At 38.9% G+C, this 144,179-nt stretch overlaps 1 protein-coding gene across 3 annotated transcripts; it reads left to right on the forward strand.

Moving 5' to 3' along the window:
* Positions 1-27,707: 27,707 nt before the first annotated feature.
* LOC105465600 (transmembrane protein 200A) lies at positions 27,708-108,646 on the forward strand. 3 transcript variants are annotated; one of them, XM_011714111.3, is made up of 2 exons: positions 27,708-27,790; positions 102,661-108,646. In XM_011714111.3, the coding sequence occupies exon 2, from the start codon at positions 102,677-102,679 to the stop codon at positions 104,150-104,152; it is 1,476 nt and encodes a 491-aa protein (XP_011712413.1). In that variant the 5' UTR covers positions 27,708-27,790; positions 102,661-102,676; the 3' UTR covers positions 104,153-108,646. The 3 variants fall into 3 exon arrangements, with proteins under 3 accessions (XP_011712413.1, XP_011712410.1, XP_011712411.1); XM_011714108.3 differs by lacking the exon at positions 27,708-27,790 and adding an exon at positions 27,807-28,596; XM_011714109.2 differs by lacking the exon at positions 27,708-27,790 and adding an exon at positions 83,319-83,602.
* Positions 108,647-144,179: the final 35,533 nt, after the last annotated feature.

Below are 144,179 nucleotides of genomic sequence, written 5' to 3' on the forward strand. Positions count from 1 at the left end.
TGTGGCTAAATGCCTGACAGAATGCTGGTTGGTGATTCTTTTGGTCCCTATGCTAGGAGGGAAAGGTAATTGCTTTCCTTTGAGGGTTAGGGTAGCACTTCTTTGTACTTATGTCAAAATATGAAGGTGTAATTCACTCTTTTTCAGCCCTTCCATTTGAGGTGTGGAATTTGCACCTTGCTAGACAATCTTGTGGTGGTCTTTGTAGAAGATCAGTTTCTACACATGAATCAATGTTTATACTCATGCAAATGTATGCCTCAGCTATAAAGCCCTCAATATAAGATATAATCAAGCCTTAACTAGATCATCAGATGCTTAACGCCACCAGCTAAGATTGTAAGACCAGCCTGACACAAATGCAAATTGGGCAACCTTGATTTCCACCACCACCAGCAGTACCATTTGCACTGAGTACAACTGGGCGCCTTGATATGGTCTGGCTCTGTGTCCCCACCCAAATCTCATCTCAAATTATAATCCCTGTAATCCCCATGTGTTGAGGGAGGGATCTGGTGGGAGGTGACTGGATCATGGGGGTGGTTTCCCCATGCTGTTCTTGTGATAGTGAGTGAGTTCTCATGAGATCTGATGATTTTATAAGTGTTTGACAGTCCCTCCTGCACACACTCTTCTCTCTTCTGCCACCACTTAAGACGTGCCTGCTTCCCCTTCCACCATGATTATAAGTTTCCTGAGGCCTCCTCAGTCATGCAGAACCGTGAGTCAACAAGACGTGCCATAAAATGAGTTAATAAACCTCTTTTCTTTATAAATTAGCTAGTCTCAGGCAGTTCTTTATAGCAGTGTGAGAATGGACTACTACAGTAAATTGATACTGGGAGTGGTATCCCCTGCCTTTGGATATAAAGATACCCAAAACTGTGGAAGCAACTTTGTAACTGGGTAATAGGTAGAAGTAGGAACAGTTTGGAGGGCCCAGAAGAAGACAGGAATATGTGGGAAAGTTTGGAAATTTTTAGAGACTTGTTAAATGGTTTTGACCAAAATGCTGATAGCAATGTGGACAATGAAGTCCAGGCTGAGCTGGTCTCAGGTAGAGATGAGGAACTTACTGGGAACTGGAGCAAAGGTTACTCTTGTTGTGATTTAGCAAGAGACTGATGGCATTTTGCCCCTGCCCTAGAGATCTGTGGAACTTTGAACTTGAAAGGGATGATATGAAATTGGAACTTATGTTTAAGAGGGAAGTAGAGCATGAAAGTTTGGAAAATTTACAGCTTGACCATGTGGTAAAAAAGAAAACCTCATTTTCTGGGAAGAAATTCAAGTCCACTGCAGAAATTTGCATAAGTAACAAGATATCAAATGTTAATCACCAGAGTATGTCAGAGACCTTCACAGCAGTCCCTCCCATCGCAGATCTGGATGTCTAGGAGTGAAAAATGGTTTCATGGGCTGGGCCCAGGGCCCCCGCTGCTTTTTGTAGCCTGGGGACTTGGTGCCCTGTGTTCCAGCTGCTCCAGCTCCAGCTGGGGCTAAAACGGGCCAAGATACAGCTTGGGCCATTGCTTCAGAGGGTGCAAGCCCCAAGACTGGGCAGCTTCCAAGTGGTGTTTGGCCTTTGGATGCACATAAGTCAAGAAATGACATTTGGGAACCTCTGCCTAAATTTCAGAAGATTTATGGAAATGTCTGGATGTACAGGCAGAAGTCTGCTGCAAGGGACAGAGCCCTCATGGGGAAACTCTGCTAGGGCAGTGTGAAAGGGAAATGTGGGGTTGTAGCCCCCACACAGAGTCCCCACTAGGGCACTGCCTAGTGGAGCTGTGAGAAGAGAGCCACCATCATCCAGACCCCAGAGAGGAAGATCCACCAACAGCTTGCATCATGTGCCTGGACAAGCCACAGACACTCAATGCCAGCCCATGACAGCAGCCTCAGGGGCTGAATCCTATAAAGCCACAGAGGCACAGCTGCCCAAAGCTGTGGGAGCTCACCTTTTGCATCAGTGTGCCTTGGATGTAAGACACGGAGTCAAGGAATATTATTTTAGAGCTTTAAGATTTAATGACTGGCTGGATTTCATACTTGCATGGGGCCTCCAGCCCCTTTATTTTGGCCAATTTCTCCCATTTGGAATGGGAGCATTTATCCAATGCCTGTACCCATATTATATGTTGGAAGTAACTAATTTGCTTTTGATTTTATAGGCTCCTAGGTGGAAGGGACTTACCTTGTCTCAGATGAGACTTTGGATTTGGACTTTTGGGTTAATGGTAGAATGAGTTAAGACTTTGAAGGGACTGTTGGGAAGGCATGATTGGTTTTGAAATGTAAAAAGGATGTGAGATTTGGGAGGGGCCAGGGGCAGAATGATATGATCTGGCTCTGTGTCCCCACCTGAATCTCATCTTAAATTGTAATTCCCATAAATCCTACATGTCAAGGGAGGGACCTGGAAGGAGGTGATTGGATCATGGGGGTGGTTTCCCCCATGCTGTTCTTGTGATAGTGAGTGAGTTCTCATGAGACCTGATGGTTTTATAAGTGACAGTTCTTCCTTCACATACTCTTCTCTCTTCTGCCACCATATAAGATGTGCCTGCTTCCCGTTCTGCCATGATTGTAAGTTTCCTGAGACCTCCCCAGCCATGCAGAACTGTGAGTCAATTAAGCCTCTTTTCTTTATAAGTTACCCAGTCTAGGGCAGTTTTTTACAGCAGTGTGAGAATGGACTAAATCCACATTTATGCTTTTTTCCTCTTTATTCCATGCTCTTTCTCCTTTCTAAACTCCTCTTTCAGAAAATAGGACTCTCAAGAATTAATTCACACTCTTACCTTCTACAGCCGGTGGTTGGATGTAGAAAAAATAACATTAGTAGTAGTGTGGATATCAGGATACAAGTCCTGATTCAATGAAAGATGATAGCCTTTCCAATTTGAATATTCTCCATTCATTTCCAAGTCTATTTCTCTCCATTTATGTAATCATCTATATCCTTCTAATGTAATCCCTCAAAGTTATGGGACTCTTGATATTGCGATAGGTTCCCTTAGAGGGCTCACTCAATCATATGCAGAGGATATAATCTCCACTAATCTTACTGAGGTTAGGGACCATGACTTACATTTGATCTATAATGCACAGATGGTTATACAATATGTGTTCAATAATATTGTATTAGCTTTCTATTGCTGCTTTAACAAATTACCAGTTAATCAGTGGTTTAAGCAATGCAAATTTGTTTCATAATTCTGTAACCAAAAGTCCACAATGAGTCTTACTGGGCTAAAATCAAGGTATCCACAGGGCTAGTTCCTTCTTGAGGCTCTAGGGGAGAATCTGTTTCCTTGCCTTTTTCTGAATTCTTTGGCCTGTGGCCTCCTCAGTCTTCAAAGCCACTAGTATAGCATCTTCGAATTTCTCTCTGATTTTGACTCTCTTGCCTCCCTGCCTATTTTGCTTATAAGGATCCTGAGGATTCCATTGGGAACACTTGGATAATCTAGGATAATCTCCCCTTCTTAATGTCAGCTGATTAGCAAACCTAATTCTATCTATAATTGTAATTCCCCATTGCTATACAACATAACATATTCACAGTTTCTGGGGGATTAGGGTATGGACATCTTTGAGGAGCCATTATTCTTATTAGCACAAATACTAATCAATTAAGTAAAAATTAGAAGGGTTAAAGTAAAATGAAAATAGATTCTCACAATTTCATCTTTTAATTCTAGAAAAATTCCTTGGAAACTCTAAAAAAAGAAAATACTAGGTCTGATCCAATTGGATATTCTGATCATATTTATGTTTATATCATTTTGAGACTTTCTTCACAAACACCTTATTGTGAGATTTCCTGCTATTGTAACCAGTCATCTTGTATCCTTTATGATGAATATGAAGGTTTTTGTGCTTCAGTCTTTTCCTAAACTTTTTTGTTTATTTGTTTGAAGATGTTTGATTTCTGTGATGCAGTCAGGCCTCAGTTAGGGTGTGTCATCCTTGAGTGAAATTTGTCTGGATGCAAAAAATGATGCCAGAAATATTAAAAGGTTTTCAGTACATTTAGAACACATAAAGTTTTAGGTACCTTTAATAATTAAGCCTTATTGGGGGGCGGAGCAAGATGGCTGAATAGGAACGGCTCCAGTCTCCAACTCCCAGCGCGAGTGACACAGAAGACAGGTGATTTCTGCATTTTCAACTGAGGTACTGGGTTCATCTCACTAGGGAGTGTGGGACAATCGGTGCTGGTCAGCTGCTGCAGCCCGACCAGCCAGAGCTGAAGCAGGACGAGGCATCGCCTCACCTGGGAAGTGCAAGGGGGAAGGGAATCCCTTTTCCTAGCCAGGGGAACTGAGACACACAACACCTGGAAAATCGGGTAACTCCCACCCCAATACTGCACTCTACCAAGGATCTTAGCAAACGGGTACACCAGGAGATTATATCCCACACCTGGCCGGGAGGGTCCCACGCCCACGGAGCCTCCCTCATTGCTAGCACAGCAGTCTACCATCTGGCAGCAAGGCAGCAGCGAGGCTGGGGGAGGGGTGCCCGCCATTGCTGAGGCTTAAGTAGATAAAGCAGCTGGGAAGCTCGAACTGGGTGGAGCTCACAGCAGCTCAAGGAGTCCTGCCTGTCTCTGTAGACTCCACCTCTGGGGACAGGGCACAGCTAAACAACAACAACAACAACAACAACAAAGCAGCTGAAACCTCTGCAGATGCAAACGACTCTGACAGCTTTGAAGAGAGCAGTGGATCTACCAACGCAGAGGTTGAGATCTGAGAATGGACAGACTGCCTGCTCACGTGGGTCCCTGACCCCTGAGTAGCCTTACTGGGAGACATCCCCCACTAGGGGCAGACCGACACCCCACACCTCACACGGTGGAGTACACGCCTGAGAGGAAGCTTCCAAAGCAAGAATCAGACAGGTATACTTGCTGTTCAGCAATATTCTATCTTCTGCAGCCTCTGCCGCTGATACCCAGGCAAACAGGGTCTGGAGTGGACTTCAAGCAATCTCCAACAGACCTACAGCTGAGGGTCCTGTTAGAAGGAAAACTAACAAACAGGAAGGACACCCACACCAAAACCCCATCAGTATGTCACCATCATCAAAGATCAGAGGCAGATAAAACCACAAAGATGGGGAAAAAGCAGGGCAGAAAAGCTGGAAATTCAAAAAATAAGAGTGCATCGCTGCAAAGGAACGCAGCTCATCGCCAGCAACAGATCAAAGCTGGACGGAGAATGACTTTGACGAGATGAGAGAAGAAGGCTCTAGTCCATCAAACTTCTCAGAGCTAAAGGAGGAATTACGTACCCAGCGCAAAGAAAATAAAAACCTTGAAAAAAGAGTGGAAGAATTGATAACTAGAATAATTAATGCAGAGAAGGCCATAAACGAATTGACAGAGATGAAAACCATGACACGAGAAATACGTGACAAATGCACAAGCTTCAGTGACCGACTCGATCAACTGGAAGAAAAAGTATCAGCGATTGAGGATCAAATGAATGAAATGAAGTGGGAAGAGAAAACTAAAGAAAAAAGAGGAAAAAGAAATGAACAAAGCCTGCAAGAAGTATGGGATTATGTAAAAAGACCAAATCTACGTCTGATTGGGGTGCCTGAAAGTGAGGGGGAAAATGGAACCAAGTTGGAAAACACTCTTCAGGATATCATCCAGGAGAACTTCCCCAACCTAGTAGGGCAGGCCAACATTCAAATTCAGGAAATACAGAGAATGCCACAAAGATACTCCTCGAGAAGAGCAACTCCAAGACACATAATTGCCAGATTCACCAAAGTTGAAATGAAGGAAAAAATCTTAAGGGCAGCCAGAAAGAAAGGTCGGGTTACCCACAAAGGGAAGCCCATCAGACTAACAGCAGATCTCTCGGCAGAAACTCTACAAGCCAGAAGAGTGGGGGCCAATATTCAACATTCTTAAAGAAAAGAATTTTCAACCCAGAATTTTTTCATATCCAGCCAAACTAAGTTTCATAAGTGAAGGAAAAATAAAATCCTTTACAGATAAGCAAATGCTTAGAGATTTTGTCACCACCAGGCCTGCCTTACAAGAGACCCTGAAGGAAGCACTAAACATGGAAAGGAACAACCGGTACCAGCTATTGCAAAAACATGCCAAAATGTAAAGACCATCGAGGCTAGGAAGAAACTGCATCAACTAACGAGCAAAATAACCAGTTAATATCATAATGGCAGGATCAAGTTCACACATAACAATATTAACCTTGAATGTAAATGGACTAAATGCTCCAATTAAAAGACACAGACTGGCAAACTGGATAAAGATTCAAGACCCATCAGTCTGCTGTATTCAGGAGACCCATCTCACATGCAGAGACATACATAGACTCAAAATAAAGGGATGGAGGAAGATATACCAAGCAAATGGAGAACAAAAAAAAGCAGGGGTTTCAATACTAGTCTCTGATAAAACAGACTTTAAACCATCAAAGATCGAAAGAGACAAAGAAGGCCATTACATAATGGTAAAGGGATCAATTCAACAGGAAGAGCTAACTATCCTAAATATATATGCACCCAATACAGGAGCACCCAGATTCATAAAGCAAGTCCTTAGAGACTTACAAAGAGACTTAGACTCCCATACAATAATAATGGGAGACTTCAACACCCCACTGTCAACATTAGACAGATCAATGAGACAGAAAGTTAACAAGGATATCCAGGAAATTGAACTCATCTCTGCAGCAAGCAGACCTAATAGACATCTACAGAACTCTCCACCCCAAATCAACAGAATATACATTCTTCTCAGCACCAAATCACACTTATTCCAAACTTGACCACATAATTGGAAGTAAAGCACTCCTCAGCAAATGTACAAGAACAGAAATCATAACAAACTGTCTCTCAGACCACAGTGCAATCAAACTAACTCAGGACTAAGAAACTCAATCAAAACCACTCAACTACATGGAAACTGAATAACCTGCTCCTGAATGACTACTGGGTACATAACGAAATGAAGGCAGAAATAAAGATGTTCTTTGAAACCAATGAGAACAAAGATATAACATACCAGAATCTCTGGGACACATTTAAAGCAGTGTGTAGAGGGAAATTTATAGCACTAAATGCCCACAAGAGAAAGCTGGAGAGATCTAAAATTGACACTCTAACATCACAATTAAAAGAACTAGAGAAGCAAGAGCAAACACATTCAAAAGCTAGCAGAAGGCAAGAAATAACTAAGATCAGAGCAGAACTGAAGGAGATAGAGACACAAAAAACCCTCCAAAAAATCAATGAATCCAGGAGTTGGTTTTTTGAAAAGATCAACAAAATTGATAGACTGCTAGCAAGACTAATAAAAAAGAAAAGAGAGAAGAATCAAATAGACACAATAAAAAATGATAAAGGGGATATCACAACCGACCCCACAGAAATACAAACTACCATCAGAGAATACTATAAACACCTCTGTGCAAATAAGCTAGAAAATCTAGAAGAAATGGATAATTTCCTGGACACTTACACTCTCCCAAGACTAAACCAGGAAGAAGCTGAATTCCTGAATAGACCAATAGCAGGCTCTGAAATTGAGGCAATAATTCATAGCCTACCAACCAAAAAAAGGCCAGGACCAGATGGATTCACAGCTGAATTCTACCAGAGGTACAAGGAGGAGCTGGTACCATTCCTTCTGAAACTATTCCAATCAATAGAAACAGAGGGAATCCTCCCTAACTCATTTTATGAGGCCAACATTATCCTGATACCAAAGCCTGGCAGAGACACAACAAAAAAAGAGAATTTTAGACCAATATCCCTGATGAACATCGATGCAAAAATCCTCAATAAAATACTGGCAAACTGGATCCAGCAGCACATCAAAAAGCTTATCCACCATGATCAAATGGGCTTCATCCCTGGGATGCAAGGCTGGTTCAACATTCGCAAATCAATAAAAGTAATCCAGCATATAAACAGAACCAAAGACAAAAACCACATGATTACCTCAATAGATGCAGAAAAGGCCTTTGACAAAATTCAACAGTCCTTCATGCTAAAAACGCTCAATAAATTTGGTATTGATGGAACGTATCTCAAAATAATAAGAGCTATTAATGACAAACTCACAGCCAATATCATACTGAATGGGCAAAAACTGGAAAAATTCCCTTTGAAAACTGGCACAAGACAGGGATGCCCTCTCTCACCACTCCTATTCAACATAGTGTTGGAAATTCTGGCTAGGGCAATCAGGCAAGAGAAAGAAATCAAGGGTATTCAGTTAGGAAAAGAAGAAGTCAAATTGTCCCTGTTTGCAGATGACATGATTGTATATTTAGAAAACCCCATTGTCTCAGCCCAAAATCTCCTTAAGCTGATAAGCAACTTCAGCAAAGTCTCAGGATACAAAATTAATGTGCAAAAATCACAAGCATTCTTATACACAACTAACAGACAAACAGAGAGCCAAATCATGAATGAACTTCCATTCACAATTGCTTCAAAGAGAATGAAATACCTAGGAATCCAACTTACAAGGGATGTAAAGGACCTCTTCAAGGAGAACTACAAACCACTGCTCAGTGAAATAAAAGAGGACACAAACAAATGGAAGAACATACCATGCTCATGGATAGGAAGAATCAATATCGTGAAAATGGCCATACTGCCCAAGGTAATTTATAGATTCAATGCCATCCCCATCAAGCTACCAATGAGTTTCTTCACAGAATTGGAAAAAACTGCTTTAAAGTTCATATGGAACCAAAAAAGAGCCACATCACCAAGACAATCCTAAGCCAAAAAGAACAAAGCTGGAGGCATCATGCTACCTGACTTCAAACTATACTACAAGTCTACAGTAACCAAAACAGCATGGTATTGGTACCAAAACAGAGATATAGACCAATGGAACAGAACAGAGTCCTCAGAAATAATACCACACATCTAGAGCCATCTGATCTCTGACAAACCTGAGAAAAACAAGAAATGGGGAAAGGATTCCCTATTTAATAAATGGTGCTGGGAAAATGGTCTAGCCATAAGTAGAAAGCTGAAACTGGATCCTTTCCTTACTCCTTATACGAATATTAATTCAAGATGGATTAGAGACTTAAATGTTAGACCTAATACCATAAAAACCCTAGAAGAACACCTAGGTAATACCATTCAGGACATAGGCATGGGCAAGGACTTCATGTCTAAAACACCAAAAGCAACGGCAACGAAAGCCAAAATTGACAAATGGGATCTAATTAAACTAAAGAGCTTCTGCACAGCAAAAGAAACTACCATCAGAGTGAACAGGCAACCTACAGAATGGGAGAAAATGTTTGCAATCTACTCATCTGACAAAGGGCTAATATCCAGAACCTACAAAGAACTCAAACAAATTTACAAGAAAAAAACAAACAACCCCATCAAAAAGTGGGCGAAGGATACGAACAGACAGTTCTCAAAAGAAGACATTCATACAGCCAACAGACACATGAAAAAATGCTCATCATCACTGGCCATCAGAGAAATGCAAATCAAAACCACAATGAAATACCATCTCACACCAGTTAGAATGGCAATCATTAAAAAGTCAGGAAACAACAGGTGCTGGAGAGGATGTGGAGAAATAGGAACACTTTTACACTGTTGGTGGGAGTGTAAACTAGTTCAACCATTATGGAAAACAGTATGGCGATTCCTCAAGGATCTAGAACTAGAAGTACCATATGACCCAGCCATCCCATTACTGGGTATATACCCAAAGGATTATAAATCATGCTGCTATAAAGACACATACACATGTATGTTTGTTGTGGCACTATTCACAATAGCAAAGACTTGGAATCAACCCAAATGTCCATCAGTAACAGACTGGATTAAGAAAATGTGGCACATATACACCATGGAATACTATGCAGCCATAAAAAGGGATGAGTTTGTGTCCTTTGTAGGGACATGGATACAGCTGGAAACCATCAATCTCAGCAAACTATTGCAAGAACAGAAAACCATACACCGCATGTTCTCACTCATAGGTGGGAACTGAACAATGAAATCACTTGGACTCGGGAAGGGGAACATCACACACCAGGGCCTATCATGGGGGAGGAGGGAGGGATTGCACTGGGAGTTATACCTGATGTAAATGATGAGTTGGGTGCTGACGAGTTGATGGGTGCAGCACACCAACATGGCACAAGTATACATATGTAACAAACCTGCACGTTGTGCACATGTACCCTAGAACTAAAAGTATAATAATAATAAAAAATAATAATAATTAAGCCTTATTGATGTGGGATCCACAAACTCTCAGTGCTATTGTTTGTGTATTGTTTGAGTTTGCTGTGAAAGAAAGACAGAAGGAGGGAGAGAGGGAGGGAGGGAGGGAGGAAGGAAGGAGGGAGGGACGGGAAAAGGAAGGAAGGAAGGAAGGAAGGAAGGAAGGAAGGAAGGAAGGAAGGAAGGAAGGAAGGAAGGAAGGAAATAAATTAGTGATAATAACCAATGTGGTCTATTACTCTTTTGCTTTAACACATGACATCGCATCAGAATCTTTCACCTGACTGGTGACTACCCCACGTACAATGCAAAATGGTTAAACTTTAATGAATTTTAGAATAAAGATGCATAGGAATGCCTAGTTCTTAAGAAACTGCTGAGCTGATTTGTTGAGAAAGAAGTAGGATAGAATCATATTTAACTTGCCTCAAAATTAAATGAAGCTTACTCTACTTAGTTGAAGCCCACTCCAGCTTAAATCCTCAATAATATTTAAATTATATAAAGGTGATAGAAAATATTCTGAGTCAGTAAAGTTCACGGCACATGGAGGGGTGTGTTTGCAGTGAGAACTTTGACGACGAGGAGTGGCTTTCATCTGTCAGTATGTAAGGACGTGGATGACTTCCTGGAATTGGTATAATAAGAGCAGGGCTGGTGGCAGCACTTGTGAGTGGGAGGTTTGTTGTTATTGTAGCAGATTGTTAAACACATGGAAACATGATCTTTTGAGGCCTTTTATGAAATAAATGGCTAAAGGAGGACATTTCACTATGTCTTCTCCATTTCCGTGATCCTGCTAACTACCAAAAATATTAAAATGTATCATCATGTGTTTTCCACATCTAAACACCTTTGTAAATTTAGCTCCATAAATTTAAAACATCCATAAAATATTCTTTTTATGCCACCAATGGATTTCACTTGATAAGAAAATAAAGAGTTCCTGCAAAGCAAAAACATTGACATGTCTCCTGACCTTACCGTAATTATTTGCCTTGTTTTGGGACAGTAGTTCTTAACTTTGGGTTTATGGTTAGTTGGATGGTCCACGGAATGATATCAGGTTGTCAGGAAACCCTCTATGAGCATAGGACAAAATTGTGAGTATGATTGCATCTGCGTTTTTCTGGAATAAGGGGCCATAGCTTTTACCAGAGTCTTAAAAGACCCTCTGTCTAATGAATATGTATCAAATAAAATAGAATGGTGAAGAACTAGAGATTTAAAGCCTTGTTTTTGTTTTAACAAGATGTTGCTTACAAACCCCAGAAAAAATTGTTTTGGAATCATAATGAGCTGTTTTTGGCTATCATGCATAAACTGAGCAGGAGCTTTTTGGAAAATTAATGTGAAAACATAAAAATGTAATTGCTAAGCAACCTGTGCATTAAGCATCATTTTCAATTAATTTTAGCTAAGAATTGGGTTATTAATTTTAATATCTTGCAATCACATTTATAATTAATTAAAGTTAATCTCTTTAAAACTCACTTTAGAGACTCTGTAAACCACAGTGTATTCTTATTTTTAAAGGAATTTCTCTTCTTTAAAAAACATAAAATACCTTATCAGCTAGACAGGCTTTCATAATACCAGCAATAAACACCTCTTTTTCTTTAATTATAACTAAAACAGTGAGACTCTATTATTAAAATAAAAAATTAAAAAGAAAATTGTTTAACCCAACACTTCATTGTGTGGTAAATTTTATATGTAACTCAGTATTTAATTGATTTTAACTGTTCTTGACCTAAGTAGCTTTCCTGAAAGGTGGCAATAAGAAATATTATTCAAATCTGATAAAATTCTCAAAGGCTTTATCTACAGAGTGTACAAGGAAAGGAAGTGCTGCTGATCACGACTTAGTAAGCAAAGTAGATGGTAAACCTAGAACATTTTGACCATCCTGGGGCCTTGATTCAACTATACAAGGAACAAAACTTGACTTTTCTAAAATGAGTTAAGTAAGTTATTTTAGGAAATTTCTGAAAGTAGACAATTTCTTGGAAGTTTAAAGTGAAATTTAATCACTTCTAGAATTATCGATTTCTGTGTACTTTTAGTTTTTTGTCTAATTTTATATTAAATCTAGTATGAAGGGCAATTTCAGGTCTGCATTATCAATAAACACAGAATCTTTTTCAAATAATCTTTTTAACTTACTATAGAAAAGATTTCATTTCACTGAAAGCTCAGACATTCTCCTTGACGTCTCCTGAGTCAACTCCAGGTCTTCACAAATCAGGATCATAAGTGAGCTACCTATATCAAAAGTCATGATCAAGACAATGAAAAGGATGCTTTCTAGTCACATAGGACTTTGTCACACACTTCATGGCCAGTACAAAGATAACATACTGATGCATGGGTGAAGAAATATTTAAATAATAAAAGGCATATCTCTGCAGTATTATAAGAAAGTTATATGTGTCCTATACGCTCAATTTTCTGTTATTTTCCTGATTCAAAGATTGTGCACATATTCCTCTTGTGGAAGTCAGACTATGAGAGCTGATTTGCTGTGAGGACAGCTCAGTTCTAGGGCAAAGGGTATGCATGGGCTGGGTGAGTTAGGGGCTGGGCATACTAAGAGGTAGCCTAGAAGTGGATGAAAATGGCAGGAGAGAAGGTATCAGTGCTAGAAGAAATTATTGACAGTGAGTCATGGGCTGGGAGCTGTGGCTCAGGCCTGTAATCCCAGTACTTCGAGAGGCTGAGTTGAGTGGATCACTTGAGGTCAGGAGTTTGAGACCAGCCTGGACAACATGGTGAAACCCTGTCTGTATGAAAAATACAAAAATTAGCCAGGCGTGGTGGTGGGTGCTTGTAATCCCAGCTACTCGGGAGGCTGAGGCATGAGAATTGCTTGAACCCGGGAGGTGGAGGTTACAGTGAGCCGAGGTTACATCATTGTACTCCAGCCTGGGTGACAGAGTGAGACTCTGTCTCGAAAAAAAAAAAAAAAAAAAAAAAAAAAAAGAAGAGTCATGGACACCTCTTTTACCTCAATAACCCCCAAAAGAGAGTGGCCCACTGGGCACGCAAGGCAGCAAGTAACCTTCAGGGACAAAAGCTTTTCTGGCTTTTGTTTTCCTTGTCTTATTACCAATTTATTTATTTTATTATAGGGTAACAAATGTTAACTGCAGAAAATTTGGTAATACATAAAAAAGAAAATTCTCCTCTAACCCCAACTAGTAAGAACAGTGGCTAACATTTTGTTATTTGTCTTCCCAGTGTTTTTCCTACGTGTATATCTCTAGCTATCTGTATGTTTGCCCAGGGGCAAAATCCTGGAATCTGTTTTTTAATCTGCAACCTCTGCCTCCCAGGTTAAATTCATTCTCCTGCCTCAGCCTCCCGAGCAGCTGGGATTACAGGCACGCACCACCGGGCCCGGCTAATTTTTGTGTTTTTAAGAAAGATGGGGATTTGCCATGTTGGCCAGGCTGGTCTTGAACTCCTGGCCTCAAGTGACCCACCCATCTCGGCCTCTCAAAGTGCTGAGTGCTGGGATTACTAGCATGAGCCATGGAACCCCACTGTTACCTGGCTTCTAACAGGCAATCCTTTGCTGCAGATGCCACTCACCCCAATATATGCATATTTTCTAGAAAGAAAGAAAGAAGGAGGAAAGGGGGTAGAAGTGAAAGGAAAGGAAGCAGAAAGAACAACAACAAAAAGAGACTGCATTCATTTTACTTTGGCCTAAAATTTTTTCCTTTTACTGCTTCAGGACACCTGCCCCCCTATGCCCAACCCATCCCCTCCATCTCCTCTACCAAAATGTCTGCACAACTTGTTTCTATCATACTACACAAATGGAGGAAAAAGGGATGCTTTATGGACCTAAAACTAGGCTGTGATGAAATTTCCATCAAATTCATCCATTGATTCTAAACCTCTTAAGGTGGGGCAATGAGTAAGTGGCTCAATACTTAATATGTCTTTAATGAATGAGTGTGGAGTTGAGTTGAATTTTCTGTTGTGGGGATCAGAGCATGAGGGTGGAGGTGGCCAAAGCCTGCATAAACAGGAAAGTACTAGATACCTGTGTGGAGGTGGAGGTAGAGAACAAGTGGTTCCCCTGAAGGGGAAGGATATTAGAAAAAGAAGCCTAGGAATGAAAAAGACAAGCCTCAGAAACTCACAACTTCTTTTCTGCACAAACAAGCAGCCGGCATCCACTGAGGTGTTTCCTGCCAGGCAGCTGTGTAGACAACTCAGCTCCTCCTGCCTGTCAGGGTGTTCATCATCCAGGAGTGTTTTGGATAAAACAAGAGAAGCTGTGTTAATCTAGATGAAATTGTATTTGTTTTGGGAAATATGAATCCTCCAGGCTATGACAAGGCTTAGGTAAAATTATGGACGAGATTGGCTTGGGGGATGTGGGGAGAGGGAGTGTGTCCACGTCTCCTGAAACACCCCCAAGAGGCAGCAGGGTTTGGAATGCCTTTGAATCCTCAGTACCTGGCACATGGCAGGCCCTTGGCACCTGTTTATTGAATGAGTAAATACAGACACTGAGCTTCTAAGCCCCATCACACAGCAGGAAGGAGAGAATTTGTCAGCTGTCCTCAAGTGGTACAAAAGAAGACTGCCTGACTTCACATATGAATGTAGGGAGCTCAAGAAGCGAAAGACAGAGAGCAGATTCTCATAATTGGAACCAGAAAAGTCTCAGTATCTGTCATGGGTCATGTGTCATTGTGCCTGTTTCCAAATTAACTGTCAGGACATCCAGGGAAGGCAGTTCTGTTAGTTCCATGAGAGGGGTTTTAGATAAGGCTAGAAGGGTAAAAAGCACCCTAGGTTGTTATGACAAGCTGAATATTTTGCATTTTATCTTGTTGCAATATGCAGCCATGGAAGTTTTCAGGAAAAAAAAACTTGATTAAAAATTAATATGGTAGTTTTACATAAGAAAGGGGGATCAACTCGAGTCAAGGAGCTATATTAATGAATCAAGATATTAAGGCTTTATGAGTAGAAGCCCATTAAAATTATTTCAGCAGTTTTTCTCACCATATTTTAAAACTCAAGCATGACTTGCAACTTAAGGAGTTTTGAATTGGAACCTCTTCACCTTACAACTTTTCTTACTATAAATAAAACATCACCTCTGCCATTAGTAACCACCAATTCTCCTATTTATGATTGCAAATTACCTCCAATCAAAGGGACCCCAGATACTCACCTGATCCACACATCTGAGTGCTAATGCAAAGTCAAGGATAGGACCACTCAAGCTCCTTGTGTAGCTGCACTTAGAGTGAAGATCATTGAAGAATATGAAAATTTCTCTTTCCTAGAACTTGCCCTTCCAGTGTGTCTGAGGTCTTCATGCTCACTGAGTTAGAAATTAAACATTTTGAAGAGTAGACCTTAATTGTGAATAGAACTCACAGTTTCTATGAACAGCAAAGAAACATATACTGCTCTGGGGAGCTTTACTTATAACAGATGTGTCTACATCTACATTCTGAGATTCTCAGAGCTCTTATATTAATGAGCCTTAGCTAAAATGATCATTTATGATATACTGTAGAAATTTTTGGTTTCATCTAATTAATAATTGTTTAAAACCAAAATATTGGAAGGAGTTGACACATTTATTTTCCATTTCTTCACGTTTCTATTGGCAAAAAGCAAAATACTTCTTATTCCTTTCTTGACTTATTTTGGGGTCTTGTGTGAAAGGTTCCTCTTGTTCACATCTATTTCCTTTTGAAATGCTATACTCACTACCAGTTAGAAATTTCCTTTTGAAATGCTATACTCACTACCAGTTAGAAAGGCCAGTACTCTGTTCTGCATCTAGTCTTTCTTTCTGTTCCAGCTTAAGTGTTTCAGACAGAAGATCCAGTGATGGAAAGAGAGGGAGTAGAATGATTTGGTCCATAATAGTATCTCGAATCCAGGTTTTATTTGATAGATCTGCATTTTTGAGCTATTTAATATGTTTGCATTACCATAAATAAAGCTGATACTTTGGCCTCTACTTGGCCATCAGTTCTTTTGTGTACAAGCAGTTGGTCAAACCTAGAGGGGAGAAGAAGAGCCTTCCAGGACAAAAGCACCCTAACACATGTGTTTTTGTTTTATTTATTTCGGTTATTAGTTTTTGTATTGTATATTTTGAAATGGGTTTCCAAATAAAATTCTAATTTCTATCACTGCACTTAATATAGGAAATAAAGGTACAACCTCAAGTAACATGATTTGCAATACCTTCTGGCAACAAATTAGGATGTCAGCTGGGATTTCCGGCCCTCTTTTTAATCCAGATTTTGTAACCCTCAAATTTACTACAAAAATAAAATTGGTTATCCAATAAATTTTGACTTGTACATCAGCCATCTCAAATACATTATTTTAGGGAGCAAAGGGACAAAGGGAAGAGTAGAAGACAAATGAGACCAGAAGGAAAGATGAAACTAACTCTCCCAAAAATCCGAGACTCACAGAGGGATACAAAATCAAGGAACACAACTGTGTCTGCAGGCTGTAAGCCATCTCTCAGACATCAGTTCTCCTTAAAAGTATGGTATTCCACAGCAAAATAAACTATCGACACAGTAAACAGACAATCTACAGAAGAGTAGAAAATATTTGCAAACTATGCCTCTGAAAAAACATCTAATATCCAGCATCTATAAGGAACGTAAACAACTGCAAGAAAAAAAACCAAACAACCCCATTAAAAAGTGGGCAAAGGACATGAACGGAAACTTTTCAAAGGAAGACGTACATGCAGCCAACAAGCATATGAAAATAAGCTCTGGCCGGGCGCAGTGGCTCACGTCTGTAATCCCAGTACTTTGGGAGGTTGAGGTGAGCAGATCATGAGGTCAGGAGATTGAGACCATCCTGGTTAACACGGTGAAAACCCGTCTCTACTAAAAATACAAAAAATTAGCCGGGTGTGGTGGCGGGCGCCTATACTCCCAGCTACTCAGGAGGCTGAGGCAGGAGAATGGCGTGAACCCGGGAGGCGGAGGTTGCAGTGATCCCAGGTCGCGCCACTGCATTCCAGCCTGGGGGACAAAGCGAGACTCAGTGATCCCAGGTCGCGCCACTGCATTCCAGCCTGGGGGACAAAGCGAGACTCCGTCTCAAAAAAAAAAAAAAAAAAAAAAAAAAAAAAAAAAAAAAAAAGAAAAGAAAAAAGAAACAAACAAACAAAAAAACCCCAAAACAAACAAACAAAAACAAGCTCAACATCACTGATCATTAGAGAAATGCAGATCAAAACTACAATGAGATACCATCTCACACCAGTCAGAATGGCAATTATTAAGAAGTCAAAAAAATAACAGATGCTGGTGAGGTTGTAGAGAAAAAGGAATGCTTATACACTGTTGGTGGGAGTATAAGTTAGTTCAACCATTGTTGAAAGAAGTGTGGTGATTCCTCAAAGACCTAAAAACAGACCTGCCATTTGACCCAGCAATCCCATTACTGGGTATATACCCAAAGTAATATAAATTGTTCTATCATAAAGACACATGTATGCATATGTTCATTGCAGTTCTATTCACAATAGCAAAGACATGGAATCAACTTAAATGCTCACCACTGGTAGACTGGATAAAGAAAATGTGGTACATATACACCATGGAATACTATGCAGCCATAAAAAAGAATACAATCACATCCTTTGCAGGAACATGGATGGGGCAGGAGGCCATCATCCTTAGCAAACTAATGTAGAAACAGAAAACCAAATATCACATGTTCTGACTTATAAGTGGGAGCTAAATGATGAGAACACATGGACACAAAGAGGGAAACAACAGACAGTGGAGCTTATGTGAGGTTGAAGGGTGGGAGAAGGGAGAGGATTAAAAAAAACTATTGGGCACCGGGTTTAGTACATGGGTGACAAAATAATCTGTACAACAAACCTCTGTGACACGAATTTACCTATATAACAAACTTGCACATGTACCTGTAAACCTAAAATAAAAGTTAACAAAAATAAATTAAAGTAGATGTTCCTTGGCACAACTGACAGTGCTAATTCAAATTTGAAGAGATAGCAGAGCCTCCTTTTGATTATGGGGTCAAGACGATGTTTCTCTGTTTGAGACCTGCTAACCTTTTAAACCAGTGCTAAATTTTAAAAAACGATATGGCATTCCAGAGCCACACTTCCCTTGGGAAATCAACTGATTAAAAACACAGAAAAAGTCTATATTTAAAGACTCTGACCTCTTCAGCAATTAGTGATGTGTAGGTTTCCCAGATAAAGTGAACTTCAGAACTTTGCATCCTACGTGCCATCTGTAGCAGCACCTGTAGGGTACATTTGTTTACAATAAGGATGCAACTGGCTGGGCACGGTGGCTCATGCCTGTAATCCCAGCACTTTGGGAGGCCAAGGTGGGTGGATCACCTGAGGTTGGGAGTTCGACACCAGCCTAGCCAACATGGTGAAACCCCGTATCTACTAAAAATACAAAAATTAGCCGGGCGTGGTAGCATACACCTGTAATATCAGCTACTCAGGAGGCTGAGGCAGGAGAATCATCTGAACCTCTGAGGCGGAGGTTACAGTGAGCCGATATTGTGCCACTGCACTCCAGCCTAGGTGACAGAGTGAGACTCTGTCTCAAAAATAATAAAATAAAATAAGATAAGGACGCAACTTACATTGGTGTCACCTCCGTTTTTAAACTTGAATGACATGTACAACTCTCCCTAAATCCAGTTCTTTTTGTTTATCCACATGGTTTCAAAGACTGAAAAGACATAACATCTTCTCTAATGGAGGAAGGTTGTGGTCACATGATGCTGTTACTATCAAGAAATTCCATTTTCAAAAAGAAAATGCTAAACCCACCAGGCAATAAAAGGAAATTGTGCTTCAGTGGGATAGTGCCCAGGGATCTATCATTAGTGAGGCAAGATGACGTGACAGATACAGGAAAAACGGAGAAGCACCAGTAAGAGGGGTCAGAGACAAGAGGGGCAGCCCCAGAAACACCACAAGTAGAAGCAGAGGTACTTCAGCCCAGCGGCTATTAGAGAAACATCTCACACAAGGTGTAGAGCAGCATGATTTAGTGAATATTTGGAGAAACCACAAAAGATTTACATCAATTAAAATCCGCACTGTCTTTTCCATTCTGAGACACTTTCCCATCAGTACCATTTTTCCTTGCTACAGCCTTTTAGAGGTGCAGCCTACTTTGCCCGTTCTTTTTTTTTCAATTGTCATCATTGTTTGAAAATCTTGCTGAATTCTCAGGATTGTGAAGATGCGAATCAGATTGTACAACATATAAATAAGATCATGTCACTCACTGTTTTAAAGTCTTCTTTGGTTTCCCATCAAACCTATAATCAAAACCTGGGTCCAACGAAGCCCTGGATGACCAGGTCTCTGACTCCTTATCTTCTCTCATCAATCAGTATTCATGCTTTTCCTCATCTTCTCAGCTGGAAGGGCCGTCTGGCTGATCCCTACACATACCCAGAACACTCTAGCTCAGAGTTTCCGCATTTGCCTTTTCCTCAGTCTGGTCTGCCCCTGCTGCAGATACCTGCAAAGCTCCTGCCTTATTTTATGCAGATATCTGCTCAAATATTACATCCTAAAGAGAACTTCTCTGATATTCTACATAAAACCACATTATCATCCCAGGATCACTGTCTAGCCTCTTACCCTACCTTATTTCTCTGCATAGCATGTATCACTTCCAAACATTATATTACATATGTAATTATTATCTGCCCCTCCAGCATCTAAGTCATTAAGGGTGAAGACTATGGTCTGGAACATAGTAGTAGGAACTCATGAAAAGTGTGTTGAATAAAGGAACAAATAGTTGTTATCACAAGTTGATGGTTTCTGACATTCCTGTAGATGGTACCAGAGTGCCCAACAGCTTTGTTACTTTTCCTTTTTTTCTCTGAGGGTGGAGTTCATTGAGTTGAGCTCAATCCTCAATCTTTTTCTCTTTTCTGGACCTAGTAAGTTTCCCTTTCTATGAAGAAGTCACTTACCTGTTGGAACTACAGGGAAGAAATTAAGAGGACAACCAGAAAGCCACAATTAATTCATATTTCATATGCTTTCAAATCTGAGTGACTCAATGTTGCTTAGCTTACCATTTTGCAAGTGATTCACAAACACTTCCATCAAAATATCCCTTTTGCTGAGGAAAGTGGACTTTTACCTTTGTATCTACTGTACTATGAAGTGGGCACATAGGTCAAATCATTAGATGGGAATGCAGAATTTGTTGATATTTTGTATTTTATCTTTAAAAATCTATGATATTAAAAAAATTATCTGCTACGGCATCTTTTAATTTCAGTTAAAAAATCTTCCTTCAATCATCCAGGAAAATTGCTGATCCAGGAGGCTGTACCACATTAACTCCTGACTTGCAGTAGCCCCTGGCAAACCACCTGTACTCCTGTTATAACCATTTCCCATAAGAGAGTATTTTTGCATAGGGAATAATGAGTATGAAGACAGGAGACCTGTGTTCTTGTGTTAGCCTTAACATTTGTTTGCTGCTAGATCCTTGGCAAGTTAAACTCTTGGAGCTCCAACATTCTAATGTGTATCTTCCCTCTCAATGTTAAAAAAAAATTCAAATCTCTAGTAGGTAATTGATCAACTTGTGAAGGAAAAATCTGCTGGTACCGGACACACTTTATTAAACACTGTAAAAGAGCATTGCTCATGAGTATGTTTGGGTAAACTTTGTGAAAGCACAGTTGTCAAGTTTTTTGTAGGCGCATGACAAAATTTTGTTTAAGTTAGTAATGAGGACATTAACAGGAAGACAAAAGAGCTGATTTGGCAAGCACTTGAGAAATGAAGATTTACCTTGTCAGTAGGAAAAGAAATACTAAATTAGGTATAAGACTAGTGAGTAGAGTTAATTTCTCTCATAGCAAAAATTTATTATTTTCTATCTGTTCTTTTTATCAACTGTGGGTTGCTAATCAAATATCCTTTGGCAAAAAGCTGCATTTTCTTTGCCATAGAGGCAGAAGAATCTAAGTAGATAACATTTTCCCTAGCAGGATATTTAAAAATCAAGGAACCATTACCTTGCCTTTTTCTGTGTTTTGAAGTAAATTATTCTTTCACATATCTAAAAGAAGCAAATAGACAGAAGCTGCACATTGATCACACTTGCCAGAAGATTCCTTAAAACTTGCTTTCAGAAACACTGGGAGTTCAGGAAGCTTGCAATTCTGATTACAGATCTCAGTAAGGATTCCAAAAATCTTGCATCTTAGCTGATAAATTCTAAGGTGAAATCCAGCTTTTAAATTTATTGTTGTGTGTACATGTCAGGAAAGTTCTGAAAATGTGTAGATGAACTTCCAAAATCTGTCATTTATCAGTAAGCTCCATCTGACTGCTGTGTCCACAGTTGATAGAAGAGGAAAAGGGCTTGATGGTTGTTGTTGTTATTTTTTAAAACTGTTCATTATCAAAACAATACAATTTCACTAAGAAAACTTTGAAAGAACAAAATTGTCTAAAATGAAAATTAGAGTAATACCCTTACTCTTCAATTTCATTCCCCATTGGTAGCCTCTTTTAAAATTTTTGTGTGTATCCCGCCATGTCTTACACACACACACACACACACACACACATATTTTAATAAAGATGAGATCATACTATACAAGATTCTACAAGTTATTTTCTCACTAACAGTGTCTCCTTGACACCTACCCATATCCCTAGATATAGATCTTTTCTGTCTAATGCTGCATGGTATTCCATTGTATAAACATGTTATAATTTAAGTAGTCTCCCCTTGATGGGCACAGAGGTGATTTCCAGTTTCACCAAGAGGTAGCTATCACAGTTGTTGAGAGCACAGCCCTTAGCATCAGACTGCATGGGCTCATGAACCCAGTTCCTTCACTTACTTACTTGGCTAAACTACTTAATCTCCCTTACTCCAGTTATTTCAGCTGTAAAATGGAGAAAAAACTAGTGCTTACTCTAGAAGATTATTATGAAGAGTTAATAGTTATAAAATGCTTAGAATAGTGCTTATTTCATAGTAAGTACTGAATAATAATTTTATATGATATTTTAATCACTATATGCAATACTACAATCCACTGATTTTATATGTATCTAAATTTCAACTTTTGAGTAGGTCTGATTTGTTTGAGAACACAGAACAAAACCTTAATCTGGAATGCAAAGCCCTCTGTAAGCTGGCCTCTGCCTATTTCTCCTATGTCTTCCCACACTCCAGCCATAGTGATTCTGCCTACACTTCTTTGAGTGTACAATACTGTGTTCTTTTCTGGAAATTGCACATACATTTCCCTCTCTTTGAATTCTGTTACATCCTTGTCCACCTTTTGAAGTCTCTGCATCTTTCAGAGCCAAGATCTTGGATACCTATGTCTTTGAAATCTCCTTTGAACAAAGGATTTCTTATGATCCTTACTTTATATCACCATTTTGTACCTGTTAGGGCACTTTTCATACTGCAGCTATTTGCTTACAAAAGTGCCAAACACGACATACCACAATAAATATGCAGAAAAGGGCTCTCATTTGCTCATTTCTGTACAGCCCTAACTAAATACAATGCCCAATACATTATGCGAATGCTTTCTGAATTAATAAAAGAACAATCTAAAACTGAAGCTCTATTCATATTTTATCACAAGGCTGTTTCCTTAGGTGTGAAGGTGTGGTAAGGCTGGAAAATGCATAGCTTCCAGGGATATGCTAAGTCCTTCAATCACTTGGGACCCATAAAGCACTTTAACATGAGTCATGTTTTATGAGTGTTAAATAAGCACTGAACTAGGAATAGGAAGATCCAGGTTCCAGTCACGGCCCTATCATTCTGTGGTTATGTGATCTTGAGCTGGCCACTTGTGTTCATAAACTAAAAATTGAAGGAGTGGCAAAGAATGGTATCTAATGACAAAGAATAAATGTAATGTCTAGGAGAAGATCTAACATGTTCAAGTTCGTTACAGCTTATTTCCTTATATAAACAGGTGTTTCTAGATCAGCATTGACACAATGAGCAATAATCCCTAGTGTCAAAACTCATTAAATGACTATTGTAATAGAACAGATTATCAGGTTTGAAGTTTCTTTTGAAAAATGAATGTGCCAACATTTTCTCATGTTCCAAAAGAAATGTGTGAAAGGGTATTCCCCGAGCCCCTAAATAGCATGATTTAAACTGCATTCTATTTTACTAACATTGTGGCTTAATTCAGGTCTAAATGATCACTGTTTACAAACTCAGCTGTATATGTGTACAGATTTCTGTTGGTTGTAGGATTAAGAAATGTAGATATTTATAAACATTTTAGAATTCAAGATGCCAAGTAGTTTTGTTCTAATTTAATAAAAGCAGATCTAATGTAATTGTCAAGAAAAACTTTATTTTTCTTTACTCTAGATCATGGTTATGGATGGAGAAATCCCAAACAGAAAGATGATTTAGTGAATTTTAAATTTTTATTTTGTCAACTAATTTAATGCGATTGTACTGTTTTGATTGAGCAGAAATTGGAGAATTACATTATTTTACAATAAATTTTCACCATGCCTGAGAATATTATGCTGAGAGGCACCCTTTCTTGGGCTGAATCACTCACACGGTGCCTGAGAGATTTGTTGAACATCTGCTACATGCCGAGCTAAATGTTTTACAATTATAATTTTATAATCAGTGAACACTTAAATCAGTGTTATATGGACATATTAAAATTATTGGCACTTTATGGATGAGGGCAATGAAACCCAGAATAATCAGTAAAAGTTAATATTTTAACCCAGCCATTCGAGTCAAAGGCTATGCTCTCTGTGTAACACCATACCGCCATCACCAAATGAAATACAGCTAAAAAGGCAGCATTTGGGCTACACTTCTGGAAGGCAGTGAAGTGAAGGCTGATATAAGCAGAGCACCAGGGAAGTCAGAGGACATGTGAACCGTGCCCTTGTGCAGTGCTTTTCAAATATTAACATGCAGACGGATCACTTGAGTATGTTGTTGAGTTGCAGAGTATGATTTAATAGGTTTGGGCAAGCGCCTGAGATCTTGCTATTCTAACAGTTTCCCCGTGATGCAAATATTGCTGAGTCTCGGACTATGCTTTTGAGTAGTCAAGCACCAATGAAAGAATGACTGGTTCAGTACCATGGACAGTGGAACAGGTGGGCCACCACTACCATCTTCTCTCATTTCAGTCAAATCTCTATTATCTTCTGTGGGTAGACTCTTGCAACAAGCACAGTCAAAATCTTTAAAAAGTGATTTTTGAATTTCTGTAAGCTACTTGGAGATTATTCCCTTCAATAGGCACAAATCTGTTCAGAGGAAAGAACTGGGCTTTGGAAGGGAGAGAGTGTGGCTCATCTCACATTTCTAAATGGTACGCTGCCAGTGCCCCTCAGGCAAAAAGAATCTAATCAGGTTTATTATCTAACAAGGAGGTATCTAATTATCTAATATAGATGATTCTGTATCTAATACAGAATTTATAAATATTTAAGTAGTCGTACCAGCCTCAACATTATAAAACATCAATTTGAGAGGGGTTAGCACTGTTACTTGCACATTTAATGAACAGAACAGAAATTAACAACATCTTTCTGCTGTGAAATACACTGAACTATTTGTCAATTGTACATAACGAGAAAGCAGAAATAAAAGTATGACAAAGTGCTATTCAAAATCACAGTGAAATAAAAATGACCTTAAAATTTTATTGTTAAATATATTTCCTCTATCTTTTTCTTTATCCTATATTCCTCCCCCTATTTCCTTATTTCAAGAATAAAGTCAGAAAGTTCATTTTCTTTATTGACTTTACCCTCTACTTTGAAAAAGCGACTATCACTGCCAGCATAAATACTACAGGGGTTTTAAGACTATCAATCTATTTCACATCAAGAACAAAGCCATTCAGATAGAAATCTAGCAAGCAATTCTATTTTTTCCCATTGAAGACATTTTTATTTTCTGTTTAAGGACCCCTTCTCAGGTCTAAAAATGCTATAGGCTACATTTACGGCAAGAGAAAATGAGTATAATCCCACGCAAATTTTCTAATAGCCCTTCCCTTAGCCTTGTTACGTGACCTCTTAAGAATACTCATTCTTTTTCATTTCAATGTATGTTTCCAAAATTAATTCATTATATATTAATTGCCATCCATTAGACTTTCATAATAGTATACCAAGAGTGAAAATGTTGATCTTCATATTTTGACATTTTTTTCAAGTTAATTCTTGATTCCAGAGGAAGAGTCTTTTTTTATGATGTTAATTGCATTAAAACAAGTTTGATGTGAGTGTATATATGTTCAATTACATATGTACTGAGGATCTATGTGATGTGTAAGAAGAATATTATACACATCATTTCATTCAATTTTCACAACACTTTGAAACAGATACTTTGTTCCTACTAAAGGGATGGGAGAAATGAGGTACAAATCCCTCTGTTAGTAGGTGGTTGAGCTTGGATTACAGGACAGTTGGATTACTCTCTTTCTACTATGCACTCTTATAAGGTTGGCTTGTTCTAGTGGAAATTTACACATCTCATATAGACACAGCAAAAAATATTATGTGTGAAGTGCAGTGCTACTTGATGGCGAGAAGTAGAAAATAGTTGACTTCTATCCATTATTTCCAAAGCAGATGTGCAGCTAAATAAAAAATCCATTACCGGCATTGTATATTCACTTTCACATGGAAAGATATTGACCATTATTAAAGATAAATAATTTACCTGAGATTCCCTTGAGCACTCAATGTCAGGGAAAATTTATAACTAATATGTTGAGAGTTGCTCGGAGTACTGAATTGCAAATAATCCTCTATTTACAGGCCATTTTACCTGTCTTTTGTGAGACTAACAGTAATTATTTTAAAAACAAATCTAAATAATTCCCTTTTGGTGATCTCACTTAGTCCATCTTTCTTCTTTTTTGGTAAATCACTAAAATCTGAGTTCATAGTTCATAAATGAGGAGGCATCAATATCTGTGGTCCTAAGAATGTGCTTATTCCTTTTTTCATGGTTCTCATCAGTCTCTTTTTGAGGACGGCTCAGTCACTCAATGCTTAAAATGGCTAGGTGACCATTTTAAACGTTTCACCATGGGTCTTAGAGAGGATGTCATCTCAAATGATCTATGGGCTATGAGCCTATTCCTATTACTCACTCCTTAGCTAGTGAGGGGAACCAGGAGGGTGTTCCCTCTCAGGAGCTTTATAGACAATGTAGCTTCAGTGTATTTCTTTATAAAATGTAGAGGCAACTAGGAGGAAGGCCCAATGGAAGCACACTCCTTTGATATGGTGCTTGACAAACGCATTTAAGAAAACCTAAGCGAATTGAGCAAGTGGCTGTGGGCTAGAATACAAGATGCAGGTGGGGTAAAAATAAAACTACAGATGGTTTATAAAGGTGACTCATCCTTCCCCCACCCCAACTCCTTTAGTTTTCTTTTCTTTCTTTTTATAAAACATTTTGATTGTGACATTTCCACTAAAAGAGCCCTATCTCTAAATTCTTCTAGTCAAGGCAAGAAGCTAATACCACGGGAAATCCATTTCTACAGTCTCTTCTCATTGCCATATGTGATTTTAAAGATATTTTTCTAACCTGGAAATATTTGCATGGATCTCCCCCACCCCCCAAACATACATTTTATACCCCCCAGAAGCAAACTTTTCCTGAAAATGAGATAAACAGATCCCACGCTGAAATAAACAAATACACTGCACCAGAATATCATACTTGCCTTCTGTCACTTAAAACACATCCAGGGGACACAAGCAAAGCACATCCCCTGCGCATGCGGCTGGCCTTCTCTACACAGGCCTGGTGGGTGGTTGGAATATCCGGTAATTAGTTTTACATGAAACTTTACTTACGGAAGTGGCCTGCATATATACAGTCAACACTGTCTCTGCCGAATTAGAGACGACACATTTCACTCTATGAACAGGACACAGTCTCCACTCACTGGATGTTTGGGGTCAGGGAGGAGTAACCTGAACCTCCTCTGGCTTTGATGTTTGGAGATGAACATCTGCACTGCTCATCGAAGCCCTCCGTGCTTCAGTTCCCCCTGTGTTCCATTCCCCCCGCCCATGGTTCTCGCCCCCCAAGCCGTTCTCCGGAGTCCTTTTCTGGGCCGGCGGGACACGTGGACGGAGCGGGCCTCGGCCGCGTCTGTTCCGGCCAGGTTTGACTTTGCTCTCGCAGCGCCCGCGCAGTCCGCCAGGGGGACCCGGGCCCGCCGGGCTGCATCTGAGCAGAAAGCGTTCGAGGGGCGTGGAGCCAGGGTCCTGCGGCGCCTGCTTCGGGAACACCCCGAGTCGGCTGGAGCTCCCCAGCCGCTCCGGAGAACTGGGGGAGCCGGGTCCCCGGCTCTGGAACCCGTGGTCCCGCGGTAGCGAGAGGCGGGCCCCGCGGGTGGGTGTGTCTGTTTCCGCACGCCAGCCTTACAGCCCGGGAAGAGCGCCTGGAAGCGGGTACTTTGTTCCCAAAGATGGGTTTTGTCTGCGGGTGATTCGGGCTCTCGAAGTGCAACTTTGTGGCCGGGGCGCGGATCGGCCGGCCTGGGCTCCTGCAGAGGGAGGAGCGGATCCTGTCTGCGTCCTCCAGGAGGGGGTGGCAGGACTGGGGTTTCCCACAGGTTTTGGGGCGGCGGCAAGATTGGCACCGTACGGGGTCGCAGGCGCACAGCGACGCCCCTGGAAGCCCACCCCGGCCCCCGCCCCCAACCCGCCTCTTCGGGGCTTTGTGGTGTGAGGTTTGGGGCTGGGATCCATCTGGAGCCCAGCAGAAAACTTTTCCCTTCCCATCCCCTGTCCCTTTTGTCTTTCTTGGACACGGTGGCGGCGCCGCCTGAGCGGCGACTCCCTCTCCCCTGCCCAGCTCGCTGTGCCTGGTGCCCTCCGAGGGCAGGCGCGCCTGCACTCTGCGCCCGGATGGCGGAGGCCCTCTGTGAGCACCGGCAGCAGCGCGTCCCGTGCCCGGAGGCCGCCGGTGCCCCCCCAGCGCGGGCATAGGGGCGCCCCCACCCTCCGCCCGCTTGCACCCCTTGCCGCCCGCCCCCTCGCCTGACTCATCCGTCCGCGGTGGCCGCCCGAGCCCTGGGATGGGGAGGGAGACCGCGGCTGCCCACGGCGGCCGAGATTCCCGCTGACGCCCCCGACCCCGCCGCCTTCTTCGTCCGCCTCCAGAGGCGCCCGACGTCCCGACAGCTCCTGGAGTGAGACCAGGACTGCGAACCCGGAGAGGCGACCCGACCCCCAGGGCCCGGTGCTCAGGACAGGTGAGGGGAAGGAAAGGGTGCTGCCGCAAGTGGGGAGGTGGGTGGGCGGCCACCGCAGCTGAAACCGGGCACTTCTTCAGCCCCCTGCCCTCCTCTCCGCTGCAGCCTCCAGAGTTAGGTAAACGCTGTCTCTCCTAAAGTTTGGGAAACAAACCAAGTCCGCCACCGGGTCCGGACTCCCCAGTGCCCGGAGCGCGAGAGAAGCTGTGCGGGGCAGCCTCTAAGAACCCGGAGTACTGGAGGGCCTGGCTGGGTTTCTCCAAGCAACACCCTCCTTTGTCTCGGTTCCTGAGAGTCAGCATTCTCTGTAATGTCCACAGCGTTAATTTGTGATTGAGCAAAGTATGGTCAGGGTTTCCTAAAGCAGTATTTGGATGGGGCAGAACCTACACAGGCAAAATGGAGAGGCAAAGCAATTATTTGCAAAATTCAGCACTACTCTTCTCCCTGTAGTCTTGTCTGTAAGAGAAAGGACTGAAGGCTTCTAAGATTTGCTTCATTAACCATTCTTTTGCTATAAATTGTTCAAGCCAACACTTCATGTTGTGTAGGCGCAAGCTCTCTGTATTTACTGCTGTTTGATTTAGAGAAATGTGTGTGTGTGTTTGTGTGTGTGTGTGTGTGTTTTTTTTTATGTAACAATTCATTGTTCAGTATCAGGCATTGGTAATGTCAGAGAGAAAGGCAGCATATACATGTAATTGACTAATTGTAATCAGCCCCCATCCACCTTACTCTGGTGTATTTAAAAACTAAATATGTTGGACTAAAGTGTCTCTTGCCTTGTCTCTTCTGAATACCTTCAGAAGTAGTTATGGACAACTGCATAGAAAACATTTCAAGAATCGATAATTATTCTTGTTTGTGAGAAAGAATATTGAATTCTTGGTTTTGCAATCAAACCAAGTTCAGAGGCACACTTTCTATAGGGCTGTATGCATAAATATTACCAGAGGTTGTGAAAGCTATTTACTTTGTCATTTCTTGAATCATGGAAACACTTACAAAAAGACCTTCAGTTTGTTATTTGGCTACTGATACTAGAAAACATTATCATTTTGTGAAAAGTAGACTTAATTTTGAAACTTTTAAAACCTTACTTTATTTTCCCACTGTTTACCTACACAGAAGCATGTGGTTGTAGTTTCATTCTTTTTAAACACCTCAAGTGAAGAATAGAAGTCCTTCTAAACAGAAAATAATGCTTCCATTAACTGGAAACTGTAGTTAAATGCTTTGACAATTTAACATTATGATTTTTTAACTGTAAAACATACACACTGAGAATGATTTTTAATCAAGTCCTACTAGATAGCTCATAATTATGAGATAATTTAGCTATAATTTGTAACCCTGGTTATAATTAGCTTTGTCTCTAGGCTGGGAAAGCCTTCAGTAGAGTTGTGTGGGAAGTCCCTGTATGTAATTTCCAGCCAGTTAGCATAGAAAGGATTCACCTGTTGCCTTTGAGGCAGGTCTAGGTCAATGTGTATAGTGTCTAAAGACACGCATAATCAGAAGGGATTCTTCAGGAAAGATTATTGTAAAGAGGGATGGCTGTACTTGTTATTTTAACTTAGTGGAATTTTTTTGTGAAGCTTTTGAATACTCCAAGAGTTAGATTGCTATATTTGGACTTGTGTAGCTTCAGAATTTTGACAATAGCTCATTGGACAGAAAAGGATAACTACTGACATATAGAGGGAGCAGATCTGAACTGATTGATTAAATACTCTACTTCTCATGATGACTCTTAGCATAAAGGAAAGAAATTCATATTTAGCTTAGAAAGATAGATAAGAACAAAGATAAAAGCAAATGTCACCTTTTACATTTCTTAAGCAAAATTAGTAGAGGATAAAAAATAAGCCCTTGTAGTCATACACATTACTTATCAAATAGAGGGTAGAATTTAAAAGAGGAAAAATAACTTGTGTAGCGACAGAAAACTAAACCTGCAATGAGATGGACCTCATTTTCTTAAGGAATGTATATCTGATTTACCGTTTTATCAAGCAGATCCACTTGTTCCTGGACTTACACTATGTTTTGTCTGCTGAGATCTGATATGTGCTCAAAACCTCAGAAAACATCAGTGAGTGCTTGTTGTGGTGTCATCCTAGCTACCCCTCCAGGCCTTTTCTATGGGCTTGTAGGCTGATGGAGAGGGGACTGATAAATATACCACAGATCACTTGGCAGCTGAGGTGGTCTGAGAGCAGCAGGGGACCAGTGCAGACTGGGAAGCAGTATAGTGTGTTGCAAAGGGACCTGGATGGGGAGTTGTCATCTTGACTGAATCACTGATTAGGTGGCTGTGGGTACGTGGGTAAGTTCCTCTGCCTTTTTGCTTCTTGGTGCCCTTATCTGCAGAATGAGGGCTTTGGACTGGCGATCTTTATGTTCTCTTTTAAAAATGCCGCAAGGCAAATTCTGGCAGAATTAAAGAGACACAGAAATCAGTGTGTGTGTGTGTAGGAGGGTGGTTTGTAGGGTTTTGGTCAAAGGAAGCCAGGCCGGAGGGTCTTGCTAGTTGTACTGAATGGGAAATGGCAAAGAGAAGTAAAAGATGTCTGGTCTGGGACATCTGGCCTAACATTGATTATGTGAATTGAAAATACATAATAAAATAATAAAAATACCAACTTTCAGTTAGTACTGGGTGGTTTTCCATGAATTTTCACAAATGATGGCGATTGATTTTCATGACAACCCTCAGAAGTAATTAGAGCAGAAAGGTGATGAAGCCGGGACTACTACTGCAAAGCACATCTGCACCAGGATGCGCCACTGCCTTTCTGCAGGATTTGTAGAGATAGGAGAAGCTAAAGCTCACTTTGGAAACCCTGAGTACACAGGGGAGAGACATAAGGTTAGGGTCAGATTTTAAGTGAAGTTGAATTGCTGAGTAAGAATTTAGGTTACATTCTGGAACACAGAAGTCTCCAGTTATGAGCTCAAGACTTCCTGAAATGCCTTGAATTCTGATTATTGATGTTTAATCTGACTGCTCTTGTTCTGTGCCCGCTCCTCCCCTAAGGTCCCCTCTTCCCCAGCAGGAATTCTGGGGGTTTGACTACCACAGAGTAATTGATAGGACTCTTCCAAGAGCTTTTAGTGATGCTGGAGAAAGGAAATCTATGTATTTCATATAAAGGCGAGGATTCTGGGGCCACTGTATCACTAACTGATCGGGTGCATTCTGCAAGTTGTGCTTTGGAAACTTTGTCACCAGAGGTGAAATTACACAGAAGGCATAGAAATCTAGCAAGCTATAAGATGAGCGTCTGTACATTCCTTCCTATAGAGCCCTAATCACTCTGCCCTGAGCATGAAGTACACCAAGGGGGGACAAGTCCCCGCTTACCACCCCACTCTGTTCACTACCCCACTCTGTGTTCATGTAGAAGGGAGTTACTCAGGATTCATTTGCTTGCATGTGTGAATATTTAACTAGGTAAAGCAAGAAAGGACTTATTGGCTCATGTGACCAGAAAGTCCTTGCTTCAGTCATGGCTGGAACTCAGAGACTTACACAACTTTATTGGGGTTATTTCTCTCTCTCCCCGTTTCTCGGCCCCATTTCTCTCTGGGTCAGCTGTATTCTGAGGCACTCTTTTTCTGAGTATGGAGAAAGATGACTGTGGGTAGTTCTAAACCCACATTCCTGGGCTTTTCATCTATGAGAAAAAGAGGTCCTTTCTCTTCCAGGTCCCATTTTTATAAATCTCCTTGAAGGTCTCTGATTGGCCCTGATCAGTGGTAATTGAATTGGTCTCTGCATCTAGCAGAGAGTGCTACTCTGATTGCATTGGACTAAATCGTGTGCCCAACCCTGTGTATATGTGGTTCTGGTGCTGGAATGAGGAGGAGAAGGCTGGTTGGGCACTATGATAGGCAGTTCTGTCAAGATTGCATAGAGGTGTGGTTCTCCCCAAAAAATAATGCTGCCAATCAAAAACAATGTGTCTATTATTGGGAATAATTCCTTCATTTTTTGGGACAGCCCTCTGCACAATGATCTGGAGTTTGCACATGGAAGCATCTCAGATGCCAAGACTATGCATATCCCAAAAGTGAGACCTTTCTCCCAAGCAAGGTATAGCCCAGTTATGAAATAATGCCCTCATATTTAAACTTTATTAAAAGGAGGATTGCTTCCAGAATACTATTGCATGGGAAGCCACCATTTATTCATATCTATGTACTTCTAGCAAATATCCCTGTGTCTTATTTCCAGCCCAGAGATTTTGTTTCCAAAAGCCCTGCCCATCTAGTGATGATGAGATTGGAGACCCCCTACTTTGGCCATTGTAGAGCCAGTGAAAATTTGAACAGGGAGCTGAAGTGATTAACACAGGACTATTGTTTATGCAAATTCATTGGGTTGTTGGAAATGGGCAGAGGGGAGTGGCAGGCACAGATTAGGATTATCATTTAGGAGGCATAAGATGATAGGTTTCCAATTAGAGTATTGTCAGCAAGAATTTGTGAGCAATATTATGAAGTTCTTGTGAGGTTATATCGCAGGGTGAAGGAGAATCTGTGTTGACAGAAGCATTTGTGCAATGAAATAGACCAGGAGGATGTAGACTAGGAAGTCAGCCTGGGCCAGTAGGTGAAATGGCTGTGCATGGTAGATAGGTTAATAGCAAATGGATTGTGTAGACAGGAGGCCTATAGTCACCATGAGTGCTAGGGGCATGCATAGAACTGACATTTACCGAGGATCTACTTAGTATGGTAGGTTCACGTTACATACTTTAAAGTTATTATATTAATGTTATAGAAATCTCACAATAGCCCTCCAATGAGAGAAAACTCAAAGTCAGGGAGGTAAATAACTTACTGAAGGTTATGAGGCCATTGGACAGTACAGCTGGAAATCAAATCCTGGCAGTCGGACATCAAAGACTTGCTTTAACCACTATGCAAAACTACCTCTCAGCCTCAAGGTCAAATTCACTGTATCAGACCACACTGAAGGACCAGCTAAAGGCTGGCCCTTCTGATAGGAAATGAGAGTACCAGAATTCCAGGTCAAATAGAAGGCACAGAACAGAAGTTATTAGGGTGAAAGCACATGGCATTCATGTTCAGAGCCTACCTGGACAAGAATGTCAAGGTAAGAAATTCTTGGAAAGGAAAGAATATCACATGCATCGATTCTGGGTTTAGGGTTTGGGGTATAGCAAGGAAAGGGAATGGGAGAATTATCAGGAAGTTGAACAGATGGGCAGATCAATAGAACAACTGGGGTTTGATTGTTGACCTGAGAACAGGAACTCTACCATCTGCCATGGCTTTAAATATCCTTCCTGGTGTAAGTCGATAAGAATATGGAATGGGCAGCTCCTCAGAGGGAGACAGGATTTTATTAGTTGTCAGGCACTGTCAGGGAAAGGAGCTAACATTTGTAAGGCCATGTGCCTTAGATACGTAATCTCACTAAATCTTCATTATAAGTTCCAGAAGGGTAAATATTATGCCTCCCCTCCACCACCACTTTTCTTGAGCCGGGAAATGGAGACTCAGAAGGTTAAGTGACTGGCCTAGGCTCCTGGAGCCAGACTGGAAAGTGAAAGAGCTGGCATGGAACCCAGATCTGTTGGAATCCAGACCTCTTCCTGGATCTTCAGGGAGTCATCCTGGTGCTAGCAGGACAAGGTCAATATCAAGTCTGAGAGATGGAAATAGGGAAATCAGCAGGGGCATATAGTTGTGAAGGAAGACAGTAAGCTAACTTTTAGACATCTGTGAGATAAGAGCAGACTGTCTGAAGAGAATTGTCCAGCAGGATTATATCCAGCTTTGGCAGAAAACTTAATAATCTAGTAGGTTTTTTTCCCCTCAGTACAGGATCTCTATCATTATGCAGGGTAGATACGTCAGCGAGTCAGATGTTTGGAAGGCTTAATTTAAGTCACTGATTTCAGTTCAAGAGAAGGGACCTCTGCCAGCTGCCATGGCCTGAATTTACCTTTATACATACAGATACTCTGCCCTGAAATATGAAAAATTAAGAAGTAGATACATATAGAGAGGGAGAGAGGACACTCGCTAGCACATGCTGAATGTAGTAGGTTCATGAAACACACTCTAGTTATAAAGCTGTGTACTCGAGGATGCTCTAAATAAAATGAGTTACTAGTAGAATGTGAGTGACATCATATCGTTCCCCAACAAATACAAAGTCAAATTTGTATCTGCTTAGGTGTGTGACTGATGTGTGTGCAATCAACTGTGTATATATGTACGACAAGAGGAAGGGGAATGAGAAAGTGTATAAAAATAGAAGTATTTATGAGAACCTTGTAGCCTATTCGGAGAGGTAAAACAACTATGTATATAACTTTTAGAACAACTCAATAGAATAATATGTAAACAAATGATTACGATGCTTTGAAATAAAGCTGGTAGAGATATGGAAAGAATATTAGAGGCTCATGACACGAAAGCAATGCTGAATAAGGGTAGGCTCTTTCTTGTAAATAGTGAGCTAATCACAGAGGTGCTGATAGATTAGCAACTGCTGGGGAGAAAAAAAAATATTTTCCTTTTGAGAGTCAACATCTTTGGGCTTAAATACAGGATGAATCCAAAGAATCTCAGTACTGTCTCTAAGCTGAGGTTGGCATAGGAGAGACACAAATTTTGTTTCCCTTGGCAAAGTCAGTCAGATCGACTTTGTGAACATACATGTGCAAGTATTTGTCATAAAATGGAGTTAGCATTTCTGAAGAGATGTTATATTTTCTAATCATGAAGGCGATACACACTCCCAATAAAAACCTTGGGAAATACATTAAGTGTAAAAAGTCAGGGAGAAAATTTGCCTGTAATCCTGTGACCCAAAGGCACTCGTAACATTCTGGCATTTTCTTTCTCCTTATTTTTAATGATTTTTTCCATATTGCTTAATAGCGTATTACAACCTACTCTGTTTGCTTAATCTTATGTCTTAAATATTTTCCAACTTCTAGGCAAGCTTTATTAATGTCAGTATAATATTGGATTATGTGGACATATCATAATTTATTAACTAGTCCCTTAAAATTGGACTTTTAGGCCATTTCCAAATATTTGGTATTATAAATGGCACTTTGATGACTCTTTCTTCAAATTTCAGATTCTCTTTTTAGTGCATAAGGGTTATAAATGCATTTATATTCCATTTTATATACGTTTATCAGATTACTTCTTTAAAAAAGATTCATGGAACGATAATTCCTGGGTCAAAGGGTATGAAAATTTCAGGCTCTTGATACTTAATGCCAAACTGATTTGCAAATAACTGAAGTTATGACTGACAGTGCATGGAACTACCCTCCACATGCTCTCACTAGGTGGTTGTTTTTATTTTTAAATTTTAAAAAGATACCATTTTGAAAAAAGGAATAGTTTATGCTAACTGCTGATTTTGTTCCTTTGTTACCCAAATCTCCCTTTTAGAATGTAGACTGTGTGAGATATTGTGATTCATTTCACTGTTTAAAATTTACTTATAAGTGTTTCTGAACATGCAGATAGGGGCCCATGACAGAAAAAAGTAGCTTGTGAATGATTTTTTGAAAGCCAGTGTTATACACATCCTGTTTGGGGACTCTTCAGACTCTACTGTGGGGCAGCCCATGAGAGAAGTTGATTGATGTAGGTTGAGAGCCCCTTTTTGCAGAGCTAAACCCCTGACAGCCCCACCTCTGTAGCCTTGGATATTAGGTCCTAGTAGTCATGGAGTGTTCTAACTGCGCTTTTCACTGGGGCTGTAACCCAAGTGAAAGAAGGCCTGTATCTGTTTTGTCCATGGCTATATCCTCAGCAGGTGACCTTAGACCAAGTTTTGCTGGGAGGTGGAATCTGAAATGCCTGAGTTTGTTTATTTTATTTATTTATTTATTTATTTATTTATTTATTTATTATTTATTTTCAGACCGAGTGTCGCTCTGTCACCAGTCAGGCTGGAGTGCAGTGGCATGATCTCAGCATACTGCAATCTCCACCTCCCAGGTTCAAGCGATTTTCCTCCCTCAGCCTCCCGAGTAGCTGGGATTACAGGGGTACATCACCATGCCAGGCTAATTTTTTTGTTGTTGTTGTTATTTTTAGTAGAGATGGAGTTTCACCATGTTGGCCAGGCTCGTCTCGAACTCCTGACCTCAGGTAATCCACCTGCCTCAACCTCCCAAAGTGCTGGGATTATAGGCATGAGCCACCTCACCCAGCCATGAAAATGCTTGAGATTTTTCCCCTAGAAAACTTCCGTAATGTTAGTCACTGATTGCCCAGAAACAAAGTTCCTGAATTTTGAAACTTCTGGTTTTACTCTCCTTTCCAAACAAAATTCAACCACATCACAGTACCTAGTTTTATGGCAATGAACTTTGACTTATTCCAGAAGAGGAATTTGGATCTTACACATACCTCTGCGGGGTATTTTATTGTCTAAAAACACTTATTGAGAGTAAAGAGAACTATTAAACTTACTGTAGCAGTCGATTTGAGGTGGTTTTTGAGTGCCAGTTTCAATTTTTCCACAACTACTATATTCCTACAAAAATAATTTACAACTAAAATAAAAAAAGTTTTGGTTTTCTTCTAAAATTTGAAGGATATTATTATATTGTAATAACTCTATTCTCCTTTACGGATCTCAGTCAATAATTTTGAACAAAACTATTTTTGTTCATTTGTTCAACAAATGATAATTTAGGGAGATTCATTCAGTAGGTGCTGTTAAATTATATTTGTGACTCATTTTGTCAAATATGAGATAGAGCTTCTTACACAACAATAACACAGAACACTGTGTAGGAATTCATGCCTTATACATTTGTTTACTTATAAGACACATAAAAGCTCTTATGACATGCATTAAAAAGTAAACTTGGCTCAGGAGAAAGTTTATTAATTAATAAAGGATTCATTAAATATTTGTGCTGCCAGCTGGGGATCCAGTAATGACCAAAACAAAAAGTTATGGAGGAGCTTACATTGTAAATGGAGGAGACAAACAGGAAACATATAAATGAGCAAGGCAACTTCTGGCAGTCAAAAGTGCTGTAAGGAAAGTAAAGAATCTGATGTCATAGAGAGTGCATGGGCTCATTTAGATCAGCTGGTCAAGGAAGACCTCCCTCATTTGAGGCATTTGAACTAGAACCTGTGAGAGAATAAGGAGCCAGCCTCACATATTTGGGGAGGGGGCATTGGAGTAGGTTTTGTACTCAGTGCACTGGAAAGCCATGAGAAGGTTGCTCTTTTGGAGCATGATGTTTGAGGTCATTTATTAAAAATGAGTGTTGAGATGAAGAAAGTGAAGTGTTACTTCACTGTAATGATGATATTAGTATTGGGAGCAAAAACAACGCTCACATTAGAGACTATATGTAGTTATGGTCAAGATATATCATGTATCACTATATGGTTAAAGACATTTCATATACAGTATGTCTACCTACAAAGGGGTTTTAATATAAATATAACATGTAAATAGATTTAATAAATATATAAATGTAACTAAATATAAATAGCAATTTCAAAAGAATATATAGAGCTTAGTAAGTCCACCATAGAGTTTTTGTTATTTGAAACTTGTGTTCTTTAACTGAGCCTAGCATATTGACTTGCACATTATATGCATTTGACAAATGTTACTGAATTAACCATATGGAATATTTTACTTGTAAGAAAAAAATTAACCTAGGATATAAAAATCACGTTAATTAATTAATTAATTTTCACATTTAATTATTATCACATTAAATAATTATCACATTCAATTAATTAATTAATGATTTTTTGAGACAGGGTCTCACTCTGTCGCCCAGGCTGGAGTGCAGTGATGTGATTTTGACTCACTGCAACCTCTACCTCCTGGGTTCAAGAGATTCTTGTGCTGGGACTCCACAAGTAGCCTCCCAAGTAGCTGGAACTACAGGCACACATCACCATGCCTGGCTAATTTTTGTATTTTTAGTAAAGATGAGGTTTCACCATGTTGGCCAGGCTCGTCTTGACCTCCTGACCTCAAGCAATCCACCTGTCCTTGGCCTCACACAGTGCTGGGATTACAGGTGTGAGCCACTGCACTCAGGAAAATCACACAAAACAGTGTTTTTATGAAAATACTAAGCCTTTTCTTTGAAAAAAAAAAGGATAATATGTTCTCTGTACTCTAAATATTAACAGTAATTTTAAATTGTATTCAAAATGCTAAAATTGAAATATTGAAAAATAAAAAATACACAAGTATAATCATCTTCCTCACATACTTTTTTTTTCTCCCTGGTTAAGTAGAAATCTCTGGAAAGTCCACATTTTATATAAAGATTTTATTAATATCACTTGGTCTTATCACACTTTACTTGACTTGTGGAAATTCCTTATTTATTTTGTGAGTCTCCCAATTCTCAAACTAACCTCCATTCAGAACTTTTCATGCATAATGAATATAAGACAATAATAACATATAACTAATGATGCTTGTTAATGAATATTTAGCTCAGTGTCTTCTGGGAAATCTATCCAAATATACTTATTAAGTCATCTGACATTTATTGTGTGCATAGTAAGTGCTGGCCATTGTGTTCTATGCTAAGAGCATAACAAGCTTTTCTCAAGAAACTCACAGGCTAGAGAGCCATTGCGTAATACTCTAAGTACTTAGCACAAGGGAAAGAGTTTTGCAGTAAGATGCTATGTGGTACTCTCTGAGTCTACATTGGGGTGGCAGTAATGAGGAGTGAGATTGTGAATTAATTCAGGAATTCCTTTAGTCTGGTATTTGGTTAAGTGATTTGAAAAGACAGATTACAAAAAAGAAGTCACAGATAAAAAGGCAGTACATGCCATCCATCTCCAACTAACAAGGCCACCTGCACCGCAATTCTCGTTTCTAGAGATATCACCCTAGGGATTCCCTGTTCTCCTGCCCCAACTGCCACAATCTCATCTGTTTATTTGGCAGGAGACCTATCTGGCTGCAGGCCTCTGGGACTTATTCCTACCTAGAGCCCCATCAACCCAGCCCTCCCTTCTTTATCCTCCTGCATGTGGGGCTACACATTGACCCTTTGGCTTCAGAGTACAGTGACCTAAGCTATTCCTCCAAGTCCTCCTGCAGTTTTGGATTGGAAGAGGCCTCAATCCTGCTGCTTTCATTTCCAGTAGAGCCTCACTCATTTATTCTTTTATTCATTCAATAAATATTTTCTGAGTACTTATGATGTACTATTTTAGGCACTGGAAATGTAATCGGAAACAAAACAGAGTTCCTGTCTTTATGAGCCTTATATTCCAGCTGGGGAAGACAGACAGTACATGTATAATTTGTTGTGACAAATAGTAAGAAGAAAAATAAAGCAGAGCCCAGGGACTAAAAACCATTAGGATGGGGTTAGAGTAGCATGGCCAAGGAAGGCGTCTCTGATAAGGTCTGACATTTGAGCAGAGACCTGAATGATGTGAGGGAAGAGATCATTAGAATATCTGGTGAAGGAGTGCGCTGCGGGAGGAATAGAAAGTGCAAAGGCCATGAGGAGTCAGTGTGGAGGGTGGGAGTTGGCTTGGACTGTGTGAGTAGCATTAGTATAGATTAGAACAAAGCAGGGGCTCACAGAGGCTGTTGGGGTCACAAGGAAACTTTGGACTTTACTCTGAGTTGTATGGGAAGTATCTGCTAGGAAGCTAACCTTTATCAATATAACTTTCATGTGACCACATGATTTCTAAGAATATTTAATTAGAGTTCAGGCCCATCAGTGGGGGTTTTGTTGGACCTAACCCTCACTTTGATTACTAGTCTCAGAAGAAATATTCAGTGAATAAAATCCCAGGTGTCTGTGTCAGTTATAGGCCTGCCTGATGGGGCCTGAACTCAAATTCAATGTTCTTAGAAATCATGTGGTCATGTGAAAGTGATATTAATAAAGATCTTGGTCAGGCACGGTGACTCACGCCTGTAATCCCAGCACTTCGGGAGGCCGAGGCGGGCAGATCACGAGGTCAGGAGATCGAAACCATCCTGGCTAACATGGTGAAACCCCATCTCTGCTAAAAATACAAGAAATTAGCCAGGCATGGTGGATTATGCCTGTAATCCCAGCTACTCAGGAGGCTGAGGCAGAGAATCACTTGAACCTGGGAGGCGGATGTTGCAGTGAGCCAAGATCGCGCCACTGCACTCCAGCCTGGATGACAGAGTGAGGCTCTGTCTCAAAAGAAAATAAAAAATAAAAAATAAAAAAAAGATCTTGAGTAAGAATAGCCCAGAGAATTCCCAAGCCTAGGGAGAGATATTTTACTTTGGATGGCATCTTAGTTTATTTCATGCTTCTGTAACATGAATATCACAGACAGGGTAATTCAAAAAGAAAAGAAAAGAAATGTATTTATCAAGTTCTGAAGGCTGGGTTAGTAGAGTGCTGGCAATATCAGTGTGCTGGCAACTGGTGAAGGCCTTCTTGCTGCGTTATCTCATGGCAGAAGGACGAGAGCATATGGGGGTTCAACTCATTCTTTTAATGAAGAAACCATTCCTATAATAACTAACCCACTCCTTCCATAATGGCATCAATCCATCTATGAGGGCAGAGGACTCGTGGCCTAATCACTTCTCAGAGGTTCCACCTCCAACACTTTTGAATTGGAGATTAAGTTTTTAACACATGAAGTTTGGGGGACACATTCAAACCATTCAAACCACAGGAGGTGTGAACAAAATTTTGTTGTTGATTGAGAATTCTGTGTGGAGAATTTTTCAGACAACACTGTGTTAAATTGGAAAAAATTACAATTTAGAAAAGGGGGAGACTTTCTTTCTCATAAAGGGTTACAGCCTGTGGGGTGGCCATTCTGACAGGCTGGGAAGCATAGCTTCTAGCCAGAAGCCAGAAACAGATACTTAGAGGGAGGAACAAAAGGAACAGGAATTTATGCTGAATGTGGTGGCCAAATGAGCATATTCAATAAGCCATAGGAGAGTCATAAATATTAACGAAGGGAGAAATGTGCGCATGCGCAATTGAGCTTCATGCCTCTCCATGGGTCCCACCTACAAATAATGGTGGGGTTAACACGATCTGTGGATGGATGGACTTTTCCACCCTCCAATGTCAAACAGTGAAGCAGAGGATACAAAAACCCTTACTACGCATTCTGCGTAGACTGGCAAGAACCAGTCGGTGTGACTAGTTAGGGCATGAGTTCAGTATGGGGCACACTAAATTTGAGATGCCTGTGAGACATCTTAGGGGAAAGAGCACAGATGGGACAGATGGGGCAGGAGCTCAGACAGACAGATGGGGCTGGTGCTCAGATGAGAAATATGGAATGGAGACTTAAATTTAAGGATCGTTAGTATGTAGTTGATAAATAAAGCTATGGAAAGAATAGAGATTGAGAAAAGAAGGAGGCTTAGGAACAAGCTTTGGGAATTTCTACATTTCAGGATGTATAGAGAGCATGCCGAAAAGTAGCAGCCTTAGTAGTAGGAGAAAAGCTGGGGTGTGCTACTGCTGATGAAAGCTACATGATATTCGCAATAAAGCTTTGTTCGCACATGGTCCTTTCTGAAGCCCTTTTTGAATATTTGGGTTCAGTTTCTTCAGTTTAATCTACAAGTGCAACTCCGATGTAGTATAACCTTCAAATTTTTGAGTGAAATGGGATTACAAGTTACTGAAAAGCTTTTTTTTTTTTTTTTTGAATTTCATGTCGTAGTTGTTGGTACTGTTAGAACAGGATAGACATAGTCACACCTTCACAATAAAATGATAGAATAGTGCATCTGAAGGTCAATTTCATGATCATGCTGATGACTAATATATTCTTACTGTCAACTCCATTGCTGCCTTCCAGTTTAGTAGGCCGTTATACTTTTTTTAAGCATCTGCAGGCTTACTACTAGGTGATATATTATTTTTGTTATAGATGTTTTTAAAGCCACAAATAGAAGTTTAAGCTATTTGCCAGGACACTATAAGGAAAGCATAAAATTTAGAAAAGAAGTGATTGAATAGCTATCAGAAGACTCTGAGGGCTACCCTGGCTTTTATCATGAATACATTTTAGCTCGTTAAAATTGACGAGAAAAGACAACTTTTATTGGAGGTTTCATTTAGCCTTCCCATTTGGGAGCTTATCTTGGCCCATTCTGTATGTGATGGTGGACCCTAAGGGAACATCACATCCTTGTTCTTATTTCCCTACAGTGAAATACGTAGTAGAGAGTCACTGGTAGTACATGAAATGAATATGAAAAAATTCAAAATCAGCCTTGTGTGAGCGTTGTCCTAAGGTGATTAACTACATTTATTTTATGTTTCTCTAATCTACCAACATAGTCTTTTCATTTTTTACAATTCTTACACTATTCAAAAATTAAGGCTGGGTATGATGGCTCATGCCTGTAATCCCAGCACTTTGGGAGGCCGGGGCAGGAGGAATGTTTGAGCCCAGGAATTCGAGGCTGCGGAAAGCTGTGGTCATGCCACTATACTCCAGCCAGGGAAACAGAGGGAGACCGTGTCTCTAAAATAATAAAAATTAAGTTTCAGAAGTAATTTTTAAAATGAAGTTATCAAAGCATCTAACAATGCTTAATACACCCATAGTACTCTCTTAAGTTATGACTTAGAAGTATAAAGTGAAAACTCTCCTAGACTTTGAGTCATCTGGGAGTTAGTGCAGTGCCATTCAGGGTCTCCTGTTTAATAAGAAGCCTCCAATCAATCCTTTGGCACCTTTTATTCTTCTTTGAATGCTTAGAAGGGGAACTTGTCAGTGGTCCTATCTGTCCTGGCATAAGTGTCTGTCAGTTATGGATGACCTTCATCAGCAATGTGTCATAAGAAGCAGTGCTAGATATTGCTGGCTGTATGTGATAATCCATCCTCTTGCCTGCCCCTAAGCAAAAAAATATTGTTTTGTTTTTTTTCCAAATCTGTGCCTTTTGGTGAACCATCTCTAAAGATGGCCCGTGAGGGAAGTGGCGCTGTTTTCCTGATGAGAGAGGATGTTTATATTTGTGGAAGTTGACTTCCCCTTGGACACATACATCAGTTGAGAAGTTGTAGAAGAACAAGTATCAGGCTTGGATTACAGTGCCGGAGACTCTTAATAATTTTCCTCCCAGTTCAGCGATCAGAGAACGTCCACCATGTTTCTGTGACAACTGCAGAACATTGAGGGCGGTCTCAAAGCTGCCTTGTGCTATGCTGTACAGACAGGATGATATTCTACCTGGACAATGGGAGGTTACCTTTTAGTTGTTGTTGAGATGTGCAAATTAAAAGTTTATGGAAAGACAGCGTCATTTTAAAATTCAAGTCTAGGAACCAGAAAGGTTTATTTGGTTTTTATCCTTTAGGTCCATAGTTTATCTAGTAGAATTTGAGAAATTGCTGACTGAAGGTTAACATTTGAAAGTCTGGTTAGCCGACATGTCTGCAGCTTCTCTGATCTGTGGCTTCCTCTTCCGTTCACTCCAGAACACACCGCCATCTGGCTGCCTTCCTGAAGTGGCTCTCCTTCAAAGATAGTTTTAAAGACATATATAGTGAACCTTTTATGATCTGGGCTACTTATGATTCACTTGAGACTTTGTTTGGAAGAAAGAATCCCATTGCCAAGGATAATTTGACAATCACAGGAGGATTAGAGCATTACTACCTAAGAGCTATGAAACCTTGGGCAAATTACTCCACCTTGCAGAGCCCCAGTTTAGTGTAGGGCAGCATGACCATCTTAGGAGGTTGGTGGGGGGGCAGTATGAAAGGTCATGTAAGTGAAGATCTGGCACAGTATCTGGCACAAAGTGGACACTGCCCAGTGTTGTTCCCTTCCCTTTTGGCTCGCACTCGCCTCTCTCCATTCCCTCTCACCTGGATGCACTTGCCTTGCATGCATGCATGCTCTCCATGAAACAGCTGTTAGCTCTGCCTGGATGGGAAGTCCTTGCTGGGGAGGCATTTTTCATTCTTCTAGACCCACCTTGAATTAGTGCATCTCTTTCATGGAGTCTTCTCCGGCCTGTCTCAGGAGAGTTGGTTGCACCTTCCACCACTTTCAGGGTGCTTTGCTCATGCCATCAGATGAGCTTGTATGAAGTGATAGTGACTGGTCTATCTTCTGTCTCTATCCTAAACCCAGGGCCGTAAGTAGTAGAAGTGGACCTAATGTCTTCAGGACAACAAAAAGAGTTGAGTGGAGCGTGGAACATGAATGATTTTTTTTTTTCCATGATTTTACCACTGGCATTGTTACCAAAAATTAGAGCCCATTTCAGCTCTGTTGATGGAGAATCGAGTGCTTGATTTTTGGGAACTAGTGTATGGATTCAGGGTAATGACTGCAGCCCCACTAAAAGTATCCTCCTTCCTCTGGCCTTCAAGAACTTATCCTTCCATCTTCTTGGGGAAGGGGCAAGGTAGTGGCACGAAGCAGGAACATTTGTGTTACGTGTGAAGTCATTTGTCTGTGACCAGGTTCCTCGAGGCACCTGCTTGGGCTTTCCTAGTGACTCTAGATCAGGAAGCAAACCATCTCACCCAAGGAACTGTGTGAGTTCCTTGAGGCCAGGCATGATGTTACACTGTGTTTGTGACTCCTCCTTATGGCCCGTATCTATTTGCTCAGACATTATTAAATTTGTCACATTCTATTGAATTAAGACGGCAGCTGCATGGGATTCATTAGTTGTCTGTGGCATCGGGCAAGACAGTGACACTCAACTGAGGAACACGTCATATCAAACTAAGGGCAATAACTAGCTCAGAAAAAGAGCCACCCTAGGCTTGGAATTTTTCTCTTCCTGATTGCTGGGAAGTCAGCAATGCCATCCTGAAGAGAATGAGACACTGTGAGGTGAGCAGCAAGTTCCAGCATGCCGGCATTCCACAGCAGCCACATGGGGAGTATTCATGACAGGGGATAGTCTGTTCCCATTCTTGGCCTTATTCACTTTGATGTTTTGAAACATTCATGATGCCGTCTTAATAAAATTGAAGTTTGGACACTTGAATGCCTGGAGATGGCAAATAATCTGGTTACCATAGCCATCTTCACTCAGCTGTGTATCCAGATATAGCTTTCTGGGTCTCTGAAAATACTGATCAATAAATTATGAGCTGTTATGATTTAAAAAGCTAGTAAGTATTTTTAGTTTCCTTTAAATTTTTAGTGTTTTAACAAATCACAGGTGGTTGGCATCGAGGTAAAAATGAATATCAAGACATGGTGAATACTGTCTTCATTATGAGTACAAAAGATTATTTTTTCCCTTTTAAAATTTTTTGAATAATTCTGACAAGTATTAAAACTTTGGAGGCCATGGGACCCAAAGAACTTTGTGGGAATAATTTATTCAAATTATATGAGAAAAGAAGAGGCTGAGAGTGGTGGCTCACACCTGTAATCCCAGCACTTTGGGAGGCTGAGATGGGGGGATCCCTTGAGGTCAGAAGTTTGAGACCAGCCTGGCCAACATGGTGAAACCCCATCTTTACTAAAAATACAAAAAAATTAGCCAGGTGTGGTGGCGCACACCTGTGGTCCCAGCTACTTGGGTGGCTAAGGCATGAGAATTCGCCTGAACCCAGGAAATGGAGGTTGTAGTAAGCTGAGATGCCACCATTGCACTCCAGCCTGGGTGACAAAGTGAGATTCTGTCTCAAAGGAAAAAAAAAAAAGAAAAGAAAAAGAGAAAAGAAGAAATCACTTGTTAAGTACTTTCTCAACATTGTAAGTTGTTTTAGTCTTTTATAAGAAATAAGCTTGCCGTTTGTGAATGCTTTTTGGTAGTTTATTATAAGCATTTATCATGTAACTGAAATTTTTGTAAACATGCCTTTCTAAAGGCTGTATAATGTTCTGTTACCTGTATTTTTATTTTTGTTTTATTTATTTATTTAAAGGTTTTTACTCTGTCACCCAGGCCAGAAAGTAGTGGCATGATCATAGCTCACTGTACCCTCAAACACCTGTGCTCAAGTAATCCTCCTGTCTCAGCCTCCCGAGTAACTGAGACTACAGGTGTATGCCATCACACCCGGTGAATTTTTAATGTTTTGTAGAGATGAGGTCTTGCTGTGTTGCCAAGGCTGGTCCTGAACTCCTGACCGCAAGTGATCCTCCTACCTTGGCCTCCCAAAGTTGTGGAATTATAGGCATGATCCATCTTGCCTGGCCAGAAAATTATTGTTTTTAATTAATAAAAAAAGAAATGTTAATTCTTGTGACACTTCAAACTTTCCTTTGAAGTTTCCTTGATTCAGAAAGGCATAGCATGTTTCCAATATGTGTCATTAGATATTTTGTATATTCTATCAAGCTTAACCTTTGAAGTGATGGTCAAATCACATTACAGTGAACTGGTCAATGGGTAGATAACGCTCCTATAAAATTTCCTGAAAGAATTTTTTTTTTTCATTTTCTTTAGAAGTTTGAGGATGTTAGACAGTTTGGGATTGTTTTTGCTTTTCTTCTAATATACAAAAATTTACATTTGGAGTACATTTATTTATTATCTTTTTGCAAATGGATTTATCTCTATCATAGCATCTCATCTGGTGGCAGAAAGAAACACATGACCATGCAGTCATTTCTAATATATTTTTTTGGATATAAATGTGGAAGAAAGTAGTCAGACAGAAAAAAGTAGAAAGAGGATTTGGCTTGTTGACATTATGCTTCATGCATTTAAATTTGCGACATTGTCAGTTATGGAGCTCACACAATAAAAATTCTTAATTTCTTAGCACACAGAGCCACTGAAAAGGACTGAAGAGAGCCAGGGTTTCCTGGGACACCTGGCTCTGGAGGTGAGCGACAGCAGGGAATGACGTCAGGGAGCTGGGAGACTGATAACCTGGATGGTGACTTTTTATGATGATTTTTGTAATGGGTTTATTCTTCCAGTGAGCTAACAAAGTTTATTGGTGGGACTTTGTCAGGCAATTCTTTCTTTAGCTTGGTTAAATAAACCAGATGTCTTATTTGGACATTTCAAAGTTCCTTGCAATAAGCACTTTTAAATTGAGATAGAGATAGGTCTCTGCTCTGGTGAAACACTCACTGTAAAAATAATTGTATAGGTCATTTTATAGAGTAGGCTGTTTTAGCAAGACTGCTCCTCATTCCTCTCATTCCTTTCTCTCCACACAAATCCCCAAGAGAAAAGGCCCTTAATTAGAAGCTCATTGTCTACAGAAAAAAATAATTTTCTTTGCTCTTCTGTAATTTCAAAATTATATTTGTTCTGCTTGGAATAAAAGGAGGTTTATAACCTTGTAACCTGTAATCTTTCATGCTGTTTTTCTTTTTGAAAACCTTCTCTAAGAGTCTGAGATTAACCATTTCATGATGCTATGTAATCTCACATTATTTTACATAAACTACAGAAATAATTTGCAGATGAATTTTTAGGGATCACCTTTTGCCCTTTGGCAAAAGGTGCCTTGAAATGCAAAATGAACAGTTGAGAAAATTATCCTTCAGTTGTAGAAGAAAATCCCATGTTTCTGAAATAATGTTGATATCCTGAAGAAAATTGTTTTGTATGTTTGTAAGGGGACTCTTAAACTTGAATTATCTAGGATTTTTCTCTATTCTTTATTTTACTGTGTGTATGTGTCTAGGTGTGTAACTTGGTTTATAAAACAACTAACATTCAGTTTTGGGAGAAAATAATCTATTGTATTGAGAGAGGTTTTTGGTTTTCATTCCCTAAGTAATCCCAGCCCCATACCTCTAAGATAAATGATCTCCAATACAGTAAATCCAGTAGCTTGAACAGGGACCAATCTCATTCACCGATGCTCAGAGGAAGGGTCGGGATACATAGAAGTATTTTCTGTGTGCAGCACTTGAGTGTTTCAAAGTCTTCTTTGCTAAAAGGGGTAGCCACTGACCTTGCTTAGAACAGAGCTGAAAACTGCTGTGGACCAAAATTCTGCTTGTCAGAGCAAACTGTGATTGCTCTAAAGATGCACCTTTTATAAGCTACTCTTAGAGTCACTAAAACAAACTATGTTATTGTCAGCCAAAGACTGGCACGTGGGAATTGAAATTGATTATCTTTTTAGACCACTAGAGAGAATCTAGGGAAGAGATTAGGAAAGCTTTACCCTCTTCATCTTAGATGTCTGGTTTTTCCTTCCACATGGATGCAAAATTGTTCCAATCCTTACCCCTTTCAAACATCAACTTCTAGTGCAGAAAGGAAGCCATGGATGTTTAAAAGATACTCTGGGTGATTAGCATTGAGATTCTGTTTTCACCAAAAAATTCCAGCAAACAAACCAAAAAACCCCCAAGAAATAGTAAGAATGTCTTCTCAACAGATAGGAACTTGGGGCATTTTCAAATAAAACAAATTTGCCTTGCATTAACATACTGTTACTTTAAAACTGTGCTCAAAGGTGTATTCCTTTTTCTTCGCCAGCATCATTTAGAAGCCAGATCTTTTTATAAGGCACTCCTGCAGTACTCCCAGGCACTCTTTCATGGAGAACCTATTTCTAAACCTGAAGCCTTCCAGTTGTGGTGGAGGCGGTCACACAGTTCATTCATCAATAATCCTTTAATGCTATTGAAGTGAGTGGGCAGAAGAGGGCCTTTAATTATCAATGCTAAGAGGACTTGACCTTTAAGATTCTTTCTAATTCTATCATTTGGTGGCAATATGTGTTTCTTATATGAAGGTGGTAGTGCAAGACACTGAGTTGCCTAAATGGAAAGAATGTTTTTTACCTATGTTTATAGTAAAAATAATATAACAGCATTAAAGGCTACTGCAAAATCTCCCATAATTCCTTTGTAGCAGAATGGATATTTTTATTTGGATAGAGTTGCTTTTGGTTTTTTGTTGTTGTTGTTTTGTTTGTTTGTTTTCATTTTTTTAGACAGACTTTCGCTCTGTCATCCAGGCTGGAGTGCAATGGCACGATCTCGGCTCACCGCAACCTCTGCCTCTTAGGTTCAAATGATTCTCCCACCTCAGCCTCCCGAGTAGCTGGGATTACAGGCACCCTCCATCATGCCTGGCTAATTTTTGTATTTTTAGTTGAGATGGAGTTTCACCATGTTGGCCAGGTTGGTCTCGAACTCCTGACCTCAGGTGATCCACCTGCCTCGGCCCCCTAAAGTACTGGGATTACAGGCATGAGTCACCACGCCCAGCCTGGATAGAGTTCTTAAAAGGGTAAACAACCCTTTTCTTTTCTGTTTGAATGCCATCATGTGGACTTGGCCACACGGCTTCTTAAGTCTTGTTTGCATTTGCTTAAGCCAACAGAACTCAAATATGTTAAGGGAATTCTAGATTGAAATTGTGACTTAGTTTCCATACTCTTAATTATGTTTCCCCAAAACAGTTATGCATGAGGCTCTTTGGCGAGTAGACTTGAGAATATTTAGGTTTAAAATTTCTTACTAGAGTGGTTTAGAGCCCTATCCAATTTCTGGTGTCTTTTCTCTTAAAAAGCTTTTAAAATCCTGTTTGCCTTTTTGAAGGTAGGAAAGAATATAGAAGTGTAAGGGTAGGTATTCCTAAGTCTTAGAGAATTGATTTATGGTTAGTCTCTGATTTTCAAAATAATTTTCCTTTCCCAGGTTGAAGTTTTCATGATGAGTTGTATGGGAGTCAAAGGTAGCATGGCAAATGCCGCTTAGGAAAGGGGAGAATAACAGTTTAAAGCTTAGTAAGTTTATTATACACTGCACTAGTGGAGATCCCTTGGAGATTCCTGTGTCGGTTTTAGTAGTTAACCAAAAAGAAGGAAGTGAAGGAGTTGAAGTTCTAGGCAAGCAATAAGGTTTGTTTAAGAAGTTGGAAAATGTGAAAGGAACTAGGATTATTCTGGAGAAGAGAAGGCTTATAACAGTGGCTTTCAGATGCTGTAGGACTCAGATATCTACCAGTGAATAACCAGTTAAAAAGGAAATAAACTACAACATTAGGATATTAGCTATGTGGATGTTTCCCAAATTGATAACCTCCTGGAATGAATTATCAAGAGAGGTGTTATATCTGTCCTCAATAAGGAACATGAGGTGTAAACTCAGGGTGTGACAATTCATTGCTTAGATGAGTTCTGTTTGTGTGGATGTTAAATGTGGATTCTTGCTTGTACATGTTTTCATTCATGCACACTGCTTCATAATCTAAATTTGTATATCCTTATTTTTTTCTATTTCTAATAAGATGATTGGTTCTTTTGCTGAGTGGCATAAGTAGATAATCATATTTCTCAATCTTGTTATCAGAAATGATGGCTATTCATTTTTATATTTGTAAATATATAGATTATTTTTACAGCAAGTCTAGTGCATTACTCAAATGGAAATACTAAACTTGACAAGAATGAAAAAATAAAACATTAGAATATCCTTATAGAAAGTATCATTCCCCCAGTTTGTGGGAATTGTATCAACCACTGCAGATAAGTGTGTTTATAAAATCACCTAACTCATGACATTTGGCACATAAGCAAGTGGCAGTAATTTTAACACCAATTAGTACATTTAAGAGAAATTATTTACAAAACCTAAATCATGTTTTGAACAATGGTTTCTTGACTAAGCATAAGATAAAATGAATTTTATAGGAAATGTAAAATAAATATAATATGAAAGTAGCACTACAGTCTAGCTCCATTATCTTTAGATAAGTCAAAGACATTGTCTTTGACTCTCAACAAAGTAGAACTGTAAAATACAGTTTTAGATTCAAACTATAGATTGTTAGATTTGAATAGACTAGAAGATCTTATAATATAGTCCCCTGATTTTACAGATGAGCAAATGAAGATTTAGTATTGATAAAAATACTAAATGTTTTTGGTGAAATGACACGGCTTTTACCCAGTCACACAACAAGATATGAGTGGAAGCAGAAGCAGTTATGGGCTCTCTCGATTTCCAGCCCTGGGCACTCTCTCCTATAGTGCACTGACCAGAAGGTCCAGTACAGATTTTCAAATGGGCAGTCTGTTTTGACACTGTGTCGCTTCTTCCCTCAACTCACAACTCTATATCCTATGTAAGGAACAATTTGAGAGAAAAAAGAGGTTATGAGCTTGAAAGTGATAAAGTTAATATGTATCCTAGGACCCTCTACCAAAATATTTTGAATAGAAGGAAGCAATAATATAGTTTGTTAGAATTTTGAGAAATCATTAATTTTATATACATAATATCACAGGCCAGATTTTAACAGCATCTGTGGGTTCAGAGAGATCCACAGAACTTCAGATTTTCTCAGAAATTTCAAAAGTATTCAGTAAAACTTCCAGGCCAGTCGTGCTAATTCAGGGACTCAGTTCGAGATTCCCTGGGTTCATTTGATTACATGGGCTTCCATTGTTAAAGTTCTAGGATCCCCATCCAGTTCTTTGTTAATATGTTTTACTTTATGAGAGTAATTAGCCATGTAAAAATTGCTCACATTGATACCTAAGACTTACTAATAAAAGTTATTTTGCTTACAAGTTCTTGTCAAGAATGGCCAGAAATGTGTTTTGGTTTCTGAGATGTTCTGTTTAACCATGAATTTCTGTAAATGCTTATCAATTTTCAAAAAAAAGGTATAAAAAATGAAATGCGCAACAACCCCCAAATTATTTTTGAATATAATTTAACTGTTTTTTCATTTACTGAATCTCAGGATCTGATAAATATGATTATAAGTCATACAGTTTTGTTTAATTAATCTCAGTGGTTTGAATGTTGGAGAAATAAGATCTCATTATACCTCTGTGTCATCTAGTATAGTTTTAACCAAGAAGCATTCTGAAGTTGTGTAACCACAGCTGTAGAGCAAATTCAAATGTGTTGTGTTTTGGTGAAATGACCACGGCTTTTTACCATATCATCTGAATGTAACACACATTGTGTATCAGAGCAGCCCTATGTGGGCTACAGTATGTCATTTAATCTCAGTGAGCTCTTTCTGACTTTACAGAGTGAAACTAGTACTGCCTACTTGATAGGACTGCTAAGGATTAAATGATAAAGTGTGTTAAAAAGCTTGACAAACCTGAGTATTCTTTAAACCCTTAAAGGTACAAATCCTGTCTTTTTCATGACTATTTCTCCTCCATAGCATGGAGGGGAATGTGTTGCATATAATAGTATTTCTTACTTGATACTGTAATGGAGTGAGACTATGAAAAGCAAATACTGCAAAGCAAGGAGGAGATGTCTGCTAGAATCAGGTATTGAAATATTAGCTTGGCAAATTGCTCCTTCTAAAGTCAGCTTCCATGTTGGTGAGGCTGTTTTGAATCTCCCAGGCACCTTTGGGTTTTTGTTCACTGCTCTGCTTTCTGTCAGCTCACCTTTATCACAATAGGGTTTCTCAGCCTCTACACTATTGATAATTTGGACTGAATAACTTGTATGCATTGTAGGGTGTTTAGCTCCATCTGTAACCTCTACCTACTATGTGCTAGTAGTGCTCTAGCCCAAGTTGTAGCAAAAAAATATTTCCAGACATTGCCTAGTGTCCTCTGGGGGACAAAAATGCCTCAGAATGAGAACCACTACATACATACAGCAGTCACTGCTTTGTGATGTAAATGTCAGTTTACCTGCACCCCTTCTCACCAGACTGCCAGCCCCTAGAGGGTAGTGTGATGTCTTTCTCTGGCGCCACAGCTTGGACACCCATAGAAGTGCAATAAATGTGGAAGGACAAAAAGGTTTAAGAAATACTTAGTTATCAGTTATAATACCTATGTTGGTTCATTATATGCAGTGGATTTTTATTTTCTTCCGGACCAAAAGGGCAAGGACTCACCATAACCTCAGATTTCTTTCCGGAAACCATTAATGCCACCACTGTCTCAGATATTTCCCTTGCCCATGCCCCATCATTGATATAATTAGACAATGTGTTCACTCAAAGAAAAGGGTAATCTGGGATTGGATACCTGAGATGTTAGGCTTTAAGGACCAGGCAGAAATTAAAGGCATCTTTCTCTCTCTCTCTCTCCCTCTCTCTTAAACTCTGTAGCAATTCCCATACCCAGGCTCCAACAAATAACCTGAAGATCCCCAAATATATTATCTCTAGCTTAGAACCTACCTGTTAGCTCATAGTATTACTAGAAGTCTCCTCTTGTATATTTCACAAGCTCTGGAAACAGAAACCCAGTATGCACAAAACTAAACTCACCATCTTATTTCACTTATTTTAAACTTCCTTCAAGATTCTTTATCCCAGGGAATGGTGTAGGGGTTCTGGAGCGAGAATCTTGCTTTGCTATTTAATAACCCAGTGACCTTGTACAGATTACCTACCCTCCATCTCATTTTCCTTATCTGTCAAATCGATACTGATCTTCCAGTATTATTGTGAAGATCAAATTAGGTGATGCATGTAAATTACTTAATGAGATAATGCATATAAATCACCTAGAAAACAATGCAGAGCCTGTTTAATAAAAGTAGATGTTATTATCTCAAAACAAGCTTTAACCAAATACTTGAGAGCCATTTCTTACTTTTGCCCTCACTATTTCCCTGTTCCCACCCAACAAGTTTCTACATTTTCTTTATCCTGCCTCCCATTTCAGTGCAGTATGCACAGTTCATTCTTACCCATTTCATTTCCACTGCAATGGCTTCAGTGCAGGCCTTGAACCTTTCTTGCCCAAATCATTACAGCAGTAGCCTCTTAACAAGCCTTTCCACCTCCAGTTTCACGGTCAGCCTATCTGTCCATTTTCTTGATGCCTGGACAGAGATACATTTTTTAGTGTCTCCCATCGCCTAGTAACTCAAATCCCAACATGATTCTATGCCTTTGTGTTAGCTGTTCCCTCCTGTTTTTCTTCTCTTTGTTGAGCTAACATGTACTCATTTTTAAGATACAGCTCAAGCATTTCTTCATCTTAGAAGCAACACCTAACCACCCTTCCCTGAGATCACTGCTATACTTTGTGCCTGTCTTCTTACCACAATAACACTTTGTGCACCTGTACTTTCTAGCACTTACCATGCATAACTTGTGTTTCTTGATTTATTTCCCTCACTAAATTGTGAGTTTTTGACATCTCATTCATTTTTGGTTCCTCATTTATTTTGGTTTTTACAGTGAGTAGCACATTTCTTGACATGTAGTAGGTATTTAATAACTATTTGTAGTTGAATATAGCTAGGATTCCATAAGATTGAATCAGACAGTATAGACTTACAAAATCATAGAAGCAAAATTGTTTAAGAATTCATTGATGGAATTAACCAGCCAAATTATGAATGAAGAAACCATGCAGGCATCTCTGTTGGATAGAACAGAGAGATCAGTAGATACCCAAAGAGAAGCTAAAAGCTGGGATCTTGTCCGAGGTCTTAGCTGACTAAGTCAATCGGAAATAGATAGTACAGAGAGGAAGACCAAGGGATCTGGGTATTAAGTCATGCTGTCTTCTTTAATTGTCCCTAATATTAAGGAATTTGATCTTGTAAGGTAGAAATACCAGAAGATAAAAAAAATTAATTCTAACAATAGAGTGCTATTTAAAAATATATACCTAGTGTTATGGCAATAGAAATGAAGTAATTTTTCAACAAATATTGTCACATCATTGATTATGGGCCAGAAATGACCAGTTAAAATACCAGAGGCGGGTGTGCAATGGGCAGATGTGTTACATCAGTCTTAAGTACTTCAGTGTCAATACGGCTTCACATGTGAGCCTGAGCAAAGATCATGTCCAAGGGGTCTGAATGGGTTGGGATCACGTTGCTTCAGCCATCAATGGTGATAGTGTTTTGTCATTTTCTATGTAAGCATAATTTGTAGATTAGTTTGCTGCAAAAAACAATAGTCTCAAGAGTTCTTTTTTCAAGATTATTTTCCAGGCCCATCATGTAAAACAGGGAAATGGTGTACAGTTTTTTCAGCACTGTAGAGATGACCAAAACACCATTTAGTAACATCACTAACCATTTTATGCCATGACTTCTTCAAAGCAACCATGTTATTCTCTTTGGTTCAGGAAACAGTTGCTGCATTTTCCAAATCATCTTTAAAACTACATTTGAAACATCTTTAACCATGGTTTGTTTATTGAAATCGCATCCCACCCTTTGAGTAAGGAGTTTTCTTCCTGTCTTGATCCTACAGATTGAATATCACATATGCCTCTTTGATTGGAATAATGAATGAGTTTCTGTTCCCATTATTTTACACTGCTTTGCTGTTGAGGTGAAATAGCAATGAATCATATCCCTGGTTGTATTTAGTGATTCAATAAACTGTACTTAGGATTTCATTGTTAGGGTTTGAAGTCAATATTTGTCCATTTCTCAAAACCTTATACCAACATCAGAAGATTTGGATCTTGATTGTCAACATCCTTCTCCTGAACCCAGCCTAGAGTCTGTAAGTCTGAGACTGCTTAAAGAGAAATGCTGAACTGCTATGCAAAAAAGAACCTTTATCAAGGCTTGATGTGATTTTTGCTGTTTCACAACCGTCATATTGAAATTCCCTTCTGCACCCACAGAAGGGAATATTTACCTCTGCCAGCAGGTTTCTGTTGGAAGCTGGAATGCATCCCCGTAAATACTCAGAGTGGCAGGGGTGGCAGAGCTTTCTTCTGTCCCCACGCTGCTTCTGCTTTTGGCAGAGGCTCGAATATTGGCAGGGGCGCCCGCCTCTGCACAGTCTGCTCTGGGGAGGTGGGGGATTCCTCTTACTTCCAATTACCAGTTTCTGTGTATGTGGGAGGACATTTTTTGGCAAAGATTATCCTCTTCTCTTCATGTCTGGCTGACAAAACCCTTGATAATTTATTTTTTGGCGTCCCTTATGCATTTGTTAAGATGTCAAAAGGTACATACAAAGCACTGAATTGAAGACTGCGTTTACATTCCGGAGCTTCCAGTAGGCATGCATGAGATGTTAGAAGCTATCTCTCTGGAATAGAAGGTATGGTACAGGGTAAACAGAGGATAGTGGGCATGGTTTACTTGCCTTCTTGCAAAAGTCTTAAGGCCCTTTAGTGAACAGTGAATCACAGAATCCTAAACTTGTATGAAGGTAAGGATATGAAAGTTCGTGTGGTCTATTCCCTATTTCTCTGGAAATTGAGGCCAGGAACAATTACATGGCTTGCTCAAGTCCACCCAGCTAACCAATCAGGAGCCTCCTGATAGAGCCTCCATCAGTATCCTAGTCTTTCTTTGTCCTGTGTTATTTTCACTGCATTGCAATGTTTTGAAAGTAGTAGACACTCAGGAAATATGTATTAGGTCTACTCAATGCCTATCTTCATAGCTCCTTCCTGCATATAGGATGGGAAAAATTCCACTCCCCCTTTCCCTTAGAAACACGCACACAAAAGATTCTGACAAGCTATCCAGCCGTACTGGTTGGATTGCTTATAAGTCCTCTAGCTAGACTGAGTTGCCTAGAAAAGAGGTCATTTCAGTAGTTTTTCCCTTTCCCAAGTGGGATGGAACCCTTAGTTGAAGAGTCCGTGTCAAAATCAATCTGTAATTTTGGAGGCTGTGGAAAAGCAGCTCCAATAGCCTGCCCTGGACAGTCTGTTCTATTAAACTTTCTGAAACATTAATAGCAGATTTGTGAAGGCATACTAAGAAAGAACAGATCCCAAAAATGGTCTCTTCAGAGGGAATGATTATTCTAAACAACTAATTTGAGGTAAAGTAGCCCTGAAAATGTTTCAAGTATGGTTGAGAATCTTAAGTAGTCAGTTAAGTAATTTTTTTTAAAAAAAGCTTTCATTAAAGCTGATATTAGGAAGTGATTAAAAAATAAATTGTTAAAGAACGAAATTTCTGTTCATAACAATTGCTTTTAGATCACTGGTCAGATGGAGAAGGTTTTGTTTGTTAACGATGACAGAACAGGCTCATCCCACACACTTTCTTGACGGGATTGCATTACGTATCCAAGAAGGTAATTCAAGGTGGATCAAAGTCGTTGAATTTAAAGCAAGTGTTACACTTAACGGCAGTTTACTACTGAGGTAATAATGCTGTGGTCATTTAAGACAATCATTTTGTGATGGCAGTTCTAAAGAGGGCTTGGCTATCCAGTTTGTCATAGTGCCTTTCGTGGCTAAAACTTAACATTTAAACAGCTCCATCTTTCTCTCTGGAGTAAATATGAAAATAGTGAAAAGGGATACTTGATGTTGGAATCATTTTCAAAGAACATTCTTAGACATGCTTTAGTTATAAACTGTATGCAAAGCCAATATGGTTTGTTTTTCTTTTTGCCTAAAAATATCAGCTAAAACTTTCACAAATTTCTCTACTCTCAGACTTTTTATCTATTATGTCAGTATTTCTAATGCTTATGAACATGGGGCCAGCAGTTGCTTGCATGTAATGGGTGCTCTGAAAATGCTAGTGATGATAGAGATTTTTAAAAACGTAAGAAAAACCATTTGCACTAGTTTTTTATTTATGTATTTTTGTTTGCTTATATTTTTATTGGAGCCTCAAAAATGACTCAGAACTTATTTTGGATTCTGACCAGTCTGGTTTTTTTTTTTTTTATTTAAACTAAGAATATTTTCAGTTGGTGAGATAAAGGTTGTAAAGAATAAAATATCTCAGGAGGAAAGGAGGGGATTTGTTCTGCTGGTTGTTACCTTGGTTTTAAGAGGATAATATTTTTCTTTTTTAAAAAATCAGATAATTAGGAAAAAATATAAAGAAGTAAATAAAAATTGGCAATAATCTATCCATATTTTGAGCATAGCCTTTAAAAATATCAAAACCATATACATTATATATACACACACATTGTATATACATGCACATACATTTATACTTAGTGTATTTTTAAAAAGTGAAATCACCCGTACTTTTTAATATGGTAAGGTTTTATATTTAATAGTGAAATATTTCAGGTATACAAAAATATACAGAGGATAGAAGGTACCTATGTACCCATCATCCAAGTGAAATTTAACATTTTGTCATTAAAAAATACTGTAAAAATACTTTTTAAGAAATAAAATGACGATATAGAAGCTACTATAGGAGGCTTCTTCCCCCTGCATTGCATGTTTCACCCTCTTCAAAATCAGTAGGACCTTGTGCAGCCTTCACCTCTGCTTCATACTTTTACTTTCTATGTTTGTACTTACAATTATTTATAGTATTGTCTTGTGTATTTTTTAGTTTACATAAATGATTTCCTAGTTCACATGCTCTTTGCACATTTTGTCATTAAATATATTTTTGAATTTAATCAGATTAATACTTGTAGCTAACTGATTATTTAAACTGCTGTGTAGATTACATGGTTGTATCATCCATCCCTTATTGATGGCAACTATTAATAATTTGTTTTTAGTTTTTCCTTATTACAAACAATATTGCAGGGGAATCATGTCTCCTTACTCATGTAAGTTTTCCTAAGATTTATAGTTTCAAGTAGAATCATAGATTAAGGGCAGCTTTAAACTTAACTAATTATTGCAAATATGGAATTTAAAGTGATTGTACCAATTTGTATCCCCATTAACAAGGATTAGTTTTTATTGTAACTCAGTCTATTTTTGCTTTTTATATTTTAAACTCATGTTGTTGGATAAATATAGATTTAAGATTACCATATTTTACTGGCAAATTGTTCCTTTTGCCATGATGTAAAAATCCTTTTCATCCTTAATAATGTTTTTCCCCCCTCTTTGGAGTCTATTTTGTATGTTAATATTGCTATACAAGCTTTCTTTCGGCTAGTATTTATCTTTTTCCATTCTTTTACTTTGTGTCATTTATGTTTTAAATTTGTGGGGTTTTTTTTGAAATCCAATCTGAAAATTTCTGGCTTTTATCTGTTAAATTTAATATGTGTGGTTTTAGTATGATTACTGAGGCATTTGGATTTATTTCCACCATCCTGTTTTGTCTGTCTTTTCACCAGGCTTTTCATATGTTTATTTATTGCATTGATTATCTTTTCATAGGTTTTCATTTTTTTCCTTCTGTTGCTTTGGAAGGTATACATTTTTATAGTAATCACATCCTTTGCAATAATAATTATTATTTAATAATAATTATTATATAAAAATATTATAATATTTTTATTTATATTTTATTTATATTTTATCCCTAGATTTTTACATGAGTTATTTTTCTTTTTAAATGTTTCTTTTTTTCTCTCTCAACTTTTATTTTAGGTTCATTTGTAGGTTTGTAACATGGGTAAATTCCGTGTTGCTAAGGTTTGGTGTACAAATGATCTTATCACCCAGGTAGTGACATAGTACCTGATAGATAGTTTTCCAACCCATGTTTCCCTCCCACCCTTCTCCCTCAAGTAGTCCCCAGTGCCTGTTGTTCCCATATTTGTGTCCATGTGCAGTCAGTGTTTAGCTCCTGCTTAGAAGTGAGAACATGTGGTTGGTTTTTGATTCCTGCATAGTTCTCTCAGGATAATGGCCTCCAGCTATTTCCATGTTATTGCAAAGGACATTATTTAATTTTTGTGTGGCTGTGTAGTACTCCATGGTGTATATGTATCACATTTTCTTTATCCAATCTACCACCGATGGGCATCTAGGTTGATTCTCTGTCTTTGCTATTGTGAAGAGTGCTGTAATGAAGATACCAGTGCATGTGTTCTTTTTTTTGATACAATGATTTCTTTTCCTTTGGGTATATACTCAGTAGTGGGATTGCTGGATTGAATGGTAGTTCTGTTTTAAGTTCTTTGAGAAATCTCCACACTGCTTTCCACAGTGGCTGAACTAATTCACATTACCACCAGGAGTGTATAAGTGCTCCTTTTTATCCACAGCCTCACCAACATCTGTTGTTTTATGACTTTTTAGTAACGGCCATTCTGACTGGTGTGAGACGGTATCTCATTGTGGTTTTGATTTGCATTTCTCTGATGATTAGTGATGATGAGCATTTTTTCATGTATGTATTTGTTGACTTCACGTATGTCTTCTTTTGAGAGCTGTCACCATCTAATGATATTATAATATTTTCATAGTAAATTCTTATTGCTATTTAGTGGTTACCATTGTCTTAGTTCCCAATTGCCTCTCATATCTCATTTTTTTCGTGGTTCAATTTCCTTCTACTAAAGTATATCCGTTAGTAGTTATTTCATTGAAGATCCATGAGTGTAAACACAATCTTAGTTTGTCTGAAAATATGTTTATTTTTTTCTCTGACTTCAATGATAGTTTAGCTGGTTGTGCAGGTATTGTTAATGGTTCCTTTTCTGCAACGCCTTGAAGTTCCCACTCCCTTTAACTTCTGACTCTACAATTTCTTACAGAAAGTCTAAACTCACTCACATTGTGGTTCCTTTGTATTTAACCTATTTTTGGTTGTTTTCAAGATTTTCTCTTTTTCTTGTGTAATGTTTTACTTCATTGTAAGTATGCATTTAAAAAAATTCTTCAGAACTTAGTATATTTCTTCAACCTGCTAATTTATGTTTTCCATCAGCTGTGGAAGTTTTCAACCACTATGTCTTTGAATTGCCTCTTTCCCATCCTTTCTATTGTTTCCTGTAGAAACTCTTAATAGGCCAATTTGGACCTTTTGATATTAGCTGCTATGTTTTCTAATTCTTTATTCACGGCGTGTTCCTCGGAAGCGTCTTTGTATACCACTTTTATCCCCAGCGGTGACTGATCTGTAGCTTAATCCAGCCACTGAGCTTTTAATTATTATTATATTCTTCATTCGACAAATTCTGTTTAAAAACACCATTTCTTTTTTCATAGTATACTATTTTCTACTTATGTTTTCTAGTTTTTATTTTTTATTTTATTTTTTCCCTATTTATACTCTAATTTTTTATTTTTTATTTTTCCATAAGTTATTGCGGTACCGGTGATGATATTGGTTGCATAAGTAAGTTCTTTAGTGGTGATTTGTGAGATTTTGGTGCACCCACCCCCCCCCCAGCAATATACACTGCACCATATTTGTAGTCTTTTATCCCTTGCCCCCCTCCCACTCTTCCCCCTAAATCCTCAAAGTCCATTGTATCATTCTTATGCCTTTGCGTCTTCATAGCTTAGCTCCCACATATCAGTGAGAACATACAATGTTTGGTTTTCTATTCCTGAGTTACATCACTTAGAATAATAGTTTCCAGTCTCATCCAGGTCATTGCAAATGCTGTTAATGCATTCCTTTTTATGGCTGTGAAGTATTCCATCATATATATACACATACACACACACATATATATGTATACACATATACATACACACACACACAGCACACACACACACACACACACACACACACAGATATATATCACAGTTTCTTTATCCACTCGTTGATTGATGGGCATTTGGGTTGGCTCCACAGTTTTGCAATTGTGAATTGTGCTACTATAAACATGCATGTGCAAGTATCTTTTTCGAATAATGACTTCTTTTCCCCTGGGTAGATACCCAGTACTGGGATTGCTGGATCAAATGGTAGTCCTACTTTTAGTTCTTGAAGGAATCTCCACACTGCTTTCCATGGTGGCTATATTAGATTACATTCCCACCAGCAGTGTAGAGGTGTTCCCTGTTCACCACATCCACAGCTCTCTTTTAGTCACTTTCCTATTTTTAAAAATTATCTCCAGTTCTTGGGGTTATGAGTCCTACTGTTTGGGGAATCTCCTGACTCTGTCATAGTGACAGTTTAGCTCCTATGATTTTTTTTTAAATTGTGAGCTTATCTTTAACTGGCACTATTTTCATATGTAAGCCCTGAATTATGGTTGTTTCAATAGACATGTTTATTTCTGCTGGGCTTTAAGGGATTTCATTAGTCCAACATTAGTTTTCTTCCCTATAATTTTGTGACATAAGATTTTTGTACTTCATGGAGAGTTTAACTTGGGTTCTACCTAGCCACACACTTGGAGCTTCAGGCAAAGATAAGCTTCCTCGTCGTTTCACTGAGCCATTGACTGAAGTTTTCTTGCCTCTTTTTGGCATAATTGACTGTCTGGGGCACAGACTCTATTCTAGGGTTCCAAGTGCAACCCCCTGCCTTGTGTGGCCTTCTCATCACACCACCTGACCCCACACAGTTGTTACAGAAGCAGACAAACAAATAAATAAACAAAATTTAGTCATTAAGTGACGGACCTTACATCTAGGTCTGAAATTTCCCTGAGATGCCTTGACATCAGCTGAAATTTTTCATTCTGACTTTGGGTACCTCTTCATTTCTGGAAATAAATGGGGAGTGGGGATGTCTCTGTTCATCATCAGAGCTCAGCTATGCATTAACCTTTTTTGTTTTTATAGTTTTTTTTTTTAGCAATTCTGTGTATTTCTAGCCAGGAGGTCCATCTTACCCCAGAGTGCCACCTCACTGTATTCAGGTGTCATGTTGTTTAATATCTTGCCTTTCACTTCCTATGTGGAAGGCATCTTTTCACAGCAGTAAATTATTATTTTTATTAGCCTCATAGTATTCCATTGTTCAGCTGAACCATAAATTAATAGACTAATCCCTATTACAGATCCTTTAGATCCCTTCCTTTCTTTCTTCCTCCCTCCCTCCTTTCCTCCCTCTCTCCTCTGTTTGTTTCTTCCTTCCTTCCTTCTCTACTTCTTTCTTTTTCTTTCTTTCTTTCTTTCTTTCTTTCTTTCTTTCTTTCTTTCTTTCTTTCTTTCTTTCTTTCTTTCTTTCTTTCTTCTTTCTTTCTTTCTTTCTCTTTCTTTTTCTTTTTCTTTCTTTTTCTTGCTGTCTTTTTCTCTCTCTCTTCCTTTCTCTCTTTCTTTTTTCTTTACCTTTTTGTCTTTTCTTTTTTCTTTTTCACTGTATTAAACAGTGCTGCAACCAGGTGTCCTTGTACATATATTTTTGTGTACCTATCAAATAATTTTGTATATTTAATACCTTTATTGGGTCTATAGTTGTATGCATTTTTAAGAATTAAGTATTGCAAGGTTGTTTTCCTGAAAGTTTGTACCCATTGTACTTCCACTTCACACTTTTTCCATACTTGGCTATCAATAAGTCTTTTCAGTTGTTTTAAATGTGTAAATTTGATAGGTAAAAACAATGATATCTCACTTATTTACTTAGGATTTCTTTTTTAATGTTTGTGTGTGTGTGTTTATGAGCTTTTTTCAGTTTTTCTCTTTTGTAAATTGCCTGTTTATGTCCTGTTTTTCCATTTTTCTTAAACCATTGATTTCTAAGAAGTGTTTATATGGTAGGGGCGGTGTACCTTTGCCTGTCATGCAGTTTCTTTCTGTTTGCTGTTTGTGCTCTAAATTAGACTATGGTGGCTTTGCCTTACAGGAGTTTAAAATTTTATATCTTCATAGCTGTCTGTCTTAAAAAAAAACCTTAAGGCTTTTGATTTTATTACTATGACTACAAAACTCAAAAGAATGAATTTATGAATTGCTTTTATGGGAAAAATATCACAGTTTGCCATAAGAATAGTTCATATAATAAACAAATAGAGTATTATGCAAAAAAGTCATAAAAATGATGAGATGATGAAAACTTTAAAGTGAAACACAACAAGCAATTTCCAAGAAATAAAAATTGAAACACTGTGTCCTCAGGAGAGACTACAACACTGTTCATGGAAAATGGGAATCAGTTGAGCAAAAAATAAAAAAAGGTTGACACTCAGTAGATCTAAATAAAAAAACACAATCAATTTATCTATTATTATGTTATTAGGGATTTATTACTAACCAGATAAGACCCACAAAGGAACTTTTTATTGTACTTATGAGAATTACTTGGGGTCTCCATCTCAAGATTCTATATTTGCCTTCTCTTCCAGAACTTGACTCTATCAATTATTCCTGTCTTTCTCTACCTTTGATATTTCCCTTTCCTTTTGGCTTCCATCCTTCAGCATATATCATAGCCAAGACTTTTCTTTCTTGCTATCTACCTATGGAATATACTGCAGACACAAAAGAGGAATATAACGTGTGCAGTTTAAACAACTCATAACAAACTCAAGGAATTTCTATAAATCCTTGGTTTTCAACTTATCTAATTTTATAGAAAGTTGATATACAAAGTTTATTTAAAGTACGTATGTTAGATGAAGTGAAATATCCCTAACCTCTATTCGAAATTTTATTTATAAATATCCCTATCCTCTATTAGAAATTATATCATAAAGAACTTCTTGTTATTGTAAAAATGTAGCCTCTTTATGTTATCTACATGTATGCAAGAGGCCATCTCCATCTCTTTTCTTTATGATTCCATATCACTTTTAACTGCAATTTTTTGCATCTTGCCTCCAGTTACCACTCTCCATTCTCCAAATCCTCAGTGGCATAATTTCACACTGTTTCCATCCCTGGCTGTCCTGCTTCTTTCTTTATATCTCTAAGTGCAGCAACACCAGGTAAAGCCACTTGTTTTAACAGGGAAAAGCATTTGGATAGAAGATGGTCCCCTCCATTCTGAGGGACACCTGTCATTTGACTACATAAATAATCACTAATTACTAAATTGAACTCTTTTGACAAACGTAGCAAGATATTAATAAGAAGCCATTTTATAATTAATTTTGATAACAGTAGATCACAGATTTTCTTTTCAGGGTTTAGACAGAATGTATGACCATAGAAGATAGCACTTTCATACCAAGTAAATTTTAGATACTGTAATAATGAATTATTCTTAATTATTATTATTTTGATAAATGGTATCCAGAATTCGTTTTTTTTTTTAACTTTGAGGTATTTTTAAACTGCTGATTCACATTGGTGATTATTTATATAATCAGAACATTATTAGAAGAGGCAAATTATATGCTCAAAATTATACAATTTTGAATGAAAAATTTTTAATATTTGATAACATGTAGTTTTACAGTGAAAAAGCCTGGGACCATCTATAGTTTTTGAGTAAATCCTTCTTATTTCAGGAACTTTTTTTCATTTTGCTATTTTTTTTTTCAACATGACTTACAGCGTTTTTAAAACTTTTATTTTAAGTTCAGGGGTACAAGTGCAGGCTTATTACGTAGATAAACTTGTGTCATGGGGGTTTGTTATACAGATTATTTCATCACCTAGGTATTAAGTCTAGTACCCATTAGTTATTTTTCCTGAATCTGTCCCTTCTCCCACCCTTCAACCTCAAGTAGGCCCCAGTGTGTGTTGTTCCTCTCTATGTGTCCATGTGTTCTCATCATTTAGCTCTCACTTATAAGTGAGAACATGCAGTATCTGGTTTTATGCTCCTGTGTTAGTTTGCTGAGGATAATGGCCTCCAGCTCCACCCATTTCCCTGCAAAGGATGTGATCTTACTCTTTCTTATGACTGCATAGTATTCCATGGTGTAAATGTACCACATTTTCTTTATTCAGTCTATCATTGATAGGCATTTAGGTTGATTCCATGTCTCTGCTATTGTGAATACTGCTGTAATGAACATAATACATGTGCATGTGTCTTTAAAATAGAATGATTTATATTCCTTTGTGTATCTAACCAGTAATGGGATTGCTGGGTCTAATGGTATTTCTGTCTTTATGTCTCTGAAGAATCGCCACACTGTCTTCCACAGAGAACCTCTCCAGCATCTGTTATGTTTTGACTTTTTAATAATAGCCATTCTGACTAGTGTGAGATGATATCTCACTGTGGCTCTGATTTGCATTTCTCTAATGATCAGTGATGATGATCATATGCTTGTTGGCTGCATGTATGTCTTATTTTGAAAAATAATGTATTTGAAAAATAGTGTCTTATTTTGAAAAATAATGTCCTGTTTATGTCCTTTGCACACTTTTTAATGGGGCTGTTTTTCTCTTGTAAATTTGTTTAAGTTCCTTATATTTGCTCGATATAAGACCTTTGTCAGATGCATAGTTTGCAAAAATTGTCTTCCATTCTGTAGGTTGCCTGTTCACTCTGATGATAGTTTCTTTTTTGCTGTGCAGAAGCTCTTTAGTTAAATTAAATACCATTTGTCAATTTTTGCTTTTGTTGCAATTGCTTTTGGTATCTTTGTCATGGAATCTTTGCCCATACCTATGTCCTGAATTGTATTTCCTAGGTTGTCTTCCAGGGTTTTTATAGTTTTGAGTTTTACATTTAAGTCTTTAATCCATCTTGAGCTAATTTTTGTATATGGTGTAAGGAAGGGGTCCATTTTCAATCTTCTGCATGTGACTAGCCAGTTACCCCAGCACCATTTATTGAATAGGGAATCCTTTCCCCATTGTTTTTGTCAGGTTTGTCAAAGATTTGATAGTTATAGTTGTGTGGTTATTTCTGGGATTTCTATTCTGTTCCATTGGTCTACGTGTCTGTTTTGGTACCAGTACCATGCTGTTTTAGTTACTATAGCCCGATAGTATAGTTTGAAGTCAGGTAGGGTAGTATGACGCCTCCAGCTTTGTTCTTTTTCCTTAGGATTGCCTTGGATGTTGGAGTTCTTTTTGGTTCCATATGAATTTTAAAATGTTTTTCTAGTTCTGTGAAGAATCTCAATGGTAGTTTAATAGGAATACCATTGAATCTGTAAATTGCTTTGGGCAGTGTGGCCATTTTAATGATATTGATTCTTTCTATTCATGAGCATGGAATGTTTTTCATTTGTTTGTGTCATCTCTCATTTCTTTGAGCAGTGGTTTGTAGTTCTCCTTGTAGAGATCTTTCACCTCCCTAGTTAGCTGTATTCCTAGGTATTTTGTTCTTTTTGTGGCAATTATGAATGGAAATTCATTTTCAGAAACTTTTAAGAATTGCTTTTATCACTTAAATTCGACTACTACAGCAGTTTTGTTTTGGTCTCTTCTTATAGTTCACTTTCCATTAGTTGACTTTGCATCGTGGTAGGAGAATCATTCTAACTGAGAATGAGGAATCATGCGTTTTCATATTCCTGGGAACACTCACTTTCCTCTGGGAACTGGGTTGCTCAGTGCTCCTGGAGAAAATCGTGCAATTTAGTGGGCTATTGCCATTGCACAGTCATGGTTTCCAGATCCTATGTGCTTTCAGCACTGCTCAGCAGCCCTCTTGTGCACACCTGGAGTGTCCTCTCCCTATGCTGGCTCTCATCGCCTTCCCCAGGCTTCCTGACCCACTGCTAGCTTGCGGTAGATGGGCTGCTTCCTAATCCAGATGACAGACACTGCGCATGCTTAACACCTCACTGGCAGGTTGCTTCTTCATGTCTTGAGTGGACACATATGACCCTGCCCATGTTTGACTAGGTTTTGACTTGCAAAACCAGCAATTTTATCTACTTCAGACTAATACAAGCTTATTTTCACCCTCTGTCATTCCCTGGCTTCTGGGAATAGATGACCCTCTTCTCCAAAGTTAATGCATTCCTCAGGAAGGAGCTCATACATAATTTCTCCTCCAGGATTTGTCTCCATCAGATCCTTGTCTTTTCATATCTTCAATATCTAACTTTTCCTCTTGGCTCCTTTCCATTTACATATCATACAGCCAAGTTTTTTTCTGTCTTATTTATATTTGATTTTAAAAAATATATAGAATATACCACATGCATAGAGGAGAAATATAAAATATATGTGCAGCTTAAAGAATAATACTTAGAAAAACACTATCCAGCTTAAGACTAGACCCTTTTTAAATATATCTGTAGCCCTTGTGTGCTCTGATCCCTCCTCCCACATTCCCCTAAACAATATCTTGAATTTTACATTGATTCCCCCTTGCATTTCTTTATAGTTTAGTCATGTGTATGCATCCCTTAAAAACCTTGTTTAGTCTCACATATTTTTAAATATAAATGGAATCTAAATATATATAGTCCTCTGAAAGTAGCTCTTCCACTCTCCATTGTGTTTGTGAGACAAATCTATGTTACGTTAATACATGTGACAGTAGTTTTCTCCGGTCCAGTTCACATTTTCCAGGTGCATTGCTGTAGTCTCTATACCTGATACATAATGTCCCGACTTCCAAATGAAGGAACTTTACTTCTCAGTCTTACACCCTGGAAATAGTCTGGTTTGACTTTGTCAGCCTTGTCAGAAGCAGTTCTTCTGTCTTAAACAGAAGCCCAATCCTCTCTCTTTAATTGTGTACCTATCTCTAACTAATGCTCTTTCTCTTTTCCTTTAAGACTGAAATCTTAGTGGGAGTAGTTGATACTCACTGTCTTTATGTCTTAGCCTCCCATCTGGGCCTTGTTTGATCTCTTGGTGGCTGATCTCTCCATGTTTTTTAAACTTTCTCCTTTAGTTTCCTGAACAAAGCTCATGGCTATTTTTTCCTCTCTGCTAAATGTTAAACGTAAACCTTAAAGAGTTTCTAATCTAGTTTTCTTGGTTTTGAGCACATTGTACCTGATTTTAGTATAGTTTTCCTTTTATTTTTATACGGGGAGAGTGAAACCTCCATTACATAATGTGAAAGGCCCCTGGAATTATAATTGCATTCTGGAAGTCTTGTGGTGCTATATTAAGCCTATGTGGGTGAGAGGGTGAGGGGAGGCAGAGAAGCTTGACCCTGCATCTGAAAATGCTTCAATGTATTTTAAGTACCATCTGAAATACAGTGACAGAAGCAAAATTAATTGGAAGAAATCTGACCTAATGTTTTCTTTTATATAGAGATTTGGTTCATTTTGGAATGTGGTTTGGGCATCAAGATTGTGAAATATCACACTTGCATGACAACAGAATTAGTAGTTTCTTCTCATTTGCACAAGGAGCTTGCTATAGTAGGATTGTTAATGGTCATGAGGTGTATTTTGTCTGCATTTACAGACTTCAGCAAGGAGATGATTTAAATAACCATCTAGATAATTCAAAACCAAAACCTTTGTTGCCTCAGTTAGCACTCTTTGGAGGAATTATCTCAATAATCATTTACTCATGTCCGTTTACACACATGTGTCCATGGTGGTACTTGATTTGGTCAATATCATAAATGCCTACTATGTTTAAAACACTGATAGGTGCTGCAAGACACGTAGAGATGAGCAAGAGCCAATAATCTCCAAGTTGCCTCTAATGTAGAGGGGAAAAAAACTAAGCAGACAAATAATTTATATTGCAAATCAGACTGCAAATAACATTTTAGAAACAGAAAAGTTATATAAAGGGTCATAGGAAGGGCGCCTGACTCTCACAAACTTTGAAATTTATTCTCCTTAGAAATAGATTTAAGAGACTGCATCTCAGACCTGATCTCTGAATTTTATGTCTGCTATCCTTTTTATTTTTATGTAACAAGTATATTGATGTATTATTTACATATCATCTCTATGGTTATATTTGTAGTAAATGCCATTCATTCATCAAACCTATTTTGAGCACTTACTATGCTCCACCTGCAAAATGTGGGGCATGCAAAGGTTGGTAAAGCATGGTCAAGGAGTTTGGAGCAGTCTGGAGGCAGATATGCAAACAGTATTCCCAGAACAGTACTAAAAGTGCCCCATAGTGCATAATACCATAATGGCCCAAAGGAAGGAGTTATGAACCCTGATGGATTGGGCAGAGCAGACTGTAGAGGCTTCAGAACCCAATGAGGGTCTCAAAGGATGGATAGGAATTTACCAGAGGGATCAGGAGGGGAGCATTCTGGGTTTTCTGCCCAGGTAGGCATTTTCCCGGATATTTCCTCCAACTACACTTGAGGCCAGAGAAAGTCTATGATAAACCTCTTCCCAGACCCTCTGAGTATTTGAGGCACTGCTTTTGTTTCTAGCCTCCATCCTCTGACCCTGACCTGTTCCTTATCTACTTTCCATGATCTCTGGATGACCCCAGAGGCCTGAATGGATTTGGCAGGTGTTGCATCTTAGACAGGGTTGGGGAATCAGATACAGACAAACAAAGAAAGGAGCATTTGAAAAGTCAAGGGAGCAAAAAGGACATGAGACATGTGGGGTGGGCATGAGGAAATACATGTGGCTTGAGTGTGGGTAGTAGGGTGCTTATGGAGAAGAGGTAGGAAATGGAGTTGACCAGAAAAGCTGGGTCCAGATTTTGAAAGACCATTTGCTTTGTGGAGGGGTTTGGGTATTATATGTGGGTAACAGAGAAGTTTAACAGGCTTTCAAGTAGTAGAATGATATGAAAAGACCTGTGTAGTATATGCATACTGTTTTTCTAGTTTGGTTGTTTCTGCATTGACACCACTGAGGAGGGTGCCATTCAGATCTCCCTTTAGGGGAGAACTACCATAGGAGTAATTGGCCAACAGCCTGCAGCTGCCACATCTGATCCATCACAGCATTCACACAGGACCACCACCCCCTCCCCGACCCTGGGATGTTCCCAGACAGTGACTGAGCATGGTGGGATATGAGTGCCAGGCCAGCTCTCTCTCACATGCCACTCCTCTAATGGGCAGTCCTTGCTTGATACTTTCTCAGAGCCACATGCATCTGAGTCTCCTCCTACTCATTCCTGCTTTCTTTCCTTCCTTTCGTGGTTTCCAAGGCTTCATGGTGGTCTAAGGTTTTCTCTACCTTTTCCTGCACCCTCTTTTCTTTATCTATCACAGATGTTTTCCCCAATAATCTTTTCTAATTCTCTCTTGACTCCTGCTTACCATTGGACATGAACTGACACATGATACCTCAAAGTCTATTTTTAAATTGTATTATTTATCTTTAAGTGGTTATTTATGTTTTACCCTTTGAATGAGCATGCCTTCCTTTATATGAAATACACTTTTATAAATGAAGTCAGAAATAATCTTAAATACATAATCTCAGGACAGATTGGACCTCTGGGCCATGCCAGGCTCCTCTGCACAAGTTTGTCTCTGCAACTACCTGGGATCTGACAGGCTTCCAGGGACCAGTGAGGAGGTGCCAGCCTTTGCCTAATTCTACTTAGTGACCTATTTCCCACATTCTGTCTGTGACAGAATTGGCTCCAATTCAAAGATTTGATGGACAGGTAATTCTTCAGATAGATAGGATTTTTTTTTCCTGTCTGTCATTCTTACAATACAAAGTATTTTGATATCTCATGACTAGCAGGTGGTTAGATTAAAGAAGAGGATAATTCGGTGTCTTAAAAGCCAGTGACCTAGGATTTGGGAGGCCAGGATTAATTATAGTGAATCTCAATATGATTTTTGAGGCAGTTATTTTCTATGGAATAATATGGCCTTATGTATGAAAGGTACTTCCTTTCTGTTTCTCAGTTTTTTTTTTTAATGAAAAAATCACTGTTTAAGTAAAAACAATGAATCATGTTCTTGAAGTATGTTGCAATCTTTAAATATAAGAAAAGTGCCCAGGCTCGGTGGCTCACGCCTGTAATCCCAGCACTTTGGGAGGCCGAGGCAGGCAGATCATGAAGTCAGGAGATCGAGACCATCCTGGCTAACATGGTGAAACCTCGTCTCTACTAAAAATACAAAAAAATTAGCTGGGTATGGTGGTGGGCGCCTGTAGTCCCAGCTACTCCAGAGGCTGAAGCAGGAGAATGGCATGAACCCGGGAGGCGGAGCTTGCAGTGAGCCGAGATTGTGCCACTGCACTCCAGCCTGGGCGACAGAGCGAGACTCAATCTTAATAATAATAGTAATAATAATAATAAATAATAAATAATAATAAAAAAATCAGAAAAGTTTGAGAAGTTAGTTTTTAGAAGATCTATGGTATTTATTACAGTTTATATGACTCTAACAGCAAAATTGCACACTATGTTTCTTTAAAATAAAAGGCTAGATTGCATATCATATATTTTGAAACTAAAGTGAATGTGTTTGAGTTAACTTATGGAATTGAGCCTTAACTTATCTCCTGGGTAGACTTTTGTGTGTTCCTGTGATCAGAGTTTCTTTGTGAGTTCTCCGTGAGTGGGAATTCCCTGTGTGGTCTGGCTGATTTAGGAAGGAACTGAAGACCAACCTCATCACTTTGGCTTTGCTCTCATCTTACACATTAGAAACTCTTCAGTAAGAAACAACAAAAGGGCTGACGAAATTCAAATGAACCCAAAGTCTGTGGAGTGATATAAGAGCCTTTAACATTAACTTTTTCATTTTTAAATGAAATGTCTAAATCCAGATGATCTCATGGTAATTGTGGGCATTTTCTAGACTGTTTTTATTTAAAGGGAATATATAGCAGTTGCTTAAATGGAAAAAGAACCATGTAAAGAAAAACCTCATATTTCTCTGAAATTGTCTAGTAGTGCTAGAAGTCTTTTGGGCGAAAAGATTTCAATGGTATAATTTTGTAGTATTTAGAACCCATGTACAAAAATGAGTCATTGCTCCTGTTGAGTGTGGCAGATCCCTTGTTTAAACAAAGGTAAGTGATAATCAGAAAACATGACAAGAATTACCACTTCAAAAGCCCAAGTGAAATGTTAATGAACTTATTTCTTAATTCTGATAAGACTGGATTTAGGGGCATAATGTTCTCGTTTAATTAAGAATAAGTTGTCAGTGTTATTGTAGCTCTAGGAAAGCCACAGTGGACTCTAGACTTGCCTATCATAGGGAGACTGCATCCCTTTAGTGGAAGTTTTGGAAAATCAGTCCAGGTGCAGTGGCTCACGCCTATAATCCCAGCACTTTGGGATGCTGAGGCAGGTGGATCACCTGAGGTCAGGAGTTTGAGACCAGCCTGGTCAACATGGTGAAACCCCATCTCTACTAAAAATACAAAAATTAACCAGGCATGGTGGCGCATGGCTGTAATCCCAGCTACTCAGGAGGCTGAGGCAGGGAAATCGCTTGAACCCAGGAGGCAGAGGTTGCAGTGAGCCGAGATTGTGCCATTGCACTCCAGCCTGGGTGAGGAGTGAAACTCTGTCTCAGAAAAATAAAAATAAAAATAAAAATAAAAAAAGACACTTGAGATTAGTTTTAAACCAGTAGTTGACTATGTTGGGGTAAGTGTCTTAGCTTATTGGGTGCTAAGACAAATAAATGCGATTTTTAAAAGAGTTTTCAAAAAATGTTATGCTTACAGAAATTTTGCAAGTATAGTACAAAAAATTGTTTTCCTAAAATACTTCAAAGTAACTTGCTCTCACCTCCAGGCACTTTAGTGTGCATTTCTTACAAAGACATTCTTTACTTAACTACAACATAACCATCAAATTCAAAGCACTAACACTGGTATATTACTACCACAGAATTCTCAGATCCCACTTCAGTTTTGCCAGTTTCCCAATAATGCCTTTTATAGCAGAAGGATCCAATCCAAAATCTTGTGTTGAATTTAGTGGTCGTTTCTCTTTATTCTGCTTCAATCTGGAATGTTTCTTTGGTATTTGCTTGACTTTCATAAACTGGAAAGGCCAGTTATTTCATAGAATGTCTCGTAAGGTGGGTTTGTTTGGTGCTTGCTTGCTGTTAGAGTCAGGTTTGACAGGATTATCACAGAAGTCGTGCTGTCTTCTCATTGTGTTGGTTACTGCATTTCAGTTTGTCCCATGATAATGATGTTCAGTTTGGTCACTCGATTAGGCATGCCTGCCACTGTAAAATTGCATATTATTTTCCATTTTTAATTACTATTTTTTATATTATTTACATACATCAAATGTATGTAAATATCTTGTTCCTTATTAAACTATCAATGTATATATTTATTTCTATTATGGACTCATGGTTTAGTAGGTTAAAATCTGATACTATCATTATTTATTTTGATGCTCAGTTATCCCATATTTGACCAGTGGAAGCTCATTCAAGCCTTTTGACCTACCCCATCATTCTTTGAATGTTTCCTTGCCTTTCTTTCTTTCTTTTTTTTTTTTTTTAGCACTAATCATTGTGAGCTCATCTTGTCCTTTTCCTGCTCTAGCTCTGAAATTAGCTACTTCTCCCAGAAGCCTGATTTTTTTTTTTTTTTTAAGTGGAAAATGTGTTTAGAAACCAAGGTCTGAAATGATGGGTGTGCTTGTTGCTATCCGGGTATTGCCACCACTCATAGGCCCTCTCTGTGTAAACAGTCTCTCATCCCTGCAGCCCTTGCTTCACTCTGCCCCACAGGGACTCCTGCCTCTCACTGTCGGTGCTGATTCCCTGCATGGCTGTGCTCTGCATTGCCACTCCTCATCCACCTTTCCCCTCCCACAGGGAGTCCCATCTCAGTTCTCTCAGATTCTAACACCTTGTGCTGGCCCACAGCCCCATATGAAGTGCTCCTCTCTCGGCTTGGGCTCTGAAACTCTGTGCCTAGACACCACCACTCCCCTTCCTGTGGAGATACCCGTCTTTACCCAGCTCAGACTTGAATAGTCCACTGGGGCTACCACCCCTTTGAGTGACTGTCCTCCTCATGCTAGCCAAGCCCTGGCACCCCACTTTTGGTCTCCAGGAATTCTCTGCTCTGCTGTGGATTCCTGCTATGCTCACCCCCTTCGAATGCTTTAGGGGTGAACTGTTCATGAAGGAGCATGGGGCTCAATGCTAGTTTGGAAGGTTGACTTAGAAGTTACCTAATGGTTTGCCAAACACAAAATATCTGTGGTCATATTCTGAAACCAAGATTCTGGAACACATAATTGAAGAGAAATTATTTCTTAAATGTCCTCATATCAATTTATTTTTTAATGTGAAGATACATATTTTAATAAGGCAAAACTTTGATGCCTGATTAATTCTGCATTCAGTGAGAAATGAACATATATTTATAACGTATCTTCTGTAAAATATGTATGTACAATAAATTACTTAGGAGTAAGTTGTCTTCAGAGGATTTTGTGTCCAAAGTAATTCATGATGGAAACTTCAGAATCAAGTACCAGCAGTTTCTCATTTACCTTGTATCTTATCTGTGGTCTTTTTAAACAGAACAAAAGTGTAAGGTTGCTCTCATTCTACACATGGAATCTATACTGATAATCCCGAGTATGTATTCTAGCCCAGATCTTACTCCTGGAACTGCCTGTGAAGCCCTCTACTTCGGAATGCTCTTTTGTCTCAGTTGCGTTGTGTTAACACGTTGTCATTGAGATGCCTGTGAGATATCAAAACAGATGTCAAGTAGGCATCCCCAGGCTTCATGCACCTGTAGCCAGTGTCTATGTGACATCTGCATTTTGATGTCTCACAGGCATTTCAGACTCGCATGCCCACTCCTGAACTCATGATTCCCAATACTGACTGCTCTCCTCAGGCCGAATCTTCTTCCTACTCTCAGTCTTCTCTATGTCAATAAACAGCACAGCCATACCCCCAGCCAGAGATCTGGAAATTCCCTTGATTCTTGTCCTTCACCTGCTATGTGGTGCGTCCTGTCTTCTGTCCCTTTCAGCAACTCCTATCACAACCCCAGTCCAAGCCACCAGCATCCCTCACCCGGTCTACTTCTTGCTTCGATTCTTGCCACTTTGGGATTAATTATCCTTACAGCTGTCAAAGTGATATCTGCATATCAGATTGTGTCACAAACCAGCTTAAACACACTTAACAAATCACACGCTTTTTATCTAGGCTGCATGACCAGCCCCTTGTCCATCTCTGCCTCAGCCACTTTGGCCCTCTTTCTGTTCCCAGAACATATCAAACTGTTTACTGCTTTAGAGCTTTTGAACATTATGTGCTTAGAATATCATTATCTTCCCTCTCCCAAATAGGAGTTTTAACTCCTCACACTAGAATTAAAAACTAACTGATGTATATGATTTGGGGACTAATTTCTGTTCTCTTAGAGTATTATTTATTTTTTACTTGAAGGAGAATCTCTTTGGCAATTAATATGGAATAATTGTTAAACTTAATTCACTATTAAGAAAACAACAAAACCTGCTTCTCACTGTTCTCAAAATAAAAGTCTTAATAAAAATCAATGAATTATGACATTGAAAATATAAAAAGAGTCCAGCCACAGTGGCTCACACCCGTAATCCCAGCACTTTGGGAGGCTGAGGTGGGTGGATCACTTGAGGTCAGAAGTTTGAGACCAGCCTGGCCAACATGGTGAAACGCCATTTCTACTAAAAATACAAAAATCAGCTGGGCATGGTGTTGGGCGCCTGTAATCCCAGCTACTGGGGAGGCTGAGGCAGGAGAATCGCTTGAACCCAGGAGGCAGAGGTTGCAGTAAGCTGAGATAGCGCTGCTGCATTTCAACCTGGGTGACAGAGCGAGACTCCGTCTCAAATATATATATATATATATATATGGAAAAAACCCTGCAATATCTAGAAAATATTAGGTACATGAAACACTTTGAAACCCTGGAAGAAGAGGGAACCTAAAGTGTTGTTACCAAATTATTACTAGTTTAATTTTCAAATGACTCATTCTAGTAAAGATGAATTTTCATTAAGACTGCTTGTAAATACTGTAATAATTTGTCACATGTCTATAATTCAGTACAAGAAGGTATGCATGGTCTGTCTTGAAATTCACAGCCTCATGAGCACAGAATAGTTCAATGACGCCTGTAACATCATTTGGCCAAGTCCAGTTCTCTGGATTCCACCTTCATTTAATAAATGTCATTTGAAGCATACTATGTGTCGGGCACTATGCTAGGAACTTGTGAACAAAAATGTTCCCTGTATAATCTAGTGGAGGAGACACATCATAAACAAGTAAACCAGCAAATATGTATGTATGGTTTGAGGACTGTTTTTCTTTGCTCTGCACAGACTGTTTTTATGGGGCCAGCACCATACGGAACTTCCAAACCCACCTTTGGATATGAAATATAAAGGAAAGGAAGAGTCAGAGGCTCCTTAGCATATTCATTCATAGGAAGTCAAGTATTTGGTTCAGCATGAAATATTTTATTTTTGTTTTGTAGATAATCTACCCCTCGGGACTGAAAGCTCATCCCTACCACCCTATGTGGAATGCAATTCAATGGAATGGAAGGACTTGCAGAATTATCCTCAAGGGAAGCAGAAGGAAAGGGGTTACTCTGAGGAAGAGAGGCCAACCAGGGAGTTAGGGACCATTAGGGCCTGGAAAGAAGAAAGGTTTGACCTCAAAGAGAGGGTTTTTCTTTTCCTACTGAGGACATAATAAGGTACTAGGACTGGAGGATTTGGGAGAATGAACAGAAGGTCCCTGTGTACCCTGTGAGACTAAAAGATAAAATTCAAACCTGGAGGGATGCATCCTTTCATATGTTCTCCTCACTTTCGTGTGCTTGACTTGCCAATAACAAGTTTCATTATTAATGAATTGCACCATTCCTTGGTGAAGAAATCAGCTCTACATAATGAAAACAAAACTATTTACCAGTACATGGAAAAAGAGCTGAAGTCTCCATAACATGGCAGATCCTTACATTTTGAAAGGATGTAGGGGTCTCTTTGAGCCCTACTTTTATTGTTTACTAAATACGAGAAATCTGTCCACCCCTCCCTTGCTCACGAGATATCCTTTCCTCTACCCACATGTCATGAAGCCCTCCTTTTCCTGCTACCACTAAGCAGTTATTGAAGGGTGTCTGAGGTTGCACCCAAACCTAAAAGAAAAATCTGTGATATGATGTGCAGCTGAATTATTATGCTATGTGGATGTAAGGAAGTGTCACAGTATGCAAGCATCATTAGTGAAAATTCATTATCTGTTGAAACAAGTCATTCGAAAATCAAACTGGTAATAATTTGGTAACAATGATACTTTGAATTCTCTCTTCTTTCAGGGTTTCAAAGTGTTTTATATACCAAATATTTTCTAAATATTGTGGCATTTTTTTTTCTTTTCATCATTTTAATGTCATAATGACATTGATTTTTATTAAGATTTTTAATTTGGAAGCAGTTGGAGGCAGGCTTTTTCTTGTTGTTTTCTTAATAGTATATTGAGTTTAACAATTACTTTATACTAAATGCTACCACAGTTCTCCTTCGTTATCAAATAAATGATGCTGTAAGAGAACAGAAATTAGTCCCAAATTATACTCATCAGCCAGCATTTGATTCTAGTGTGAAGATTCAGAGATTGTATTTCACTAAGAAAAACAACATTATTATGATTCATAGTCACTAAGCCTCATGCTTATTAGTGGATTAAATTTTTAGTTTTGATTATAGGATTGCTTTCTCTCTCTCTCTCTCTCTCTCTCTGTCTGTGTGAGTGTGTGTGTGTGTGTCTATACATATAGTCAATTAACAGCAAGTCTCTAGGAATGTAAGAACCAATAACATGTTCAAAACTAAACTCTCTCCTCAAATAGCTTCTTTTCATTTGTTCTTATTCCAGTAAAAGGTGCCATCCTGCATCCAATTGCTCAAGCCAGCAACTGGGCATCATCTTGATAGCTGCTCATCTTTACTGCCCACACCTGGTGTCAAGGTCTTTGTATTCTATCTTCTAAATAGCTGTCTGTTCTGTCTACTCTGTTCACCCTAGTGACTGCCACCCTGGTTCAAGCTGCTGTCATCTCTTTCCTGGGTTACTGTAGGGGCTTCTTAAATGGTCTTCCTACATCTGTTGTTTGCCCCTTTCCATACAGCAGCATGAACATTATAAAAATGCAAATATGATCATCTTCTATCTCTGCTAGAAGAGATCATCATGGTGTCTCCTAAGATAGAGTTCAGACTCCTTAATATGATCTATGAAATCTCAGATGATCTTGCCCTGCTATCTTTTCACTCACCTCTCTGCCCAAGCCGCATTGTTTTTTCATTCATTTCTTTGAAACCGGGTACTTCAGTATTTGAGACTTGGCACATGCTAGTCTTCCCTCCCTTCCCTGCACTATCTCGGTTTCAAGTCACTTCCTCAAACTGCCTTCTAAAACCTTCCAGACTAAGATTGCCCACCTTGATATTCACTTCCATACCATACTACATTTTCTCTTTTTAATATGTATCATATATATAATTGTTTGTTTAATTTCTGTCTTTCCACTCAAGATTTAGATCTAAGAAGATGAGGATCAAGTCTGAGTTGTGCATCATTTTATCCCTGGGCCCCTGGCAGAGTGATTGACACATAGTAGATGCTAATTAAATATTTGTTAGATGAATGAAAATAAATGCAACAAGTGAGTGAGTGAATGAAAGACTGATTTGAATGTCACTCAAACACTTTTGGTGTTGAATTATTCTGACAATCTGAGTCTGAAAAAAATAAAATTATGAAAATTTGAGCACGAATGGGTAGTGCTTTTTAAAAGTTAGTTTGAAAATATCAACAGCTTTATCTACCCGGGTTGAAGCTGATTTAGCAACATATAAGTGTGTATAGAAAGAATCTTTAGGTGGAGAAATTTAAATACACTGGCAAGCCCGAAATTTAAATACACTGGCAAGCCCTGAACAAGTGGAAAGGATTTTTTATGAATTCTTTGTATTATATGAAATGCAAAATCTAGAACAGATTTTTCCTCTACTCAAAGGCTACAACATATCTAACAACTCTTTAACCATTTAAAGGCTATTCAGTATCATAACTTTACACTCTATGGACCTTTGCTTATTAAGGATGAAACAAAACCAGGAAGTAGACATACACACACAAAATTTTAAAAACTCCAAAGCCATTTCTCATTCTTGATCATATATAGATAAGCTTCTTAAGGAAAGACCTTGGCTTTTCGTTGTCCGGATATTGCACAAAACCATATCCAGGTTGATATTCATAATCAAACAAGTCAAATAGTTGTCGTAAACTCCAATGCATATGTATACTCAAAGTCTTCGCTCCAACTTTGCTTGCTCTTAATTTGCACACATCCATAAGCCTGTTTACTTTGTTTTCTCATTTCCAGGGCCACAGCAAATTAAAATCCTCACTCATGATTTGGACAGAAGACAATTACAGTAGCCCACCAGTATCAGTGGTGGTATTGACCTAGTGGCCATCTCTTCCTCCTCCAGACTCCTGCAGACCTTCACTAGTGTGAGCACACTAACCACATTCGCCTCTTGGCATGATTATGCTTTTCAAAAGTCATTTTCCATTCTTGATCATATGTAGATGAGCTTCTTAAGGAAAGACTTTGGCTTTTCACACAGCTATCAGAGGACTGCACAAAACCATGTCCTGGTTGATACTCATAATCAAAACATACCAAAACAACTCTAAGTCATCAAAAGAAAATAAAATTATGTTTAATATTGTTTGAGGAGCCTAGAATGAAGTATTATTATTTCCATCACGAATAATTAAAGTAAAAAGCTTTTCTTCTAAAGAGATGAATATGAAATTATTTTTTTCTAGAGCCACTCATGAACCAGAGACTGTCCCAGAGCTGAAATTTTATGATTTACTACTTCTAATTCTTTGATGTATGATTTACAAACCTTTAAACTCAGTCTAGCTCATAGCAACCTGTGAGGAAGGGAGGGTAAATATTCCCACTTTACAAATAAAAACCTGAAGCCATTGTTTAAATTATTACCTCAAGGTTATTACTATTAAGGGTGGAGTTGAGACGAGAACTTTTACTTGGTTTAGAGTACATTTAGCCGTGACAGCAATGAAGCATTGTGATAAAATCACAGGCTTTAGAGTCAGAAAGATCTGAGTTTGGGTCCTTACTTTGGTCACACACTGAGTCACAGTGGGCAATAAGCTTAACCTCTTCAGATGAGGGCAGTTTCTTTTTATAAAATTAATATAGAATATTTTACATATTTCTGGGGTACGTGTGATATTTTGTTATGCATAGAATGTGTAACGATCAACTCAGAGTATTTAGGGTATCCGTCACCTCAAGTTTTTCTCATTTGTATGTATTGGGAACATATCAAGTTTGAAATGTACAATACGTTGTTGTTAACTATAGCTGCCCTACTCTGCTATTGAACATGAGAACTTATTTCTTCTATCTAACTGTATGTTTATACTCATTAACCAACACCTCTACATACCACCACTCCCCCGCAGTCTCTTCCTAGCCTCTGGAATCCACCATCCTCATCTCTACCTCCAAGAGATCCACTTTTTTAGCTCTCACATATGAGTGATAGCATGCAATATTTGTCTTTCCATGCCAGACTTATTTCACTTAACATAATGACCTCCCGTCCCATTCATGTTGCTGCAGATGACATGGTTTTACTACTTTTTGTGGCCAAATAGTATTCCATTGTGTGAATATACCATGTTTTCTTTATCCATTCATCTGTTGATAGTCACTTAGGTTGATTCCATATCTTTGTTATTGTGAATGGTGATGCAATAAACATGGGGGTACAGGCATCTTTTTGATATACTAATTTCTTTTCCTTTGGATCAATAACCAGTACTGGGATTGCTGGATCATATGGTATTTCTATTTTTGTTTTTTTGAGAAATGTCCATACTGTTTCCCATAGTGGATGTACTAATTTACATTCTTACTGACAGTGTATAGGACTTCCCTTTTCACTGCATCCTCTCCAGCATTCATTATTTTTTGTCTAGATGCGGGCAATTTCTGATCAATTATTAGTCATGTGATATAAACAAATATCAATGTGGCAAAGTATGAACTAGAACTACAAGAGGGAATCTTTGTGGAATCAAGTAATTGAATTTCCTTTGGCTCCTGATGCCAGAGCATCAGGAATTAAACCAAAAACATTTACTCAGTGACACCACTTGTCTTAGTCTGTTCTTACTCCTATAACAAAATACCACAGATTGAGTAATTTATGAACAACAGAAATTTATTTTTCCTAGCTTTAGAGGCTGGGAGACTCCAAGATCAAGGCCAACAGGTTCAGTGTCTGGTGAAAGCTGCTCTCTGCTTCCAAGATGGTGCCACACATGGTGAAAGGTGGTGCCACACATGGTGGAAAGTAGAAAGGCAAAAGGGATGAAGGCTGTATGAAACTTCTTTTATAAGTGCATTAATCCTCTCTGTGAAAGTGGAGCCCTCACGATCTAATCACCTCCTAGAGGCCTCACTTCTTAGCATTGTCACATTGGTCATTAACTTTCAACATATGAATTGGAATTTTGGTGGAGGGGACACATTCAGACTACAGCACCACCTCTCTGTATTTTAGTAAGTTGTTTTAATCTCTCTTTTATTTCTTTATATGTAACATTGGAATAATACTAATACTTACTTGTATCAGTCAGAATAGGTTATGTGCAGTAACAAACAACCCCTAAATATCAGTATTTAAAACAACAAAGATGAACTTCTCACTTACTCATGTCCATTGTGATTTGACCAGTCCCTCTTCCACATCATCCTTACATGAGAACTTGAGTTGACTGCCCCATTGCTATCTGGAGGGTTGTTGGTTACCATGGCAAGGGGAAGGGATCATGTCATGTCACACACTAGCTCTTAAAGTTTTTTACCATGAAGAGATGAACATCTCCCCACTCACATTTTTCTGACCAAAGTAAGTGACCTCTCTATGCCTTTCATGGAGTTGGGAAATTGCAGTTAAACAATGGACCTCTGGGAATATGTGACTGCAGCTGGCACTTTCGTCTTAAATGTATTATTCTGGCCTGTGAGCTCCTTGGGAGTAGATTCTGACATTCTTTAGCCGTGGGTCCTTAGTTCTCAGCAATGTCTTCAAGTAACAGTGAATGAAGAACGGACTGAGTGAACAACAAAAAACGTTGTCCCGTTTAAAGGAATTCTAGGCATAGGGAGAGCACGAGGGGACATTTTCTCAGTGCAGGGCCCCCTGAAATCCTATGCTTATTGTCTTTCCCTTCCTACTCATTTCTTCTTCCATCCTTCATGGCCAGGCTGTGACCACTGGGCAAGCACCAAGGAGTCTCCCTGATCCTCCAGGACCTGCTGGAGACTGCTGCCTCAAGTCATGTTTCTCTAGTAACGGCATTCCTTTCCCTACCTCCTTCCACCCTCCAAAAAGAATCTTGTTTTAGAAAGTCGCCTCCCTTCTGTTTCATCTGAGTAGAGGCTGCATCTGTGCCAGAAACTCTTCCAGCTCAGTGGCTCTCAAACTTCAGCAGGCATCAGAATCACCTGGAAGGCTTATGAAACCAGTTTGCTGGGCCCGCTTGGTCCAGCGCTTCTGATTCAGTGGGGAGAAGTGGAACCATGAATTTGCATTCCCGACAAGCTCACAGGTTATACCAATGTTGCTGGCCCGAGGATTGTGTTTTGGGCAGCATTACTCCATCTGAACTCTTCTTGTTCTCTTACATCCTTACATCCCAAGACTCACGGATGTTAGTTTATTCTCAGGTACTGGTTTTACTTAGTTTTTTTGTTTGTTTTTTAAATTGAAATCGTATGTATTTAAGGTGCATAGCATGATGTTTTGATATATATATATATACACATAGTAAACTGATTACTATAGTCAAGCTAATTAACACATCCATTCCTTCACAGTTACCTTTGTGTGTGTGTATGTGTATGTGTGTGCGCATGTGTACATGTTAAGAACACTTAAGATCTACTCTTAGCAAATTTTAAATATATAACACAGTATTTTTAACTGTATATAGTCCCTTGGTGTACATTACATATCGAGAACATACTCATCTTAACATAACTAAGAATTTCTGCCCTTTGTATATCTCCCATTCCTCCCTTCACCCCTGGTCACCACCATTCTACTCTCTGCTTCTATGAACTTGACGTTTTTAGATTCCATATAAGTGAGATCATACAGTATTTTTCTTTGTGTCTGGCTTATTTCACTTAACATAATGTCTTCCAGATTGACTCATGTTGTCACAAATGGGAGGCTTTCTTTCTTTTTAAAAGCTGAGTAATATTTTATTGTGTGGGTGTGTGTATACATGTATATATACACATGTTTATCACATTTTCTTTATTCATGTGTCACTGGACATTTGGGTTGATTCTATTTATCTTGGCTATTGTGAAAAGTGCAGCAATGAAAATGGGACTGCAGATATCTCTTCAACATACTGATTTTATTTCTTTGGATAAATACGCAGAAGAGAGATTGCTGGATCATATGGTAGTCCTATTTTTGATTGTTTGAGGAACCTTCATGCTTTTTCAATAATGGCTGTACTAATGTACATCCCTACCAACAGTGTACAAGGGTTCCCTTTTCTCCGTATCCTTGCCAGCACTTGGTATCTTTTGTCTTTTTGGTGATAACCTTCCTGAAAGGTGTGAGGAGGTATCTCATTATAGTTTTTTATTTTATTTTATTTTATTTTATTTTATTTTATTTTATTTTGAGATGGAGTGTGGCTCTGTCACCCAAGCTGCAGTGTAGTGGTGTGATATCGGCTCACTGCAACCTCCACCTCCCGGGTTCAAGTGATTCTCCTGCATCAGCCTCCCAAGCAGCTGGGACTACAAATGCACACCACCACACCCAGCTAATTTTTGTATTTTTAGTAGAGAGGGGTTTCACCATGTTGGCCAGGCTGGTCTTGAACTCCTTACCTCAAGTGATCTGCCTGCCTTGGCCTCCCAAAGTGCTAGGATTACAGGCGTGAGCCACCACACACAGCCTCATTGTAGTTTCTAATGTTGCTTTTGAACTGTTGAAATGATCCTAATTATTTCTCCTTGGCGTATCATAATACTTGTGTCTTTTATGTGTCTTCCTGAATGTTGTTTTGATTGTTATGGACTGCAAATTCCAAAACATGGGAACTGTTTTGAACCAGAAGGCCTTAGAGAGGGTTTCCCACTCAGCATTTAATGCAAGTTGCATATGGTCAGAATACTGAAGGCATTTGGACCCCTTCAACCAACTATTTAGAAAACTTATATAAGTGTTCTTATTATATTTCTGGTGTCTTGCTAATTAGCCAGTTGTCCTTTTGAAATCATTAAAAAGAAGTATTTGTGGAAGCCACGATTAATGTATCTATAATTTTGACATGGAATTTTATCATTTAGTTGACTAAGCTAGAAATTCATAGTTGTAGCTCTCAAATTGAACTTGGCATAACAACAAAGTAATTTGACTTTTTAGAATAAAGATATACATGACTTTGAAGAAATGAAAGGCTGTATTTTAAGTGGCCTTCTATTTGGGGTAATACTTAATAGATGAGGAGAATTAAAATTATATTTAGTTAGACCATAGAGTGAAATCTTTTTCAAATGGCTTATCTGGGTATTTTCTCTATGTATATCTGTTCTCCATGAGCCTCTTGTTACTACAGGGACATTTGTGTTGCTGAATCAGCAGCTGAATATAGACAGCTGTGTATATTTTAGTGTCTATTATTCCAGCCATGTGTACATGTGAAAAAGTCTCAAGTAAATGAGATCACTTATCACATTGTCTTTATATTCACTTAACACATTTACTGAACATTTCTTCCTATCAACTGATTTCTTACATTTTAAATGATTACATAGAATTCTTTTATTTGAATACACCCTAATTAGTTGGAAAATCATTGCTTTAAAATAATTGAAAGAAAAAAAGTATATGTTGCCAAATTACCCCCCAAGAAAGGGAGAAAATATATATATACAAATGTTGCTAACAAAAAACCTTTTGTTAATATTTCCATGTGATACTTTAGGAAGAAAATGAAATTTTAAACCTGATTAGGTTTAAAAACATCAGTCAGTTTGGGGTGATAGGGGTCATTTTTTAGTATTCTCTTAGCCTTGGAGACAGATGGTCCAATCTATAGCAATAAAGAGAAAAAACACCAGAAATTATGCCTCCAAATAATAAGATACATAAGAAACTAAACAGATTAAATGTTGCCACCATTACATGCTATTTGGAATGTTTGAGCTTGATTTACGCATTGTGTGGTATGTGTTTGTTTTTGCTTCTGTTTTGAAGTATTTGATTACCTCTCACATACAGTTTTGATAATTTTTATGGAAGTGAGTTCCTATAAAGGTTAGAAGTTGAACTCATTTGGTCCTCACCAACAGTTGCAAGTTATCAAGGGCAGGACACTGTGCTGTGCAATTCAGAGACACATTTGATTTCTTTAAATAACATATTTTTAAAATTTTTTCTTTAGCATATTTTTTCTAACTGCATCCTAAATTCATAAAGTCTTCTTTCTTTCTCATCTGTTTTCTTCAAAAATTTTCAATTATGCTTCCTTCTCCTCATCCTTTTTCTGTTAATGTGTGGTATGATGAAGGAGAAATTGTGTGTTCTTTAAGCTGAACGGATCTGAATTTGAAAACTTTCTCTTCTGCTTCTTAGCTGTGTAACATTGAACAAATTACAGATCTTTTCTGAGCCTCAATGAAATGGAGCAATTTTTCCTCCTGCATTTTTCTGAAACTAAATACAATAATATATATTGAGTTGCTAAAAACAAAAATCAGGGCTCAATAAATGCTAGTTCTCTTCTCATTTCTAATTTTCACTCTTTCTTCTCATTTTTCATACTTTCCCCCAAAGTGTCCAGATGATAAATTTAAAACTTCTTGGCAGTTCTTTTGGGAAAGATTTAGGATAAAAGATTTTTTCTTTTTTTCTGGAGTTAATCATTATTAAAAAGTCACCATTTAACTAATATTTACTTTGATCTAAGTAAGGCTATAGACCTTAGTTTAGTTAACATTATTTAATTCCAATTTGAATGAGTCCTGAGATCACCTTTTAAGCAGTAGATAGTCCTCAAATTATGGGAAGAAATTATTATCCCAGGATCACCAGGGATGGGTGGGGGAGCTCTGATGGTGACTGGTGTCTTCATCAAGTAAAACCTAGAGGTATTACCAATGAATTCTGTCTTCTGCTTGGGAATTGCTGATAGAAGGTTGTGCTTCTTAAGTCTAAACCCCAATCAGTCTGAATGCATGCAAATCAATTCATGCTATGCTAGTAGCTGCCTTCCCTTGATTTTCCCGGCTGGGAATTCCTCTCTGCCTCGCTGCTTTTCCTCCTCCTTTCTTCGAAAACAGCTTGAGGGTCACCTCTTTGTGAAACATCTCCTGCTCTCTCCCTCCCTCTTACTCCATCCCCAGAGTTCTTTTTCCGGCCTGTCTCTGTGCCCCATGAATACCCCCATCCTTGTGCCTAGTAATACTCGCTCGTCTCCCTGCTTCTAGACCCTCAGCCCAGTAAGAGCACAGAGGATGTTTGATTCAGTGACAGACTCTGGTCACGACTCATGGCAGTGCTCAGCAAGTATGTATTGAATATTTCTGCAGAAATCAATGTTAAACATCACAAGAGTTTAAGATAAAAGTCATGATTCCCTTAGATAAAGGAGCATAGAACTTTGAAGTTATAATTGGTGGTCTGGATTGAAAACAACATAAGCAGAGCTAAATAAAGATGAGTTGGAGTCTGCTTTCTAATTATACTGAACTAGAAATTTGAACCAATTATCAACATTGTTCTGGAAGAATTAAGAATGCTATTTGATTTACCTAATTACTTGATTTCATTATCTTATTCACATTTAGGAAGAAAGAAGAGTCCTCCTCATCACTCAAAAAGCAATACAAAAATAATCCAGACACCCCATAAATATATTAAAGCAAAGGATATTGAAGCCTGAGAAAGCTGAGCAATTACTTCAGTTCTCTACAGCATTGTCATTTTGAAGACACAGCCAGTTCAGAAGTACTATAGTGGCTGCAAAAATTGTATAGTCAGAACTTGAGTTGGAAGAGCTGCTAAAACAGCCACTTACATACCAATTACATATCCTCTTGGACCTTAGCTCATCTGTTAAGGGAATGTTGATAACTACTTCTCAGGGTTGTTATGAGAATTAAGTGAGCCAGTATGTGAGTAAGCCAACAAACTTTCCATTAATCTCCAAAAGACTGCAAATAAATCTATGGTTTTGCATGAAACCACAGCAAAGCAAAATATAGTGTGTTATAGTAAGTTATGTTTGTCTATGGATCTGATACCATTGAGGATCAAGAAATATAAACAAATGCTGATTATTTGTTTAGAAAGCATACACATATCAAAAACTCATAACACTGTTAGTATTTGATTTTGATGAAAAAAAATCAAGAAAACTGCGGTTGAAGGAACTTGAATGTAGGGGACTGCTCTCCCTTGTCATAAACTCATTTTAAATAAGCCCCAGGGATTGTAATGCTTTGAATAAAAGTCAAATGTAAATATTCCTTCTGTAGGTTGACAGTAGACAGGGAAAAGCCTCCAGTGGGGTAACCCTTGAGTGCAAGGGACAGTGGCCTCTCACTACCTCGCCCAGCTCCAGCCCTAAGGCCTTGAGGAAACAGACGCTCACCCACTGGGATGACTCATGGTCTCTGCAGATGCAGGGCTGTGCAGCACACAAAAGATGAAATAGGATAAACGGAGGCAGTGGAATGGAGATTTAATTTCAAGGCATGAAAATTAAATAAAATTCAGTCTTGCTTCATCATCTTTATGAGGAGATGAATGTAAATTAGGTTAAGGGGGAAGAATCCTTTCTGGAACCCCAGCTCAGTTTCCATCTCATCACAAGGCTGAAGGTCTCAGTCCAGCCTCTGTGGCTGCATGCCTTATGAGAGTAATCATTCTGAAGTCACAGGATATTCTCAGAAAGAACCCATTTCCATCTGTGAATCGAAGTTGTAAGGTTAGAGCAACCAAAGATCACTGATGAGTTGGCATGAAGGTAGGTAGACATAATCACAGTGGGGACTGAGCTTTGGGGAAGGAAAGAAAGCAAGCCATGTCCCTTTGGGAGCCCAGGAGGAAGCTGTCAAGAAATCGGGGTGACCCAGGTGCAGAGAAAGTTCATCAGTGCTGATTAAGGATTACTTCTCATTTGCTTTACAATGCACAGCGTTAGCCTTAAACAGATTCTTGAGTACAAACTTCATAAAGGCAGATACCAATTCTAGATGCATCCTCTGTGCTACTTTACACCCAATAGATTCAGGTGTTGTCCGAGTGGGTGGAATTGTTTTCAGTGTTTCAAGATTATAATGTGTCATAAATAAGTCTTTCTTTGCTGAACTTCTCATTTAGTCTGGTTTGTGTGTTAAGGTATTTTCTTGTTGCTCCAGTCCTGAATTTTTGCCTCAAAGGCTACACTCCACCTGTTTTAAATTAGCAAGCGCACCTAATTACCCTAATATGTACCAGATTGGTTTGCCTTTTCCTCTTATGTTCCAGGCTTCAACATCCTTTGTCGCTCTGTACTTAGAGTTCCAAATTGGAAACGAGATAAAAGCAGTGCATGTTCCTTGCATAGGTCAATAATACAGTTACATATAAGTGAGCATTCTGTTACATATCACCAACAACATTCTGTATGTTTGCCATAAACAGGATCTAACTCTTTATTTCTGTTCTAAAATCTCAGAAATATCATGTGAACATTTTTCATTATTAGTGTATATTAATCCTTTTAAATATCTGTATAATATTCCATTATATAGAGTTGGCATGATTGATTTAACCAATTTTCTGTTGCTGAGCATTTCAGTTGATTCCAAGTTGTTGCCATTGCTATCATGCTGCAGTGAATATCCTTATACATAGTTTTCATGTATTCTCAGGCACATCTTTTGAAAGGAGAATTCATAGAAGGGAAATTGGCAGTCAGCAGGCAAGGGGTGGCAAAGGGAATGGACATTTCAATTTTTGAAAGTCTTTCTCATGTTACCCTCAAGAAAAGTACCACTTTGTCCTCTCATTGACAGCTTATTAGAGCTTCTTCCCTTATACCTCACCGGTAATGGTCATAATCTATCTTTTTGTCTTTTTTTTTCATTTTTGCCAATTAGTAAGTGCAGTTAATATTTTTACTTTGGGAATTACCTTAGTTTGCATTTCTTTGCTCATTCTTCTTTTCATTTGTTAACAAAACATTTATGTTTTTTCTTCTGTGAATCAACTATCAAAGTTTTTTACCCACTTTTCTCTTGACTGGCTATCTCTAACAGGACATTGTAGAGGAAACAAACCATTATTAAGTGTAGGAGATACTTGAAACTAAAAATATCTGAGGCATGATTCCAAATTACACTATTCTTGTAGAAAGTGGTAGTATGTATGTATGGTGTTTTTACAAACATGGTTTTATCCTGTTATTGTTATCTTAGGCTTCCCTTGAACTCATTTTTACTGCTAAGCATTCTTTCTGATTTTTATTATATTCCTGACATCTTAGGCAATTTATCATTCTTCTCAATTTTTCCCTTTCAGCTCATATATTTGGTAGATAATTCAGCAATCTCAAAAATCCCAGGCAGAAAATTCCTGTCCTTAGATACATGTGATTTTTCAAAGAAGAGATTGTTTTTAAGAAGTAAGCACATTTAAGAAGGTATATAGGAATTCTTATCCATGCTTTCCAATACTTAATGTTGTCATTAATCCATAATTTTCTCCCCCAATATAACTTTCTCCTTCTCTTCCTATACTTTATCCTCCACCTTTTCCTTTTTTCTTCTCTTTGCCCTTTCTCTGCTCCTTTGTTTCATTTTCTCTGTTTTCCTCTCTAGGTAGAGAGCTTTCTCTCTGACAGCAACTCTGAACCAATTAATTTTCTCTCCTGGAATTCTAGGTGAAAACTCTTAATAAAGCAGGCACTGATTGATACTTCAGTGGTGAAACAATAGTTGTACCCATTAAATTCAGGAGTGAGGCCAGGATGTACACCTTCATCCCAGTTGTGTTTACCTTTGCTCTGGAGGCACTAAGTGACACAGTTAGAAAATAGCAATTGTAGGTTTTAAAATTAGGAAAAGGGAGGCAAACAATACTATATCAAAATGATATAATTGTATTTCTAGAACACCTGAGAGAATGAACTGGAAACTGTTTTTCTTAAACAGCTAGCAAGTTTAGTAATGTGGTTTAGTACAAAATCAATGCACAAAAATCAGTAGCCTTTCTACTTTCAAACAACCACTTGAAGATAGAAATGGGAGTAAAAGAAATATGCAATACCAATTGTATTGTTTACCAATATACAATAGAAACCCAATGACAAAATACCCAGGAAGTAAAAAGTAATAAGAAATGAGAAAGGTCTATGTAAAAAAAAAAAAAAAAAGAAAAGAAAAGAAAACAAAAAAAACTATGGCATATAATTTATTTTTAGATAAAATGCTAAAGCAGTATAAAAACACCAGTTTTCCATGTATTTATGTATAGATTTAGCATGATTCCATAAAAATTACTAACTGGATTTTAAAAAATCAAATTCTAAAGTTCATGTGCAACATAAAATGTGTAAGAACACACTAGAAACTTTTGACAAAGACAAATAATGAGGCCAGGTGGGCCGATCTGCCGAGGTGGGCAGATCACCTGAAGTCAGGAGTTTGAAATCAGCCTGGCCAACATGGTGAAACCCCATCTCTACTAAAAATACAAAAATTAGCCAGGCATGGTGGCGTGCCCCTGTAATCCCAGCTACTCAGGAGACTGAGGCAGGAGAATCACAGGATGGCAACTCTTAATATTGACCCAAATACATACTGGATTTAGTATCTAGTACAAATATATGAAATTGATATGTAATGTAGGTAGTATTTCAAACCAAGGGAAGAGAGATTATTTACATGTAAACAATAGTTAGATTCCTGCCTGATTGTTAGGCAAAAAGAAATCCCAGATGCATCAAAAAATTTAAATGCAAGGAATTAAACCATAAAATTACAGAAAGAAACATGGGAGAATGTTTTAAATATAATCTTAGATTGCAGAAGGTCCTTCCAATGATGACATGAAGCCATTCGTGAGCACACTGATAGGATTAACCATATACAATTGAAATTTTCTGTATGATAAAAGATACGATCAAATAAAGTAAAAATATAAATTAAACATGCTTGCCACGCATATTACATCCAGAAACCTGATTTCCTCAATACGTAAAAAAATTTGTATAAATCAGTTCTAGAAAACCAAATGAGAAAACATTCTTCTCTGGATATAGCTATAAGAAATCCAACACCATGCTTACACTGGGGAAGGAGAACCAGAGGCTAAAGTGACTCCCTCTTCATTTTATACTGCTGGGTTTTTAGCATGAGTATGTGGAGTGTCCTACTTTGTTCTGGCTGCTGTAACAAAAATACCATAGACTGGATGGCTTATAAACAACAGAAACCTATTTATCACAGTTCTGAAAGCTGGGAAGTCCAAGATACCAGCAGATTCAGTATCTAGTGTGGACCCACTATCTGGTTTTTAGATGCTATCTTCTTACTGTGTCCTCACATGGTAGAAGGGAAAGTGAGCTCTCTGGGATTCCACTTATAAGGACACCAATCCCATTCATGGACTCTGCCCTCAGAATCTAATCACCTCCCAAAGGCTCCGTCTCTTAATACCACCTTGGGGGCTAGGATTTCAACATAGGAATTTGGGGGAGACATATTCAGCCTATAGCAAGTAGTTTCCAAAGAGAAATAAGTGAGAGAAAAACAGACTGAGAAATACATTTTAAAAATTGAAAATCTACGTTTTCTTCAATTCATCTTGCTGCCAATAACCTGTACAAGTAGGAGAAGAGAGGGAAAAAGATGAAAACAGAAATAGTCCAGAAATAGTTGCAGGCATCTCCACCACCTTCCTTTTTTTTTTTTTTCTAATACATTTGCCATTAAGGTTTCAACCATGGGGTTTCTCTGAAAAACGCCTGTATGTCTCTTAAATGCTAAAAGAATTTTTCATTTACAAGTGGAATAGATCATTCTTTTTGTGAGTGGTGGGAAGTTTGGTCTTGCCATCCCCCAGGAAGTCTCCCTTCACACCTCTTTCTACCTTGCTTTAAGTATGATGCAACTTAGATTTTACTTACGGAAAAAAAAAAAGTAAAATTTTCCAGCAGAATGATGTAATTTGAACAATTTTCTAATGTTTGTATAGAGTTTTGAGAATGCTTTACTATTAATTGAGCTACCATCAATTGGAAAACTTCTTAATACATTTAAAGTACAGTATATTAGTCTGTGGTTTAAAAGATGGCATACCTCATTTTTTGTTTAGATGGCGATTTTTATCTTGGTGAGAGATGGCTCCTTATTTAGAGCAGTTAAGAACGTAAGACCTTTAGTAGCCTTAACAGCATGGACATGGCTGTGTTATTTGCCAAAGTGTAGGCTTATTTATACAAGATATTTAATAGTAGTTGGGCAGCTAGAATTGAAATTGCTATTGTTCTTCAGCTTTCCCCCTTGTCCTGTAGGAAAGCCAACAGTGTGTGGGATTTTACAGGTATTTAAAATCACTGGAAGGAATATTAATACTTATTAGAGACTCACTATTTAATGGTGTCTCGAAAAACATAGCCACTATCCTGTAAGTGAAGTTACTATATGTTTTCCTGAAGTGGAGGGGTCTCTATAAAAAGTCCAATTTGTGATTTTGAATGCTTCAGTTCATCCAGGAATATCTCGGCAATTTCCTGCATCTTAGTAAATTGATGACATTTTTAGTGATAGTTTCTTTACACCAGTTTCAAGTCACCTTCCTGTCAGGAAATGCAGAGAATGGGGAGTGTGACGGCGATTGTGTAAGAGCTTGTCCAGATTTGAGGAGATGGGATGCGGGGCAGAAAGCATATTTCTACTTTGAGGGAAATGGCCTTCTAATTTCTTCTTTTCCTGCAGAAAGCATCTCCCACAGGGTCTCAGCAGCGTGTTTTCTGAGCTCATTATGGATCTGTTACTTGGCCTCCTGGAGACTTCTGTATTCTACGGGCTTCTGGCTTTTAGTCTTTGGAGATCAGTTGTTCTATGTCATTGTTACACAGCTCATAATTGGTGGGGGCACATATTTTACAGTTTATCAGGCTGGCAGGTTTTGAAGGCATTACTAACAGAACAGGTATAGATTTCCAAGGGCAGTCTCGTCTCTATTCCTAGCATTTTCTGCAGGCTCAAGATGTACTTGACCATAAAGTAATATTTTACATTTAATCACTTGACTATCATTTTGCAAATTTTCTAAACATTTTGTATTTCCTTTTAGTTCCAGCATTGATGCAAATGTAGAACTATACTGAATATTGAGAAACAATTCTCCCCAAGGTAGACCAGCAAAGATCTTCAGAATGTGTCCATAAAAATCATAGCTTGAACTTGCCACAGAATTTATATTTTGCAGATTTTCACATTATATCGCCCTTATGGCATCTTCTCTACTCCCCATATGCCCAGGCCCCATATTCCTCTTCATTTTTCACTCTTAGTTTTATGCTTGGGTGTCCCAATGGAAACAGAATAGTGCTTGCAGAATTGATCAGATTACTCATGCATTTGATCCAATTGCATCATGGAAGATAACTAAAAACATCAGATGAACGGGTTTAGGTTTTCCTACCTTGTTTTTCTTATTGATTTTATGTTTGTCACAAGACAAGTCTCCAAATCTGAAGAAATAGAATGAATTTAAAAGAAAGGCATGCTTTATTCTTTCTATATCTCCCAACTGTCTCTCTTACATAAATTCAACTGTTCTTTTTAACTACCAAATTGTTAATGCTTTTGCCACTAAAATATACAGATTCTATTCAGATAGTTTTTGACTCTTAAGTCTCAGAACAAACTTGCAGTCATAACTACCTCTCCATGGACAGCAAGCCATCATTAATTACTTAACTTAGTATATTTTTAATTTGCCTAGCAGAGCAGTAAAAGAATAATGTGAGCTATGAAGAGTTAATAATAGCTATTGTTTGAGAACTTCTTATAATCAACACAAAAGTAAGCATTATATACATAATTTATCTTTTAAAATTCCTCGTAGTCAGACCCAGCCGATATCACTAATATCATTCACTTAGACCTTAATTGCCAGACACTGAGCTGTGCTTTGCATTTATTATCTCCTCTGCTTCACAACAATCCTACAGGTACTGTTACTATACCCATTTTACAAATGAAGGAACTGAGGCTCCAAGAGGTTGATTCATTGTTCAAGTGTGGTTATTAAGTATTAATAACTGCTGTGTAGGGATTCAAGCCTCCTAGGTCTTCTGCCTCAAGTACACCATATACTTTGTATCAAAGAAGGCTTTGCCATTTTATTGATGGAGGAACTGAGATAAGAAAAGCCACTGGCATGGCCACCAAATGAGGAAGCAAAGACATGGGCCCCTGTTTCTCTGATTCCAGTGTCCATGTGAAAAACTATCATGCTACACACTAAAATATGATTTTTTTTTTTTGAGATGGAGTTTCGCTCTTGTTGCCCAGGCTGGAGTGCAGTGGCACAATCTCAGCTCACTGCAACCTCCACCTCTTAGGCTCAAGTGATTCTCCTGCCTCAGCCTCCCAAGTAGCTGGGATTACAAGTGCCTGCCATCATGCCCAACTAATTTTTTGTATTTTTAGTAGAGACGGTTTCACCATGTTGGCCAGGCTGGTCCTGAACTCCTGACCTCAGGTGATCCACCTGCCTTGGCCTCCCAAAGTGTTGGGATTACAGGCGTGAGCCACCGTACCCAGCCAAAAGTGATTTGTATTCTATTTTTATTTTTTAAACTTTATATGATTGAACCCGTAGTCACCCATATGAATTTTCTTTTTTCAATTCTGGTAAAGATATAGATTAAAAATCCTATTCTAAAAGTTTGAAATGTCTCAACTGGGAAGAAAGTCCTAAAACTGTTCTAGCTTGAACAGAAAATATTTCCATCTGTCACATTTGTGGATACCACATGGGGTTTTTATATAATGTTTTTGTTTGGTACTCGAGGCATAGATTAATTTTTACTTCCTTTGGGCAGACAGCCTCACATTCTGGTGAATTTTTAAACCTCCAGATAAAGATAAAAATTCAAACATATAAATAAGACGGTATCAAATATATTTAAAATAATAGTCACACTTCAACTGGGAAGATGATGAAAAATTGGAGGGCAGGGACCCTTATGAAACAGGAACAAGGGTGAATTAGAATCTATCTGCATGGCATACCCTCAGTGATGTGCCAAGCCTTCATTAACTGCCACCACTTCTTGGAAGCCTCTTCTGACTCCTTTAGATGGTATGGAAAAGCATTCTCCAATGCTCCTGTAGCTCCATCATAGCAATTATTTTTATTTTAAATGTTTATTTCTACTGTTTTCCTACCGGACTCCATACTCCTTGAAATCAGGAATGAGATTTTATTAACTTTGTGTCCCCAGTGCCTGGAACATTTCAACCGGACTCAAGCCTTCATCAACTCAGTTCACAGTCAACATATACTTACTGAGCATTTAGTATATGCCAGACACTCTGTCAAGGCACTGGGGCAGCATGAAAAAACAATAGAAAAGAGAATATATAAACAAGAATGAACACTGGACTGGGAGTCTGAAAACTTGTATTCCATTTCTATTCTGTCTGCTAATTTGGTGTTTGATCTTCAGTAACATTCCTGGCCTTTAGTTGGCTAAAAGGAATGTCTGGATTGAAAGACGTCTAAAGTCTTTCAGCTCTGTAAGTCTATGTAATTATCATTATCTCAAATATAACTGAACCATGTCTAATGTGTTACAGGCTCACATTGTGGTCAGAATAGTGTGCAAGTGTGGTTAGAAGACCTAAATATATAGGAATAAACTTCTGTGAGTGTGAGAATACTAAAAACTGGTATGGCTTAGTGCCATAAAAAGCAAATACCAGAATGTGCTTAAGCTGGTAAAAGAGGGTAAAGAACAACAATAAGGCTTTTAAGATTAGTATGAGAACAAAAATAGGAGAGGTAAGCCTGAAGATTAGAACGGACGGTATGTGGGGTAGTGTTACACATGACACACAAAGCAGAAATCTTCTCATCAAGAAGAGCTTTTGTCTGCAAAGGCAAATGGTTCAAAGGGAAGTGAACCCAAGAGAGGCAAGCAGACAGTGGGCTTGAGTGTGGGCAAGAGTACATCACTCTGTAGTGAGAAAGGTGGAAAATAAGATTTCCTACAGATGATTTCCAAGACCCACAATGAATCTCAGATTTATGTAAGATGCCAAAGGCCTGGAGATAGCCCAACGGTATCCTGGTTTGCAAAGTAAAGAAGGTGTGTTTTGTGAATTTCAAGCTGGTAATCTTGATGTCTATTGCTTAGCAAAATTGTGGCTTGTTTATGAGCACTGGGAATGGAAAAAAAGAAGATCAATATGTAGCCAAAAGTTAGCCCAAACTAATTTTGTATTTTTGGTTGTCTGCAGAGTATATACATATTTGTCTTTTTTTTTTTTTTTTTTTTTTTTTAATTAAGAGAGGAGGTCTTGCTGTGTTACCCAGGATGGTCTCAAATTCCTGGGCTTAAGCAGTTCACCCGCCTCAGCCTTCCAAAGTTGCTAGGATTACAGATGTGAGCCATCACGCCCAGCCCATATTTGTCTTTTAACTTGGGCTTTGACAAAATCATGATCTCTTTTTGAAGAATACGGAAACATTAAATGTGGCTGGTGTTCTAGTTAGATTTATTTATAACCAGCTAAATGACGTCATCAAAATGATGGTTGCTGATCAATATAGTCTCAGGCCAGGAAACATATTTTGAGCCCAGTGTCTACTTCAATGCCAGGTGTCCATTTTTATTGGAGTTACATGAATATCTACACAAATTAATAATGTCTACCTAGAAAGAGGTCTCTAGTGGAATATCATAGAGTTTTCTTTGCTCTATGCTTTCTTCAATTTCCAAACACTTGGGTGAAGCTTTGGAAGTCAGATTTATAATATTTGCAGATGAACACAAACTGAGAGGGACAACATGATTTTGGAAGCCAGGCTTAGGATCCAAAGAGACTGATAAGCATAAATTCTGTTCCTAAGTTAACAAAATGAAATTCAGTGTAGTAAAATCCTTCACTTGAATCTTTGAGGGAATAAGTCCCAGCCCTGCCCAGTCAGGCATGGTGGAGTGCAAAGAGGAGGATGTGGAGGTAGAGAGTGGTCTCCTTTGAGTCTGCATCTTCATACACTGAAGGGGATCTGGTCAGGTGCAAGAGACCAGATACTCATCCAAGGTGAGGCCTTCAAACTTATGTACTCCCCATGACTTTTTGCAGGCAATCATTGAGATTTGTAAAATGGGAGTTGGTTGGTCCAAAGGCCTAGTTATAAAGGCAGAGCAGCATTCTTTAGCATTTGGTGTTATCATAGAAACAGGAATCAGGATAAGAAAAAAGAAAACCTCAAATGAAAGCAAACCTGGAGGCCCCTCCCCATCTCAAATGGGAGGCTCTGGGGTCACTCCTAGCTGTGTGACTCTAGGCAAGTTATCTGAGCTCTCTTAGCCTCAGTAATCTGAAAAATAGATATTAGAATTATTTCACCTCCAGAATTATTGTGAGAACAAATGTTTTTGTACTAAAGCACTTAGAATAGTGCCTGACCACAAGCAGTATGGGCTGTTATTACTATTATTATTAAAACTTAGAAAAGTATGGCTTGTTACAATGAGGAGACTAGTTAACAGGATTCTTACACTTCCCATGCCTTAGAAAAACATACAAAACAAAAAAACAGTCATAAAAGTGTAGGATGGAGGGCATGTAGCTTTGCAGCATCGACCAAAAAAAAAAAAAAAAAGGTAGATTTGGGCTGTTTTTGCATATACTGACCACTTTGTACCAACTGGCATTACAGTTTGAAGATGCAGAGCCTGTAGATTCACTCTAGATTTTAGTTTCACTAGGCTTCATTTTTCTTTCTTTATCTTTTTTTTTTTCAGAGAGACAGGCTCTTGCTCTCTCACCCAGGCTGAAGTGCAGTGGTATGATCATAACTCACTGCAGCCTCCAGCTCCTGGGCTCAATTAATCCTCCTGCCTCAACCTCCTGAGTAGCTGAGACTACAGGCATCTGCCACCATGCCTGGCTAACTTGCTAAAAAAATGTTTTGTAGAGATGGGGTCTTGCTGTGTTGCCAGTGCTGGTCTTGGACTGCTGGCCACAAGTGATGCTAAAGCCTCAGCCTCCCAAAGCGCTGGAGTTGCAGGTGTGAGCTCTGCACTCAGGCTTCACTAGGCTACTTATTGTGAAACTGCCTTTAGCATCCCCATGCCATTTCCCGGTATTGGTCCCTCATTCCTGCTTTCATCTCCTAGTTCAGATTAATTTTTCTAAAATAACAACAGCAGTATTTATGTCTTACTCCAACTCCATGGCAGATGTGTGTAAATTGCAAGCATTTAGGAATAGCATTTGCCAACTCCCAAGACTTGGCTCTCCCTCTTGCTCTGGCCTCACTTACCTAGCTGACCTCCTGTAGTACTGAGTTGTGTGCTGGCCAAGTTCCTATTCCCTGGCCTGCTTTCCTTCCCTTGACCTTCCTTGAAATGCTGCTAACCTGACTTTTGACTGTGATCTATGTGCTGTCTCGTGTGTGAAGCCTAAAGAAAGGTCCTTCTCTAATGGAAACTTTCATTCTAGGAGTTACCTCATTCTGTTTTATGTGGATCTGTTAGCTCCTTCATTAGGTTTCAAGCTCTTTGAAACAGTGATTGAATTTGCTCACCTTTGCTTTCCTCTTGGGGTCTACATTGGGTCCCCAAGTGATAATAGAGCCTTGTGTAGTACTGAATTGCTTTGAACAGAATTAAAGGACATTGGCACCAAATGTGATTTTGCTAATCCTTGGTAGATTTGGTGCCTGTGTCTGGGCCTGACGAGGGTAGAATGGCTGAAGAAAATGTGATCCCCCACCCATTATATTCTTTATTTCTGAACTACTCTAGAAGTTTTTGCCTCTTTTTGTTTCTATACATTTTCATACTTTTAAGCTACCCTTGCTTTTTCTTCCTGTCTAACCTTTCTTCACATGCTCACATGCAAGCCCAGTCATCCATCTCTCTTTTTCACCTTTCTGCCCTCATATATTTTTCTTAAAATATCTTTTCTCATCTTACCGCCTTTCCTCTATCAGCCTCCTGAGCAGAAAATGGTAGTGCTAATGTTTTAAAAAGTGGGGGAGGACTAGAAATCTGTATGGAATGTAATTCACTTTTATTGCTTTTAAATTAAATGAAAGACTTTGCCCGTGTTTCCATTATACTCAGAAGGATTTCAGACTAAATCCTTAAGCCTGCCATATGGAAATAACTGGACTAGATGGCTGCTATCTAATCTGAGCATTTAATTCAAACATTTGAAATGGTTTTTGCTTCAAGAAAACGTAGGTTGACACTAAGCTTTATTTTAGCAAAGGTTTGGGAAAGGTTCTAATCTGTAGTATGTACACTTTAATAAATTTCATAGACTAGAGCAACAGATTACAATTTAGTTTGTTCTTCCAACATAAAACTATTTTAATCCTAGTTATAAGTTCAATGAAGGCTGGATTTACTCACTGACTTGTTAAAACTGTAGATATCAACCACAACCCTGTTATTTAAACACAATTCAGAAATCATAAATAGAAATTCAAAAGGAGAGCTCAATGCTGCAAGATGAGATTTGATGCCCTGAAGAAACTCTGAAATTTGCCAAAGACCTTGTGGGACTTAAAATAACTTTTTGTTTCCTACCAGCTAGATATGGCAGCTTGAGAACTATTTATTATAAATCAAAATAGATATTTTACCAACTCAGAAAATGTTGCTTTTTGTTTGGATATTAATCTTGTTTGTTCATATTTTTAACTAGGAAAGTTACAATGTAATATGGTCATCCAACAGACCACAAGAAGAGAATTTATCTCTCATTTTCAACATTTCAGCAAATATTTCTTGAATACTAACTGTGTGCAAGGCACTACAGTGAATGTTTCTGCTAATGAAAATATGAATTAAATTTGATGCTTGATCATAAGAACTGTGATATAATATTATAAATGCCATAGAAAACTTGCTATTATAAAAAGCTTTGAGGAGTTAATGCTTGCATAGGGTGCAGTGGGTCAGCTAGAGAAGGCTTTATAAAGAAAGTGGAATATGAGCTTTAATGCCTAGCCAGATGTGGGTGTGTGAAGAACAGGGCAGGGCAGTGGGGAGTGGGTGGATTCTGGACAGCTGAAACATTGTTAACAAAATCTCAGAAATGGTACAAAATGGAATATGAATGAGAAAAACAGAACACTGGTTAGGTCTTATTTTTATGCAAATTAAAGAGAAGAGTTAGAGACAAAGTTAAAGTCAATGGGTCTAGAATTTCAGCTTAAACTTTGGTAGGTAGTGGAGAATATTTTATCATTATTCTGCTCTTTAAACAACTTCAGAGATGATTGATCTGCACTAATCTTGATTGTAAAGGAAGAGAAATTGTTTGGAAGACCAGTTAGGGCATTATTATATTGTCTAGTAAAAGTTAATAAGATCTGCACAAGGCTGGGAAGAGTAGGACTAGAACAGAGGGGTGGATTTAAAGGACATCATGTAGTGGAAATTTCTAGGATTTAGAATCTGGTTGGAGAGGAAGAAGAAAGGGAGGAGTTAAAAATAACTGTAAAGAGCCAAATCTGAGAACTGACCCTGCTAAAAAAGTCAGACAAGTCAAGTGGTGCAGCTGGTGTGTGCTAGAAAGTAAGTTCAGCTTTACTAGGAGTACATGAATGTGTGTATGTTCCCTAATGGATAGTGGAAAGTATGAAATTGAAACTCAGAATATGACCTGGAATATAGACTTGGGACTCATTAGCATCAAGGAAATAGTGAAGATGTAGGAACAGATATGAATGCCAAGGGAGAATATGGAAGAGAAGATGGCCAAGGACAAGACTCTAGGGAGAAGTTCTACTTTTAGGTGAGTCTGTTGAAATAGTGAGGTCAGAGTAGAAGTAAGAGAACTTAACATCATAAAAGACTGGGGAAGATAGAGTGTGGAGAAAGGAGGAGCAGTAATATCCATGGAAGCAGAGAGGTAAGGAAGATGAAAACTGAGGGGGAAATTATATGTGGCAGCTAAGAATTCATTGACGACTTTCACAAGAGAGGTCTTAGAACTGTGACTTGCTGGAATGTATCCTCTTTGTCAGTCTGGAGTGTTTGTTTTTGACTTATTAAGTATGCTAGATTTGTCCAATGATTTAAAGTAGCACAGATAACTCTCTCTCTCTCTCTCTCTCTGTGTGTGTGTGTGTCTGTCTGTGAGAGACAGAGAGAGAGAGAGAGACAGAGAGAGAAGGAGAGAGAAAGAGTAAGCACCAGTCTTGTGGCCAGGGGACTATTTTATATTAATAAGTGATAAAATTATTTAAATATTCCTTGAGCTCACATTTCATCAATAATAGAAATGTTTACTTAGCCATAAAGGAGATCTCTGGAAATTGACATTAGTCAATAAATAAAATTTGTACCCAAACTATGTTAATTAAAAAGACATTCTGCCCCATTTAATCACATGAAACAGCAACAGCAACAAAAATTCTATGTAAACAGCTGTTTAACTGAATTGATGCTCATACCCCAGGAACATATTTAGATCATCTTTTTCCTTTTTTTTTTCTTCAGAATAAAAGGCCAAGCTATGATAGCAACTGGTGGAGTGATAACTGGCCTGGCCGCCTTGAAAAGGCAAGACTCTGCCAGATCACAGCAGCATGTCAACCTCAGCCCGTCTCCTGCTACCCAAGAGAAGAAACCCATCAGGCGCCGGCCCCGGGCAGATGTTGTGGTTGTTCGTGGCAAAATCCGGCTTTATTCCCCATCTGGCTTTTTTCTTATTTTAGGAGTGCTCATCTCCATTATAGGAATTGCCATGGCCGTTCTTGGATATTGGCCCCAAAAAGAACATTTTATTGATGCTGAAACAACACTGTCAACAAATGAAACTCAGGTCATTCGGAATGAAGGCGGTGTGGTGGTTCGCTTCTTTGAACAGCATTTGCATTCTGATAAGATGAAAATGCTTGGCCCATTCACCATGGGGATTGGCATTTTCATTTTCATTTGTGCTAATGCCATTCTTCATGAAAACCGTGACAAGGAGACCAAAATCATACACATGAGGGATATCTATTCCACAGTCATTGACATTCACACGCTAAGAATCAAGGAGCAAAGGCAAATGAATGGCATGTACACTGGTTTGATGGGAGAAACAGAAGTAAAACAGAATGGGAGCTCCTGTGCCTCGAGATTGGCAGCAAATACGATCGCCTCTTTCTCGGGTTTTCGGAGCAGTTTTCGAATGGACAGCTCCGTGGAGGAGGATGAACTTATGCTAAATGAAAGTAAGAGTTCTGGGCATCTTATGCCCCCTTTGCTCTCTGACAGCTCTGCGTCTGTCTTTGGCCTCTATCCACCTTCTTCCAAGACAACTGATGATAAGACCAGCGGTTCTAAGAAATGTGAAACCAAGTCAATTGTGTCATCGTCTATCAGTGCTTTTACATTGCCTGTGATCAAACTTAATAACTGTGTTATTGATGAACCCAGTATAGATAACATCACTGAAGATGCTGACAACCTCAAAAGCAGGTCAAGGAATTTGTCAATGGATTCCCTTGTGGCTCCTTTGGCTGACACCAGTGAATCCTTCCAGCCCGTCAGCACAGTGCTACCAAGGAATCATTCCATCGGGGAGTCTTTGTCGAGTCAATACAAGTCATCCATGGCTCTCAGACCTGGGACTGGACAGCTCTTGTCTCCTGGGGCTGCCAGAAGACAGTTTGGGTCCAATACATCGTTGCATTTGCTCTCATCACACTCAAAGTCCTTAGACTTAGACCGGGGTCCCTCTACTCTGACTGTTCAGGCAGAACAACGGAAACATCCAAGTTGGCCTAGGTTGGATCGGAACAACAGCAAGGGATATATGAAACTAGAGAACAAAGAGGACCCAATGGATAGGTTGCTTGTGCCCCAAGTTGCCATCAAAAAAGACTTTACCAATAAGGAGAAGCTTCTTATGATTTCAAGATCTCACAATAATTTGAGTTTTGAACATGATGAGTTTTTGAGTAACAACCTAAAGCGGGGAACTTCCGAAACAAGGTTTTAATGTTAAAAGAATATATCATTTTACAAGGGTATATATTTTAAAACGATTTTCACTGGTGTTTCCTTCTTAAAGCACTGGCTATAAGCCTTTTTAATCAAATGGTTTGTAGTGTATTAGAATTGGCTGCTTAGTTCGTAATGAAGATGGTTGTATGTTTGGGTTACTTGTGACTGCAGTACTCTATGTTATCACATATGATTTTATTTTTCTCTTCCTTTGAAAGCATGATCTCTTTTATTAATATGAATGCAAAATAGTTGCATTCAAATTAAAGCTTATTTTCTTTACTTTTAAGTTCTTTGATTGCCCTATTCATAAAATGAAGTGTCCAGTGTGGAAAACAGAGGGTACTAAAGTGTGGACCAGGAGTACAAATTCAGTCCCAATACTCATACATATTATAGAAGACTATGAGTGCAAACCTTAGGATGTGATTTTCTGAATAATTGTTCTTTGTAGGATTTGGTTAAATTATTTAAACTGAAGAAGATCTAGTTTCGGTGTGAGCTCAATAATGTTAATTGGTTAAGTTCATTGTGAATCTTGAGTTTTAGATAGGTAGTATTTTTTTCAATATCACTTCTGTTTTTAGTGGTATTATATCAAGAAACAATGTATTCAAGAGCCATGGCTGACAGTGCCAGATATACTTAGGAATAAACATCAAAATGCAATATAGTAGCTATAACTTTAGATATTCAGAATCAAAATTTATTTGCAAGCTGACTTGATAAAATAAATGAACCAATATAATTTGTAGAAATGCTATCTTTAAATAATTATATACATGAAGACGATGTTGACTAATGAATGAAGATACATTATATACTAGTTAATGCTAACTAGTCTCAGTACTTTTTCTTAGCCCTCTGTTACCTTCCAATAGCCCCTCATTCCCACATTCTATTTTCCCCCAATGTGCTTTAGATCCTGGTATTTGGAAAACAACCAGCTAACCTTGACATTTCTTTTTACCTTCACATGCCACTAGCTTGGTAGTTCAAAAAAATTTAGTTCTTGATAAATTGCCTTGAAGTTTACCTTGTGCTGGAAAGCCTTATGATAACTCCAAAGACTTTCTCATGGTATAATACATGTTGTTTAGGATTGTGTTTCTTAGTTACTGAAGATAATAAATATTAAAGTGGATGTTTTCCTCAGAAAATTTTCATGTTTTCCTTTAAGGTAACATACTTGTAAGAATTGTTTAAGAAAATACTCAGGAAATTCTAAAGGTTTCTCCCAATACCTAAACATTTCTGAACATCAGTATTGCAGTTGTGGAAGAGCAGAAGGAGGATACATTTGTTTGTGTTGCTCCCCAAAATTCCACCTTGCGTTTGCATCACAAACGTCCCTCAATTGAGGCAGTTTTATTTGTTAGAACATTAAACCTGTGTATTGTAATAGAGTGGGCTTAATATTTTACTATAAAGCATTTAATAAACTTCTGTTATTAGTAGAAGTTTGTGTTCTTCACACCTTTGCTATTGCTTTTTAAATAAAATGTACATTTCTGCTTAAAGTACTGTTTTTCACACTACTGAGGACACTTGATACCCTAGTACATGTACTGAGTATCTCGGCTTTTAAATTTTGCTTCTATTCGGTTAAAGAGCTAGGTCTATCCATGTGTTTAATTTTTGGATAAACACATTTTTTTGTTTTATTATCTTGGGATTGTTTTCACTTAAAGTTTCATTGACTCTCAGGAAAATAACCAAATACAGCATCTAGCAAATGTCAGCGGCACTCAGATTTGAAAACAGTGGCTCTCAACACCCCTGATGTGACAGATGACTGAAGCCATATAATTTGTTCAGTTCATCCCTGAAAGAGCTCTAGAAATTTGAAGAGGATTAAACAGCATGGGTCTTAGTTGATCCAAATAAAGGAATTGGGGGCTTAAAGTAGTGGTTCCTGCTCAATCTTCTCTTCATCAAAAAGCCTGAGTTTTTTACTTATCAAGCAAGTCAACTTTGATAAATTATAAATATTTTTCTCATTTTAAGCTAATCAGAGACATAGATTACTAATTAAGGTTTCAGATTCATATGAGATAGCTGGTGTCACCACATTGATACAATTCTACCTAAAAGCAATGAAACCTGGAATTCTAGTTAGACCATATTTTGTGTATTTCCTTTAGGCTTTTATGAATATTGAAAATTATTTTTAAAATACACCTGCCATATTATATTAGAACTGTACTCTAGATGCTTTGTTTAATCTTAATCACCTTAATTGCCTCTTTAAATCTCCAAATATGGTTATTCTGAGGGGCAGGGGTTTGGGACTTCAGCATATGAATCTCAGGGGGACACAATTCAGCCTGTAACATGGGGTGTGGAGCGGTGAGTAAGGGTTCTTAGTCTAAAGTAGGTGAGAATGTGCAATACGCCCTTAATGACATTGCCACCCTGGCTATGTAGCCTTGAGTCAATCACTTAATCCCTCAATTTCAATTACTTTCTTAATGTCAAGGCTTTGAATTCCTCACCTGTGAAGTGAGATGAGTAAGAAAAGAAACTATCAAGTTCTTTCTAACTCTAAAGGTCCAGGGTTCTTGATGCCCTCCGATGAAGATCCACTGCCTCTCCCTGTCTCTTTGTAGCAGATTACTTCTCAAAGGATGAGGGTAGGACTTGCAGAAGAGCAGAGCGGTGGGAGGCATGGATGTTGGAACCAGAAGACCCGGCATCTATCAGTTTATGAAGCTTTCAGGCTTAAATACATGTTTCTATCTGTATAATCTTCGAAGAAACAATGGCAATATAAGTAAAAAGAAAAACGATATTTAGCACCAGTTTGTATCAAGAGCTACTATAGTAGCTCTTGACAATTTACTAAAGACAAATTTTGAGTTACTTGTTTAGCAGTTCAAATTTAGCATTTATTTATTTATTTATTCATTTTTGAGACAGAGTTCTGCTCTTGTCTCCCAGGCTGGAGTACAATGGTGCAATCTGAGCTCACTGCAACCTCCTCTTCCCAGGTTCAAACAATTCTTCTGCCTCAGCCTCCCACATAGCTGGGATTACAGGAGCCCACCACCATGCCAAGCTAATTTTTTTGTATTTTTAGTAGAGATGTGCTTTCACCATGTTGACCAGGCTGGTCTCTAACTCCTGAGCTCAGGTGATCCACCTGCCTTGGCCTCCCAAAGTGCTGGGATTACAGGCAGGCATGAGTCACTGCGCCCGGCCCCACATTTAGCTCTTAAATTCACCACAGATAACTAAAAGAAGTAAAATATAGCATAAAAAAGAAAAAGACCCATCAGTTTATCAATAATTTTCCTATAACATTTTAAATATTACAGTGGTGGCCTACCACTGACATACATCCACCTACTGCGGTGTTCAGGTTGTTCAGAGATCTTAATCACTTATTCTCTAAGTAGGAACTGTGAAAGTGGTACTTTGGTTATCCTGTCTCTTACTTTCAGCAAATTACTCTGTCACCCTTCCCTGACCCTATATGTAATCCCGTTTTAGACCTTATATCAAGGTTTTAATGTGTACAACCTTGATGTTGGATTATTGAAGGACTTTGTCTTTAATGTCCCATTTGATGATTAAAGTCCTTTGTGAGGTGTTTTCACACTGAAGTAATTCATTGATTTCTCTGTATATACTGTTTTTCCCAGGATGATGGCATAAGAGAAAAAAGGCCCACTTCATTGAAGTGCCTTTTACTTAATAGTTGATGCTGTCTTAAGATAACAGGTTAGTTTTCTAGGGCTGGTATAATAAAATATCACAAACTGGGTGGCTTAAGCAATAAAATTTATTTTCTCATAGTTCTGGAGACTGCAAGTCTAGGAATAAGGTGCTGGTTGGTTTGATTTCTCTTGAGGCTCCTCTCCTTGGCTCGCCAATGTGTTCTCACATGGTTTTGTGCATCTCTGGTGTCTGTGTATCCACATTTCCTGTTCTTATTAGGATACCAGTAAGATTGCATTAGGGCCCATCATGACAGCCTTATTTTAATTTAATATCCTCATTAAAGGCCCTATCTCCGAATACAGTCACATTCTTAAGTACTGGGGGTTAGTTCAACATAGCAATTGGAGATGGGGGAACACTTCAGTTCATAACAGATAATAATTTTAAAATAACACCTGCCCAAGAACAGGGCTCATTAAAGTGACAAAATGAAGTAAATCTGTCCTCATATATCAGCAGATCAATTCCTCTTCTTGAGGTACATTTTACATAAACTAATTTACATTTATATTTCCTCTCTTACTGTCAGTGTATGATAAGACAAAGGAAGTAACAAAGAGGATATAAGAAACCTCAGACAGGCACAGTGGCTCACACCTGTAATCCCAGCACTTTGGGACCCAAGGCGGGAGGATCACTTGAGGACAGGAGTTCAAGACCAGCCTGGCCAACATAGTGAAACCCCGTCTACACTAAAAATACAAAAACTAGCCGGACATGCTTGCTTGAACTCAGGGGGCGGAGGTTGCAGTGAGCCAAGATCATGTCGCTGCACTCCAGCCTGGGTGACAGAGTGAGACTCTGTCTCAAAAAAAAAAAAAAAAAGAAAGAGAAAGAAGGAAGGAAGGAAGGAAGGAAGGAAGGAAGGAAGGAAGGAAGGAAGGAAGGAAGGAAGGAAAGAAAGAAAGAAAGAAAGAAAGAAAGAAAGAAAGAAAGAAAGAAAGAAAGAAAGAAAGAAAGAAACCTCTACACACAGTATCTTGTTATTCTCATATTCAAGGTAGTTTTCAGCAAACTGGGCAGAACCTTCAGCTTGGACTATTTCCTTCTTATTGCCATCCTTTATCCTTTGTTGATTCATTGGTTACTTTATTACAAAAATAACAGAGAAAAACTACTTTCATTTTGGTCTTCTCTCTTATTAATTCACAGTTTAAAAGTTTGAGACTTACAATAATTTTTTAGTTCTTTCTCATTACCAAATAATATATAGTCTGTCCTCCAGGAGCATGTGTATGCTACAAATTAAGTGTAGAGATATATGTACATTTCAGTTGTTTGTAATGTAGACAAGGCCACAGTATTTATAGTACAAAAGATGGAATAATTTGCTAATAGAAACATAAACACCTTGAATTTTGAAGAAACAGGACATGAGAGCCGACACCCAGTGCAACACCGAAGCTAGCAGAGTCAAGACCTGAATTCGGGACTGTTGATTCCTAGTATTTGCATCAATTAGAATCAAATCAAGTTTTTTAAAACACATATGTGCAGAATCTGGTGATTAGACTTTGGGTTTCTTATGGCTGGTAAAGAGAGAAGCATCTATAATTTCTGGAGGAAAACATAGTGTTGAAATGTCCAACACATCTTGCTGGATTGGGGGTAAGGTGGTATACTTGGGACCTATATTGCAGACAGCACCAAGCTTAGAATGGGAACTTTAAGTATTTAACTTTGATTTCCCACGTTTTAAAGTATTAACTATCTAACACTGCTATGAAAATTATGCCATTAAGCCCTTCCAAATCATTATATTGTCTTTTAGCAAGATACACGGAACTAAAATAAGACGTTTGCATCCATATTCAATGAACCACATGTACAAGAAGGAAGGCAAAAAGACAAGGGGGAAGGAAGGAAGGAGTGTGGTATTTGGGAGATAAGAGAGGAGGAGAGAATGCCATATGTTTTCCTACTTATTAAAAACACATGCATAGGAAAGGCATTCCATTTACACTAAATTTTGGAATAAAATCAAGCTTATAATTTTTAATCACTGAGGCAGTGAGAAAATATTCTTAGTTGATTTTAAAATACATTTTAGTAGGCATTAACAGTGCTTATTATCTAGCTCATTTGAGTCAGTCACCCTAAGGGTTAGTGAATTAATCATTCATTTGAAGTCATCAGCTAATGAGTCATGAATAGCTCCAAGCTGTTAAGAAATTATTATTTTAAAAAATAAAATCACTTTTTTCTGTACTCAGATATTTTCTGTGTTCATTAGGTGTGTATTTTTCCCTAAAGCATTTCCAAATTCCAAGTGTGTTACCTTGTGTTATCATTTACAATGTTAATAACCTGAAAAGTCAAATTAACTTTCCAGCCAGTTAGTTGAACAGTTAAGGAATTATCTTTCAAAGACTATTGCATTTTATGAGTTTGTTATTAATGCCTATTACTGTCTCAAGACCTGAAGAGGTTCAAATAAAATACATATGAGCAAAAAATATGAAGCACATTTAGAATCTGGATTGAACTGAATATAGGATATAATTATTCTTTACAGAGTAAAGAATAATGCTTACTATACTTTAAGTGATAGGAAAAATTTCTCTTCTGAAGTAATGTAAGTGAAATATATTCTCTTTGGCATGTGAATACCACATTCTGTTTTATATTGGTTACCAAGGTGTTTAGCAACTTACAAAGTACATTTAATATTAAGCCAGTCTTTTCTTACCCAGGTTTCTTCTGGCAATGATATATACTAAGAAATTCTGACACAAAATTATTGGATGTTTATGAAATTCCACCGAAAGGGTCTAGTTCTAAAAATATGGCCTGCTCTCAAATATTTAAATACTTAGTATTTAATCTGTGATTCATTCAGGCCCTTCTCTTTCAACTTTTTATTTATTTACTTACATTTGTTAACCCAGTTTTATGGCTGTGTTCTCTGGTTGGTAGGTTAAAAGAGAGGTAAAATTGAGTGTTGACCATTTTACAACGTAATGGTGACACCGGCCACGGGCTTACAATGGAAGAAAAGGGAGAAAATGTGAAAAAGCCAATGGGGCTGAGGAAGTAGAACTAAGTATATCTTTTATAGGTGCTGTTTTCAGTCACCCACTTCTATTGCCATAGTCAATCAAGAGTTGGCTCATTGGTCAAAGATTACTGTCAATCCAGATATGTCCCTGAATTATTTGTATACCAAAAAGTCCAGAAAATTCTGAAATTAATTTTAACGTATCAGGGGCTTACACAGTGCTGCTACATATTGGGTTCCCAATGAATGTTTGTGGAATTAATTTACTTTTTAGTTCACTATGGAAAATACAAGGAATAATCAGTTTCATTGTCCTATACTTAGGGGTCAGTTTTCCAAAGACTCTATGTCAGGAAACAGAAAACATATGTGACTGGTTATAAAATTTTATGTTTTACGGTGATAGAAGGCGGTGACTGGGTTATAAACCAATTGCAGGGAGTTAGAGGAGGCATGAATACAATAGTACTCTGGTTCATTTGAACCTAGAATGAATAAGGAAAGTAATTTCAGTGGATGGGTGTATCTTTTCAAATTTGTAGAAAATATAAAAGCTAATTCTGAAATGCAAAAGGAATTCAATACTTGTAAAACTGGCCAAAGGCCTTTTTGACACATTACCTTTGTATTACCTTTTATCCCATATATTTGCAATTTAACCTTAAGGCCCAACCCCTATTTGAAATAAAGGAACTATCTCCATTTTATCAATGAAGCAATTACTCAGGTAAACATAGTATTTCAATGTCATGATTTTATAATCAAAAGGGTAATTTTCAGTTAGTTTCATGAGAATTACAGATTACGTTTCATTTACCAAGGTCCTATCATTGGTATAGCACATGTTTCCCATTCTCTAGTCTCCCAGGAGTTCCAACATTACCTGTGCATGCAAATTACCTTCATTTCCTAGATGTAAACCAGAAAATAGAAACCTACTCTTAATGAAATTTTACACATTTACACGTTCTGGTAACAGCAGATACCAGAAAAGTAGGAAAATCAGTTTTAGATGCAAATATCCCCTCTTTCAAATTGAGTAGAAAATATATTTTGACATTATTAATTTTATTAAACAGGTACAGAACAGATTTTTTAAGACTTTCAAGGGCCTTATGCACACTCACGTGACTTCTATGTATGGCATTGGGAACCAACTATAAGACCTGTACTATCCTTGACATCCTGAAGGAATATTAAAAAGAAAGTGATGCTCTCTGGATGGAGCAACTTGAGGTAGACCTTGAGGATTTGTATGAATGAAGGAAGTATTTCAAGGACAATCTTACAGAAGGTAATAGCAGGCAAGGTTAAGGCCTAGCATTGGGAAGAAGTAAAGCCTTTTGCAGGACACGTGGCCTGCCTGGAGTATTGACTTTAAATTGGAGAGGAAAAGGAGATAAGTTTGAAAAGGTACTTGGAGTTCAGATTAGTAAAAAATTTAAAAGCCAGGCCAAGTAACTAGGTTTTGTGGTACTGGTAAGACTTTCTAAGCATGAGAGAAATATATTAGGAGAGGTTCTCAAGAATATAAATTTGGTCATGATCTGAAGAGTGGTTTGGAAAATACTGGAAGGAAAGAGAAAAATAAAGTGTAGTTGGGACACGGATCAAAGTAGTAGCAAGAAAAATGGGAACATTTTCGATTCTCAGATTCTCAGTCATCTCAGTAAACTAGCTACCTTTCTTTGTGTTCTCTCTCAATCTTGATTTCCAGGACGCCACACCCTCCCAGATTTTCCTACTTTGCTAATCCCTTCTTCCCAGTCTCCATGGCTGTTTTTTCCCTGTCTCCACCAGCACTTAACATTGGAGTGCTCTAGAGCTCAGTCTTTGTTTCTTTTCTGAATCTACCCTAATTCATTGCTGATCTAACGGCTTTAAAAAATATTTAATGCCCACAACTGCCAAACTCTCCTTTATTTCAGTCTCTTGATTTTTCTACTTGGATGTCTGATAGACAAATGAAATTTATCATAGCAAAAACTGGACTCTATACTTTTCCTTCTAAATTTAGTCCATTTTATAGTTTTTCTCTTCTCAGTGATGACATCATCCCATCATTCAAATTGTTTAGCTCATGACATCATTCCATCATTCAAATAGTTTAGCTCAAAACCCTTTGTATCATCATTGACTAGATTTTATTTCATGCCCCACACCCAATCTTTCCATTAACTGTTCCCTACCTATTTAGTCTCTCAACAATGTGCAGGTTTTTCCTCTTGATTTGACACAGCAAGCTATTCACCTTTGCTTTAAAAACTTTAATTATTATCCATATACTTAAAATTATTTGCATAATTTCTCTGGTTATGGAAATAATGTGTGGTCACTATATTAAAACACATTCAAATAAAATGCAACTGTATGACTTAGAAAATGAAATGTCCCCCACGACGCCACCCTCAGATAGCCACTGTCACAATCACTTTTTGAGAACCCATTATACATCAGGCATTGTGTAAGATGTTGTGAAAACAAAGCCAAATAAGACATTACCCCATCCTTCAAGGAGCTTACAAGACTTAAATAACAAAATCATCTACTACTACAAGGATATGGCCACGTGCTATGACCTTTAGCTCACTCCCCGCCCTCGACACTAACCACTCCCTCTGCCCTGGATTATCCTCCTGCCTTGGGGCTTGTGCTGGCCTCATGGATGCAGAGAACCCCCTGCTGACAGCATGAGGGATGAGGAAAAGGAAACAAAGAATTCAGAATAAAGAGGCTGGATAAGGCCAGGAAGACCAAAGGCAAACAATTTTGAAAAGACTGTTTCTGAGATGATCCAGAAACTCAACAATTATTAAGTCATGTCACCTGTAAATGAATGGCTTTGAGTATTTTCTGGAGTTTTTGCCTTCTCAGTGAAAGATCTTCTGAGAACTAAAATCATTATTTGAAAAAAAAAAAAAAAGAAAAGAAAGAAAAAGTCCCTTCGGCTAAAACAATCTTCTCATAACTTAAGAAGCAAGGTAGCATATATTCTTAGCTACACTTTGAAAAAGCACCCAGGCCAGGAGGTATACTTGACCCAGCCTGGAGGAGGCCCTAGGGGAATTTTTACTATATGTGTGTTTGCTCTACAGCCTTCACTACTCTCCCCTTCCTATCTCTGTCATGAGAGCAACATTCTTCATCACCTAAGCTCCCAAGAGAAAAAGATCTAAGATGCCATTGATGCTTGTTAATGAATTGCTTCCATTTTGATTTGGAGATTTTTATCTCTAACCATGAAATGAATATATTTGTTCTTCAGTAACTTTATGTTACTTGTTCTTTAGTAACTTACGCTTTGCAAGCATACACAAAATCTCTTATACTTGCCAGATCTTTGAAAGCACCAATTCTTGTCTTCAGTACTATTTCTAATATTATTATATTCTACCATTAGCAAAGTCTTCACTGAGATTCTTTTTTTTTAAGTGAAGGTCTCACCCCACTATACACTGAATTATTTTGAAACTAATCCAAGATATTCTATTTCATCTGTAAATATCTCAGTATCCCCAAAGGAGTCTCCTCTCATTGTAATTGAGTCACAGTACTATAGTCCCACACACAAAAAAATAACATTATTTTTTATTATCAAACACTTGGTACTAAAATTTCCCCAGTAGTTTTATAATTCTATTTCTGTTGGTTTCTTTTTATCAGGATGCAAATAAGGTCCACACACATCATAGTTGGTTAACTATATCTCTTGAACTTATATCTTAGTTTTTTTCTTGTCTTTAATTTTCTTTGTTAAAGAAACCAGGCCAATTTGTCCTGAGTCATTTTCCATTTTCTGGATTTAGCTGATTTAACTCTTGTTTGACCAAGTTTCTCTGTCCCCATATTCTGCATATGGGTCATTTGAACAGGTAGAGTTTTTGGCAAGAATATATGGTATTGTGTACTTCTTATTGGATCTCCTTAGGAAGCATATGATATCCATGGTCTCTTTCTGTGATATCAAGATGAATAGTAAATTGGGTATTGTTGGATTTGAGAAATACTCTTCATCGAATTAAGCCTCCAAGATTTCCATGATTTTCTGTGACAACAGCCAAGTTACTCATCATTACTAATATACCTATAATAGCATTACTTTGTCCAGGAAGAAGTATTGCTAAGTACATTACAGGCATCAAAATAATCATCTTTGACATTATTCAATTTTTAATAATATTTTCATAACGTAACCCTCTTTACCTTAAAAGCATAACTATTTTTATCATTATTTCTCCCTCTGATATTGAGATTTCTAAGAGAAGTATGTGATTGGAACATTATCCTTGTTAATGATTTTATTGTCTTTTAAAACCAAGACAGCCTAATCTCTACCCGGCCACACCAGATAACAAATATTTTTTATATTGTCTCTCCATTCCATTAAGAACTCTTTTGTTTAAGCAGTAACAATTTCTTCCTGTCCAATAATAAACTTTTTTGATAATAGCATCATGTATTTGATGGTTTGGCAAAGGTCTCTGAAGCAAGGCAATCTCTGTAAAAGCCACAAACATTTAAAACTTTAACGACTGTGATCTAGAGTCACAAGATTCTCAAAAGAACAAAAGAAAAGACAACAGAGAAGGAAAGGGGAAAGTGCCTGTAAGTTTACAAAGCGGATTTTCATTATCAAACCTTCTCTACTGCACCCTGAAAAAGACGTTCAAGACCCCTAAAACTGATCTGGTAAAAAGTTGTTTGGCAATTGAAAACCTATCCGTTTAGTAGGATACTTTTTTCACTCAGAGAACAAATCTTGGCATTAATTCTTACATGATCTGAAAAAGAGACTTTGGCTCTTATGACCTTATAAAAACGTTTGCTGTTCTTCATTTGGTCATGATTAATTCGGCCGGAAATGATGTGATTGCAACCTCCACTGTTAGCCCTACCGGTATTAATCATCTCCAAGGTGATCTCAGTTTCCGTGGCAACTATAATATTTATTTTTGCACTATAGCACTGTCTGGTCTCTGATGGTTGGGATGACAGAGTAATGCTGAAATGTTTAGTCTCAATCACAAATTTCTCACATCCCTGATCTTAGAAAACCATCTCGCCACATCCAGGTGTTATTACTAACCTATATTCAGACAATTGCATTACAAAAGTGTTCTGAGCCAACCCTGTTGCTTGATTTCAGGTTACCAGGCTTTGAGTCCAAAGGATTTCCACTGACTAAAGAAGCTCTTGGTATTTGCATCCAAATTTTCATAATAACAACTTTAAACATACATAATGCATCACTATCACATTCATATGGAAATAGACTGAGTAGTTCTAGGTATAACTCCTACAAGAAAAAGAAAATATATGTTAAGTTGAGCTTTATATATTCTTCCAATCAAAGATATCAATCAAACCCAACTGACATTAAGCTACAATTTCTGAATTTTATTACAATGAATAAAATTCAAGAGTGAATCATAAATGAGGAAAAGTCACTGATCTTTCTTGTCTTCATCAGAAATACTCAAATTATACTAGCTATCAAGATTTTCCTAGAAAGAGTGTCTGGAACAAAGAAATAGAGCAGGTTGCCTTACACTTAGGTGGACACAAAGGTGACAGAAAGCTGTTTTTGAAAGATGGCTTAGGGCAAAATTCTGGATTCTTGTCCCCTTGAATGAACACTGTTTCTATTCCTGTCACTATGCTTCAAGTTCCTTTCATCCTGCATGTCTTTTAAGATACCCGTTAAACCCCTTGGACTGATAAACCTTAATGTGCCAGCTCTTCTGGCTTTCAAAAAAAAAAAAAAATCATGGCATGTAGGCATCTTTCATTCTGCCTACGCTCAAAATTGGCCCTGTCTTTTTCTCTTGCCAAGAATGAGAATGGTACCACAGAATGACACATAGGCCTGTTAGAAACCTATTCTTCTAATCCTGGGTAAAAGAGCAGGGAAAGGTTTGAATAGGGATAAAAAGGGGGAAGCATAAGAACACTGGGTAAAGTCACCAATGCCAGAATGGCCACTTCCTAGGGTCACACAGCTGTGGGCACTGGGACCTCTAGCCTGTCCCTATAATGAGAGTCCCCATCCTACCCCACCTTCACCAAATTTCTAAGTGTTCATATCTGGCGCTTGTGGTTGTAGAGGATAAGAGGTTCAGGGAGGGTGAGCAAACAGGAGTCTTTACCTACCAGGTGCCCAGAGGATACATTGTAAGAAGATGGAAGAAAAACCTAGTAAAGCAAAGGGCACAGCTTCAAACAAAGAGGAATCTCTCAGTTTCCACATATCCAGACTTTTGGATTTTTTTCTATTACATTCCTTAATTCAGAGACAGTGAGTATCTCCAGACATGAAAACATGCCCAAATAGAATGAATCCCATCCTGAGTCCCTGCTACTTCCCCCAAAAGTTGAAACGCTACGATTAAGTTGTCCTATTTATTTATTTTAATGCTTCCAACATAAAGGGAGTGAGGGGCAGCGTTTGGACACAGAAATTAGGTCTCCTTCTCTGTCATGTTTTTATGCTCCTGTCTAGGAAAATCCCCATAGAATCTTAGGCAGATTTCAAAGTCCACTGTCATCATGATAAAAGAAATGACTTGAATAAGACATAAATATAATTAGCTTTGTTCTCTTAAAGGGAGCACTTTATCTTTGAGGTGGCTATTCAGAGAGTGGACACTCCCACGGGAAGCCTTTAAAATAGGCAACATGATGTGATACAGAATCTGGGTTCCTGGTGGTGTCTGCTCTTTACTTGGTGAATGGAAATGTGGATTTCCTGATACCGCTTTCAATTTTGTCTTTTTTTTCCCCCCCAGAAAATGAGTCCTTTGGGGTGTGTGAATCCAAAATATCTGAGAAGGTCTCCATCAATTTACAAAGTTTATTTTGTCAAGGTTAAAGATGCCCCACTGACAGGGCCTCAGGGGGTCCTGATGATACGTGCCCAAGGTGGTCTGGGTACAGCTAGCTTTTAGACATTTCAGGGAGACATGAGACATCAATAAACATGTGTAAGATGAAGGGGTGGGGGTGGGTGCCTCCAGTTCATAGGTAGATAAAGAGACAAAAGATTGCATTCTTTTGAGTCCTTGATCAGCCTTACACTAAATACACAATTTAGTTGGGCTCAGTAAACCTGCATTTTTACATAAATAATGGAAGCAATCAGATATCCATTTGTCTCAGGTCAGAAGAGCCATGATGACTTTCTGTCCCTCACCTGCGATGGTAAGCTATCCATTTACATCGCCAGGGTGAAATTCAACAGAACTGTTTTAGGGTAAATATTTTGAGGCTCACAAGCAATTTCCTTGTGGGCAAATTGTGAGGGAGGCATGTAGCTTTTTTGTCTTTATAGCTATCTTATTTAGTCATAAAAGAGGAGGCAAGTTTGCCTGACAGAGTTCCCAGCTTGACTTTTCCTTGGCTTAGTGATTTTGAGGTCCCAAGATTTATATTCCTTTCACAAGTAGAAACAAAGGGCAGTCGGCTTTCTTTATTTCCCTTCAACTTTGAGAATTTTTCCTGTTGTGTGGTGGATATTTCTCTGCCCCTAATGTAAGGACAGTCACCACAAAACACTTCACAGTTGTTGAAGTGGAGTGCTTACAAAGTACAGATAGGATGGCCTGGGAATGAAAGCCTCCCTGCTGACTCACCCCCGCCCCAGTACGGATGCTAAAGTGGCTCACTCAGAGCCAAAAATTCTACCCCAAGTACATTAACCTGAAACAGCAAGACATCTTGAAGCAACTACATGAAAAGCCCTGAATTGCAGCATTGTGGATTTGCAGGTGTCTTACAGGATGACGTTGTCAGAAAGCAAGAAAGGAGAAGCAGCCACAGGACCCTGTCCTCTGACAGCTCTACCAGCAGCCAAGCCTTAGGCCAAGCACTGTCCCTCGTGGGGTAAGTGTGCTGCAGTAGGTGCACGATACATTTTGAAGGCCAGTGATAGCTTGATTTTATGTTCTGACACTTTCTAAGTGACTTGGAGAACTTGAATTTTGGAGACCACAAGCAGGATACCCTGTAATACAGTGTACTGGCAATTGTAAAAGTCACGTTTCCGGCTGGGCACGGTGGCTCACACCTGTAATCCCGGCACTTTGGGAAGCCGAGGAGGATGGATCACTTGAGGTCAGGAGTTTGAGACCAGCCTGGCCAACATGGTGAAATCCTATCTTTACTAAAAATACAAAAAATTAGCCAGGCATGGTGGCAGGCGCTTGTAATCCCAGCTACTTGGGGGGCTGAGGCAGGATAATCGCTTGAACCCAGGAGGCGGAGGTTGCAGTGAGCTGAGATCATGTCACTACACTCCAGTCTGGGTGACAGAGCAAGACTACATCTCAAAAAAAAAAAAAAAAAAAAAAAAAGTCACATTGCCATGACTTTATGTCCCTGTCTTGGGAGACATTGTGTTTTCCAGACCAGGTGAGCAGGGTGAGCAAAACCAAAAGAAGTGAAAGATCCAATGATGAAAAAAGTCATGACAGCACCGACTAAATCAACACAAGTCAATTCTAATACTAATATACTTAATTGGATATTAAAATTATATTATCTGATCAGAATACAATGTCTTCTTTCTTTCTCTCTCTCTCCCTCCCTTTCTCTTTCTCCCTCCTCCTTGAAACAAAGCAAGCTTTCTGCCTCTTTTCTGAAGACACTCAGCTCTGATAGCCACATTCCTTGCAGGCCTGACCAATTCTCTCTTTTATAGTGAATGATGGAGTCCCCTAGGGTCCCTCAGGCTCTAGAACCTTCGCCTTCCATGAGGGGATGCAGAGCAGGAAGAATTACTTTGAATGGTCTTCCTCTTGTCGTTATTATTATTCTTATTATGAGATGGGATCTGGCTCTGTCACCCAGGCTGGCGTGCATTGGCATGATCTTGGCTCACTGCAACCTCCATCGCCTGGGTTCAAGCAATTCTCCTGTCTCAGCCTCATGAGTAGCTGGGATTACAGGTGCCTGCCACCACACCTGGCTAATTTTTGTATTTTTAGTAGAGATGGGGTTTCACCATGTTGGTCAGGCTGGTCTCAAACTCCTGACCTCAGTTGATCCACCCACCTCGGCTTCCCAAAGTGCTGGGATTACAGGCATGAGTCACTGTGCCCGGCTGTCCCTTTTAAGTGAATGAATTCAGATGAAAGAGAATGTCTTAGAGGGAGAGAGGAAGACAGGAAGCAGAGTATGCTGCAGGAGGCAGAGTGTAGAGAAAGAAATTAGGTTGCTATAAACTGGTGAAAGGGCTCCAGCCTATATTTGCACCAGGTGGGATAACTGCCCCCTCCTTCCCCAGTCCCTGTGGCGCCAGACCCTTGCTCTCCTCCTGCTGGACTCCTGAAGCATGGGCCCTGTGACTCCAGCCACAGTCTTCACCCAGTCTTGAGGAACTCCTTCTTCTCAGTCCCTGCTTCGCTCAGAATTGCTCCACTTCTTCAAGATCATGGTAGGCAGATAATGAGGCCGATATAGTAGGAGCTCAAATTGTGAGCTATATCAAAAGCCATTTTCGTGTAACAGATTAACAGCTACATTCATGGAAGCCTGTGTGAACCTTTGTTCCCTAGAGGAGGTTTTGCAAGTTGAATTATTTGGAATCTAGGCAGCCCATAGTGGTGTGGTTAGGAACATGGGTTAGAAAGAGACACCTACATTCAGATCATAGCTTTGCTTCTAAACTGGAGTTTTCCTAACTGCAGTGGCAAATAATAAGAATGCCTTCCTCCTGGTGCTGTTGAGAGGATTAAATGAGATAATACCCAGTATACACATAGTAAACGTGTTAGCAATGTTACTTGCGGTCATTGAGTCAGCCTTAAGAAAAATGTTAAGGCAGGCTCTGCTAATTTTTAAAGTCTTTTTGTTCTTCTGCTTCTTATTGGACAACTTTAATTCTCTAATTCCTAGGGTTCCGATGCTTATGTACTACATTCCCTATAACCACCACCACCCAGCAGTCCAATAACATCTAAACCCCTTCCCCAAATTAATCAAGCACATAGTACCCACAAATAATACACTCTATTTATTAAAGAATGTTAAGACTGAAGTTGCCTCCACAGAAATATCTTGAGGTTGGCTAGTTAAAAATAACTTACTTTATATTCAAAACTCAAAAACCATCTCATCCCTCATCTAAATTTAAATGTCTATTTACGATTCTTCCATGCACTGTGCTAGGACTAACCTTAAAACTAAGTGATACTAAGTTGTAAAGAGTTTTCTCTACCAGTTAATGTTTGTATAATGATGGCTTTCCTTGCCCAAATTTCTGTGAACATTCAATGGTAAGACTTGCAAGCTGTGCTGGCCACCTACAGTAGAAGGGGCATTGATTGTTGCAGGAAGGAATGTCAGTGCCACGTAGATGGCCACACTTTATTTTGGAAAATACTATATTAAGCAGATGTGCAAGGGTTACTTATGAATCAACAAGCCGTGTCTTTCAGGACACAGAAATAGATTTCTTAAACAAAATCCTACATTTAAAGGAAATTCACTAAAATAGAATTTTCCTTGCAGATGTGATGAACATATATTATTGGACTATCAAAACCAAAGATCCCTGCTTCAAATAGTAGTGAAGACTATGGGTTGCAAACCTCATATATATAAGAATTTCTTCAGATGCTCATCAAAAATACAAATGCTGGGATCCCAGTGATTCTGGGATGGGCCCTAGAACTCTGCATTTTAATGAGTATGCTACGTGTTTCTCTTGCAGGTGATTTGAGAATGGTGTTTTGAGAAAAACTATTGTAGACTCATTCTCTATAGCCGTAGTTCTCAACTGGGGACGAATTTGCTACCAGGGAACATGTGGCAATGTCTGGAGATAGTTTTGGTTGTCACAACTTAAGGGGAGGAGGATGCTGCTGGCATCTAGTGGGGAGAGGCCAAGGAGGCTGGTAGCCATGCAACAATACACAGTACTATAATCACCCACAATAAAGAATTATCTGATCGAAAATGTCAGTGGTGCTGAGGTTGAGAAAACCTACCCTATAGTCACAATGACCTAGTTAGACCTTGGTCTATGACTCAGAACATTCTGCTATTCATCTGCCATTCCCCCATTGGTCAAGCCTGTGAATGGTGCCCGATCACGTTTCCCTAATCCATGCTGGCTTAGTCCCAGGGATTACTACAGAACATTCTGACAACCTGGCTTCAAAGATTTAGGTTGGAAAATGTTGTCTCATTTCTGAGCCTTTGGCGGCAATTATACCACCAGGTTTGAAGGACCGTCGGCTCCTCTGAGGCCACTCCTGAAACATCACTGCATTTGGCAGATCTGCTGATGCTGGAGAGATTTCTCTGTGGATTTCCATTCTGCCTGCAGTTCTGAAACAGTGGAGTTGGAATCAACGTAGATGATAGAAAAGCATGGTTAAGCTAGAAAGCTGTGGAGGCTTTGCTGACCAATTCTGTCTCTCCCGTTTCAACTCAACAATTCAACAAACTGTTCTGTGCCAGGCAAAGCTGAAGGCATGGGGAAGGATTCGATATTGGACCAGACAGTCATTTCCTCAAGGAATCCAGCTTTAGCTTCCTTTACCTGTCTTCTCTCTGCTGTGTACTTCTTCTTAACCCCCGCTAACATACCCTTCCTTGTGATTTACTTATATCTGTTGCTTCCTTAGGATCAACAAGGCTAAAAGGACCCAAAGAGACCAATCTAGAAGTCCTAGAAAAGGTAACAAAAAAAGCCCCAACTTATAGGAAAGTTCCACTAACTTACCATTTGCAAAGTAACAGCCTTCAATGGGGCTACTAAATATCAAATTTCCACACAGGAGAATGATATCAGTTAATGCCTCTAATTTGGAGAATTAAGAGGTTACTCTGCTAGTTTGAGTGTAGTCATAAGACTCTGGTTCTTTAATGCCAAAATCATTGAATTGTAATATACAGGAGTCCGAGTGAAAACGGTGACCCCTGCCAGCCCGTCCTGTACATTTTATCTATATACCCACGACCACACAAGTGATCTCGCAGCACTAAGAGGCTAGGTTATGGTCAGGGTAGACAGAAACTCCATGCAGGTTTTCTTAAGAAAGAAAAATTAGTCAACGAAACCCCATCCACTCTCCTCTCACCCACACCGTGCACTCTTCTTTGTATCCTTTGTAAAAGCAACTGCGAACTTCTGGACTCTGAATTCAGGATAGGAGAAGTAGTAAACAGGAGAGAAGGGGAGAAAGGGACAGGCTGAGAGGGGCGTCCAGGGAGCTTCAGTAGTGGGCAGTGTTCATTTTCTTAAAGTGGGTTGTGGGTCTGTTAGTATTTGATGTATTATAATACACTAGCATTTAAATATATGCTACATATATTCTTTGGAAAGTATAAAATATTTCATAGTAATGAAATGAAAAAAAAGTTCCCCAGGTTAATTCTTATGGTCAGCCAGATTGCACTTGCAGTGTTGGTTCATTGGTCTGCTCTTTTTCCAACCCCCTATCCCCGTTACCTATCTCCTGAACTTACACACACACACACACACACACACACACACACACACACACACACACACACACACTCTCTCTCTCTCTCTCTCTCTCCCTCCCCCTCCCTCCAGCTTCCCTCCCTCCCTCCGTTTCTCTCTTTCTCTCTCTCTCCCTCTCCCACATCTCCACCTGCCACTTCCTCCCACTGCTCCCCTCCCTTCTGGCTGGGCGTCCCATTTCTGCAAAACCTCCTACTCTTTCCTCCCACAGCCTGGGCATCCGTGAGGAGGAAAGGGCTAGTATGAGCAGACCATCAGGTTAATTCCATACCAAACTTTCACTTTAAGATTGTTCGCATGGTCCCTAAATCCTCAGACATTTTTATAATGAAGCTTCTTTAGAAGTGTTCATTACCTAACTTACCGCACCAAGGATTTGAGACTATTCACAAAGGTGCATAGAATATAGAAGGACTAAATAACAGTTGAGAGAATCAGAGCATAGTTCTCACCACTTCGTTCAGTTGTGTTTGTATTAAATTGTCCTGTTATCAACTTAATTAAACTGGAACTATATTTCCTAGAATCCCTGTCCTAGGGGTGCTGCTTTTATTTGACTAGCTCTGGGTAAGGAGTGGGCTAAAGGGAACCCTGTGCAAGAATTGGGAGGCTGAGGTAAGCAGCAGCCTCCTTTTCTGAAGGTTATATGGTCAGAGGTGCCAGCAGGCTCTAGCTTCAACTCACTATCTTTTACTTCCCTTCCAGCCATTCTTCCTGACTTCTGACCCTCTGACCAGCAGTGGCCCCAAGCCTTTCCTTAGACTCTTGGTTGTGGATCCACAGATTGTTTTCCTGTAGACTTTTCCACCAGCTCCCCCTTGGCAATCTACTTCTGGGGCTGGACATATTTAGCTTCTTGAAATGACTAAGGACTCTTGATCATCACTCCCCTATCAGACCATCCATTCCCCAGCAACCTCCTCCTCCCTACAATTGTGAAAGGTTTAATTCCTGTAATAAATCCGTTGTCTCATAATTCTTGGTAGTTCAGCTTCCTAGATTGATACCGTCGTAGACAACAGTGTTCAGGACCAAAGAGAGACAGTGCAAATCTGACATTCTCTTTGAAGCATTGTGAGCACCTTACAGAGCATCTAATCCACAAATTTCTTTTTACATCTAATCCACAAATTTCAATTTCTTGAACCTGAAGTGCAGGGACATTCAGTTCAGGTCATTATCAAGATCACACAGCTACGCTGTCAGGTATGGGAATGGGACTTCCCATACCTGTTCCCATACCTGACATTGACTGACTTGAATGGTTTTAAAATTTTGTTTTAAAATAAATAAAATTTTTTTAGGGACTTACTTAAAATTTTATTTTAAAATAAATAAAAAAATTTTAGGGACTTTTTTTTAAAGACTTATTTATTTTAAAATAAATAAAATTTTTTAGGGACTTACTGACTTGAATGGTTTTAAAATTTTATTTAACAATAACTATTGCAATGTTTTAACTTACTTTTAAATCTGTTTACTTTTCAAAAAATATGTCAAAGCAATAATTAACACTTTGATATTATCTGGAGCCTTATTTTAGAAGATAGAGAACTGTTATCATTTTGTTTAGTAGCTGACAGAAAGCTGGATGGTGTATCAGAGAGGTTCTAAATTTCACTTTCTTTAATGAAAATCAATAATGAAGGTTATTAGAATGAAAGAAAATATGGGCATATAAGAACCTCAAAGTTGATCCTGAGTCTAAAGTTACTATGGCAACATTACTACCAAAATTGTATATATTAAGTTTGTGGTTCACTAAAGATATTAGCATCTTCAGTATTTAAATACTTAAATATAGAATATTTAAATTTAAATACTTCAGTATTTAAAAATAAACATTAGACTCAAGATGTTCCTATTTATATTTTTAACAAGCAGACATGTAGACCAGGGAGTATATTTTAGCTGTCATTAAGATAGACACACAAATGCTGAAATTTCCTCACTTCTAACTTAGAATTTTTCCCCCTTACAATCATATTTGCATTTATAACAATATAAATAGAATGTGTGCTGATTGAAACAGCAGTAATTGCATGAAATTATTTTTTGGGTGTGAAAGGACAGAAAGACTGAGATTGTACAAACTACTGTTTATGTGGTTCCTGGGCAGGGCCCTGGGTAAGATCTGAGCCTGACTGTTCCAGTGCTGGGTCCCGGGATTGGTCCTCAGGCTGTCCTGGGTAGAGTGAAGCACTCTGAATCCCACCCCTGTGGTGTCATTCCCTAACTGCGTCGCCCTGAGTCAATCACGTCACCTGCTGCTCTGAATCGTTACCTCATCTGTGCAATAAGAGAGTAAATCTGGGTAAGCTCTGAAGTATCCTTCTGTTCTTCAATCCCTTTTTTGTAGTAGTGTCAGACTATAAAATAATGGTATTAATGAAATTGGTTAGAGTTATACTGTGTAGATGTATCCTACTTTTCCCTAACTCATTATAATTCTGACATATTTTCAATTACTATGGCAATCACTAACAAAAAGTAACTTTTAAGGGGAACCTATAATCCAGGCATGATTCACCATCAGAGCTTTTTTAATAAGGTAAACTGAACCCCATCTCAGATAAGAGAGAGTTTTGTCAGCTCAAGCACCCAAAGTTCCCCGTCAAGCATTCCCGGAGCACGGTGATGTGGGTGCTACGTCACAACCGCCTCTTCCTTTGTCTTCCTCTACCTCAAGAATCCAAAATGCTGAAACACTCAGTTCCCCAGGCTGTCTTGTTTCTGGAGTGGCACTGTGGCCCGGTTCTGGTCAATGGAATCTAAGCTGAAGTCACTGAGAAGAGCTTTGGGAACATGCTATGGAAGAGACAGGCGAGCTGCCATTCCTCTCCATAAGACATGGACATGAAGCCAAGAGGTACAGCATGCTCTTGATAGCATGAGGCCAAGGCCACACACTAAGGAAGGGGCCCCCCTGATGGGTTTGAGCTTTGGCCATTCTATTCCTTGTAACCAAACACAGTTTTAACTCAGACATATGGACTCTGTAAACAGTGTTCAAACAGGGCTATAACTCACATAGCTTAAAGTAGGGAAAGGGGACAACCACGTTTAGAACACTATGCCTCAGTGTCATTATTCACAACTACAGATTTTATATACATACATAGCAAACACAAGAACAGTTACAAACAGAACTGCAGAATGGATGCCGCTGCTTTGTAGAGAAGGAGCAAAGCCATGGAAAAAGGGAGTGAAAGAGTGAGAAGGATCCTCCTGGGAGAGGTGGGAGAGTAAATCCCTCCTCTTCCTTCCCTTCCATACGAACTGTACCTAAAATAGCAGAACAGTTGGAGAAACATGTGCTTTAAAAATTGTTGGTTAAAAGCAAACAGAAGTTTTAAAACTTTGATCATAATAATTCCTCCCAAGCTGGCAGAGCCAAGTTATGCCCAGGGCCAACCTTAGACAATTTTAAAGTAATAACCAGGCAGGCTTGTTTCAGAACCTTCCTTTGGCTATAGGGGACCTTACTCTCTGCAGAGGCCCAAGCCTCCCTACCCTGCCTCCCTCTCTCTCCCCGGTCCCAGCCTTTTCAACCTTTCACTTTTGATACAGGGTCTCTCTCCTATTTCCTTAGTAATATTGTCTGCTTCTCATGCATCCTAGTTCATAAATGAACTCATCAGTATAAAGTAGTGTTCAAGAGTCTAGGCTTTGGAGTTAGACTGATAAGATTTGGCTAATTACTATTCATGTGGTCTTATGCAAATTAACCTTGGCAAAGGAATACGTTTCCTCATTTGGGAAATAGGGATAATAGCAAATACCTTATAGGGATATAACTGAGATTTAAATATTTGCAAAATATTTAGCACAGACACATAGTAACATTCAGTAAATATTAATAATCAGTGCTGATGACTTGGTGTTATTTCACTCATGTCATCTGGAGTTTAAAAAGAACTTTCTCAAAATGCCACCTTAACACAAATTAGTCTGGGTGATATTGGGGCCAGGAAGATCTTCCTTGGCCCCTCATATGAATTGGTCAATCTATATACATTAGGCATCTTCAATATGCTCAGTGATGCAGTAAGCCCTGGGGCAGAGTGTGGATGTTTGTGTGTGGTATTAGTCCATTTGGCGTTGCTATAAATAAATACTTAAGACTGGATAACTTATAAAGAAAATAGATTTATTTTGGTTCACGGTTCTGTAGACTGTGCAAGAAGCATAGTGTCAGCACTTGCTTTTGGTGGGGCCTCAGGGAGCTTACAATCATGGCAGAAGGTGAAGGGGGAGCAGGCAAGTCTCATCTCAAGAGACGGAGCAAGAGAGAGGAAGGAGGAGGTTCCAGGTTCTTTTTTAAACAATCAGTTGTCACATGAGCAAACAGAGTGATGAGAACTCACTCATCACTGCAGGGAGGGATCTGTCCCCACGGCCCAAACACCTTCCAGGAGGCCCCACCTCCAACATTGGGGCTCACATTTCAACATGAGATTTGGAGGTGACAAATATCCAAGCTATATCATGTATGTGTGGAGAGGGGGTTGTGAGGGGTGTGGGGGTGTGTGTGTGTGTGTGGTGAGGGGGCACAGATGAATGAAGAATGGTTTCTCCCCTTAGGATTTCACCTTGCCACAAGCCATCTAGGCTTCTCCTTCCAGGGTCAGCCCACCCAAATAGACCACCTAGTGCCCTGGGTGGAGTTGAGTACTTCCAGGTTTTTTGAGTAGGCTGGGAAATGATACCTTGGGCTTCTGGGAGGCTGCTGGAGGACATAACTGACTGCATTTGGGGACTAGATGGCAGGAATGGAACAGGCCCTGTTTAGCATCAGTCAACTTTATTGTCTACCTACTGTTGGACCACAGAAGGATACTTCAATGCTCTTAGGTAGCCACTTCTTGCAAAAGCAGATACTTTTCTGAAGTCTAGAGTATAATTTGTGTTCTTAGCCTGTGATGCTCTTTCCACTATGAAAGTGATTTTCCTTTATAAAATCCTAAATTTTAGTCAAACAAATTGAACTAGTCATGGGGGTAAGTTGAGGTTAGAACTAAAGACTACGAATGAAAAGTAGGACCATTTCCACTGACATCAAACAGGAGTGACAAACAGGTAATTAAGGCTAGCATGTTTCCAATTAAAACTCTAATCACGTCAAGCTTTTCTGACCCAAATAGCAAGCCACAATTCCTACTGCTTAATGAAAGCAAAATTCCTACCAATCGATGCTCCACTCTAATGCTCATTCATTTATGTAAAGGTCAATTGCCACATAATATCCACAGCTGATTGCCACCCACGGGAAAAGTGGTGGGAGGGAAAAAATGCATGTGATGCTAGTTATTCTTGCCCAGCTTTCCAGCTTTTAAAAATACCTGCATCTGTGTGATGACTACACCAGGAGGCCTTGATTGCAGCCTGTTTTTATATAATGGATTGGAGGCAAGTTTGCTTTTTAACAGTTATGCTATGATATTGGCCTATAGCAACAGGACAGTAAGTCCTTTGGTTTGTTGTCCTCATCATCACAGTTAGTCATACATAAAGAGTACATAAACGTATGCAACTCGATTTCTTAAAATGTCTCTCTTGCTCATTGGAAAAGCATTGTCAGATCCCATTCATGTTCCCACCTGACAAATATTCAGTCTTATTTTCAAACACTTATGGAGCAAGATAAGATACCATAACCAAATCAGAAGACAATAAAGATCTTAAAGGAGCTGGCTGCCAAATAATGAAGCAGAATGCTCCCTTCTGTATGCTTACCTAATTTTTATGCTAGAAATTTTACCTGCTCTGTTACTTAGCTGACCATGAACAGAAAAGCAGCACCCCAGAACCCAGTAGAGAATAGCAAAATCTTATAGGACATAATACAAGGAGCCAATTTCTTTTCATCAGAGAAAAACAAATTTGTTGACAAAGCAAGTTTAGCAATAAGATCACATACTTGTATTTTGAAGCAAATTCTATACAGAAGAAAATTTATTTGAAAGTGCTCTTCTGAAAAGCAGAAGGGAAGCTCTGTGAATAAATATATTTGTCCTTGCAAACAAGAATGAAGTCATAGTCTGGGATGGAGTGAGCTGATTCGGAGGTTTCTCTGAGATACTGCAGTTGCTGGTCTGGTCAGACACATCAAGGGCATGCCACCTGTGGATTCCTAGTCAGCAGATAGTCTGAGTGTTATCCTTTCCACCTGGTTCTTTGTGGACTCTGATTTCCATTCCTATCCAGAGCCCATTGTCAGGATAACCAGCTGTCACTTTGAGTCCCTGCCCCTCTTCCCATCCTCAACCTGTACATGGTTTCACAAAATGGAACATGTAGACCTTTCTTTAACCAAGACTTACTTTTTCTGTTTGATTTTTCTCAGCAGATGCTCTTACACTGTTAACCTCAACAAACCCATTTTGCCTAAGGTGTTTATGGTCCTAAATGACTTCACTGTGTTATAACGTACCACCCTCATTCCCACTACCACCAGGTTTATATGTAAAGTGAAAAAGGAGCTTTCTCAAAATAATATCAAAATGTCACTATGTCTTAAAAATAAATCCCAGGTTATAAACTGTCCTTTGAGCAAGCACCGTCCCTCTGGAGCCCCACACCTGTCTCAAGTAAGGCTGCTAGAATGACCACAAAACCCCAAAGCACCCACAGTGAACAGGAGGATTTGGTAGCTGGGATGGTCATAGCCAGTCACTGTTAATATCTTATAGCTGCAGGAGAACTGAGGTTGGGGAGTATGGAATCGAAGGGCACTAATAGCTGTGGGCTGACAAAGACTGCAAATCCCTGCTCTAATTCACACTCAGGCTCTTTTGGGGCACATTTGCATATGTATAGGTGAACTCAATTTTTCTTTCACGTCACTTTACACATTGTACAAGATTTTAAAAACAGTATTATTGTTGCTCTTTGCTAAAGGCCAGAATGGTCTTTCAAAGATGAAAATCTGATCATGTCACTAAGTGACTCAGAACTCTTCAATGCCTTTCTGTTCTGTTTTAATCAAGGCCACAGTCTTTAAGGCAGCCTAGGAGTCCCTGTCTGGTGGGACCTGGGCTGCCTCCCCTGACTCTATTCTCTCTGCTTCCTCTTCCCTCCCTCTCCTCCCTCTGCTCTTGTGAAAACTGTAAAGAAGGCAGGTCTTGCTCAGGGCTGCTACAATAGACATCAAAACTATCACAACAGGGGAGAGAGACAGAGCTCAATTCCAAGTATACAGTAAGGACAAGTGGGGATTTACAGCCAACCAGCAGAGCAAGGGGGTCAGTGGATGGAAAATTAAAGAGGAGACAGCAAGGGTGAGGAGATTCTTGCCAAAGGCAGGCCGGGGGAATCAGGTATCAAGGGTGGAGGGTCCTTTCTAAACCGACTTGGTAGGATTCTTGCTGAAACTGGGTTAGACCGGTCAAAGAGAGGACATGGCCAAGGTCAGAGCCTCGTCAAGGAAAGGACCCAGAAGAGCCTGACTAAAGGGTGGTCAGGGAGACAGTCTTTGTCACTCTCCAGCCTCCACATCAGCTTCTTTCCAGGTCCTCTGCTCCGGTGCCGCTTCATCAGAGGGAACATTCTTCCCTGCTTCTGCTCTCACTTTAAATCATTTACCCATAATCACCAATGTATAATTTCAAGGCTTGGTTGGGAAATATGCCATATGATTCAAATAACCTGTTAAACCCATACAAGAGAAAACATTTCAATATTTCCAAATCAATTATCTTAAATGAGGGTTATGTAACAAAAGGACGAAGTAAGGATGTCAAACGCCCACTTTAACTTAGTAAGAAGATCATCTATGGTAAAATATTTATGTGCTTAGAATCATCATCCAAAACGGGACTTTTCTGAAGTTTTCAGTTACTGTTAGTTAAGAAGGCTCAGAAATTAAGCCAACCTCAGAAGGAAGGCAAAGTTGGAGACTAAATGGTCGTGCCTCCTCATTACTTAGATCTCAGCCCCCAGGTTCCCTCCCTTTAGAAGCCTTTCTTGACCCTGAAGACCCTAGGCCAGGTCTCCCTAGCTAAGGATCACCGGGAAACCATGAGAGTGTGTCCTCTATTAGCAGAGGACAGAAGCTCTTTATTACGAGCTCAGCTCGTTTTCATGTCATCCTCTCCTGGAAGCAGTGTGGGCAGAGCATAAATATAGAAAACACATCGTGAGATTCCTGGAAGCCTGCTTGGGTATTTGTTTAAAAGCTTTAATCAAGTTAATGAAAATTATGTTATACTACTTTGTGATTTAAAGATAAGGAAGTAAAAATGATGTAGAGAACTCAATTTTTTGATAAGATTAAAATCAAAGTTAATGTGTTGCTTTGAACTCCTAGTTCTTTACCTAGCTCCTAGCCATGCCAATATCTGCATTAGTTTAAACAGTATCTGTGGATGGTTGCTATCGTTTCATAATAATAAAATTAACTGTAAGAGGCAATGTCATGTTTTCTACAGTTTGATAGTATTTTCTTCAGCGTTTCATGATATACTCTGCTGTGAGCATGCTTTTCTGATGTGATATCCTTCTAAGCTGCCTGACAAGACAATGCTCACAGTGTTTTTTAGAAACACGAATGATGTAATTTAGTCTCCAACTTTGTCTTCTGATGTTGACTCAACTTCTAAGCCTTCTTAGCTAATAATTGTAACTGAAAACTTCAGAAAAGTCCTGTTTTGGGTGATGATCCTAAGCACATAAATATTTTACCATAGATGATTTTTTACTAAGTTGAAGTGGGTGTCTGACATCCTTACTTTGTCCTCTTGTTACATAACCCTCATTTAAGGTGATTGATTTGGAAATATTGAAATGTTTTCTCTCGTGTGAATTTAACAGGTTATTTGAATCATAAGACATATATCCTATCCAATCCCTGATATTATACATTGGTGATTACGGTTAAACAATTTAAAGTTCTGAAATGGCTATTTACCTGATTTGCTGAACTCTGCTGATCAGAGTATCTTGTACATCTCTTTCCATGTGAAAACAATGCAATTCTGAACCCACAGCTATGCCCAGAAATGCCCAGTGTTCACTTAACCAGTACTTTGCTACCCACCAGTACTTTGCTACAACTTACATTGTCCCCTCTTGGCCACTGTTTCATTTATTGAAGCTCATAAGCCCCATGTCATAAAAAACATGGAGTGCTTTGTTACTATTGATTAGCATTATCGAGAAGACATGATCTTAAATTTGTCATAAAGCTAAAATTGTAAACCTTAACAGAGCAGCCAGTTGTGAATATTGCAACCAACAGTTGACAGTCCTGCTCTTGAGGAGCTAATCACAATCATAAAAACAGCTAACATTTATTGAGCACCCACCATGTGCCAAGTACTGTGCTAAGAATTTTATATACATTTTCAGCATCATCTGTTAGGGTTTTAATTATCAGCTGATACAGAGATTCTCAGTAATCACCACAGTCTTAAAAAGCATAATTAATACTATACTTTGATTTATTGCCCATAATAGTTCATTTCTTTTGAAATCCCAAAATGTTACGAGAGTGTTGGATTTTTTTTTCCCCTAAAAAAAGGAGCAGGGATGAAGAAGTTTGAGAAACATTGAGGGAATAAAATAAATATAAAAATAATTATAATAAAAAGCAGAAAAAGATAATGCCATAAAAGATATATGAGTTTAAGTTCTCATCTGGCTCAAGAAGGGGAGAAAGGTGGTCAAAAAAATAATCATGAAAGAGGTCACAGTGGAGAAAAGCTTTGTATGGCTGGTGGCTTTTTTTCTTTTTTTTCTACAGACAACATTTAGCACACCTCAAGAAGGCAGGGCAACTGATGTAGCAGAAACAGCACAATTATGGAGGCAAGAAATGAATGAGGGTTTCAATTAACATAAAGTTCTAGTCTGGCTGACAGCTAGAGGAAAGGTAAAGGAGAACAGAGGAAAAGTTCTGGAAGAGGAGGCTGGGCCAGTGCTCTAAAGGCTCCCCACAGCAGCAGACCAGGAGCTGGGGTTGAGCTTCATAAGCAGGGTCACGATGGCATCACCCCAGCACTTACGGAAACTGCATCCTATTTCGAAGGCGCAGGTTCAGGAGGGGAATGACTTGGAGGAAATCAGCTAGAAGGCTGTTAAGACGGCTCAGGTGAGAGATAATGAGGGCCAGGGCCAGGGTGGTGGTGGTGATAATGAGAAGTAGAGAAAGAACCAGCGGCATGAGGCTGAAACCCTGATCTCTGCAGCATGTCAGCCGCTCTTCAATTAATGGATAAATGACATGGAATGCCCTCCCAAGCTGGGAAATCACCTCATGATTTCATGTTTAATTCAGAAGATCACTTCCCATTTTCAGTGCAGGGTAAAGCTTTTCCTTGTTTACTTTCAATGGAAGCAATAGGAAATTTTCCAAGAGTAACTTTAAAAATAGAAATCGGAATTTGAAAAAAAGACCCCCAATTTTTTAGTTTATGTCTCTGAGGATTAACAAGAGAATGTGCCAAGTGTATGGAGTCCAAGGTTAAATGAATGCTGTGGGCAAAAAAGCCTGTTTTACAATGTGTGTGTGTGACTGTGTGTGGCCTATATAATAGAGAGTTGTGCTATATTTAACTTTCTAAGAGCATAGTTAAGAGGAGACAATTCTTACAAGATTGTCCTTTTATTCAAACATCACAACTGACTTTGAGTTATCAAAATGAACAAAGAAAGAAAATTGAAGTTTCTGACCATGCCTATAACAGAAGGAAAGGCCAGTACCTGCAACATGATTAATTCACTTTATAATTATGTTTTTAATTAAGTTACACTCAGTTTCTATTCTGATTCTTAAATATGTATTAAATACATCATGCTTTATAGGCCCAGTTATCAACATTGATAATCTTCTGGTTTGGAAAAGGTTGAATTTGACTACTGCCATTAATTCCTTAGTTCAGAGGAACTCTCTAATGGGTAATAGCAGCAGAATTTTACAGTTGCTTTTACATTTTCTAGTTCTTCTACAAGTGGCTCACACTGTGTAGCTTGTTGCTAAATCTCATTGCCCAGTTTCTGTTTTTCTTTATAAGTGACATCCTGGATACCAGAAAAGAAAAAATGAGGATCCTAAAACTGGGGTGGATGTGGGGTATAGGAAGGAGAATGCCTCCATGTTCTTCTAAACCAACTTCCTTTTTCCTCCCCTTTAACCTCCGTTACCCGTACACTTACGTTGTGAGCAGGCGGACATTATCTGTGAGCAGCAGGAGGCTGAACACAGCAGAACAGAGTTTCATATTATAATTAGATGAAATTTGCATTGAAACATTTCTGAAACTTCTGATTAAGCATAATCAATCACTAAGGGTTAGCTAGTAATCTGTATGAGATTTACACAAACTAATTTGACAAGATATTTTGTTGTATGTTTATTTTCAAATAGCTATAGTTTTTCAGTGGTGTAATGAATCTGCTCCCTTGCTCTTTCTAAACTGTTACCCTGCTACCATGTAAAAAAAGAAAAGAAAAAAAAACAAAACCACCACACACATATCTACACAGGGAGGGAGGCTTGTATTTTCCTCATAATGTCCAGTGAGGCCCTTTGTCCAAAATGGAAGCTCTCATTTCCTGCCCACCATCTCCAAGATCTGCCTGCTTCCCTGAGTCCCATGTCTTCGTACCACCAGCCCACTCTTAGCTTCCTTCAGTCAGAAACTTAGAAATTCAATCTCAGAACACTTTTTCTCTTTTACCCTCAGCATCCAAGTCCCAGAAATTTTACTGTCTAGATACCTCTGGAATTCATAGATTTTTGTTAGTTTCTACCATCACCTCATAGCTCAGGCTTATCCTATCCTTGACCTATGGTGAGACTCCAGCCTTCTTTCTTTGCAGCCAGAAATTCAACTAAATCACAAACCTGAACTCCCTACTAAGAACCTACTTGATTACTTATAAATTAAAGGCACTCTTCCATAGCATATGAGTCTGCCTATGACCTGGTCCTGCTCTTTCTCTCTGCAGTCTCTGACTCATACCTTAAGCTTTAAAATTACCAAATGGGAGTGGGCTTCATGGTAGATGAATTCTAAATATGTTCCCCCAAGATTCCCATCACCTGGTTATTCAGTCAAATACTAATCTAGATACTGCTGTGGTGGTAGACCCTGCAGATATAATTAAGGTTACTAATCAGCTGTCCTGAAGATACAGAGAGTAGCCTGGGTTATTCAGGTGAGCCCAGTGTAATCACACAAGGCCTTAAAAGCACAGAACTTTCTTCAGCTGGAGGAAGGTCAGATGAGGTATACAGATTTGAAGACTAAGAAAGACTCAACCTACAGTTGCTGGCTTTGAAGATAAATGGGACCATTAACCAGGGAATGCAGGCTGAGTACTGCCTCATCCAATAGTCCAGAAGGAACCAGGGACAACAGGCAGAACTGAATTCTGCCAACAACCCAAAGGAGAACTAGAAGCAATGTCTCCTCCAGAGCCTCCAGAGAAGAGCCTAGGCTGCCTGATACCTTCATTTCAGCCTTGTGAGACCTGGAGCACAGAAATCAGCCAAGCCCATCAGACTTCTGACTTGAAGAGCTTTAGGATAATAAACTTGTATTAAGATGTTGAGTATGTTCATACAAACTATCTTTTTAATTCTATTCAATGTCCTAAGTTCAACATACATGTTTGAGTCCCTATTACTTGCTGAGTGTTATGCTAGATGCTGCTGCTGTGTGTGTATGTGTGTGTGTGTACATATACACTTAGGCATCACTCAATGACAGGGATATATTCTGAGAAATGCATCATTAGGTGATTTCATCACTGTGCAAACATCATAGAGCATACTTATACAAACCTAGATGGTAAAACCTCCTACACACCTAGACTGTATGGTATAATGTATTGCTGCTAGGCTGCAAATCTGTACAACATGTTACTATACTCTTATAGGGTATTATAACATCATGATAAACATTTGCATATGTAAACATATCTAACATAGAAAAAGTAAAGATACAGTATAAAAGATAAAAAATGGTACACCTGCATAGGGCAGCTCCATTGTCATCTCGTGGGGCCACCATTGTATATGCAGTTTGTCATTGACAGATGTGTCATTATGTAGCACATGGCTATATATATATGACCACTAGGCGTGTGTGATCTCATGGTCATATACACATTTGACCTTACACAATTATAAGAGCTGGTTAAACAGTCTAGATAAAGATCTTCTTGCATCTGTGCTGAATCTTGAAGTCAGTAGGGCAAGCAACTGGGAGAAGAAAAATAATGTGTGAAGTGACAGGAACAGAGAAGGTCAACTGGAACCCAGAAGCACAAACTGGAACTCATACCACACTGGAACCCACAATGATTACTCACCACCCTCAGGCCTCCCAGAGGATGATGAGGTGTTTTTTTTTTTTTTTTTAATGGCAAAACTAAACACACATCCGGCTGAGAAGTCCGAGAAGCTGAAGGAAGATCTGGTGGAAGCTGGAGCAGCTCCATGCCCATTGTTGCCCAATGCTAACAAGGTGAACCAGCAGCTGGATAAGCAGCAACGTCAACGTGGATAAAGCTGCAGCAGCACCTGGTGGCTTTGCACCTGCTTTCTGAGCATTAAAGGAATATCATTGCCTCTTCTGCCTTCCAAATCTTGCCCAAAATGTCTCTTGTGACCCACGCTAACATGAAACTATGGAGGGAATGAAATTTTGGGAGATGTAGTTTCAGCTTAGCTAAGTTGACACAATATAAATTCTCTATATTCCACTGTCAACTTGCCATCGACATTTACCTCCTTTCACCATGTTTAACTTACAAATACGACAAGATCATGCTTCTGCCTAACTGAAAACATAGTGACCCTCCACCTCAACAATACTGAGTCTATTTATCCAATCTTTAGGTGATGTGCATTCCCCTTCTAGCTGACAACAGAGATACGGGGTTAACTACTATTAACACATGTCTTGTGGTAGAAGAATAGGACAGGGGAAGAAAAGACAGTTTTTACATCAAAATAAGTAAGAAATAATCAAGCTATTACAATCTTTGTTTCTATAACTCACCATGTGGTCATAGCTGTAAATGAAACTACCACCTTCCACTACCCATTTCCTATTCCCTTTGTCCTCAGCAAGCACTTCAGATAGTCATGGTTCCTTGCCTGATGGAGTCACCTTAGCCTTCATTCCTGAAGAGTCTAGGCCATTAGCAGTCCTGCCTAAATTGGGTTGATATAGTTTTTTTATTGACTTAGTCCAGAACATAGGAAAAATGAAGAAAAGCCCTATGAGGTATCCTGCCTTCCAGACATGTTCCTCCTTACCCCATTAAGTAACAGCCCCATTTCCTCTTGAAAATCAGGATCGATCTTCCCAGCCACCACTGTAGCTCCCTTCTTTGCCTGACAATTGGCTGGCATGAGTTCTGTAAAGAGGCAGTTGGCAGCCTCAACTTTCAGTTTTGTGAACCCACTGCTGTGTCTCCTGGTGGAAGCATTCCTCACTTGGAATGTAATACATCTAAGATCATCAGAGTCATAAGTCATGTGTACAAGAAGCAAAAATTTCACCAGTTGATTGCTAATGAGAAGTGCTACTCCATTTCTTGCCCTTTGATTCCTAGGTGTGTGAATTCTAGCTATAGGAGAAATAGCCACTACTTATTGGTTCCTGATATAAAGCATATGCCATATTCTAGAGGATATTATCCAGCCCTTGTGTTGCCATCCATAATTGAGTCTTCAAAAAGTCATCCTAGCATTCCATCAGGCAAGCTGCTTCACAATGATAAGGAATATAATCAATCCCATTAAAGAATATAAACAATCCCATTAAAAAGTAGACAAAAGGCACGAATAGACACTTTTCAGAAGAAGACATGCATGCAGCCAACAAGCATATGGAAAAAATATACCCCAAATTACTAATCATTAAGGAAATGAAAATTAGAAACACAGTGAGATATCATCTCGTACCAGTCAGAATGGCTATCATTAAAAAGTCAAAAAAATAACAGATGCTGGAGAGGTTGCAGAGAAAAGGGAATGCTTATACACTGCCAGTGGGAGAATAAATTAGTTGAGCTCTTGTGGAAAGCAGTGTGGTGATTCCCGAAAAAGCTTAAAACAGAATTACCATTCAACCCAGCAATCCCAATATTGGGTATATGCTCAAAGGAATATAAATCATTCTACCATAAAGACACATGCATGAGTATGTTCACTGCAACACTATTCACAATAGTAAAGACATGAATTCAACCTAAATGGCTATCAAAGGTAGATTGGATAATGAAAACGTGGTACATATACACCATGGAATACTATATGGCTATTAAAAGAACAAAATCATGTTCTTTGCAGCAATATGGGTGGAGCTGGAGGCCATTATCCTAAGCAAACTAATGCAGGAACAGAAAACCATATACCATGTATTCTCACTTATAAGTGGGAGCTAAACAATGAGAACACATGGACACATAGAGAGGAATAATAGGCACTGGGGCCTACTTGATGGTGGAGGGCGGGAGGAGGGAGATGATCAGAAAAAACACCTATTGGGTACCATGCTTACCACTGAGGTGACAAAATAATTGATAACTATGCTTATTACCTGGATGACAAAATGCAGCTATTTAGTATAATCTTTAACCCCCTGCAACATGCAGTTTACTTATATAACAAACCTGCACATGTACCCTTGAACCGAAAATAAAAGTTAAAAAAAAATTCTGTTGAAGAAAAAAGGAAGAATATATCAGTGAATTCCATGAGCTTGAACTCATCACCACGCTTCATTAGCTGTTATCACTAGGAGCAAAGTCATTAATGATGACTCAATCGAGTCACACTGGAGAAACCATTTTGATAACACAAAGCCATTTCCAAGAATCTACTCTTAAAATCCTGTTGTGAAACCACTTCCAGTATCAAAATCACTTCCTGTAGCAGTCAAGATTCAATCAGAGAAACAGAACCATTGAGATTTATTAAAAGAATTTGACCTTACATATTTGTGGGGACTTGTTAAACAGTCTATGTAGCATTATTATCTTTCTATCTAGCATGGGGATTTGAGGCCACTGGAAAGGGAAATTGAATGTGAAGATGGGGAGAGGGAGGAAAACCTGAAACCCACAAGGATGGGCTAGAAACTGTGTTGTTCTCTTACTGGCTCCAAGCCTCCAGTTTTGATGACCTGGGTGTCTTATAGGAGGTACAGATGCATTTGGCCCAGAAATCAGACAAGCTGATGAAGCATCTGGTAGGAGCTAGAGTAGCTGCGTGCCCAGTACTGCCTGCCATGCACCAATGAGGAGAGCCAGCACATAAGTGATAATATGTGAGAGCTGTATCAGTGCTTGGTTCACCGACTACCATGTGTAAAAGGATATAGCTCCTGCTTCTGCCTTCTAAATGTCATGCAAAATATCTCTTGTGACCCATGCTACAGGGAACTATCCAGAGAAGGGAATGGTGGGAAATATAGTTCGTTGTCACTAAGTTGGAATAATACAAATCCACCAGAATATGTAACCTTTGTGGGGAATATGACGAACTGAAACATCCTGCTAATGAGATAGCAGTCTTTCGGATTAGTTTCAGTTTGCTGTGGTATGCTAGTTTCAACTTTTTCTGTCGTAAGTGTTGTGAACACTTTCTGTCTTATAGATATTCAATGAAGTATACTGGCTATCCTGATTATTTTTAGAATTGTTGTTGCTACCAGTCAAAACCCGCATTAAATAACCCAGTCTCTGCAGTTTATGGTATATTATGTTGAATAGACAGAGAGAGTATGCTGTTTTGAACAGAACATGGAGGTATAATTGGACTGTGGCCAGATGGCTTTCTATCTAAATATAGTTCAATGCAGATAGGATCTGTTTCTTGTTAAAAGTTTTTACATCTGCTCTCTAAACAGACTTTTTTTTCTTTTATTTTCAAAGGGAATGTGTTTATATACTTATCTTTCCAAATTCACTCTTCCATTGTGAAGACTGAGCATCAGAAAGGGGTAAAAGTGATGCCTACTTGAAGACAATGTTGATTCCTATGTTATAGATATTGCTAGAAGTTGAGGGGGGATAGTGGGGCATGAAAAAAACATCCTTATTCCTTCCCAGATTCTGACAAAATAGAGAGCGGGCTCACAAACTATCAGCTTCATTACTTGTTAATCACCCCTGGACTTCGAGGCTTCTGTAAACTATGGTGGTCATACAGCTTAGACTAAGCTAATGGGAACTTCTTCCCCTGATTCTTGGGGATTGGCTGTGAACACCAAACATACAGGACAGCTATTAAGTATACTTGTCTATTCTAACCTCCTGCAAGATAAGCATGCTGGCCTCATGTACCCAGTCATTATTGAAAATCATAATTTATCTGAGTCAGGGTCCCTGTTTTGTCAGAGAACACATATTTGACCTGGCCAAGCTCCTCATTAAGGGTGGTGGTACGAGCCTGTGCTGGTATGTTCTTTGCTGCATAAAACATCTTCCAGGACAGGGAGAGAGTGACCAAGAATAGGCCTGTCCATGATGGGGGAACAGATGGGCTTCTGGTAAGAGAGTAGCAGGAAGTTAAAATGAGGGCTTGAAAGAATAAGCAAGTCCCTCATCTGATTTCATGGAGGTTCACAAGGGCAAAAGGGCCTGCCACGCATAAACCATGTACCCTACCCACAAAAAACCTAGGACATTCTGCTTCCTGGGGGCAGGAAGTATAAGAGGTCAGGATAGGTCTCCCTGATCTCTGCCCCTTGTGGATAGAGGAACAGAAGTCCTTAGTCATGCGAATGTTAGATGGAAGGAAAAAGGACTAACAGATACGGATTAGTATAGATCTATAGTTACAAACTGCTTTCATATAAATATCTAGTCAATCCTTGCCATCATTTTGTGAAGAAAACTGTTTTTCCTATGAAAACAGTAAATACATTTTATTCTCCTTTACTAAAAAGAAAGCCAAGGTCCGAGGAGGCTAATGGCTAGCCCAAGGTCACCCTGGTATCATTGTTATTATAAAACCAGGACATAAACTAGACCTTCTGACTGCAATTCACTCTCTTTGTACCAAGAGTGTTTTCAGGAAGGAATCTTAGAGATCATCCTGCCCAAGCTCCAGAAGGCAAACCTCAGGCAATGCTGAATCTTCTATGATTTTTATTAGGACCTGCAATCCCAGGGAAGCAAGAGTGAGGGAAAAGGGAAATTGGACAGGAGAGGAGAACCAAAGTGTACGTGACTTGAGTCAGCCACTGCTTTCTAGCAAGCTAAGACAGCATTTGAGGGTATACTCTTTGTCAAGCACTGTTATAGGACTTTACATGTAATAACTCTTTTAACCCTTGCAACAGCCCTATAAGCTATGTAATTATTCTCATTTTATACAAATAAGGAACTAAGGTGCAGAGAGGTTACACACCTTGCTCATGATCACCCTGCGAACAAGTGCTGGGCTGGAGCTTAAAGACGGCTGTATGATGCTAGACACTGTACACTTAACCCCTCTGCTCCCCTGGCTCTCTAGTACTGGAGCTTTCACACAGATGGTAAGTGGAAGAGGCAGGGACTGGCCCATCCTCGCATGGCAAATCTGAAACATTGATTAGTATGTATATACATTATATGCCACCCAATCCTGAATGAAAACTGCTTTAGGGCAGAAACTGTTCAATTCAAATCTACTGTATGAAATCTACCTAATCACTAGTAGAAGCATACTTAGATACAATAGAATACATACTTTAATAATTTAATAGACTACTTCTATTGTATTAAAGATTGTTTTAAAGTTTTATTTGGGCAGGAGGTGAGGAGCAGAGAGCAAGGACTGCTTTCATATTTAGGATATTTTCTTTTGCAAGTGGCATTCTGATCAAAATTCTTAGATAATCAAAAGAACACTGATTTTCAGGCTTCAGCCCACTTATTTCTCCTGGTATAAGTAACAAAATCCTAGAACAAAAAGTAAACAAGACAGAATCAGGGCCATGGAGTCCTCTTAGTGACGAGAGGGTAACAGTGCCACACAAAACCCCAAGATCACCTGGTATTAGAGACATGTTTATGAAGTAATTCAGTCGAGTAGGTATATTTTAATTGACATTAATCACTGTAAAGCCTGTTGTGAAAAGCGTAATCACAAAAGCTAGTTGACAACCAATCCCTAGTCTCCTGGGAACAGATAGCACTCAAAATAGATGGCATTTGTTGTACTGGTGTAACAAAGGCTACAGTGTCTTGCTTACAAGTCTTCTTCAGAGATATAGTGAATCTTCGAAGAATTCAATGTCCTCTAAGAGGAGCTTCAGGGACATTCAGGAATGTCACAAGATAAAAATTGCCTAAGAACTACTAGTTTTTACAGGAAGCATTCTTAGTGTTCAACCATTGATTTACCTTATGTAGGTGACACCAGAGAGGACAGCATGCTTTCCAGAGATGTTTGAAGTATAGTGATTTGCCCAAGTAAAATCCATTTATAAGAACAACTCTGCTTGCATCTCTAAAGCTGTAACTAAGTCAATGTTTTAATTTCCTTGGTTTTGACATTTTAAAAACAGTCGCTCCATCAAAAGCAGGGACTTTAAATATTTAGTGTATTCCCAGTGCAAAGAACAGTCAGGCCAGTAGAAATGTACAATATATATAACTGACTCAAGTCTGGCTGCTCAACACTCAGAGGCAGGAAATAGGAGAAGCTAGATGTGGTGAAAGGAAAACAACTTTATTCAAATGCTAGCAGTTGGGGAATGGCCCGGCTTATGCACTTAAAAGACCATTCCAAATGTTAGGCCGAGGGAAGGGGCTTTCTTCTTCTTCTTCTTTTTTTTTTTTTTTTTTTTTTTTTTTTGAGAAGGAGTCTGGCTCTGTTGCCCAGGCTGGAGTGCAGTGGTGCAATCTCGGCTCACTGCAAGCTCCACCTCCCGGGCTCACGCCATTCTCCTGCCTCAGCCTCCCGAGAAGCTGGGACTACAGGCGCCTGCCACCACGCCATTTTTTTTTGGGGGGGTGGTGGTATTTTTAGTAGAGACGGGGTTTCACAGTGTTAGCCAGGATGGTCTCGATCTCCTAAACTTGTGATCAGCCCCTCTCGGCCTCCCAAAGTGTTGGGATTACAGGCGTGAACCACAGCGCCCGGCCTGCAAAGGGGCTTTCAAAGGGTAGGCGTGGTATGGGAAATATGCAGGAGTAATGCAGGAGGCGGGTCTGCGTATCTTGCTCCAAGGGCTACCTTGAACTATTGTCTACTTGGAGTGCTGGCTGCTGCCATCTCAGTTGCAAGCAGGTTGTAGATTATTCGTCTTGAGGGTAATCTCGAAGTTGGGGAGAATTGCACAGCTGGGCCTCCTTACCTGACTTGTTATAAAATTAGCCCCTGGAGAGAATGGCGGGAACCTGGGAAGCGGAGCTTGCAGTGAGCTGAGATCGCGCCACTACACGCCAGCCTGGGCGACAGTGCGAGAGACTCCATCTCAACAACAAACAAACAAAACAAAATAAAACAAAACAAAAAAAGCCGGGTGCGGTGGCTCACTCCTGTAATCCCAGCACTTTGGGAGGCCGAGGTGGGCGGATCACAAGGTCAGGAGATCTAGACCATCCTGGCCAGTACGGTGAAACCCTGTCTCTACTAAAAGTACAAAAAATTAGCCGGGCATGGTGACAGGCGCCTGTAGTCCCAGCTACTCAGGAGGCTGAGGCAGGAGAATGGCCTGAACCTGGGAGGTAGAGCTTGGAGTGAGCCGAGATCTCGCCACTGCACTCCAGCCTGGGCAACAGAGCAAGACTCCATCTCAAAACAAACAAACAAACAAAATTAGCCCCTGGAATTTCTTTCTTTTTTTTTTTTCTTGAGAT

This window comes from Macaca nemestrina, chromosome 5 (genome assembly GCF_043159975.1).
Source record: "Macaca nemestrina isolate mMacNem1 chromosome 5, mMacNem.hap1, whole genome shotgun sequence".
Classification (NCBI taxonomy): domain Eukaryota; kingdom Metazoa; phylum Chordata; class Mammalia; order Primates; family Cercopithecidae; genus Macaca; species Macaca nemestrina.

Excerpts from the sequence above, each read along its gene's own strand:
- LOC105465600 (XM_011714111.3), top strand. The coding sequence starts at position 102,677 with ATGATAGCAACTGGTGGAGTGATAACTGGCCTGGCCGCCTTGAAAAGG.